This window comes from Zingiber officinale, chromosome 5B (genome assembly GCF_018446385.1).
Source record: "Zingiber officinale cultivar Zhangliang chromosome 5B, Zo_v1.1, whole genome shotgun sequence".
Classification (NCBI taxonomy): domain Eukaryota; kingdom Viridiplantae; phylum Streptophyta; class Magnoliopsida; order Zingiberales; family Zingiberaceae; genus Zingiber; species Zingiber officinale.
In genome coordinates, this window is record NC_055995.1 from 32,267,400 (window position 1) to 32,411,578 (window position 144,179).

The following is a 144,179-nucleotide window of genomic DNA, read 5'->3' on the forward strand; positions in this document are numbered from 1 at the left end:
GACGAGGTGTTGCGGAAGAGTACACTAGTGGACGAGAAGGGAGCGTGCAGTGTTTCCAAGGGACAAGAAGCTAGAGCGGAAGATTGCTCGAGGAGCAAAAGACGTAGCTAGCAAGAAGGTCGGCACGAGAGAGAGCCGACGGGCTTGGTGTGTTCGAGGGACGGAGAGCTGCGGAAGAGTACGCTGGTGGATGAGAATGAAGCATGCGGCGATTCCGAGGGACGAGAAGCCGGAGCGAAAGCTTGCTCGAGAAGGTCGGAAGTTGGGTTCGGGTGAGCTCTATTCTGGATAGCTGAAATCACCCAAGCAAGCGGAGCCAGAGCGGAAGACCCGGACCGAAGCAAGTGGAGCCAGAGCAGAAGGTCCGGACTAGAAAAAGTCAACATGGTTGACTTTCTTAGTCCAAGCGCTCAAAATGGAGTTTTATCTGGATCATGTTTGACCATGATCCATTGCGAAGGGGATAAAATTTTATCCCCTCCAAGCGCTTGGAACCCTTTCAAGCGCCTCGACCAAGGCTACAAATACAGCCTTGGTCCAAGAAGATAAATACAACAAGCATTTTGAGAAACAACGGTTGTACGCTTCCAGTTTTCCATTTAGTTTTCTATTTTTGTGCAATCATTGCTGTAAAGAGACTTCTCTGCCTGAAGGAGATATTAGTGCACTCTACTTCCTTGGATTAACAATCTCCCCAGTTATAACCAAGTAAAAACTTTTGTGCCTCTATCTTTTTGATTTCCTTATCATTTCTTATGCAAGTGTTCTTTAAGTAAGTTAATTGTCTAAGAAAAGTTATTCTTTTATTTTATTTGTGCAGGGGATATTCACCCCCACCCCCCCCCCACTAGCCGGCCACGAAGGATCCGAACAATTGGTATCAAAACCAGGACGCTTCAGGAGGACTAACTGTGAGATCTCAGAAAATTTAAATAATAGGGTTATTTGGGAAATAGCCTTATAAAATTTTTTCAGAATTTTAGAAATTTTCTGGAAATTTTTCGGAGCTCGTACGATGGGTTTTGAGGGGATCAATTACGGGTACAGATAAAACCTGTTTGGAATACCCGTTTAAGTGAGGAAAAGTTTTAATATAAATACTTTTCTTTTCTTATTTCTTTTCCCTAAACCTATCGCCGAACCCGAGCTTCTCTTCTTCCCCGTTCCCTTTCTGTGTTCTCTCCCTCTCTCGCGGATGAAGCAAATCCGATGGACTATCGGCGATTGTCGACCTCGACCCAGTGGAGCAGTCGCCGGACGAACTTCCGGCGATCGTCGATCTCGACCTAGGGGAGCAGTCGCCAGTACAGATCCGGACGTGGGTGATTTTCTCCAGCCCTAGGTGAGAGCATTGATCTTCTCTCGGCGTCGTCGGCGCATATCAGAGCTCGGAGCATAAGGGTTCCGATCCTCTCCTCCTCTGGTTTCCTTCAATCTACGATTTCTTTCTTCTCAGCCGAGTCTGCCGATCCTTTTCTTCCCCGATCGACGCCACTGGATCGACTCGGTGCCAACCCGATCGTCGGCGAGGGCTTCTACCGGAGGTTCGAGATAGGGGCTGGCTTCACCTGAGTCATATTCCTTGCATAACCGTGCCCTAGATCTCCTCTGTCAGCTCCGATCAGTCATCGCGAAGGCAGAGGTGTGCCCTTGCCGTAATCTTGAAGGTAAGGCATCACCGATTTTTATTGATCCGATTGATTCCAATCTTGATCACACCTTGATCCGAATGGTAGGGGAGAAGTCCAGCAGGGAGGTTGTGTGTCCTGGAGGTGATCGATAGGGATCTTGGACCTTATCTTCCTTGCTACTGATTGAGGTCACGATTGAGGTAGATTAGGTTGTTGTTTGGATTATGTGATCTCCATTTCTTGATCTCACTTTGAGCTGATCCGTGAGTTTGTTCTTGATCTGTTGGGCAGAGTCTAGGGTTGTAAATGATCAGTGACTCCATCATCCTGATCCAATCCAGTGAGGATTTGTGAAGGTGATCTTGGTTTCCAGCAACTTCATTGGTTTCGGCAGAACCTACAAACCAGCAACATCTCCTTCTGGCAGCAATATTACTTGGTGCTGTGGATCAACAGGACAGTAGCTGGGAATTGAGGTAAGGTGTAGGGTAATTGTTTCATGTGTTGATGAATTAGATTCATATATTGGATTAGGAATACATTGGATTAATCCATGATTAGTTGATACATGATGTGTAGATTTGAATTAGGGTTATGTTGATTTTGATTAGATTTAATTGCTTAGATTAAATTAATGGAATGATTAGGGTTAAGACAATTAACCCTAGTTAACTATTGGATTTAATCTAAGATTACATTTCTAATCTAAAAGGGGTAATTAGGGTTAGGGTAATTAACCCTAATTAACGGTTAGATTTAAATTAGGTAGGTTGAGATGATTTGATTAGGGTTTTGCCCTAATTTGTTATTAGGAATTTTATTTAGCTATTCTTTTGGATTTAGCTAAATAAAATATATATATATTGTTTGACACAGGACTCTGATTCGAGACAGGTGTCTCGACCTTGGATTGCTTGATCGTACCTTCTATTTGAGGCGGGTACCCTTTGACTTATCTTTTCGATATTGTCTTATGATATGTATAGTTTATATATGATTACTAGTGATTGGTAGATTATCACTTCCCCGGTTATAGTTTATTTGATATCTGTAGGCGGTTATTAGTGATTGGTAGTTTATCATTTCCCCTGGATGTAGTTTAGTTGATACCTGATACATACTTCTATTGATAACTGTTATACATTAGTCTGACATGCTTTTCTTTCTGGCTATGTTTATCTGTGTTCATAGAGATAGATGTTTTTATTGTGCTTCCCTCTATACTGGATTAGATGATAGATATGTTGGATATGTGATATTGGATTCATGCTGTTTATTATCCTTGATATATATGTGTTTATCTTTTTGGCACCTACACATATGGAGGAGGATATGTCCAGGTATGACATACTGTAGCCGCATGTACCATATTGCATGATTGCATGCTGGGCGATTGACGACTCCATTATTGTTGAGCTCGTCGGCCGTCTACATGAGGGCCTGCACACAACGTGTCTACTGCATGGGTAGTGGCACAACACTCAGGGTGTGTATGGCAGGTTGCTCGGTGGTGCACCGCCGGGGTACTCATGGGTAGCACGATACAGCGGGGTTGTAGCCGGGATCCCTCCGGGAGTTGAGAGCATTGCGCTCCCTCACTATGTTTGAGGTAGGAGGATAGGTGTACTCCGACAGATCCCGTCCACTCGGTCACTCTTCAGGGGTAGTGACGCAGAGTGCGCGGTGGTCACTGCCTTACCCACGCGGTCTCACCATTGTGTGTGAGATCGATCGGCGTCGGGGTGACCATGTCATATTGCATCATATGCACAGATTGCATTTATTGTGATTGTTGCATATTGGATGATGCACTTGGGTGATTGATATGATTGACATGCAGGATACATGCGTATTTGTTCGACTATCTTTATCTGTGTATGTCCACAGTCATTCGCCTAAGCCTCGCAGGTGAGTACAGTTTATTTCAGTTATGCATTTCTTATTATTCTTGCTGTAGATTGTATTACTCATTACAGTTTATTCAGCTATGCATACCTGTTATATTGTTAGGAGACTGTACTGTAGGTCCTATGGTTTAGGAGACTGTACCTTAGGATATTACTGGTAGTTATATGTTGTTGTACATATCTATTGGATTACCAGCTGAGTTCTTTGAACTCACCCCATTGTTACTATTTTTCAGGTTGAGGCCGTCAGGAGAGATTCCAGTCGCTAGCCCCTTGGTCGCGAGGATTTCTAGATATCGTTTTCTGTATTCGCTTTTATACGTATACTTGTGATGCGGGTTTGTATTGTGGACTTTATGACGCACATTGGGTTTACTACCTTTGTTTTCCGCTGTGAATATTTCATTACTTTGTGGATTTCGTTTCTTCGTTGTAGTGGAGTAGGATGTGTACGTATATCTTCGTTGATTTCTATATCATCTTTTCTTTATATAACTGCGTGGATTGTTCATATTATATCTGTGTAGAAATGTTGAATATAACTGCGTGGATTGTTTACTATTTGTGTGTATTGTTCCGGCCGAGTGTGGCCGAGGTATAGATATATGTATACTGAGATTTATATTGTCCGCCGTACAGGGGAGATGCTGTCGAAATTTCTTCGGACAGGGACTACCTTGGGCGTGACACTAACCGCCGACTAAAGCAATGAGATGGCCAGAGCTAACATCTACCCACCAACGTTCGAGGGGGAGTTTGTGTTTTGGAAGCGACGAATGGAGGTAATTCTTAAAATAGATTTTAATATTTTATTAATAATGAAATATGATTATGAAGCTCCAAAGAACACAAACGGAGAAGAAATTGAAAAACACCTCTGGACCAAAAAGCAGCGTGACCACTTTACGTCAAACGGTAGGGTTGAATATCATCTAATAAGCGTACTACCAGTGGAGGATCTTGACAGAATCAGCAACTACCAAAGTGTGAAATAACTTTGGGAAAAGTTCTTGAAACTCCACGAAGAACCAATCGAAGTCAAATCCAACTCCTTGATTGACACTGAGTCATCATCAGAAGAATCTGAGACCGAAGAAATTGCCGGGACAGCCTTTATAGCCGAATTCCTTCTTGAGGACACAGAAAACTCATCCCAGATGAGCATCAATGAAGGGGGAGAGTCTTCAGAGGAAAGTATCTCTACAGGGGGAGCATCAGAAGTCGACAAGGTAACTCAAGTACGGTCTCTACCTTCTGACCAAATGTTTAAACTTATAAAAATATTATCATTATAAATTGAAAATAAAAAATTATTAATAGAGAATACTGAGTTAAAAGGAACTCTAGCAACAGCTTGTCGATTAGAGGATTTAGACAAATTAAAAATATAAAATGAAATGTTAAAAGAACAAATACAAGTTTTAAAAGTTTCTACATGTTCATAATTCTCTGTTTTAAATTTTAGAAATTATAATAGACTAAATTAGAAATTTAAATTTCACAATGGGCAGATTAAAAATTGGTCAAGAAAGTAGGTACCTAAAAAATTTCTTGTTAATTCGGTAGGAGGAAATCTATTTAGGATTCCAAAATCATGCGTGTATTAAAAAAAAAATTTCAATTGATTTTTTTTCTTTTTTGTTTTAACTTGTGTTCAAAATAAATTGGATCCCAATTTTTTAGAAAGAAGAATTCAATATTTGTCTTAAGAAAAAATCTCAATCTTTTTTTAACATTTGAATCTTTAAATATTTAATTATTCTGCAAGAGTTATCCCTACTAACTTTTCTTCATCTAAGAAATTTTTTTATGAATTTTCTTTGAGTTATTTAAATACAAATATTCAAATATTAAGAATATTCAAAATTGTAAATTTTGAATATATAATGCTTAGTGGACTTACTGATAAAACAGTCAATTGCATTAAATATTTGTCAAAAAAAAATTCTATTAGATTTTTTTTGATAAATATAATTACTTTATATAATTTCTTTACATGTTTATCTAAATGCAATTTTTTATAAATCTTGAAAATATATTTTCTTCTGTCAAAATTCATGCTCTATTTTTTTTTTGAAAATATTTCAAGGTTTCCAAAATTATCTTAAGGCTTCCAATTTCATTTTTTTTAAAATTATTCACTTAGACTTGTATTTAAGATTCACAAAATTTTCTTTTAAAACTTTAAACTTTCTTACTTTTTCAAAGTTACCATAGATTTTTTTTGGTACCCCATTTTTATGTGATCAAAGGGGGAGAAGAGAAGATTAAGTCTAGAGGGAGGTAGCTTAATTAACTTTTTTAAATTTTTGCACTTTATTACAAAATTTATTACTTTTAATTTATGTAGGTTTACCCTAACTTAACTTGGGTTGCTCACATCAAAAAGGGAGAGATTGTTGGTACCCCAAGGTAGTTTTGATGTGATCAAATAACTTAAGTTAGGTCCTGTTGTGTTTAACCCTGTGTCTAAGTGTGCAGGAACTTAGGAACACAGGAAGTTGAGAAAAAGACGCAACTAGCAAGAAGGACGGCACAGGAGAGAGTCGACGGGCTCGATGCGTCTAAGGGACGAGGTGTTGCGGAAGAGTACACTGGCGAATGAGAAGGGAGCGTGTGGTGTTTCTGAGGGACGAGAAGTCAGAGCGAAAGATTGCTCGAGGAGTAAAAGACGCAGCTAGCGAGACGGACGGCACGGGAGAGAGCCAACAGGCTCGGTGTGTTTGAGAGATGAGGTGTTACGGAAGAGTACACCGGCGGACGAGAAGGGAGTGTGCGGTGTTTCCCAGGGACGAGAAGCCGGAGCGGAAGATTGCTCGAGGAGCAAAAGACGTAGCTAGCGAGAAGGTCGACACGGGAGAGAGTCAACGGGCTCGATGCATCCGAGGTACGAAGAGCTGTAGAATAGTATGCTAGCGGACGAGAAGGAAGCACGCGGCGATTCCAAGGGATGAAAAGCCAGAGCAGAAGCTTGCTCGAGAAGGCTGGAAGTTGGGTTCGGGTAAGCCCTATTCCGAATGGTCGAAATCACCCAAGCAAGCGAAGCCGGAGCGGAAGACCTAGACCGAAGCAAGCAGAGCCAGAGCGGAAGGCCCGGACTAGAAAAAGTCAACATGGTTGACTTTCTTGGTACGGGTGCTCGGAACGGAGTTTTATACGTATCGCATTTGACCATGATCCATTACGAAGGGGATAAAATTTTAGCCCCCTCCAAGTGCTTGGAACCTTTCCAGGCGCCCCGACCAAAGCTATAAATACAGCCTTGGGCCAAGAAGCTAAATACAACAAGCATTTTGAGAAACAACACTTGTACGCTTCCAATTTTCTATTTAGCTTTGTGTTTTTGTGCGATCATTCCTGTAAAGAAGCTTCTCCACCTTAAAAAGATATTAGTGCGCTCTACTTCCTTGGATTAATAACCTCCCCGGTTATAATCAAGTAAAAACTTCTGTGCCTCTATCTTTTTGATTTCCTTATCATTTCTTATGCAAGTGTTCTTTAATTAAGTTAGTTATCCAAGAAAAGTTGTTCTTTTGTTTTATTTGTGCAGGGGTTATTCACCCCCCCCCCCTCTAGCCAGCCGCCAAGGGTCCTAACACTCAATCCTTGCCTTCGAAGTCCATAAGGGCTTAACCTTTTCGAAGATATACCCAATGGGGTTGTTCTCAATCCTTACCCTTGGAGTCCCTAAGGACTTGACCTTTCTGAGGATGTATCTAGTGGAGTTGTTCCCAATCCTTACCTTGAAGTCCATGAAGACTTGACCTTTCCAAGGATGTACTTAGTGATGTGTGTAGAATATACATAATTTAAGCATCGTTTAACATATATCTTGTTGCATTTTATAAGCATGATTTACATTCACACACCCTATATGTGAGGTCATTACTTTTACTCTTTTAGTTCGTAGAAATGCTCTTTGCTTATTTTCATTGATAGGGCATATTTTTGCAACAAAAATAGAGCATAAAGCTCTTGGAACATGAAGTTGGAGAAAGAAGCACGCTTTGACCGTGTCTCATGACACGAGCATACTCCTACAGCCAAGAAAGACAAAGACTAGAGCAGAAAAGGCTCAACACAAGCTAATCATGCCTCATTATCGAGCCAAACACACAAATCATACATGAACAAAAAGGTCATCAAAAGACTTTTATGAGATTTTTTTATCCTTAATTTGAGCCTTTATGGGGAAGTGTAGTCAGGCTATGCTGGAGCGCCTCGTCAATTTGAGCCTTAATAAACTACGCCAACTGCCCCAGGGTAAAGGGCCTCTTGTGGTCTCCACTACTACAGGGGGAACAGATTGTCTCAATTCCTCAGATCCTTCCCTTCATGACTTGGTGACCGTCTTCCTAGTGCTCACCATCCTCATGCCTCAGTGCTCCCTTTCCCACATACGACACCAGAAATAATGAGGTCAAAATCTCCCCTCTTGATGCCCTGGACCTCCTCTTCTACCACAACACTTTAATAAGGGTTCACACTGGTAGAGCTTCCCAATTTCTGCAATCACGTCATTCTCCTGTGTACTCCTACCTATGGCTTTAAGTCCTTTCCTAATCTATAGCACTCTATTATCCCCATCTACGATCTGCTATGTGTCCAAGTTGTTGACCTAACCAACAAAGCTAACACTGGTGAGAGAGGGTCGGTGTGGCCAACTTTGCCCCACTAATGCTTTAGTCAGCCACATGCTGAAGAGAGCAGGTGTCTCTCTCGAGGAGAGGGATTAAGCTATAAAATAAGGGTCTTCGATGGGGAAGGGCCTCGATCAAGATTGTAGAAGAAAAGAGAAGAAAATCCTAAGAAAGTAGAAGCCTTGTTTTAGCTTTGGTTCCCCTTTATATAGGGATGATTTTTAGTTTTTTCTACACCTCCTTACCCCCTGTCACTTCATCTTTAGGAGGTATGGCCAGGGGCTCATTTCCTACGTTGGGCAGCTACACCTTCGTGTCAGAGGCATGCTCTAGCACACCCTACTCCCTACCTGCCATAGACAATCAAGGGTCAATCCCCAAGTGTAAAATGATGGCATGTTCCTTCAAGTGTGGAACACCTTATAATATGATAAATATCTTTCTTGTCGTTGGCCTCTAACTTAGTTGACCACCACAACGCCTATGAAAGTCAACGGGGAGGGGGAGACAACACAACAAAAATAAATGGACTACATGGGAGAAACCATCTCTACGAACCACTCGCGCGGCCAACCTAAAAAAGTCCCCTGATGGACTACTAGCGAGCAAGGCACTACTGGCTATAGTAAGAGAGGATAGTTGAAAGTGTTGATGTAGAGAGCACTAGACGATCGAACCTATATTTTGATAATCATAAAGGGGTTCAAATTTAAGCTATCTTGTTGTCTAATAAGTTGAACTAAGTGTGCAGGAATGTCCTAAGTAATCTTAGGCAAAGGAAAGTTCTAACTGCGGCTAGGTAGGTGGAAAGTCCTAATTGTAGTTAGCCAACGAAGTCCTGGTCCGGGGAATTGGACGAAGTCTTGGTGAGTTGAGGACTTTGGGTGAAATCCTAGAGTCAAAGACTCTAGGTAAAAATCCTGGAGCTCATGGACATTAGGCGGAAGTGTGGATGGATCATGGATCGGACGTTCATCATAAAGTCTTGAAGTCTCGGACACTGATCAAAAGTCCAAACGGTATGGAGGATCAATCTGGCAAACGATAATTTTCCCTGAGAGGAGTAGGTGAAGATGCGTTCCCTGAAGTGGGAACGGTAGGCGTCGGTCTGACCTAGAATTTCAACAAAACTCAAAGTCAGGACCGGATAGTCCAAAGACTGTCAAAAGTTAATTTTTATATATTGTTTGCCTATTGTTCTAACTTTGTTTTACAGGAAGGCTAACATTTTATAGGTTAGGATTTTACCTTGATCGATCAACCGAATGTTAGGATCAGTCGACCGAACCCCAGTGATCAGATTGGCTCACAGACAGCCTCAACCAAGGGACAAGTCGACCAGTTCGGTCGATCGAACGATGGATAAGTAGTGACTTGATTGGGCTGGGTTGATCAGACTAGATAAGCCGAGGATCATCGACAAATCAGCCGAATGAACAGCAACATCGGTCGACCGAACGAAGACTCATCCGAAGCAGCAGCATCTGGACAGAAAGCTAGGTTGATTCAGGCAGGATCAGTCAACCGATCGGATCGGTTGACTGATCAGTGTCAAGTCAAACACTAATCATGATATCAGTGGATCTGGATCACATCCAACTTGGCTATAAAAAGAACTAGCAGCTTCGAAACAATCATTCCAAGCATCTTTAGCTTTTGGACGTTGCTCTGATAACCTCTATGACGCCCAAACTCTGCTCCGACGATGGAAAGCATGACCATCCAAATACCTAGAAGTCGTCAAAATATTTTCAATTGTAGTACTTAAGTTATAAATCTCCTATACTCATATTTGTATTATTTCGGATTGATAGTGAATTACCCAAAGTAAACACACAACAAGTGTGGGCTTTGGAGTAGGATTCATCATAGACTCTGAACCAAGTAAAATTACTTGTGTTCCTATGTATTCTTTTTCTTTCTTTTACTTATTTTTCGTTGCATTCTATTCTGTGTTTTTTGAAATTTATGAAAAAGTCACAAGTGTTATTCACCCCCCTCCCCTCTAGACGTCTCGATCCTACAATTAGTATCAGAATAAGACCACTCTGAATTTGTGAAACCATCAATCGAGCAAGGGATTTCTTTTTGAAAGAAAAAATTATATATTATTTTTTATTAGAAATTATCCTTACGCCTTTCATTTTTTTTCTTCTAAATTTTTTTTATTGAAAAATTCTTATTTTTCGATTTTTATTTTTCACTATTAGTCAAAATTGATGAAATATCTCATTTGATAAAATTTGTCATAATATTTTTTTATTATATTATTTTTTAAAAAATTCATGCAATACCATTTAAGTAATTTCCTTGTCTCCCACACTATTAATCCAAGACTAATTCTTGGGACAAGTTTCTGCATTTTATTGTGTACAAGATTTACTTTTTAAAGTGGCCCACCAAGAAGGCTACAATACCGCTTGCCCGCCTATTTTCTCTAGCAAAGACTTCGGATACTGGAAAAGTCAAATGGAGTACCATCTCAAGACCTAAGTGGAAATATAGATCATAATTCAAACCGGATTCACACTTCCCACCGAAGACGGAGTACTCATCCCATGCGACAAGTGAGACCCGCAAACAAAGAGGAAGATCGAGGCGAATGCAAAAGCGGCATGTACCCTCCAATGCTGCCTAACCAAAGAAGAGTTGAACCGGGTTGGCTCCTTCAACAACACCAAGGAGTTATGCAAGAAATTGATCGAACTACAAGAGGGCGCTTCTGATGCAAAAGTAAGTAAAGGTGACTTAATATTAAATAAGTTATAAAACATTAAAATGCAAGAAGGTGAGTTGGCAAGCCAGTTACATGCATCAAAAATCTTTTGAACGGCCTCCACGTGATCAGACAAAAAGTGGAGAATTGTGATATCATTAGATACGCACTAAATGCTTTTCCGAGGAATACCTTGTGGGCATCGATGATAGATACTTACAAAGTATCCAAAGACCTTTCTTTAATTAGACCAGATGAGCTATTTTCAGAATTTGAATTGCACGAACAGACTAATGCACTTCTGGCCAAAAAAAGGTATTGCATTGGTTGCAGATACAAGTAAGACTAAGGAGTCTAGAAACAAGCACCGAATCGAACCTGAGTCCGAAGACGAATCGAACCTAGAAGATGACAATTAAATTACCACCAAGCTCGTGAAACTAATACAAAAACTGTACAAGAAGAAGAAGGGCTTCACCAAACAAGAGATCAAGAAGGTGGCTCAATCGAACACAAAGGCTAAGTCCGAAGTTACCTACTACAGCTGCAACAAGAAGGGACACTACAAGCTTGAATGTCCAAACTAGAAGCAAGGAAGAAGGAAGGCATTGAAGGCAACATGGTCTGAGTCATCGAAAGAGTCAGACGGAGAAGAACAAACTCAAGCAAGCTTCCTTACTCTACCCATACAAGTCCATGTTGTCGAGACTGAATCCAAGTCCTAGATAGAATCAGAAGCTGAGTCAAAGTGAAGTCACAGACCCGTATCTAGTTCAAAAGGTTCTAAATCCACTGTAAGTAATTATTTAATTTGATCTCATAATTTAATTTCTTACTTACTTATCAAGAAAATTAGCTAAGTCCAATCTCCGAGTCAAGACACTCCTAAAGGAGATTGAATCCCTTAAGGAGGAGACTAATCCAAGTCCTTTGACTGAGCCAGTTCAAAGTGAAAATTCAACACAAGTCCAACTACTCGAGGAAGAAAATTTCAATCTGAAAACTCTAGTCAAGGGACTTAAGGACATGTTGGAATGGTTCACCTTAGTTTCCAAAAACCTTGATCTGATTCTTGAAAAACAAAGGGTCGTATACAACTGAACCGGACTTGGGTACAAAGCTATACATCGATTCAAATCTTATTTGTCTTTAGTGAATCAATCAACTAAGAACCTAGCCCAAGCATGGGTCCCCAAGTCTAACTTGACTAATCAAGTTGGACTTGATCAATATTGGATCCCTAAAGATCAAATCCACTACCTTGATAGAATTTATCGAGACTATGATCTAGGGGAGCCAATAAAAAGACCACCTTTATTATTGATAAACCTGATTGATGTATGATTTACCACTTTCCTTATACATGCTTAGTTTAGGATAGATAAGGACTTAGGCTTGATCGACACTTATTCAGTTAGACCAAGGATTCTCAAAAAGAAAATTAAATATTTAGTTTCTTTAAAAGGTTTTGTCTAGAAGTGGTTGTTGTTGCAATATCCAAAAAAGCTTAGTGTCTCACCACAGCCTGGAAGCCAATTATTGAAATGAATATTTAATTAACTAACTGTTAAACCTTAGTCTAACTCATATGTAAATTAATCCTTAGATTTGAATCTAAATTAAAAATAAAACTAATCATCTCACAAAATAGATAAGGTTCCCTGATTTACAATCTAGAAAAAGAGTGAGATGGATTCAGGTTTAAAATTAGTTAATTCAAGCTTAAACCTAACTTAATCAATGAAAATATAATTCAAATTAATCAAACTAACCTAAACTTAATCAAACTTAACCAAACTTAAACCGAATCTTAATTATTTTTCAAATGACAAACTCTTAATAATTTTTAAATGTTTATTAACTTTGAAATCATAATTGATTTTTTTATTTTAATTTTTAAATCTTAATTATTTTTAAATATTAATTAACTTTCAAATCATAATTAATTTTTTAATTTTAATCTTAATTTTTTTTAAATCTTAATTAATTTTTAAATCAAAATTAATTTTTAAATTTTAAACTTCAAAATCTTAATCATTTTCAAATTTTAATTAATTTTCAAATCCTAATTTATTTTCAAATCTTTTCAAATCCTAATTAAAAGTTTTAAAATTTAAGATTTAATTATGCAAACTTAAAAATTTTTAAAATTCAAACATAAATATTTGTTTAAAATTCTAAATTAAATATTTATCTTAAATTTTAAATTTAAATATTTCTCAAAGGCAAAAATAATATTCTCAAACTTAAAATCAACTTAAAAATTAGTTTAACTTTATTTTACACAAACTCATAAGCTAATATATTTGATAACATAGAATGGGTGAGATGGAAAATAAAAAAATTAGATAATTACTTTCATTTTTTTCTTGCTTGGATTCTAGAGTCATAGTCATTAATCAAGGTATTAATTAAGACATTAATTAAATTATTTAAGCTCAATCTCCTACAAATTACTTAAACTTTTTAAGAAAGAAAAATAGGGAGTTGTTTTTTTTATTTTTAAAAATTAAGTTTTCTTTTGGCTTTATATTTTAAAGAATATTTATAAGTTAAACTCTTTCAAAATCAATTATTTCTTCAAAATTTTAAGAAAATTTCTTCTCAAAGCTAAGTATCTAGCTAAGGTTTTTTTTAAGAAAATTCATTTTAAAAACTAAGTATTTTTCAAAGAAATTCTTTTTAAAGCTAATTATTCAGCTAAATATTTTTCAAAGAAAGTCCTTTACAAAGCTAAGTATTTAGCTAAGTTTTTTTAAGAAATTTTTTTTTTAAAGCTAAGTATTTTAAGTATTTAGCTAAGTATTTAGTAAAGTATTTTTCAAAGAATTTTTTTTAAAGCTATGTATTTAACTAAGTATTTTTTAAAGAAATCATTTTTAAAAATAAGTATTTAGCTAAAATATTTTAAGCTAAAAATATTTTCTGAAAAGGTAAGTGCTACTTTCAAGGGAACTTAAATGAAAAAAGATTAAAAAGTTAACTTTTCAAATTTATATTTTTTTTTTTACATAGCTTTATTTTGAGAAAAAAATAATACTTAAGGGGAAGTGAGTAACATTTTATTTTATTTTGCCTTGAAAAATGTTACTTAAAAATTTACTTGTTATTTGTTCTTCATGCCTTACTACTTTGTATATTTTTTCTTAACTTTTGAATCAGGTTGTCATAATTAAAAAAAAAAAGATATTGTTGATATAGGGAGCACCAGACGATCGAACCTGTGTTTTGATAATGACAAAGGGGTTCAAATTAAGCTATCTTGTTGTTTAACAAGTTGAACTAAGAGTGCAGGAATGTCCTAAGCGATCTTAGGCAAAGGAAAGTCTTAACCACGGTTAGGAAGGTGGAAAGTCCTAGTTGCGGTTAGCTAATGAAGTCCTGGTCCGGGGAACTGGGCGAAGTCTTGGTGAGTCGAGGACTTTAGGTGAAATTCTAAGTCTGGACGAGTCGTAGATCGGATGTTCAATATGAAATCTTGAAGTCTCGGACGTTGAGCAAAAGTCTAGACGGTCTGAAGAACTAGTCAGGTAAAGGTAATTTCTCCTAAGAAAGTATGTGAGGACACGTTTCTCGAAGAGGAAATAGTAGGCGTCGGTCTGACCTAGAGTTTCAACAAAACTCAAAATCAGGACCGGATAGTCCGAAGACTGTCAAAAGTTAATTTTTATATATTGTTTACCTATTATTTTAACTCTGTTTTGTAGGAACACTAACATTTTACAAGTTAGGATTTTACCTTGATTGGTAGACCGAATGTTGGCATCAATTGATCGAACCCCAGTGATCAGATCGGCTCACAAGTAGCCTCGACCAAGGGATCGATTGACGAAACGTCAGATTCAGTCGACTGAACGGTGGATAAGCAGCAACTTGATCAAGTCGGGTTGATCGGACTAGATAAGCCGAGATCATCGACAGATCAGTCGACCGAACGGCGGGATCGGTCGACCGAATGAAGACTCATCCGAAGCAACAGCATCTGGACTGAAAGCTAGGCTGATTCAGATAAGATCAATTGACCGATCAGGGAGATTGGTCGACCGATCAGTGTCAAGTCAAACACTGATCCCGAGATCAGTGGATCTGGATCACGTCCAACTTGGCTATAAAAAGGGGTTCGACTAGCAGTTTCGAAACAATCATTCCAAGCATCTTTAGCTTCTGCACGCTGCTCCGATAACCTCTATGACACCCGAACTCTGCTCTGACGACGGAAAGCACAACCCTCCAGATCCCTAGAAGTCGTCAATATATTTTCAATTGTAGTACTTAAGTTATAAATCTACTATACTCATATTTGTACTATTCCAAATTGATATTAATTATCCAAAATGAACACTCAACGAATATGGACCTTGGAGTAGGAGTCGTCACAGATTCTGAACCAAATAAAATTACTTGGGTTCCTATGTAGTCTTTTTCTTTCTTTTACTTATTTTCTGCTACATTCTATTCTGTGTTTTTCGAAATTTGTGAAAAAATCATGAATTCTATTCACCCCCTCCCCCTTGACACGTCTCGATCACACAGAAAAGGGTGAAACCTAAGGGATATATTCCCATGAGGGGTGTTCTTGTTGGCTTGGGTGACGAGCGACGAACATTCCCTAACACGAATGTTCCCATATCGTCACACTACTTCGGGGATACTCCCAAGGGGGGCATTCCCGATCCTTACCTTCAGAGTCTATGAAGGCTTGATCTTTCTGATGATGTACACAACATGGTTGTTCCTAATCCTTGCCCTCGAAGTCCTTGAGAACTTGACTTTTTTAAGGATGTATCCAGTGGGATTGTTCCCAAGCCTTGCCTTTGGAGTTCATGAGGACTTGACCTTTCCTAAGAGGTACTCAATGGGATTTGTTCTCAATCCTACCTTTGAAATCCATGAGAACCTACCTTCCCGGGAATGTACCCAATAGATTATTCCCCATCCTTACCTTCGGGGTCCGTGATAACTTAACCTTTACAAGGATGTACCCAACAAAATTGTTCCCAATCCTTGCCTTTGAAGTCTATTAGGACCTGACCTTTCCAGGGATATACCTAATAAAATTGTTCTCAATCCATGCCTTTGAGGTCCATGAAGACTTAACCTTTTCAAAAATGTATCCAATGGTGTAGCACAGATAATGATCGCATGATAATATGTTTGAATTAGGTAGGGATCGATCTTCAAGGTGTCACTGACTATGGTAGACTCCACTGTCTTCCACCTATATACATATTTATCTCTTTTCATATCCGTGACACCAGTTTTGAAAGGGACACTGATATGATGATTTCACATTTTTTAGTGAACTTTGTTAAATTTGAATTTTATTTACCTGTTAACTCAGTTACTGATTGGATTAATGATACAGTTCAAAAGAAAATTTACTCAAAGTTGTCATGATACATAAGACTATACTAAAATGAAGTGCACGGAGAAAATAAATGACTAAAGGTATTGGTTCGGCAGAGAAATAAAATAGCACTGAAACTCATCTCCAAAGAACTTACTGGGTATCTTTGAACATGACATAATCTCAATGAATAATCCAAACCTTAATTAATCACCTTAAGTTTAACCAAAATGTCAAAAAAAAAAAAAGTGGGCATGAACACCCTAGTGGGGTGAAAAGATAATGTGCATAATATTAACCCCTTAAAGGAAAAAAGAAAAATGTATTCTTAGCATAAAAAAATCAACAAACAATTTTTCTCTTTAGTCATCTACTTTCTCAACGGTTAACATTGAACCCACCATATCAAACAAACTCAGTAAGATGATTAAAAAAAAAGGAAATTTATCCTCTTTTAAGTTATTATATGAACCTAGCAGATATCATGCGAGAACTAATGAACTCTTAAACAAATCCTACTCTTGATTGTAAAACTACAACATTCTTTGGATAAAAAAAAAAAAGAGGATTAACAAAATTTTTGACAATCCATTTCTACAGTAGATTCTACATCCAACTATCTTTTAACAATCCAATGCCCAGTGGCAATCAATTTTGCAGGCCTTCAGTCTTCATATCTAACTGGTTGCATGTAGAAAGCACCATACCTTTATACATCCTCAGAACAAAAAGGGTATCAAAAGATTCCAAGATTTCATAATTGTAATATTCACATAGCTTGGAACAGACCATTTTTCTTGAATATCAGAAATTCACATTCAAGGCAGGCCAATAGATCAAGTACACTTTCCTCCTTGGATCCTTTGAATTGTTTCACAATATCCTCTAATCCAACCTGCAGAAAATTTATGCTCCCATGACAGGACATGTTTCTTTACTCTTCAGACAACCAAACATGATAATTTTGAAATGGAAGAAAAATAGACCAACCTTGTCGTGCTCCATGATCCACTGCAGGACAGCAGTTTTTGTTGCCACTAAATCACTGCCAAAGTTTTCCCAGTTCTCACAAACTTTTTGCAACTTCTTTGGAGAGTAGTATTCTAGGTGAAGAGAGTCCTCAGCCCTGGATTGCTTTGTATTTGTTGTACTATGACATGGTGAGACAGGAGCAGAGGCCATTGCAGCGGCACTCATAGAACAATAAGGTTCTGCTCTATCTCTAATGGTGATTGCTAGGTTGATGTTTAATGATGATTCCATTTTCTTGTTAGGAACATCAGTTCTGGTGTCATAGCCTGACATTTCTTCCGCTGACAAGCCAAGCTCTTCCATTGTTAAAAAGGCTTTGATGTTATCATAGGTTACCTGCATGTTCAAATGGTTAAGCACAGACTTCTTAAGCAGAAACACAAAAAATACATGTTTGTTCTATTATTATTAGTTTTGTAATATCAAGCTTTCGCTGCAGACTAAATGTCTTAAACCATCTTTTAGATGCTAGACATGATTTGGAGGGCCTTTCATCATATTGCTTGTCACAGGCTGTGGTAGGTTAGAATTCTACTGGAATTGCTACTGTGGGTAGATCTAGACCTGCTGCAGGGAAGTAGGCTTTCTACAATGATGACAAAGTAGGATGAAACAGCACAGAACAGGTGTGCCTAGAACAGATGAGATGTGCCATAGAGGTGGATCAGGCTGAGAGGAACTCACCCTATGTTGTAGGAAATCAAAGAAAAGGGGAAGGGAAATGATCACTTGGAGGGAATAGTCCTTCAATACACAAAAGGTTCCTGATTCATATAGAATTAAATCATTAATTTATTACTTTTTCATTGCCAAAAGACTGCATATCTATTTATAGGCATCTAAAATGTGCCTTGTTAATAATTATAAAAACTATTTGAATAACTATCTCTTATTCAAAATAAAATAAAGTAATTTATTTATTCTAATTAAATGCTTATTCTAAAGATAATAAAAGTTAATAGTTATTGATTAAAGAAGTGATTTCAATAATTCTCTTTTTAGTAGTATCATTCCACCATCCTTCAAAAAGACCTTGTCCTCAAGGGTGATCTGTTTTTTTTCTTCTTTTTCTTTTTCTTTTAATAACTTGCATGAAATCTGCTCTTATTGTGGATCGACTGAGACATAAAGTTATGATCGACAAGTACACCTCTATGATTCTTCCTTTAAGTAGAAATGAGTTCTAATGTGTCACTCCAAGGAAATTACTATTGTTGCTTTGTTCTCTTGAATGATGAAAGTAGAAATTGTTGTAGATGAAAGAAGCTCACAAAGACTTTAATGCGGTGGCTTCAAATATAGGTATTGTGATGATCGTGACAGATAAATTCTTCTAATCATTATCAATGGTTTAGATCCTCATATGGATTGTCAATATCTTGTTCGTTTCTCTATTTTCCACTAGTATTTTTTCCCCCAATTCTACTTCAAACTTGTATTATAATGAATCATGTTAGACAATGGATTATTCTTAACTTAAGTATTTCTCCATTATTCTTCAAAGAGCTTTTAATGCAATCATGCAAAGAATAATGCAACTAGTACATCTTAATCTCCTTTTGGATGTTGGATGAAATCTTTAATAAAAGTGTTCAACAATTCTTGCTCTCACCAACCTCGAGTTTAGTTAAAAAGTTGAAGAAAGTGATTGTAGTAGTTTGAATTCCAGACAAATCCTTATTTGCATTCTCATAATCTCGAGGGATGAAATATATGAGAAGATCAACTACAAACTTCTCCCATGTTGCGGGTCCACAGCATGAATCAAATAATCGATACCATCATAATATCTTCCCATCTAGATGGAGAGAAGCTATCTCCAACTTCGAGTCATCTAGCGTGCCATGTACAAGAAAAGATCTTTTATCTTTTGAAACTCATTTAGTAGGATCTCTATTTCTCCAATATAAACATTTTTCTTATGTTTGATAAGATCTTTAATTTGTAGATATGTGAAATCTTGATGCTAGTAATTTTTCTTATGTTGGATATAATGGATATGTTTGTTATTTGAGATAAAAAGAATACATGCTCTTTTATTGAAAAATGAGGAATATTTATATACAAAATTAGGAATCTATCTTAAGAAAGAATCTATCTTAAAAAACTATAATCAAGTTAATTAATAGCTAGCTAATTGACAACTATATTAGCTAAAATATATAGCTAATACTCCCCCTCAAGTTGGAGCATAGATATTTATCATACCCAACTTGTTACAAAAATAATCAATCGGAACCTCATTTAAAGCTTTTATGAAGATGCCCCCTAGTTCTCCAATTTTCACATGTATATAGAAATCAAGTTTTGTTGAATTTTCTCACGAACAAAACAATAATCAATTTCAATGTGCTATGTTTACTTATGAAGCACAAGATTTGATGCAATATGAAGAGCAACTTGATTATCACATCACAGTTTTACTAGTATTGAAATTTTAAGTCCTACTTACGCCAAGAGTTGATATATCCACATTATCTCGCACATAAACTATGTCATACCCTATATTCTGACTCTAGATCATGATACAAAATTTTACTTCTTACTTTTTCATGAGATTAAATGTCCTCCAACAAAGATATAATAACCTGAAGTAGATCTTCTATCCATTTTAGAACCTACCCAATCTACATCTGAAAAACATTCAATAAAAGTGTGCCCATGATTTACATATACAATACCCCGTCTGGGTGCTCCTTTCAAGTAATACAAAATTTGCTCTAACGCTACCCAATGATGAACTATTGGAGATGACATAAACTGATTGGTAACACTAATTGAATATGCAATATCTGAACAAGTCACGATAAGATAAATAACTTCCCAATCATCCTTCGATGCCTCAAGATTATCAAATAGTTCCCTATCTCCTGCGAGGTGCATGTTCTGAGTCATTGGAGCACTACAAAACTTTGCCCCCAATTTTCATGTCTCAGTTAATAGGTAGAGGACATATTTTCTCTAAGATAAAAATATACCTTTTTCAAACACCTAAGAAATACTTTAGCACCCCCAAGTCCTTTATGTGAAACTGAGTATGAATGAAAGATTTAAGAGATGAGATTCCTATAGTATTACTTCCAGTGATAATAATATCATCCACATACATAATTAACAGAATAACACAGCTCCTAAATTCTTGTCGAACATAGAATGATCAGACTTTTCATCATACCAAATTTTTCAAACCAAGCACAAGGACTCTATTTCAAACCATACAAAGATTTTCAAAGACGACAAACTCGCTCTGACTCCTTGAGCAACAAAACCAAAAGGTTGCTGCATATACATCTCATCCTAAAGATCACCGTGAAGAAAAGCATTCTTGATATAAAATTGATGTAAAAGCCAATGATTAGTAGCGACCATTGAAATAAACAATCGAACAAATATCAATTTTGCAACAGGAGAAAAAATGTTAGAATAATGGATACCATAGGTCTGAGCATAACCCTTAGCGATAAGACGGACTTTCAATCTGGCAACTGACCCATCCAGATTGACTATGAATACTAATTTGCATCCTATAACCTGTTTCCCTGAAGGTAGATGACCAAGTCTCAAGTGTCATTGTCATCTAAAGCATTCATCTCCTCTATCATTGCTTCTTTCCCATCAAGATGAGATATGGCCTCACAGATAGTTTTAGGAATAGAGATCGAGTTAAGTGAAATAATAAAATAACAAGAGGAAGACAACAAGCTGTTATAAGAAACAAAAGAAATAGGATAAGTACACTGCCATTTACCTTTGCGTAACGTAATAGGAAGATCATCGCTCGGAACTAGATCTGATGACAAAGGAGTAAGTGCAGGACATAAATGAAAAGGTTGACGCCTGGAATAGGCTTGAATAATAGGAGGCTTGATATGAGCTGGTTTCGAGACGAGTACGGAGGATGTGATAGAATACACCAACAAATCATCATCCTCTCTTTAACGAATTAGAATAGGTGAGGACGGGAAATAAGGTATGTCTTCCGTGAAAATAACATCGATTGAGACAAGATATTTGTTAATACTGAGACAATAACACCTATAACCTTTCTGAAGACGAGAATAATCAAGAAAATACACTTCAAAGACTTAGAATCTAATTTAGTGACATGCGAACGAACATCCCGAACAAAACAAATGCTACCAAATATCCTAGGGTCAATAGGAAAAGGATTTTGTAAGGGATCTCACCGTGAAGAATAGAGGATGACATGCGATTAATGAGAAAACATACGGTGGAAAATGGATCAGCCAAAAAAAGTTTGTGAACATTCATTTGAAATAAAAAAGCTTGTGCAATTTCAAGAAGACATTTGTTTTTACATTCTGCCATACCATTTTGGGTGAAATATTAATAGGGCTGTAAACAAGCTGAGCCAAGTCGAAGTTTGGGGTTTGATAAGGTAACCGAGCTAAGTTGAACCGAGTTTAAAATGAACCAAACCTTTGAAATGATTGTTCAAGTTTGGCTTGGTTTATTTTTTATGAGCTTGAGCTTGTTTGAAGCTTGGCTTGAGCTTGGTTTATTTTGATGACATCGAGTTCTCAATTCAAGCTTGACTTAAGTTTGGTTCGAACGTGGTTCGTTTAGATGTTATCGAGCTCTCAATTCAAGCTTGTTTGATTGTTTAAAATTTTTACTTGTTTGATTAGTTATTGAACTTGATAAATCAAACGTATTTGTTTTATGAATGTAGAGGTCTTAAGACTCGCATCCTTTACCAATAATCTTCTTCGTCAAAAGATTCTAAAATAAACAATGATAAGGAAAAAAATTAGATGCAATAGTTAAGATTATGAGTTAGTTGCAAATTAAAGGATAAATTAGGTAAATGTTAGACGGAGAACAGAGGAAGCAAAGGGATTGTATTGATAGTGTCATATCTATGAACACAAGATAGACTCATTAGCTAAAATAACAGTAGAAGTGCTAACTTTGGACTAAAATTAGAAAAGAAACTAGAATTACTTGTTATATGATCCATGACACCATAATCAATGGCCCATTTGGAAGATGAGAAAATAAGACATGTGTTGTGTTTACCTGACTCAACAATAACAGTGACAGAGGAAAATGAAGACTTGAGTGATTCCAAATATTGTGAGAACTTGGCAAATTCATAAAAATTGATATATCAGAGGCATCATTAGTGAACGCAATATAAGCTAAGTGTTTTTGAAAATTTTTGTATCGGAGCTTTCTATACTCAAACTGTATGGCCTAGCTTACGACAATAATTGCACACAATACTACTAGAATTTGGCGTTCGAGTTTGAAAGTCCTATGAGCCACCTCCTTTGTTTCCACTATGACTAGTTGATCTTTCAGGCACATAATTAGTATTGCGACTTACCAAAGCACCACTAAGTAGAACAAGTGTAGTACTTTCTATATGGAGACATGACTAAAGACATCTTGTAAAAACAAGACACCTCAGAACTAAAGAGAGCTTATGACTTAGCACACTCAAAGTCAAGAGATAGGCCAGCGAGGAAGCTCATGATAGTCGTCTGCTCCGGTTGGCATTGTTTAATCTTCACATCAGGGCTAAAGGGCAGCAACATATTAAGCTCCTCATATGTCTTCTTGAACGCCATAAAATAATTGATCTCTTGTTTTTCCACACGGTAAAAGACTTGGCAAATCATAAAAATTTCAAATAATCTATTAGTTATTTAACAAATTCAATCAAACCAATTACCTTACTATCAATATAATTTCAAATCTAAAGGAACAAGCGAGCATCCTTTCTAAGTCATGTCTGCTTCGAATCATCTTTACGAGGATTATCAATCAAATGATCATCTTTATCAATACTCCATAGATAAAAACAAACAGTCTTACTCTAATTCAAATAGTTCGAATCATTTAGCTTATACTCCGTGATATTAGACATCACAGGCACCACATCTATCATAATAAAAGACTTATTCTCAGCCATAAGACTTTATTCCAAAGGAAGTCCCATAAGAGAAGATTTCGAAGGAAGAACAAGATGTTTATGGTCAGGGAGGCAACGATGGTGGCTGCTCCACACACAGAGAAACTGCATCTAGGGAGGGAAGTGACGACTGTTGCTCACTGGAGTCGTAGGCGAGGATGTTGTGATCTTGTCAAAGAGGTTGAGGTTGTGCACGCTGAAGACATTCTTCCCGAGGGGATGTTCGATGAGGTGGAAGGCAGACATTAGCGAGCACCTTGTGTAATAGCTCGGTGGAGCGCATTAAGTCGATGAAGTAGTTGTTGTGCCCAAAGGATATTCACATATCTCCACAATAGCATGATATTGTCCACTTTAGGCCTAGACTCTCATGGCTTTGCTCTTGGGCACTCCCCAAAAGGTCTCATGCCAATGGAAATATCATGCATCCTTTTAAACCCATGATCTTTCTCAAATCTTTTCAATGTGGGACTTAGATTGAACCCCAACAATCCTCCCCTCAAACGAAGGACCACCATTACTCTCATGGTCTGGCCCCCGTGAGCATTCAGTCACCCTGACCTGTTCTAGGCCTCCTTGCAAACAGCTGGATTCGATCAATCTTGACCTGCTTCAGGCCTATTCGCGAGTATCCGATCATCCTGACCTTCTTCGGGCCTCCAATCACCCTGACCTACTTGTCTCCCCGCAAGTATCCGATCACCCTGACCTGCTCCAAGCCTCCCCGCAAACATCTGGTCACTTTGACCTACTCCGAGTTCTCCGCGAACATCCAATCACCCTGACCTACTTCGATCCTCCTCGCGAGCATTCAGTCATCCTGACTTACTCCGGGTCTCCTCGCAAGCATCCGGTCACTCTGATCTACTTCGGGTCCACCCTCAACTTTGTTCAAGGGTCACCCCACATTGCATCGAGTCTGAACCATGGCTCTGATACCATTTGTTGTACAAAAGGATGTCCACATATCTCCACAATGGCATGATATTATCCACTTTGGATCTAGGCCCTCATGACTTTGCTCTAAGCTCTCCCCAAAAGGTCTCATGCCAATGGAGATATCCTATATCCTTTTTAAAATCATGATCTTTACCAAATCTTTTCAATATAGGACTTAGATTGAACCACAACAATCCTCCCCTTAAACAAAGGACCACAATTACTCTCATAGTCTGAGTCTCCCCACGAGCATCCAATCACCCTGCTCTGGTCCTCTCCGCGAGTATCCGTATCCGGTCACTCTTGACCTACTCCGGGCCTCTCTGCGAGCATCCAGTCACCTTGACCTACTCGCCTCCTCACAAGCATCCGATCACCCTGACCTACTCCGGGCCTACCCTCAACTTTGTTCAAGGTCATCCCACATTGCATCGGGTCTGGACCATAGCTCTGATACCATTTGTTGTGCCCAACGGATGTTCACATATATCCACACATGATATTGTCCACTTTGGGCCTAGGCCCTCATGGCTTTGCTTTGGCTCTCCCCAAAAAGGTCTCATGCCAATGGAGATATCATGCATCCTTTTAATCCCAAATCTTTCCAATGTGGGAGTTAGATTGAACCCCAACAACAGCCAACCAAGAAATTTGCGGATACGCCGAGGTCGCGATTGGCCTAAGGCGCCCAAAAGGTCGTCTGATTGGTGCACAGGCATCTGAAGAGAACATGAGGGGGTTTGCGGGATGTGTCGATGAACAAGGGAAGAAGGGGCAGCGGTGGCCAGCTTTGGCGCACATGGACAAGGTAAAACGAGACGATAGCAGTGCCAAGGATGGAACCCAAATTTCAAATCTCTAATGTTATGATACCATGTTATTTGACATAAAAAGAATGCATGCTCTTTATTGAAGAGTTAGGCATATTTATATACAAAACTAGGAATCTATCTTAAGAAAGAATCTATCTTAGAAACTATAATTCAGGTAATTGATAGCTAGTTAATTGACAAATATATTAGCTAATATATACAGATATATACAGCTAATAGTGTTATAAGATAATAATGATCGTTCCAGGGGTGGTAGTAGCGGTGGTGGTGGAGGGATTACAATGCAAGGATAACTGACAGTGGTGAAGAATCACTCATCAATACCAAGTTGATAAAAATTCACATCCTATCTCATAGGAAATCATAGAAAAGGGGAAAGGAATGATCACTTTGAGGTCAAGGAAATCATCCTCTAATAGCCAAACGGCTCTTAATTCATAAAGACTTAACACATTGATTTATTACTCTTCTTAGCCAAAAGGTTACATATTTATTTATAGACATCTAGAATATGCCTTGTCAATAATTCGAACGACTAATTCTATAACTATTTCTTATGCTAAATAAAATGAAAATTTTATTATTCAAATTAAATAACATTCTAAAAGGCAATCCGATGCACGAAAGTCACATGATAGTAACTTTACCATTGTATTAAGGCACCCCTTCAATTAAATAACATTCTAAAAAAACATATATAATATTATAGGTTGAAGGAATAATTTGAATAATTCTCCTTTGAGATTGTATCATAGGTATAAAGTGTGTGGCATGAGAGCTCACCATGATGCACAGTGCTGTTCAGAAAAAGTAAAAACTGCATGATGGTGTTAGAGAGGAGTAAGTTGATATCAAGAAAAATAAAATGTTTCAGTGAGCAAGATAAGGGTGGGCTGCCTTGGACTTTGAAAAGAGAAGGCATGGATGAAAGAAGATCACTGCCATCTCATTGAAATGGACAGCCTATCCCTTGAGGGAACATTCTTGAAATCTTAATCTAGAAGAGATGGCTATAATACCATGCTAAATGGGATGGGATTAAACTATATTGATTGTTATTGTAAGTAGGACTTAACATAAACTCTAAACCTCTAAACCTAAAATATTAATGTGAGACTAAATCCACTATGCAACACATAATAACTCTAATAACTATAAGAAACATCAAGAATATGTAAATTTTATATGTAAAGATTAAGTCCTCACACTTTCAGGTAGTTCCTCTTTGATGGGCTTTAACCTATCTCTGGCACCAATTTTTTTGATAGCACAGCGAATTTGAGAGACAATCTCAAGTGTTAGTCCTGTTTCCTTACAGAACCGAGGCCAATTAAGTTCACATCCACTCTTAGCCGCAACAAGGATATATGAAATAACTGTCGTCTGTTTTACAGGACCTGATTTCCTTGCCAATTCCTGAAAAATAATTAAGGATTATATTCCATTCATGGAGGAAAAACATCATTAAAATAGTAAGAATTGAAAATTTTACAGCAACTTCAGAAAATGACATTCCATTCTGCTGCCACATTTTCCATGCATCAGCTACGGCTGGAGTCAACTTTTTCTCCATATTTGTGTTGATCCTTTTGGCCATAGTGGCTTGAATTTGAGGAGTTCCTTCACAATGGGTTTGGAGGCCCAGTTCTTGTGACAACTTAATGATTTGACTAATAAACTCATCACCATACCTGGTTAGAAAATGCTAGATGGAAACTAGAATTAGATGTCCTAGAAGAAATGTATGCAAAAACGGAAAACATTCTTGATGCTTTAGGTATTAACTGGCATGCATGAATATAACTACTAACATCTTGAAGTTTTCATAATGTGCACATTTTGCTAAATTTAATTGAAAGGTCAAATCATTCTCAGGAGAATTAACTCGTCAATCTTCCTTTCAAAGACAACAGTCTAAGATTATTATAGTGACAATGGCTAACAAGCATCTCGCTGCAAGGGAAAAGTCACACCAATTGGCTTGTGAACTTGCCAGAAGAAGAATTCAATATCTTCTAAGCATATAGAATTATATATCTTTTACTCTGAAACTGAATGACAGAATGACGCCTCTGATTTGTACGTAGGATACCCAGCTAACATGGTATTGGCACAATCAGGCATCCACAACACAAGCAAATACAAGGTCTGCTAGTGAAGATATACTATGGTCAAAATGCTCCCAAGCCACATGAAACCAGCAGATTAGCATCACACTTCCAAAAACTTTTAACTTGTGCGGACGCTTATGTTGGAAACCCTAAGTATGCTAAAATTGAAAATAATGGAAGAAGACTTCTGATGTAAATCATGTGCCAAATTATTTCAGACGTGTTTGGTTTCATCCTTTTGTGGTCCAAATGTAAATCTTGTGTTGGAAAGAATCCTTTTGTAAATATAATACTTGTTAAACATACCACAAAAAACAACCAGAGATTTCACTATCAATTTATGAAAAAAAAAATTGATTTTTATTTCATTGGCATGTTGAGTTCATCCTTCAATGATCCAAATGCAATCTTGAGACTAAGAATCTTTTTATCCACGTGTACGCTTGTTAAATATGTCATAAGAAGCAACCATAGATTTTTTTTGGCGAGTAGGAACATCGTATAAATTGATGCATACAGGACAAGGTATGACTGAGTTTTGATTTTATTTCAGGGAATTAATTTATGAATGAGGATGTTTATTTTCTTCTTGAAAGCTATCATGAAATTCTAAAAAATGATACAATAACACAAAAATTCAGTCCTTGAGATATATTTCTCAGGGAGAAATAGTCAATCAACCTGGTTGACACCGTCAATGTTTGCCAACCTTGCTCTGGTTTGAGGCCTTAATTTTGTCAATCTTTTAATTGTCTCATCACCACATATAGCATACCTATTGTATAAGCAAGAGTTTGTGAAAAGTCCAATAACATCACATGTGAAATAGAGTTACAACAGAAGTCATCAACTAGTTAACTTACGGAGCAATTCCATCTCCTTTTGCAAGACTGAATCTGACATCTAAGAGCATGGAGAACAACTTTGCTTCAACCTGTTGAAATAAAAAATGGCTTGACTTGACATTAATGAGGTAACAAACCAGAACTTGATATTTACTGTACTATTGGAGTAAACAGGAAAGTGCGAAATCAACAATCCTACAGTTTTGAAATTGTGAATATATTATATATAATGTGCATTCTAATGCACTGGTATGCTGCCAAATAAAGAAGCTGCAAATGTTTTGAGTTCAAAGACGTCCAAGAGTGACTAAAATTTTCTTAGAGAGAATCATTATTGGCAATGCAGATTTAAATAGAATTCAAGAACATACAAGATGATGTATCTGATTCTAAATAAGAGTTAAAGCATGCTGTGATGACAAATATATCCCAGTCAATAGGCACCATGACACCAGCCAGGCCATATATCTGACAAATCCACTAATAATTTACTAATTTCTAAAAGAATAGATAGGTTCTAACTTTTTGCCTATATATAACCAAAGTAGAAATCTCATTTTGGAAGGAAAAAAGATTACCTCCAAGAACTCTTCACATGCTAAAATAGATGCATTTGGAAAGTCTCCCAACTTTTTTTGCTGAGATCCATGCTCTTCCTCATCAATCATCTCAGTTGTTAAGGGTAAAATTAGTGTTTGATCCACAGTATTCAATGAGAGGAATTGCAAACCAATAAGAGAAACACTGCAAATTATTTCCAATACAAACTTGCTGAATTGTTTTAAAACAAATTATCCTTCAGATTGTCAGTATCTTATAGTGAGGAAATAAAATAAAGTTGTGAAGTAGTAATCAAAATTTTACCTAATAGTTCTGTAAACATCAACAATATTCTCCTTGATAAAACCTGCCAATATCATTCAGGTCAAACTTAATGGCATTTCCTATAAATTAATGGTGTGACATAGTGAAGCATTATAGATTGATTCCTCTAATAAATAATAAGGAAACATATTAGAACTTAACATATACACCTAAAGACTGAAAGAAATAACTACAGAAATGTCAGAGAATGATCAACCCTAGGAACCTAAGAACTATACACGTTTCACTGTCCAAACAGACAAAGGGAAAAGAATGCGCAGTTTCTCAAAGCCCAGCTATATGAACTGGTTTATCGAATCAAGTCAAAATAAAACTACAATTACATATGATAACTAACTGATATCTCCAACATAATGTTCTCATAGTGGTCCAAATCATACATGTACTATTAGATTAGGGAAAATGAATATTGAACTGATTGTTGTATTGATGGGCACACTGATGCAAAAAAAAAAAAGGCAATGATTTCAATTTGGAATTTTTACTTTAAATTGTAATTTATTATTTTATTTTGACGTCAAGAAGCTGGTATCTTTTAATTTGATAGTAGTTTAATTGAATTATTGTCTTCCTAATATGTATTATTCCTTCTTAATTTAGTTAAGAGTTAAGTCTACAAAAAGTGGTGTTGTCTTTATGTATTGATCATCTTCAGTTAATAAAATTTCCCCTCATTGATCGTGTCAAATCTCTTGTTCTTTGTGTGAGATAGTTATTTTTGTTCTTTATTCATTTCGTTTGAATTTTTTGTGTGAGTTTTGGTTTGGTGCTGCATCAATTTTGTATCAGAGTTAAATTCCTTTTTGGTGTTCGATATTCCATCTTCCACAAAATCTTCATCTTTTGCACATCCAGTTATCCATCACCTTCTCTTCACCAACTACTCATCCACTGCTGGAATAGGTAAAATATTCCACCTATCTACCACCTCCACGCCTTTGCCTTAGACATCTTCACAGCCACCAAGTCCTCCATCACATCCACTCCCTGCAGAGCTTCTCACATCATTCAACCATAATCATGCAGATCTAAAATCACAAGACAAAGCTAGCATCCCATTCTTCTTGTTGCAAGTTGTTGCTTCCTTATGTTTGTGTCAATAAATTAGGCATGATTTGATTAGATTAAATATGTTATGGTTTTATTTGATTGAAATAAATTTGGGAAGGTAATTATTGGTAATTATTAGGATTAGAATATTTTCTTATTCTATTTCCTTATTTTAGAATATTACCTTGTAATCTTTCTTCTATTTAACTATGTATTGAGATCTAAATTACAATGAATAAGAAGTAGATTTTAGTCTTCCTCCTCCATTCTCTTTTGGTGCATTATTTACATGATATCAGAGCAAGTTCTCGGTCATAAAGAGCAAGTTCTCGGTCATAAATTTCAAAGCTGCTATGGTCGGCGCAAACTCAAAATTATTGGGTTCAACCACCGGCAACAGCGCACCATCCTTGGAAGGAGGAAACCGATCAAATTCAAATATCTCAGATTCCCACCAAATCACCATACATAGATTCAATGGAAAAAATTACCTTCAATGGGCTCAATCCGTGCGCTTGGTGATTGATGGTAAATGGAAACTCGAATATTTGAATGAAGAAATAAAGCCACCAACTTCGAGTGATCTGAGATACAAACAATGGCACTCGGAGAATTCTTTGGTGACAGCCTGGCTTATTAACTCGATGGATCCGATCATTGGCAAGCCTTTCATGTTCTTACCAATAGCTCGTGATGTATGGGAAGCGGTACATGAAACCTACTCTGATATAGAGAATCATTTTCAACTATTCGAATTAAATATTCAAATGTGGGGAATGCAACAAGAAACTGTGATGTTACTACCTATTACAATGAAATGATGACTGTATGGCAGGAACTAGATTTATTTGAAGAAGAGGAATGGGAAAACACCAATGACAGTATTCGATATAAAAAAAGGTAGAGAGAAGTAGAGTGTGTGTTTTTGGCAAGTTTAAATGAGCTTGATGAAGTTCGGGGATATATACTTGGCAGAAAACCTCCGCCTACCATTAGAGAAGTTTTCTCGGAGGTTCGTCGAGAGGAGGCTCGACATCAAGTGATGCTAAAAGGAATTAAAGAACCAAAGATAGTGGAGAGTGAGGGATCTGCCCTTGTCACTAAAGGGACTAATTTTGAAGGCGATAAGTCAAAACTCTGGTGTGAAAGGTGCCATAAGTCATGGCACACTATAGAGACATGCTAGAAAAGCCATGGCAAACCAATAAATTACAAAAGGAAGTCAGGCAGCAGCTTTAAAGCTACTAATGGAGGCGTTCGAGCCCTTCAAACAAATGGTATTGATTCTGGACAGCAATCATCAGCCTCTGAATCTCTTCATTTCACAAAGGATCAAATAGAGCACCTGTATAAAATGCTTCAATCTCACACTATTGGAAATTCTAACTCTTACTCTCTAGCTCAGGTATATTCCCTATAGCTTCTATTGCCAGCACAAACTCAAATAGTTCCTGAATATTAGATTCAGGTGTCGCCGACCATATGACGGGCATATCACAATTTTTCTCTTCATATACACCATGCACAAGGAATAAAAAGGTTAAAATTGTTGATGGATCCTTTGCTACTATCGCAGGGAAAGGAACTGTTGTTGTTTCTCCTTTCCTTGTCCTTAGAAATGTTTTGCATGTACCTCATTTATCATATAATTTGTTATCCGTCAGCAAACTTAACTTTGATCTTAACTACCGTGCTATTTTTTTTGTCCTCTCATTCTGAATTTCAGGATTTAGCCTTGGAGAAGATGATTGGCAATGCTAGACAAGACAATGGCCTCTACATCTTAAATTCTGGATTAACCTTAGTCAAACAAGACCTCAAGACCTATTTCAACTCGATTTATGCTTCTCATCAAGGTTTAAAATTTTGACTTGTGCAGAGATTTCGGTCCTGGACCGAAACGATACGATTTCGGTACCGTATCGTGCCGTACCGATATAGTTTCGGTATTTTTTAAATATAAAATATATTAATTAAAAACAAAAATATTTAACATAAATATTTAAAAAATAAACAAGATAAAAAATAATCTTTTAAAAAAGAAAGAGCTATGAAAATAAATAAATAAAAATTTTATTATAATTTTTAAATTAAAATAAATGAAATATAAAATTAATTAGATAATTTTATTAGGGTTTAATAAAGTCTCTTTAGATTATCTCCTCCATAACTAGGAGTTGATTAAAAAAATTAACCTAAGTTTAATTAAAAAAAATCTGAAATCCGGCACCACACGCGAGCCCGCACGAGTTCGGTGCTGTCGCAGGGTTGTGCGACCAGCCATGGCCACGGGAATTGCATGACTCTTTCGACGCGACCGCGTTGGTTGTGCGACCCCTCTGCAGTGACCGCAGGATTGCACGATGCCTCCACAGTCGCAGCGGAAGGGTTATGCGACCTCTCCGCTACTGTTGCAGGGTCGAGCGGCCCCTCTGCTATGACCACGGGGTCGCGCAACACGTCGCACCTGTCGTGGGTCTGGTGTCGGGGTCGTGCCGGTGCCGGTCGCCGAGCGAAACGAGACGTTTCAACCATTTCGACACAGCACTTTAAACCATGCTTCTCATGATAGTGAGATTATGTTATGGCATTATCATTTAGGGTGTCCAAACTTTCAAAATGTAAGACAATTGTTGCCTAAGTTATTTTTTAAATAAAAGTCCTTCATCGTTTAGATGTGAATCTTGTGAATTAGCTAAACATCATCGCTCGATGTTTCCATTACAACCATATAAAAAATGAGCACTATTTACTTTAATACATAGTGATGTTTGGGGTCCCTCTAGGATAGTAACATTGTCTGAAAAAATGGTGGTTTATCACATTTATAAATGATCATACTAGAATGACTTGGGTATTTCTTTTGAAAAATAAATCTGATGTTGGAAATGTGTTCATAAATTTTTATAATATGGTTTAAACACAATTTCAAACACAGATTAAAATTTTTCGTAGTTATAATAGGAAAGAATATTTCAATCAATTACTAGGGAATTTTTTTTCTGAGAAGGGAATTGTTCGTTAAAGTTCTTGTATTCACACTCAATAAAATGGAGTGGCTGAAAGAAAAAATAAACTTCTCCTCGAAGTTGCAAGGGCTATAAGTTTTCATACTAAAGTTCCAAAGTATATTTGGGGTGATGTGATTCTAACAGCTACTTATTTAACAAATAAATTACCAACAAGGATACTGAATTTTCAAACTTCGATAAAAACCTTTCAAATTGTTTCCCTAACTCTCGGCTCTTCACAGATATTTCCCTAAAAGTTTTTGGTAGCATTGTCTTCGTTCACAATCATGACGCAAGAAGTTCTAAACTTGATCCAAAATTTTATAAATGCATCTTTGTTGGGTACCCTACAAATCAAAGAGGATACAAATGTTTTGATGCAATTTCAAAAAAAAAAAAATTGGTACCCATGGATGTCACATTTTTTGAGGGGCAATCTTACAATGATTCTCATCTTCAAGGGGAGCATAACAGGGAAGATGAATGTTTAATGAGTCAAACTCAACCTGTTATTTCGAGGACGAACCTAAACCTATGCCATTTCAAAACAATGACATGACAGAAAAGAGTAACTTGTTTACAGAAGAGAAGGTCAGGCTGAAAAAAAAAGAAGAGATTGTCCATCTACAAAGCCAAGAATCTGATTAGAGGCAAAATCATGAGACTATCAATGATTACTCAAAGATCCCTAACAATAGAACCCAAGGTATGTCTGAGTTAAATTTCTCAAGTTGATCTTCTTATTGCCCTAAGGAAAGGAGTTCAGTCATGCACACAACACCCACTTTTGAATTTTGTATCTTACAAATATTTGTCTTCTTCCTATTGTGCTTTTGTTTCACAACTCAACAGTGTGAGTATTCCAAATAATATTCTCAGTCGGTTCCCTAGAATGATATAAGGCTCATTTGGTTGTTAAAGGCTTTACACAAACTTACGACGTAGACTATTCTGAAACACACTCTCCAATGGCTAAATTGAACACTGTTCAAGTCATATTATCAGTTGCTGCAACGGTGATTTAGAAGAAGAGGTCTACATGGAGGCACCCTCAGGATTTTTTGATCAGTTTGGGTCAAAAGTGTGTAAATTAAAAAAATCTCACTATGACTAAAGCAATCGCCCAGAGCATGGTTTGAAAGGTTGACAAAGTTTGTAAAACGTCAAGGCTACACCCAAGGACAATCTGATCATACTTAATTCACAAAGACATCTAAGAAAGATAAGATCTCTGTGTTGATCGTGTATGTCGATGACATAATTATGACTAGAGATGATATAGAAGAGATGAGCAGATTGAAAGCAAACCTAGCCAAGGAATTCGAGATTAAAGACTTGGGTTAGCTAAGGTACTTTCTTGGAATGGTGATAGCAAGATCAAGGAAAGGTATTATGGTGTCTCAGAGAAAAGGTATATTCTCGATCTGTTAAAGGAAATCGGGATCAGTGGGTGCATGATAGCAGATACTCCAATTGAAGTGAACGCAAAGCTAAGAGATAAAAAATAGCACTCTAGTAGACTCAATAAGATATCAAAGACTTGTTGGGAGACAATTTACCTGTCTCATATTGGCCCAAACATTACTTTCGCAGTGAGCATGATCAGTCAATTCATGCATTCTCCATACGAAGAACATCTAGATGCAGTGTACCGAATCCTAAGGTATTTAAAAGGAACACCTAGAAAGGGACTTTTCTTTAGAAAGGATGAGAAAAGAGACATTGAATTATATACAAATGCAGACTGGGCAAGTTCTGTTACTAATCGAAAGTCAACTTCAGGATACTGCACATTTGTGTGGGGGTAACGTGGTAACTTTGAGAAGTAAGAAGCAAAGTGTTGTAGCAAGAAGCAATGCAGAGACTGAGTTTAGAGTTATGGCTCAAGGAGCATGTGAGATTTTTTGGCTAAAGAGAGTTTTGGATGAACTAAAGAAACCAATAAACCTTCCTATGAAGCTATACTGTGATAACAAAGCAACAAACATTATTGTTCATAATCCAGTTCTGCATGATAGAACGAAATACATTGAAATTGATAAATGCTTTATAAAAGAGAAGCTGGTAGACGGAACAATTTGCACTCGATTTATTCCAACCACACTACAAGTTGTAGATGTTTTGACTAAGGGTCTTTCAAGACAACTCTTTGAAACACAAGTTAGTAAGTTGTGCATGATGAACATTTTTGCACCAACTTGAGGGGGAGTGTCAATAAATTAGGCATGATTTAATTAGATTAAATATGTTATGATTTTATTTGATTGAAATAAATTTAGGGAGGCAATTATTGGTAATTATTAGGATTAGAATATTTCCTTATTCTATTTCCTTATTTTAGAATATTAGCTTGTACTCTTTCTTCTATTTAACTATGTATTGAGATCTGAATTACAATGAATAAGAAGTACATTTTAGTCTTCCTCCTTCATTCTTTTTTGATGCATTATTTAAAATTTGTCTTCCTCATTTCCTATGTTGACATTACTGAACACCCTTCTCATTTTTCTATTGTTTTGTGACTACTTCCACCTAAAGGTTTCTTATGAAAATCCTCCCACAAACAATCGATATCGACATTTGAAGCAGCCAAATTTGCTTGTCAAACCATTGACCCAGAAGTTAGTCGCACACTTGCTCATGCGCACAAGCGAGCCTCTAGCATTGACTGTTATTCTCAACAAGAGGAGATCTCCTCCCACCCCTAGCATAAATCCCTCTATTGAAACAGTCCTAGACAAAGCCACTCAAGAAACCATATCTCATGCTTGACCACTTAGTCAACAACTCCTTTACTTGAGCCTACAAACAACATTACGACCCACTATTGTCACATCTCTACAACTCAATGCTAACCACTCCACCCCTGTTCCTTGTGCAACTTCGAGTCTTCACACAACATCATGCCCTCCCCCCCCCCACCCCCCCCCCCCCCCCCCAAAATGCCCCTCATCCCTACCACTCGTACTGCAGCCACCTTCGGTAAGCCAACATCGTCAATCCATGTTGTCATCCAAAACCATCTAACTACCACCATCTTACCTTGTCGTGTACCAATGCGAAACATCACATTGGATAATCTCCATTGTGATGTTCCATGCGTCGCCCAATTCTTCCATTATGCCCTTCATCTCAGCTCTAATCTAAAATTGCAGATTAAACCACCAAATCTACAAAATATCAATTTAGTCCTACACTTAAAAGAACGACACCTAAAGTTGAGGCCTAACCATTTAAAGAGATCTAATGCAATTTTAGATCTGGCCAAGTTTAAGTGCAAACAACAATTGCATGTTGATTTAGAATAAAATAGTTCTCATGTAAATTGGTCAAGATTCAATCATCATTGCATATTTACATTGAAAATACATATAATTACAGTGAAATTGTAATCTTTCTTTAAAAATTATTTTTGTTTATTTTGTTGATAAATTTAAATTATCTACATTTAATTAACTTCACATAAAAGTTAAATATATCATCATTCATAAAAAAAATTAAAATAAAAAAAATTTAGTTTCATATTCAGTTTATTCAGCATTCACATAAATATTTTTTTTAAAACATCAGCATTGGCATATTCCCTTGTATATTAATTTGTTGATTATTTATATGATTTTATGCATTGTGTTTATACTATCAAATTTCTTTCCTTTATAATCTTTAATTAATCACTAAAATGCTTAGATCAGCATAATGAGAAATAACTATAACTACTACTATATAAGCTCTAATATTTGAGAGATGTAGATTTTAAGAATGAGAGACACCAACCTCATTCACTATACTCGTACAAATGATGAATTTAGATTCATGGAAACTAAAATGAACCGTCCAAATAACTTTAATAAACATTAATCCTCGTACACATAAATAGCATCTAGGCTTGCTCACCATCACAGTATCTTGTTTGGAGAAATTTTCAACTATTTGTTTGAAATAAAGATCGATATGGGCCTAAGCATGACACTCTTGTTTGACATAAAGATCGAAATTTTAATGCACGATTGAACCTAAATAAATTTAAAAATTAGGATTTTTCATCAATGAACTTGTTGGAGTAGCTAGTGATAGCAAAGTAATGACAAACCATTATTACATGATAGCAGTAGATCCCATCACAAAATGGCACGAGACGAAACCAAAATTGATGAAAAGTAAATATATGCCATCATACTTCAAATATCAACCACATAAATAAAATTGGAAAATGGAAGCAATCATCCTTAAGTAAACCAAAAACATCCAAAGCTTTTGCTTCACTTACAATAAATAAACTTTTAATAAAAAAAAAGTTGAGTTTTAGACAATCTCCTAATAGCTACACCCTAGAAAAACCCTCTAATGGCACCTTAGTGACGAAACCTTAGGTCATGACACCCTTGATAAGCCCTTAGTGATCAAACCTTAGAAGAACCTATAGTTCTTAGTAAACCCCTTAAGAGAATAATTAGCAACAAACAGACCAAAACACAGGCTTACAGATTATAGCTCGTTCATGTTACCCAAGAAGCCAAAGAAGAAAATTAAGCAAAGCAAACATAATGAAATAGGAACACAAGACATTAATTTTAAAATTGGTAAATCAATTAACATGTTGCTATTGTCTTTTAATAGTTGTAAATTTAAGGATCATCAAACTACTAAGTTGTTTTTTGTTTATTTATATTCACCAAATTGAGAGCTCTATTATGCACATAAGAAAATACATACTAAAACTTAAAATGAAATTATAATAAGAAAAAATTATTAATATGTAACTAATGATGTGGTCAATCATGATCTTGCATTCATGATTCATATTGTCCATATCATCTACTTTAGAAACATTTATATCTAATCTCTTTACTGACTTTAAGGAAATTTAAATTGTTTTTATTTTGTCAAATTATTTAAGCATGGGTTCAATTTTAACCTTGACAATATACTAATTTGTTAAGAGAAATTTGAATCTTTTCATGTACATTGATTTTGTCACAAGTTGTGCTTATATGGATTCATCCTCACTATTACCCCTTTCGTGCTACATGACTTGCAGTGCAAGTGTGAACATCACCCTCGTCCTATGATAAATTGAGATATTTTCTTATTTATTAGAAGAATTACCAAAAGAGAAGGAAATGAAGTCAAGAACAAAGTGCATCAATTTCTTACACAGTCAAAAAGCATCCAAATCAAAATAGTTAGCAAGAACCATTGTGCAAAATCTATAAAGCAATTATTCCCTACCTTTGAATACGACCCAAGTATGTCAGATTCTCCAATGATCAAGCACCTACTGCAGATACGGAATCTTCTACTATTGGTTGTCGGCTCCCTAGAGGTTGATGGACAACCTAGCAGAGTCGTTTGCTCAAAATGGCGGGGTGGCTTAGGCATATGACTTTTTTAGACAACCTAGTCCTAAAAAGACATGGATCCGAACAGTGTGGAAGGCCTACTTACAGCCGAGTCATGTAGTCACACTTTGGTACAGAGGCATCTTCCCACAAGAGACAAGATTACATAGAGGATCAACGATTTATTTTTCTATAGACAGGTACCGAAGTCGCAGGAGTATCTATTCTTCGAGTGCCCCTTATTATGGAGTTATTGAAGAGAATTCGGGATTGGTTACACATGCAGCAGGAGATGTCTACCTACAGGAGGACATTGAGAATCTTCGGGAGATATTATCGTGGGAGTCGAATGTTGACAAAGGCCCAACAGCTTGCCTTGTCCTCTTTGGTCCACTATGTGTGGAGAGCAAGAAATAGTATTTTCTTTTATGAGGTAGATTTTTAGAAGTGTGAAAATTTATATATTTCGGTCTTAAGAGTGTACTCTAATCTAACACTATCAATCATGAACCACAACTAAAGCCCGCTTATTGTACGCTTTGTCGGCAGTATATATAAAACTTTACTTATCCAAAAAAAAGAATACGACCCAAGAAAAGAAAAGATGATGACAAATTGTCTTGAGTTGAATTCTTCTCAATGGAGAACAATTCAAACAAGGAAAATACATTGATCTGAATTTCATGTTTTGATTTTGAATTGTAATTAAATTTAATAATTGTTAGTAGTTTAATGGGATCATTGTCTTTCCAATTAATGGAACTTCTTTCCTAGTTTGAATAGGGTTGAGTCTATAAAAGTACAATCATCTTTATGAATTAATCAAGTTAATAAAATTTTACCTTATCAATTTTTTATATGAGATCTCTTATTCCATGTATGAGAAAGATAGTTATCCTCATATTTTTATTAATTTCTTCTGAATTTTTTATGTGAGTTTCGGCTCAATTTGGTATTTTATCATACCTCTTACATGATATATAGGACAGATAACAACACTCAAATATCAATTTGCAATTAAACACAATACTAAAAACACTATTAACTTTATAATTTATGATACCTCTACCACCTCATGCTCAAACATAGATACTATCTCCGTTCACCTAATTATATAAACTAGAAAGTTCTTACAAATAAAAGCCATAAACTAAACATGGTCATTAAAATGGAAACATAAGCCAAATTTTAGAATACATGGAAGGGCATGTAGGCAAAAAAAAAAAATCACCTTCAATCAGTACACCAATAAGGAGAGATGATAAAAAGAGAAAAGATGATGTGAGACTAGGAGATAAATCTATTGACTGAGCTTCTTCTTGCAATGGCACATGTGGTAGCACATGATGAACAAATGGAAGGGGCAAAAGAAAACACTTGACAAGGTATTGGGATGAAGCTGGAACCAGAGGAAGAGATAAAGTTCTAAGCGGCAAATATTTCAAGAGGGTTTCTCCTTAAAGTGGTGCACAGAGCAGTAAGCAATTGATTGAAGACAGTAGCAGTAAGCATAGAAAGAAAGATGAGGACTTTGCAAATAGTAGGAAAACGAAGAAACATAGACATAAGAAACAAAAGGGAGAAGAAGAAAGGAACTTAGTGGTAAAATATAGAAGTAGATATAGAAGAAGCAGAAGGAATGGATGAATCCCCCTCTCCCAAGATGCTATGTTTTTTTGCTCTAAAGCAGAGCAAGAGAGAAAACCTTGGAGGGAGGAGAGAAGTGTATCAAAATTTGACTCACTGCAAAATTCAGTTAAGAGATATGCACAAGAGACCCTCACTGGAGAACAAAGAAGGCAATGTGTGGATCCAGAAGTTATTTTGGTAGGGAGTTAAGATTGTTGTATGATAAGTAAATAACCTCCACAATTTACAAATGTCAAACAAATAAGAAACAATTACGTGGAGAGCCAAAGTACTATATTTAAAAGAAAATTTGGAACACAAATTCTAATACCATGGGTCATAAGTTGAGCAGCAAGAGCCTTCCACCAAGTTGATGAATAATCTTTCCCAAGCCCATGAAAGGGAAGCTTGTCAAAATTGTTTTCAACTATTTTCTTACTCTGGAAATGATAATGTAAAGAAAGTAAGATTATACATAAAAATGTTTTTCTTTGTAACAATTCAAAGACAAGTATAAAGAGATTATGCATAGAGGAACACAAAATCAAAAAATATGATGCATTGACAAATCCTTGATTATATTCTCATATAGTAAACAAGCGCACATGGTTAGAATTAAAGTGAAACATCAATTTATGATGACCTCATAGAAGTGGCATGCCAAAATTTTCTCTCCACAATAGACCGAGTATGTCATGAATCTTTAGGTGAGATATGATTAGTTGTACAAAGTCCAAATTTGAGGAATTTAAATTAAATTCTTCAGTTAAAAGAGCATATGAAGTTTATCATTTATACAAGTTATAATCAACCAGTTAGGGAACTAATTTGTTGAGCAATGGACAGCACACTTGGACTCTTCGTCATCCCTTCTATACCTATGTTAGAGCCTACACTTAGACCACCTACACTCAGACTAGCCACTTGACATTTGTAGTGATCGGGTGCACAATGTCTTAGAAATATCTATGCCAGGCACTTGGATCCACATTTGTACAGGATGCTTATTCCCGACTATTGACAGCAAAGACAAATAGACTAGATATCTTCATTTTCAATTGGCATGGTTGATCTATTTATGCAAAATCCAACAATTCTATTGAGAAGCTATGTCAATAACTTTAATATCTCAAAGGAATCTCCAAGTCAATGTGAAACTATGTCCATAAATGAAATGGACATCTTGGCAACCAAACCAGGATAAGGGTAGAAAATAGAGATTGAAATCAAGATATTCCCTTGGATATCATATATTCATGGGTTGCTTCTCCACTTCAAAGGACCTAAAGAGAAAGTGTGATTATTGAATCCATTATAAAATTGCTTGCCATGCTTGGAGTATTTGTTGGTTCAAGAGTTTCAATGATAATTCTAATTCAAGGGGATAAACACCTTCTTAAAATCTACCTATGCAATCACATACCCTCTTCCTACCTTTCAAAATTTTGAAGAAAGGTATTTTCTAGTTTTTCATAAACTATTCATGAGCTTTGTTCATGAACATTAATGTGTTGAAGTCACTAATGTTGAAGTCACTAATGTTCAAGCATGTTATATATAAATATATATATAGATATAGATATATTATCTCAAATGAATATAAACTGAGTGAGTATCAGCCTTGTTCACAAACAATTTATTCATTTTGGTACTTGCTTAGAAAGTCTATAAGTGAAGATACAAAGGATAGAGCAAGCAAAGTCAATTAAAGCCTACAAGACAAACCATAGCCAAGTGTATATCACTCTCTTATGATAAGAATTATATAATGCATAAAGTATCTGCATTGCCTCTTCTTGACATTGGAGAGGTGGAAAGGGTGGGCACGCAGTGGCACACTATCTACAACACCTCTAATATAAAAGGAGTAAGCTTACTGATCTTATCATTGATTGGCAGTGTGACTACAACAAGTTTAATATTTGTTGAGGACTTAGATGTCATATTGTAATAATGCAAGGAAGTAACTATAAAATGAAATAAGATAGCATATGCACGTAGGTAGATGAGTAAATCAACCCTAATAATTTCTCATGATATTAAAGTCCAAGTATCATCATCTCCATCATGTTGACTAAGCATGATCTTCGTCGTCATTGATCTATCATGCTGCCTCTAGACACAAATCGAGAACAAAGCGGACATGTTATTGTATCGATGTGACTCCACACTCAACATTTCCTCGTCTGGCATCTTCTTCTTGTTATCACATTGTGTCCTCACCTATAGATCCCCAAACACATACTCTACGCTGAGGAGATCTGCTAACTCACATAACACATTCTCTTTTGAGTCACAAATCACCACACTCGGTTCCAAAGATTCACACTATTTGTTCCTATTGCCAAACTTGTGCCACTTAATCCCCTACTGTCATTGCATCCTTACTGGAAGTTGCTTCATTCAAAGTGAGCTTCTCCTCGGCCCCTATGAGCTTTATCCATTTACTGGCCAATTTTTCTTTGGATATGGATTTGCTAGTTGTCCCTACAATATCTTCTTCAACTCCTAAAATTTGTGGAAACAGAGTCTCTTCCTCAAGCTTCTCTTTCAAAAACATCCTAAGATGTGGAACTAGCTCTCCCCTAAGTCTGAGAGACTGCAAGTATCATCTAAAATCTGGTTCGTAGGTCAACTTTGACTAGAACACTTAACAAAGACTTAAGATTTCTAAGTCAAATAAAGCTGTTAGAGAAGATTGATGTCCAATTGCTTGCCCTTCTTTGACAAGCAATCAGCTCTACTCTGGTGAGCATCTTTAATGATTTTTTTTCTCATGCTACGATGTTTTTTCTCATGCTATGATTTTTTTCTCTCATGCTGCGAGATTGTAGATTAGCGATCTTTCTCATGCTTCTGAGATGATTGGACTTCCAACTTCATAATTCAACACAAAGCTGACCACACATATTGGTTGCTCTTAGATCTTTGCTACTAACTTCAAAAATCTACACAAGGACACTTCAGATGCTCAAGTTATGCAAAATCATACTGATGAGATACCAATAATTATATTCCTCATGAAAACTCAAACTCTTAAAACACTTTCATTCCTTGTTCAATGCCTACAAAAGGATGTCACGAGTCTCTATGTAATATTTAAAATGCCCCTGATTATAGAAATTATTATGCAACTAATTGATTTATGTAGCAGTTCTATTTTAAATTGAGGAAGAATCAGTTCAATTGAATCCTTTTGTCATTGCTTTTGAGGCTTACAATTTCCGTTTAAGTTAGTTTTCTTTTGACTCAAGACTGGGTTAATTTGGAACTAGTTTGGTTGAGATACAACTATACCAAAAACAAATCATATTCTGTTTCAATTCAGTCTAGTTTTGATCTTTTCAAAAAGAGCTTTAGGGACATAATTGAAGTTTAGCACTGCCCCCCCCCCCCCCCCCAACCTGATGGTCAGTGAAAGTAAAAGTGAATGTGAGAGGACTGTTCAGATCTTGGAGGATCTCGAGCAGAGTTTGGAGCAGATGCAAAGATCACTTGTACTTAATGGAGTTTGCCTATAAAAACGACTTATATTCATCTATTATTCAGATGGCACCTTCTGAAGTATAATATAGAGAGCTTGCAGATCCTAGTACTTTGGGATGTGGTCGGTGACGGCAACCAGTACAGAAAGAAGGAAAATTGGTATGTGTTTGGGCAAACGTTGTTGATGGTTCAAAGAGACAACAAAAGGTTTGCGGTAGTAGGCATCGGAGCTAGAGTTTGTGGAGGATAATCATGTGTTCCTTCATATTTTCTTTTCTAATGGTGTGAAGTGGTTTGGACTCAAGGGTAAATTGGCTCCTGTAGTTTTTAGAGGATGTTGGCTCAGCGAACTATTGACTCATATTGCCTCCTTCGGTTAACGTGCATGATGTATTTCATCTATCGAAGATCCAAAGTATGTGCCATGTCCAAAGCATGTTTGAAGAGTTTGTACTGGGGAAATTGGCTCCTGTAGTTTTTAGAGGATGTTGGCTCAGCAAACTATTGACTCATATTGCCTCCTTCGGTTGACGTGCATGATGTATTTCATCTATTGATGCTCCAAAGTATATGCCATGTCCAAAGCATGTTTGAAGAGTTTGCCAGTACGATTTCAGTTTGATGTCTCTTATATTGAGCAGCCTATACATACTTTGAATGGAAAGAGCACCAACTCCAAAAAACAAGACAATGAAATTAGTAAAAGTCATGTGGTAACATCATTCGGATTTTGAAGCCACTTAGGAGTAAAATATGTGAGATTTATGTCCTGTCCTCATCTATTTGTTGCAAGTGATTAAATTTGGAAAGCAAATTTTCAATGAATATACTTGAAATTTTTTTCAAATTTAAATACTTGTGATTTGTTTGTGAAATAGTTGGACACTATAAATAGTAAGAATTAACTCTGCAATTTATAGAAGCTTTTGGTGAATTTTAGTTTGTGTTAATAAATTTCATGTAGTTTAGAATTGATTTATTGGGGGATGTGTTACAGATAAAAATGGGTCAAATTTAGCCTTGATCTAGTTTATTTCAAAGTCAAATGGAGAGGTCGGGTTGCAAGCTTATGAGTGAGATTTTTTCCACTTAAGTTATTCTTATAATTGGACAAGAAGAGATTGAACGCCTCTATTTTCTTTGTTGTGGATAGAAAGAGAAATCAAAAGTACATCTCATACTGGGCCAACCCCTACCTTCCTCTTCTCTAGGATTTGCTATTCCATCCCAAGCCATCCCTTCCCTGCATCAAACTCCTCTCCTTTTCCGGCAAATGGCGGCATCGCTTCAAATGGAAGGATTTGGGGAAGCTTAGAGTAGTGACATTTCCCTTGATCTTGGGCAATAAATACAAGGGTCAATAGGACAATCGGATGTATCCAGGGAAGAAAATTGGCAAAATTCAAAAGGGTGCCCCAAATTATACAAATCATCAAAAAGGCACCCCTTTTAAAAATAAATAAATAAATCAAAAGAACACCCCATTAGATGTTTTATCTCCAAAACACCCTATTGATAGTTGCTACAATGTATGGCAGCTATTCGGTAGTTACTACAACGTGTAGCTATTGTTATAGACGAGCAAAGCCGAGCTGTTTGATAAGGTAACCGAGCCAAACCTAAAATGAACCAAGTCGTTGAAATGATTGTTCAAACTTAGCTTGGTTTTTTTTTTATCAGCTTGAGCTTGGTTCAAGTTTGACCTAAGCGTAGTTCGTTTAGATGTTATCGAGATCTCAATTCAAGTTTGTTTGATTATTTGAAACTTTTATATTTTAAGCTTATTTGGTTTGTTATCGAGTTTAATAATACAAATCTATTTGTTCATTTTGAAAGTTTTTTTGTTTATTTATTATGTTAATAAGAGTTTCATTGATGAACATGTTCACGAACGTTGTTCATGAATCACGACGAACGTTATTCACGAACATTGTTCACGAACTTTAACGAGCCAAACACACATGTGCTCAAGCTTGTTCGTTTAGTTTAATGAGTTATTCAAGTTTGTTCATTTAATTGATCTTATGTATATTGAACAAACATAAAAAAAACTCTTACCAAGCCGAACATCAAGTTTGTTCATGAGCGTTTGCTTCATTTACAACCCTACGTGTAGCAACCTGCTCGGTAGTTGCAACAACGTTGTTCCTTATTTCTAGAGTTATTGTAGTAGCTATAACTAGCTGCTACAATATGTAAAAGTTACTTTATAACTGCTACAACTTGTAAAAGATACTAAGTAACTAGTTAAAATTATTTTCATTAATTTAAAGTGATTTTGATGAAGCTTAAATAATTTTGACCAAGTTGGTTTCGAATATTTTAATATAATAGTATTCAAAGTTTAAAAATAGAGTTAAAGATTTTAAAATTTAGGATTTAGGCATAACATGTAGAAGCTACACGATAGCTAGTATAACGTGAAAAATAAACTATTAAAGTGTTCAAAATTTAGAATTTAGAATTTAAAATTTAAAATTCAAGATTTTAAAATTTAGCCACAGTGTAGAAGCTACTTGGTAGCTGTTACAACGTGAAAAATTAACTATTTCACTAAAACCTTGAACCCTACATCATAAACTCTAAATACTATTATATAAAAATACTCTTTATCAACTTAGCCAAAATTATTTAAACTTCATTAAAATTATTTTAAATTGATTAAAATCACTTGAAAATTGTGGTAGCAACTATTAGATAGTTGCTACAACGTGTAGAAGTCGCTAAGTAGCTTCTACAACACTACAATAATATTAAATAAGTGTTACACGTTGTAGCAACTACCCAATAGCTTCTACACATTATAGTTACTAGTCGTAGCTGCTACAATAGCACGGAAATGGATTCTCGAGATAAAATATCTAGTAGAGAACCCTTTTGATGATTTGCTTAATTTGGGTGCCCTTTTATTGTTTACCTAAGAAAAATTGCTTCCTATCATGCAGAAGCAACAATTTCAATGGATTGTGGCGTGGTCAATGGGACATTATTCCCAATAATGGTCAAAAGAAAGGTGATAGCATAGCGTATATTAAAACAATTAAGAATATATATAAAATATAATGACAAAAGTGAAGACTTCAGGCAAATTAAATGAAATATTTCTTATTAAGATAGGATTACATAAGAATCAACTCTAAATTCTTATCTTTTCACACTAATTATGAATAAATTTATTGGACGAATCCAAGGCATGTTACCATGGTACATACTGTTTGCAAATGACATTGTTTTAAGCAATGAGATAAATGTTAAATTAGAATTTGGCAAAAAATACTAGAAGCAAAAAGTTTTAAGTTTAGTAAAGTAAAGACAAAATATTTAAAATTTAAATTTAATAGTAATAGACATAACAAATCAATTGTTAAGATAGAAGACGACAACTTACAGCTTTAAGTATCTAAGATCATTTTTGTAAAAGGATAGAGGATTAATATAAATGTTTCACATAATATAGAAACAGAATGATTGAAATGGAGGAAGGCGGTAGGTGTTCTTTGTTATTGTAAAGTACCTCTATAACTTAAAAGAAAGTTTTACAAAACGACAATTAGATTGCTATTTTAATGAAGCTAAATGTTAAGCTATGAATCGAGCATATGAGAAAAAGAAAATAATAATAGAGATAGGGATGTTAACATAAATGTGTAGATATGTAAAAATGAACAGATAAGAAATGAGAGCAATAAAGAAAAAGTTGAGATTACTCCTATCGAGTAAAAATTATGAGAGTTTATGTTTAAAATGGTATAAATATATACCTAGGCGACCAATAAATATTTCAATTAGGCGTTGTAAAACCATGATAAATACACATTAATCGAGGAAAAGGGAGATCAAATAAGACTTAGCAACAATAAAAAAGAATAAAATTATTTAAATATAGGTAACAATATAATAGGAGATCAAACCAAATGGCAAGGGAGGATCTATATAGTTGACCCCACTTAGTAGGTTAAAGTCTTGTTGTTGGCATTCTCTAAGATTTGTTTTTATGTAACAAGCTAAGCATGATAGATACTTATGCTCCAACTCAAAGGGAGTGTTGGAAAAATATGTTTTTTCCATGTTGCCAAGTCTCGAAACTATTTCCACATTCCCTAATTAGTTTAAAGTTTTTTAAAGTTGTTTAGTCATATATTTATCTAGTATTTAGGCAAGATGGTTATTTTGATGTTGATAAATAAGTTGTATTCTCATAGAATATACAATCAAGTTTCTTTCTCTCGTATCTATGGTCTACCAAAAATTTTTTGAACAATCACCCCTACAAAATTGCCTAAGCCACATAGTTGCATCTCAAGAGGAAGAAGTTTAAGTGTCAGCAACTTCACTTAAAGGTGGGTGTACTCTTGTTGATTCCAAAAAAAATTTGTGTGGCCTAACTAAAATCTATACAATTTTTTCTCAAGTTGTCCTTAAAAAAAGAATAAAAAGTAGGTATTTACTAGCTATAAGGACAAAATGGTGAAAGATCAAGGTTCCTTCCAATGAATGGTCCATAAGCTCTTACCAGTGTTCGAAATTGCGCCCTAGGCGGCCGCCTAGGCACTGTGCGGCAGGATGCCGCGCCGAAAACTAGCGAGGCGGAAGCCCTAGGCGGTTTTTGTTTCCGTTCATTTTTGTTTCATCGCCCGTTTTTTGTTTCTCAAATCTGCGTCGCGACAACACCCGATGCATCGCAGGTGTCAGACGCTGCCGGAAGCTTCGCCGGACGCGTCCGGCGAAGTCCGGCGTTGCTTCGAGCAACGCCGGTAGAGTTGCGATGCTTCTGGCTGTGCCAAAAGCTTTCCGCGCGACGCTACCGGTGCCGCTAGAAGCATCGCCGGACGCCTCAGACTCGTCCGGCGAAGCTTCCGGCAGCGCCGGAGCCCTCCCGCGAGCCGCCTATGGCGTCCGCACCGTCGCGCGAGTCGCGAGACTCGCGACGTAGACACGTTTTTAGCGTTTTTTTTTTCTTTTAAATTTTTTAGATTTAATAAATTAAAACAATTCCTAACTCCTAACAGGGATAATTTTAATAATAGGGTTGAGTTCATAAAACCTAATAAAATTAAAATCCCAATTAAATATATTTAAAATTTATCTTTTTTATAATAAATATTATTAATTTATATAAAACAAATTTAAATATATAAAATTATATATAAAATTCTAATAACCATTATTAATTTATATAATCATATTTAAATATATAAATAATATATTTAATTTTTTTAAATAAATAATATTAAATATTAATTTATATATTAACAGATTTAAAAAATTATAATAAATATTATCATTTATCACTTTATCAGATTTAAAAATATAAAAATATTTAAAATTAAAAAACATATAATACATATTAATAAATTAATAAATCATATTTAATTATTTATAAATTATAAATTTTATATATTATAAATTTATATTAATCGGATTTATACATATTAAAATTTTTAATAAGTATTATTAATTTATATAAATCATATTTATAAATTTTATATATTATAAATGTATATTAATCGGATTTATAAATATTAATTATTAAAATTATATTAAACTTTTAAAAATTCTAATAACTATTATTAATTTATATAAATCAGTTTTAAAAATATGAAAATTAAATTAAAATTTTAAAAATTCTAATAAATATTATTAATTTATATATAAGTATATAACAGATTTAATAATATAAAAAATATATTTAAAATTAAATTTATTTAAACAAATATCTAATAAATTTTATTAATTAGATTAAGATATATAAAAAAATATTCTCAGACTTGTTAATGACTTAATGTTATATTTCATATTTTCATTATTTTGTATTGTATATTTGTATGGTATAATTAAATTTTATTATCATATTATGTCTTGTTATATATAATTTTTTTTTCCTTCAGATTATCTGTTATCAATGGCCAGCAATCCATCTTCGACAACATCTGTCACTCAATCCGAATCTGGGAGTTCTTCTGGCGTTTGGATATCCCTGATTATTGGGAGCATACGGCAAGTAGAGGTCGATGAATACCGGATAAGCGCCCAGGAATGGATCTAGAAGCGACCAAATGAAGAGCAAATGGTCCGGGATGGGGTTTATAGGAAGGGAAGAAGAAGAATAAAAATTAATGGAAGCGAGATGGAAGTCCCAGATAAAGAGAGCTCCAGGGCCGTGGGGCAGACGGAGAATCCCTCGATAGATGACCCCAGAAAATGCAGGCTCCATGGAAGTAAAGTGCTTAGCCAAAAAATATAAATGAGGCTCTTTTCAAAGAGAGAACTCAACAAGTTCAACAATATGTTGGGAGATGGGTTTATGAAAATGGAATCTCATTCAATGCTGTCGATAATGATAGCTTCAAGCAACTAATGGAGGCGGTGGGTCGATTTGGATCAGGATTCAAGCCTCCAACTCAATATCAACTTAGGAGCCACTATTGAAAGGCGATGTTGAAAGAACAAAACAATTGCTGAAGAAACATGAAGAAGAATGGGCAAAGAATGGATGCTCGAATGCATGGAGTGATAGAAAAAGAAACAGCATCTTAAATTTGTGTGTTAATTGCAAGGAGGGTACTACATTTTAGAGTCTAAGGAGTCGAGGAGGCACATATCTGAACTTATTTTTGAGTATGTTGACAAGTGTGTTGAGCAAGTAGGAGCTCAGAATATTGTTCAGATTGTAAACTGCAGCTAAATTGATGAGAGAAAAACGACCGGGATCTTTTGGAGTTCATGTGCAACTCACACTATTAATCTCATGCTTGAAAGTATTGGCAAACTTCCACGATATAAAAGGTGATTGAGCAATCCAAGGCTTTTACCATTTTCATCTACGCCACCATCGACTTTATCATCATGAGAAGTTTCACGAAGAAAGAGAGAGCCAGGCCAGAGTTACCTTCAGATCAAATTTTCTCACATCGTAAAGTTTGATTAAAAAACTAGTTTAAGGGTCGTTCCAGTGATATGGGAGAAATGTAAATGGTCAAAACAAACAAAGGAAAATTGGCTACTCTACGAGTGATTGAGTTTTGGAATGGTGTGACACTGTTTGAAAATATTTGCCCTTTGGTAAGAGTTCTTCGATTGGTAGATGGAGATAGAAATTCATCAATGGGTTTTATACGGGAGCTTCTTGAGCTAAAGAAGATATCAAGGTGGCTCAATAACGTGGAATCAAATTATCACCTATCATAGTCATTATTAAGTCAAAATGAAGGATAGACTTGATCATCATCGATACCAACCATTTTGTTGAATCATTATTTTTACTACAAAGATAGTCTATTGCTTTTTATGAGGAGGTCATGATGGGGATTTTTGAATCGCATGGAAACTTTGTCACTTGAGTTAGATCTACAAGATACAATTATTAACAAGGAATTTCCAAAATATAAATATAAGAAAAACATTGACAGAAAAGCATGTGAAAAAAATGATAATACATTTGATCCATGTGCATGGAGTACATACGCTGCTCATACCTAACTTGCTAAGGGTGGCATTGAGGATACTTTCATTAACTACAAGTTCATCTGGGTGTGAAAGAAATTGGAGTACATTTGAAGGAGAAAGTTTTAAACTTTCAACCTACTCTTTAATTAAATTAGTTATAATTCTTAACGTCTATACTCTATATTCATGTACTAACTATAGTATTTACTTTTTCTGTTTTTTTTTAGATTCACACAAAGAAAAGAAATAGGTTGGATGCCAACAGGTTGAACAATCTAGTATTTGTCCAATTTAATGCTAGATTGTTGAACAAACAAAAAAGAGGAAAAGAAAGAAATGTTGATGTCCTTCTTGCAAAAGATGCTACGCACTAAGTTGATTGGATGGTGGGAAGATGATGAAGTTGAACTAGGTTCAGGCTCACTGCGAAATTGATCGATAAATGGCCGGAGCGATGAAAATCTACAACCCCAAGAAACTCTAGAGTGAGAAAATTTGTAAGATGATTTTGAATCCAAGAAGAAGACGAGGATCACAATAATGATATTGAGTTCATGTCCAGATGAAGAACGAGTTATTGAAAATTATGGAAGAAGAAGGTATAAATATGAGTCTAAGATATTATTAGTGTAATTTGAACTCATTTTGTTAAGATATGATTTATGTTTTTAACAATTATATTTTGCTAGTGGTTACTAGTTACATCGAATGTATCTTGAATTGAACTATTGTTACTATTTTCCAATGTTCTACTGTTTACTATATGATTATGATAACTTACTGCATGTTCTATTGTTTAACTGTTTCTTTTACTCATATTTACTGAGCCTAGTATATTTCCTTTGCACAAAACTATTAGTTTTCTTTTATAGTTTTTCATTTTTTGGTATTGGAAAGTATGTATTTATTTCAGCATACATAGTTAGATCTTCATTGCTATGAAATTGTTTAAGACAACATTTAGAGTTGCATATGACATTGTCCACAGTCCACATGAAACAAGGGATACCGAGGAATCCGCCTAGCGGCGCCTAGTCCCCGCCTAGGCGGCCTAGGCGCTAGGCGCTGGTCTGCCGCCCGACTAGCGCCTAGCGAATTTTAGAACCTTGGCTCTTACATTCATTCAATTAACCTTATATTGTTTTACCTTCTTAAAGTTCTTATTGATAATTAATTTCTACATGTCATTGTAAAATAAGACGTGTAGTACTAATTATACCTAAAGCATTAATAAATTAACAAAAGTAATCAAGTGAACAATTAATTAACATTCAGAGATAATTATAAAAAATGTGTTAACAAATTCATCTGAACAAATCAGAATTAATTACTTCCTCCATGTTTTGGGGGATGATTGTACTCTTAATATGAACATTTATATTTAATTAAATGGAATATTGAAGAGCTAAAGTGTAGTTGAAGAGCTAAAGCATTATGATTAAAAAATATATAAATGGCTTGCTTGATGGGTATTAATATTTAGTTACACCTACTAGTGCTTTGATAATAAATGGTATATGCTTATTTTGCCACGCTTAGAACTCTGTCCCCATGCTCAACAAATAAAGTCAATTCAATGGAGCCTTTGGCCCATTTATTTCCTTATTCTATTTTGGACTCTATCCTCGCACTTAGCAAGTAAGCACGTTATGTTTTTGCCCATGTATTCCATTATTCTATTTGAACTCCATCTCATCATCTTTTACTATGAAGACAAGGCCCAATGGGTGTCTACTCTGCTAGATACCAACAATTTATCACCTTCTACATACAAGGCATACTAGAGAAACTATCCAAAATTAAATAATATGTCTACAATCACCACCAAAAACCTTGTATGAAAACTATGGTACAATATCGAAATGTAACTCATCAGTAGACTTCTCCCTACTTATGCAGCTCAGATAAGGTGAGTCTGTCACGATCTCCCAACCTGGTCTAACAAGGAGAGGGAGTAATAGCCTAAATAGAGAACCTTGATAAGGCACAGCTCTTAGCAAGCTTCTAAAATGCAGGAGATAGAAAAGAACTGAAATACACATGAAGTAGAAAATATGATTGTTCATAGGTATAAAATGTCTTAAATGAATTATGTATTCTACACGACTAAACATCTTTTAGTGGAATTGATTGAGTTTTTTTGTAAGAACTTAATTGTTAATCGTGCTAAGCAGACAACAATTCCAGGATAGTTGAGCAATCAGAAAGCTCCTCCTCACCTTGAAGTCAAATTCCAACATGTGGTAAAATTGTACCGTCAGTTGCATGGGAAGTCAACCACCGAGGCACGTTCAGGTTGTTAAGCATATGGCGGCTTACAATTATTATCATTTATAATACTAAAATGCTTTTGGGGAGTAACGCTGAATAATATATAATAAATACTGCAAATATTTACCCGAGATCCTCGAAGAATATCAACATGCATGTTGATACCCCATCGACCACCACAAGATCTTATGGAAGACAACAACAAGAAGCTTTCTCTTGACAAGTTTCTTTCTTTTTTGGTTTTCGTACAATTATCACAGTTTCCTGCAACACAAAAGAAATAATAATGTTTTTATCATATCCCATGAAAATATCCTCCTAAACAAATGAATGGGAAGCAAGCATAAATCAATAAGACCCTTTAATTCACGGAACCAAACATTAACAATCATATAATCATGCCTTCTATCTAGTATGCCAAGAGTGGAAAATACAGTTGATATAACTCAAAACGAAGACTTTTCATCTGATGAAAAAGTTAATAAGACCATACCGCAGTCATCTGTATTCTCTTCTCCAAAATACTGCAACAAATACTTCCTGCGGCAAGTAGCCAACAAGCAATATTTTTCTGCTGCTACTAGAGACATTTTAATTGCATTTCTTCTTTCCTGATTTGTCTAAAGCAAATTCTTGGGTGAGGACATCATACAAGTTGCAGAATACATGGTAAGCATTGATTAGCCTAAAACAAATAAACGATATTTCTATTCTAAAAATTGCAGTTTAAATGTCCAATTTATAAACGGATTACACATACAGCTTTGTAGAAATCACTTCTCGAGTAGTATAACAAGCAGACTGAGGCCAGGCCATCTCTACCGCATCTTCCACTTTCTTGATAGTATGATTCCAAATTCTTAGGGCATCCATAATGAATCACACACCTAATATTAGGTTTGTCAATACCCATGCCAAAAGCAACAGTAGCAACCATTACTTGAACCTCATCTCTGATGAATGATCTGCAAGTTAGCTGTCATCAGAATTTTCATTCCTGAGAATAAAATTTAGTAAAGTAAAACAATGGTTTCCATATAACACAGCCTGAAGCCAGAAGCCCTGCAATTCTAGCTGCATTTTCCTTTTCTTTAAAAATTTTGAGGATACACAACATCTGTCACTTGAATTGTCAGATTTCATGAACAAACCAAGCATTATAAGTTTTTGGAAAAGAACCTATGGGACATCTCCCGGTCATTACTTCCCATTTGACCGTGATAGATACAAGCCTTGATTCCAGAATTCTGCAATGCTTTGTAAACCTGGAAAATAGTGAAACTATTAAAATATGGCCATCCAGCAATGAAAGATAAGTTAAAAAGTATTAGAAAATGTTAAATTATGTGTCATCAATTAAAGGCTTGAACCTAAGAAGTGAATCTAGCATATCTTCCAAATGAACCAAGAGTAGCTTTTGCAATTACAAAGCTCATTGAAGATTATTGAAATGTTTCAATAAGACATATTTAAAAACTATATCAAAAACACCAGTTACAGAAAAATATGATAATGAGAAAAAGTTGAGAAAGGAAAATTAAACCTTCTGAGAATTCAATTGGATAGACCACAAAATTGAATAGCCTTTTGGCATAAGAACAAACATCAATAACAACGAGAGGCTAGGATATAAGGTACAACCACATGGCAAATCCTGCAAACTGCCTAATGGGCAGAGGAAAACAATAAAAAAAAGTTCAGGATATCTGATTTGCATGAAATACAGTTAAGACTTTCGGTCACATCATCCAAAAATACAATGATATGAGGCCACAAGAATATATTAAGGCGAATAGTCAATCTAATGTACTGATCCATACAGTTACAAAACCTATGATATACAACGTACCATAAGTTTATAGCAGTCAAGGTACACAGGCCATACAATATTCTCATATCTGGATTTTATTAAGGCAATGTTAATACGGGATACAGTGGTACTATACCAGCACTAGGTATAATCTAAAACTAACTACTGTGACTGATTTTGTAAAATACCGTAACAAAATAATAATAGTATAATAAAGTTTAATAGACGAATAACCGTAATGAAATTTTTAAAAAATTTTAGAAATTTTTAAAAAAATTTTGAGAATTGTTCGGAGCTCATATGGCGTATCTTGAGGGGATGAATTTATAGGTTTGGGAAAAGCCTGTTTGGAATATCCAAAAATGGGAGTTGATTGAGGAATAAACTTAGGTTTTGATTTGCCTAAACCTAAGTTCATATTATAAATACCTAATCTCTTCCGTTCCTTTTCTTTTCCTCCTCACCGCCGACCCTCCTCCCTCTCCCTCTTGCGTCGACTCTTTCTCTTCTTCCGATTCTTTCCTCTTCTTTGCGCCGACTCCTCCCTTAAGCCATCTTCGCCGACTTCACTGCCCTCCTCTCCTCATCTCCACCGCAATCCTATTTCCCCCGATTCACTGTCGTCGACGCATTCCTCCCCTTTCCTCCTCGCGCCACCGCCGGCCAAGTTTCTTCTTTCCTTTCTTTGAGTCGCCCTCTCTACACGGGACAACCTTCGACCAAGGGTAGAGAGTCGTGCCCTAGCTTTGATCCGCCACCGCCGCTGCGAGGGCTGCGCCGACCATCGCTGGAGTGACCGAGGTTTCCATCTCCTCTCCCGATTGTCGTGAGCCACAGTGCCGAGCCACTCCTCGCAACAGGTATGAGTCGACGATCCTCCTCTTATCTTCGAATCCCTGGTGTCGACCCTTTCCCTTGCGGATCTAGGTAGAGCATCGGCCGCAGCCACTCGAGGAGTTTTTCCTGCAGATTGTCACTCGACCTACCTCTAGATGACTGTCGTCAGTCCACTTCGAGCCGGTGACCCTCAGGTATGAGCAGGGACACGCTGTGGTGCCCTAGGTCTACCGCCCACAACCTTCCTTCATCCCTTTCACCGGTGACAACCAGAATCTCCTCACCGTGTGCCATTATTCTTTTCCCATGTACCAGATCTTTGCTCTGTACTGACCTGAGGTGTTTTAGGTTAGAGGACAGCAACACCAATTTGCTTCGGCCACTATTTTTCCGACAGCCATCTCCTCAGACAGTGAATCAACAATGGAGGGAAATGGAATTGGGTAAGTTTTAGTATTGATTCTTGATGGTTATTTGGTAGTTGATCGATGGATTAGATTAGTGGAGTTAATCAATAGTTAGGGTTAATGATCATATCGATTAGGGTTTTCCCTAACTAGTTTGAGGGATTTTATTTAGCTATTTAATTCATAAGAACTTAGCTAAATAAAATACTTTGATGCAGGACTCTGTTGAGAAGACATCACGACGTGAGATCTATCTGATATGATCTTCGTTTTGAAGCAAGTACATTTGACTTATCTCTTTTGATATTGTTATTCTGATATGCATAATAAGTTATAGCTAGTAGTAATGGTTATGTTTATATCTGCCTTGGTATGTCACTGCTTGATATCTGTAATATGTCCATATTGTTATCTGTTATGCATTTATGCTCATGCCTCTTGATTCTTGCCATGTGTACTTATATTCATAGAAGTAGTGACATACAATGTATTACCGAGTACAGGTCTAGCTACTAGATATACTTGGCATGTGTACCTAGATTTATTACCTGGCATGTATATCTAGATTTATTACTTGGCATGTGTACCTAAATTTATTACCTGACATGTGTACTTAGATTTATGATACCTAGATCATTATTATAGACTCGATTTTTCTTTTGGTACATATTATATGGAGGCTGATATTTTCAAGAGTTACATGTTTTAATGTCATGCATCATTTTGCATGATTGCATGCTAAGCGATTGTCGGCTCCTTTATAGTTGAGCACATCGACAGTTACATGATCTGCACACACAACCACTCATGGGTTAGTGGTACATCAGGCTGGTGTGTGCAGTTTGCTCTATCAGGGCTCCATTGGTCCGCTCATGGGTAGTAGTGACGTAGCATGGTAGCGGGCAGGGATCTCTCCTCTTGACTATGACATAGGGAGATGAGAGCTTCGGCTCCCCCATTTAGTTGGAGTAAGAGGATAGGTGTACTCCAACAGCATCATGTCCACTCGGTCACTCAGGAATAGTGATGGCAGAGTGCACAGTTGTCATAGTCCTACCCACTCGATCTCACCATCGCGTGTGAGGTGGCTGACTGACGTCAGGGGTGACCATGTCATTTGCATCATATGCATGGATTGCATTTATTGCTTGTGATTGTTGCATTTTGAATGCTGCATTTTGATGATTGCATATGATTGACATGAATACAGGAGACAATATATATTTAGTCTGACGACCCCTTATGTTCGGATAGGAGGTCTTAGTAAGTACAGTCTCTTCAGTTGTTCAGTTTTGCATTACCTGTTATTGTTCAAGAGACTGTACTGCATGATTATTACTGATAGTTATATCTTACTATGCATGTCTGATCGATACCCACTGAGTTCTTAAACTCACTCCGTTGATTTATTTCTATTTCAGTTGAAACCGTCAAGAGATTCCAGTTGCTAGTCCCCACTCTGTGTCGAGATGGTTTTCTGTTTTCATCTGGGTACTTTTCGGATTTGTATGAATTTCCATCGGTTTTCATGTTTCGGAATTCTGAAGTATGCTTTGACGAGGTCATATTTTGGGACTTGCCGGCATCTCTAGACGGCAAAATAGGTAAAATGATTAAGTTTTATAATTTTGATATTTGCTAAATATCATGTTGACTCGGTCAGTAGAGTATCGATTTACTTGTATTAGTTCGGTCAATAGAAAACCGATTTATTTTGTTGGTTCAGTCAATAGATGACTGATTTACTCTTTTTGTTTCGGTTAGTAGAGAACTGATTTATCTTTGTTGGTTTGGACAGTAGAGGACTGATTCATTTTGTTGGTTTAGTTAGTGGAGGACTGATTTACTCTTATTAGTTCGGTCAGTAGAGGACTAACTTACTCTATTTCATGGAGATTCTGATCTTCGAGTTATTTGTATTTGGTTAGATAACCTGAAAGATACATTAGAGTACATGACTTGTACAGACGTAGAATGGATTGAATTAGTCGTATACCATTATTGGCTTGACTAGTCTGTAGAGGATCGATGTATCCTATTCCATGGGGACTTTGACCATGAACTGTATGTACCTGGTAGGATAACCTAGAAGGTGCATTTGGATAGATGACCCCCACTGATGTGGAAAAGTGTAGAACTAGCTACTTAATACTTACGAGATACAACTGTTATATAGGCGTATGAATTGATGAGTACATTCAGATATATGACTTGTACTGGTGTGGAAAAGACGATGTTAACTGCGTATCCTTTAAATGACCAGACACCACGCGAAGGAAAAATGCAGAAGACAACTTATGGGAGCAGAGCATCTCTTGTTGATGAATCTGAGGTGCTCTAGAGAGATAGTATTTCTCTACCTCCTTCTGTATAGCTTGTTAAAAGTTCTTGAACTGGAAAAGGAGGAATCGTGGTATAATAGTTTATAAGGCGATGGTTAACCAACTTGCCTAATGTTGTTCCATGGGAGATCCTGACTCATGGATCGATCGGATATGGATAGATATCCTCGATGGTACATATGGATATATAACTCGTAATGATGCAGAGAATATGGTGTTAGTTGAATAACACCTATTAAATCCGACCGTTAATGAGGGGAAATTTCAAATGCTGATCTTCGAGGAGCAAAACAATGATCGACAGTTATGTCGGTTAGCTATTTGTTGATAGTACTTCTCTACCCTTGTGTGTATTGCTTGTCACTAGAGGTTACTGAACCTCAGGTGGAACAATCGTAGTATGAAGTGTTGCAAGATAATGATTAGTTGACTCAACTATCATTGTCTCCATAAATAGCTCAAGACCTTGACCACATGATCATTTACTAAAGGTCTTGAAATCTATATCTCATATCAGAGTGTTCGACATTTGTCGAGGGACATTTACGGACATGATTATGAGAGTTGTGGAGATACCCTCTTGATGGGTAGACTCTCTTAAGAGGTTGAGTGACCTGTTGGACTTTGGATTGATATTCCTTTACTGTGGATATTTGAGTACCTAAGAGGATGAGATTTGACATACTCTTTGGATATTTTTGGTTATGATTAGTAGAGTTTTTATACTCATATCTTATGGATTGACCATATCTCTACCATTTGGAGAATTGTAGATTATCAATCAGGAAGTCAAGAGATATCCCTTGAACTTCAGTAGTCATACATCATAGGTAGGACAAGAATAATAAAGATGGTCGGCGATCGTTGAGGGATTTTACCGTAGAAACTATAAGAATTGTAGAGAAGGTCCAGATAGAGGGTGAATACATGGTGAGCCCAAAACCAAATTCTCATACACAACAATCTAAATTGTTAGTAGAATGTGAGCATGCTCATGAGTGGAATTAACGTGTCAATTATGTATATACAACATGAATAATAAATGAGGAGAAGATGCCTGACATTTATATTTCAGAATTGCACCAAATCAGATCTGCCGATCTTTACATCTGAGGCACTACTTTATTATTAAGAACTTCATATGTATTTGTCAGCTCACATTTCGTCGATCTACTTGTGAAATCTAATATTCTCCTAGGATTTGGATTAGATTATAATCGTCTTAAATCATTGATATACTGTATCTCAGCGGATCACGAACAGACTGATAAGGGTTTGACATGCAATCACTGAACACTTTACCAAGTCGAATAAGCATTTAGGTTAGACTTTGTGGGATTTTTTTGGGACACATTCAGAGACATCTCATATCACAAAAATAGCATACCAAATGGGAGTAACTGAAAGTCCCACAGGAACGCCCTCAACTGGGGTCGATACGGAACTCAGAGATCTCCATTTCATGCCTGACTGACTGCCCAGGCGGTACAGACCATCACACGTTACAGACCCCAGAGCCGCAGCAGACGGCCACGGCCTCATCTAGTGACTGATCAGACTCTGCTAACTGACGCCTCTGGCTGTGGTCTGGGTCATTGACACAAGACTTCAAGTTCCCAGCCCGTCACCAAGACACTGAGAAGAACCACATCCGAGTCAACACACATCTCTCAGATTTTATTCAGCATCTGACGTAACACCAGACCACCAACTATGTTATCCTGAGTCTCAAATATCTTTTCACCCAGAAGGAACCTCCCAAGGAGACGGACGGAGTTTCAAGGATTATGACCATTAGCTACCCTGGAAGCACGGATCGCCACATTAGCACCGAATCCAGAGGGACTTTACGAAATTTAGCTCTTTGTGACTATCTGTGGTTTCTCCGGCTGGTCCCTCGAGGAGGCGCATGAGCAAGGTATCCTCATACCATGGTCACAATCATCGATCAAGACGAGGATCCGAGGCTCAGCCGCTCAACGCATCATACCATCGCACCGGAGTATAGCTTCCACCTATTGAGTTCACCCGAGACGATATGGTATCTATTTCCGAGGTAAATTATGCATACCCCGCCCACTCTGCATGGAGGAGTTACTGTGAGGCTAATCGCCTCCCGATTTGCTATCCACCAAGGCGAACCCGATGTACGAGATTCAAGCAATCCTATCGTGAACGTGAAGAAAGACATCGCTGAGTTAGCTAGATGTCTAGTCCGCAGAGGACGAGCACCAAGGACGGATACTTGATTAAAGATTCCTATTTGGAGTGAAACGGGAACACATCACATGGATTTTGCGGTGGGATTACCTAAGATATGACGAGGTCACGACGCCGATTTGATAATTATCGATCGATTAACCAAATCACACGATTTATAGCGATTCGAAGACCGATTCTCCGGATCGATCGGTAGTCGTATTGTCGAGATCATGATTGCATGTTCCTTCGAGCATTATATCGATAGATAACCACGGTCACGTCCGATTCTAACAGAGTCTGCAGCAGTTTGGCGACACATACTTTCAAGACAACATTTCATCCGTGGTGAATGCAGGCGGGATCATCCATATTGTGAGGACTTGCTAGGGTCTAAGGTTAGGATGGATTTGGGAGGACCACCTACCATTAGCTGGAGTTCTCTTTACAACAACACAATTCGTATCTATTCGCATCGTTTGAGCCAGTTGTATGGGCTTGGCTGGACACCCACCTCCGGGAGGAGGTTGGAGACCCACCAGTAGAGATCTCAAGCAGAGGGAGGCATGATCCGCACTATTGAGGACGTCCGAGAGGCGCAGGACCGCCAAGAGTTATGTTGATCGTAGACGAGACCCCGGAGTTCTCTACCGAGACCATGATTTCTAAGAGTCTCACCCACAAAAGGAGTGAAGAGATTTGGCCCCGAGGTAAGCTAGCTCCACAATACATCGAGTCTATCTTGGAGAGGGTCGGAGCGGTAGCCACCGCCTGCGCTACCACCGCCTCTCGCAGGCATTCACGATATATTTCATGTGTCCAAGAGATACGATCCCACCTAGCACAAGTTCACAAATATATCGCCTCATTCACCGCTACCTACGAGGAGGTTGCGGACGGATTGACGGACCAGAGAGCGTCGGTGCGAACAAGACGATCCGCTAGTTAAAGTCGGATGGCAATATCATTCTGACGAGGAGGCTACCTAGGAGCTCGAGGATACGATCCGAGCTCGATACCCCCATCTTTTTAATTGAGGTATGTGGGTTAGATTTCTGTTCAGCATTTATACTGTTTACCTATTGCTAGTACTTGCTGATGGTAAATAAAGTAAATTTGGGGACCAAATTTTTATTAATGGGGGAGAATGTAAAATACCGTAATAAAATAATAATAATATAATAAAGTTTAATAGACGAATAACCATAATAGAATTTTTAGAAATTTTTAAGAATTTGCTAAGAATTTTTCGAATCTCGTATGACGTATCTTGAGGGGATGAATTTATTGGTTTGAGACAAGCCTATTTGGAATACCCAAAAAAGGGAATTGATTGAGGAACAAACTTAGGTTTAGATTTTCCTAAACCTAAGTTCATATTATAAATACCTAATCTCTTCCGTTTCTTTTCTTTTCCTCCTCACCGCCGACCCTCATCCCTCTCCCTCTCGCGTCGACTCTTTCTCTTCTTCCGATTCTTCCCTCTTCTTTGCGCCGACTCCTCCCTTAAGCCATCTTCGCCGACTTCACTGCCCTCCTCTCCTCATCTCCACTGCAATCCTATTTCCCTCGATTCACTGTCACCGGCATATTCCTCCCCTTTCCTCCTCGCGCCACCACCGGCCAAGCTTCTTCTTTCCTTTCTCTGAGTCACCCTCTCTACACAGGACAACCTTCAACCAAGGGTAGAGAGTCGTGCCCTAGCTTTGATCCACCGCCGCTGCTGCGAGGGTTGCGCCGACCATTGTTGGAGTGACCGAGGTTTCCATCTCCTCTCCCGATTATCGTGAGCCACAGTGCCGAGCCACTCCTCGCAACAGGTATGAGTCGACGATCCTCCTCTTATCTTCGAATCCCTGGTGTCGACCCTTTCCCTTGCGGATCTAGGTAGACCATCGACCACACTCGACCTACCTCTAGATGACTGTCGTCAGTCCACTTCGAGCCGGTGACCCTCAGGTATGAGCAAGGACACGCTGTGGTGCCCTAGGTCTACCGCCCACAACCTTCCTTCATCCCTTTCACTAGTGACAACCGGAATCTCCTCACCGTGTGCCATTATTCTTTTCCCATGTGCAAGATCTTTGCTCTGTACAGACCTGAGGTGTTTTAGGCTGGAGGGCCGCAACATCAGTTTGCTTCGGCCACTATTTTTCCGACAGCCATCTCCTCAGACAGTGAATCAACAATGGAGGGAAATGGAATTGGGTAAGTTTTAGTGTTGATTCTTGATGGTTATTTGGTAGTTGATCGATGGATTAGATTAGTGGGGTTAATCAATAGTTAGGGTTAATTTTCATATCGATTAAGATTTTCCCTAACTAATTTGGGGGATTTTATTTAGTTATTTAATTCATAAGAACTTAGCTAAATAAAATACTTTGATGCATGACTCTGTTGAGACGACATCACGACGTAGGATCTATCTGATACGATCTTCGTTTTGAAGTGGGTGCCTTTGACTTATCTCTTTTGCTATTGTCATTCTAATATGCGTAATAGGCTATAGTTAGTAGTAATGGTTATGTTTATATCTGCCTTGTATATCACTACTTGATATCTGTAGTATATCCATATTGTTATATGTTATGCATTTATGCTCATGCCTCTTGATTCTTGCCATGTGTACTTATGTTCATAGAAGTAGTGACATACAATGCATTACTGGGTACAGGTCTAGCTACTAGATGTACTTGGCATGTGTACCTAGATTTATTACCCGGCACGTATATCTAGATTTATTACTTGGCATGTGTACCTAGATTTATTACCTGGCATGTGTATCTAGATTTATGATACCTAGATCATTATTATGGACTCGATATTTCTTTTGGTACATATTATATGCAGGCTGATATTTTCAGGAGTTACATGTTTTAGTGTCATGCACCATTTTGCTTGATTACATGCTGAGCGATTATCGGCTCCTTTATAGTTGAGCACATCGCCAGTTACATGGTCTGCACACACAATCACTCATGGGTTAGTGGTACATCAAGTAGGTGTATAGAGTTTGCTCTGTTAAGGCTCCGCTGGTCCGCTCATGGGTAGTGGTGACGTAGCGTGGTAGCGGGCAGAGATCCCTCTTGACTATGACACAGGGAGATGAGAGCTTCGGCTCCCCCATTTAGTTGGGGTAGGAGGATAAGTGTACTCCGACAACATCATGTCCACTCGGTCACTCAGGAATAGTGATGGCAGAGTGCACAATCGTCATAGCCCTACCCACTCGACCTCACCATCCGTGTGAGGTGGTTGACTGACGTCAGGGGTGACCATGTCATTTGCATCATATGCATGGATTGCATTTAGGCTACATTTGGTTTGATGTAATGTAATCTTGCTGGTAATGTAATCAAATTTGTAATGTAATGTAACGTAATCTTGATTACATTACTACGTTTGCTAATGTAATGTATGTAATCTTTGATTACAAAGGTGATTACATTCTTTTGTTTGGTGTCCATTATATTTTATAAGAAATGTAATTCGTATTATTATAAAATGACAAAAATATCCTACGACGTCTATCGACGGCCATCGCACCTCTGCCGGAGCTTGCGGCAACCAGCCGCCGCCGCGCGTTGGCCTCCTCCGCCGTCTGCCGCCATCGGCAAGTGTCGGCAACCGACAACGACGACCACGGTCGCCGCCGCCCGCCGCCGCCTACCGTCGCCGGCCGCCGCCGCCCGCCGTCGCCGCCCGGCGGCGACCTGCGGTGGCCAGCAACAACGGCCAATGGCGTTCGGCGACGGCGGTGGGCGCTGACAATCGACGACAGTGGGCGACGGCCACGGTGGACTAGGGGTATATTCAACATTTAAATTTTGATTAAACGGTGACCTCGTAATGTAATCGAATTACATATTATTGCTTTGTAATCCATATTACAAAACTTCACTATCTTTTGTAATCCAGATTACATTACATTACAAGTTTAAAATTAAACCGAACAAAATAATCCGCCTTGTAATGTAATCATGATTACATTACAAGACAGATTACACCCTACCAAACGTAGCCTTATTGCTTATGATTACTGCATTTTGGATGCTGCATTTTGGTGATTGCATATGATTGACATGCATACAGGAGACATTATGTATTTGGTCAGACGACCCTGCACCTGTTAGTATAGTTCACACCCTTATGTTCGGATAGGAGATCCTAGTGAGTACAGTCTCTTCTGTTGTTCAGTTTTACATTATCTGTTATTGTTCAGGAGACTGTACTGCATGATTATTACTAATAGTTATATCTTACTATGCATGTATGATCGATACCCGCTGAGTTCTTGAACTCACTCCGTTTATTTATTCCTATTTCAGGTTGAAGTCGTCAGGAGGTTCCAGTTGCTAGTCCCCACTCCGTGTCGAGATGGTTTTCTATTTTCGGACTTTGGTTGCTTGTTATGTGATCTACAGACTTGTGATGTTTGTCTCTTGCACTCGTGGATCTTATATCGAGATTTTGGTATGCTGCCCATGTTTTTCACTGCGATGATTTTTCATTGTGAGTTGTGTTTTCCTCACTGTAGTGGAGTAGGTTATATATATATATATATATAACTGCGTAGAATGTTTATTTAAATTAGTGCTTATGTTCCGGCCGTGTTAGCCGAGCATTGAGAGGTCCTGAGGGTTGTGTATTTATGGATTCAGATTGTCACTGGTACAAGGGAGATGCTGTCAGATTTTTCTCTAGCAGAGACTCCTCTAGGGTGTGACAGATTTATTATTCATTTTAGCCATATTTTTATTATTTTATTATCAGGAATCAGTATGACAGGTATTAATTTGATGGATCCTTAAGACACATCATACCAAAATTTTAAACAATGGAGAAATCCCATCAATGTGATATTTCAAAAAAAGTAGAAAAAAATGAAAAATCATACGGGGCAACCCGGTGCACGAAGCTCCCACCATGCGGGGTCCCGGGGAAGGATTCATTGTACATAATGTTACCCTGTTTTTTACAAGAGACTGTTTTCATAAAAAAAAAAAAATGGTTGCTTTAAAATGTGGAACTAACATGCCGATTCTGAAAAATATATGCACTTCGAACTTGTGCTAATTTCATATAATGAAATGTCTTTTTGACCCACAATGTCATGAACCATGTCCGTACACATGAAATACAAGAAAATTCATGGATTGGAAGCATTCACATAAGTTGCAATTTAGCTTCTCATAAGCAAACAGAATTTCTATGTAACTGAGCAATCAGAATGTCCATGCATGGATGGACTTTGGACTGCCACAGAACCAAGTTTGTTGACTCAAGGAAAAAAAGAAAAGGACAAGAGAGCAAATAGAAGCAGCCTGAGCAGGTCCAATGGTCCAATTTCTAGTCATTTAAGCATTGGTGTAGCATCATACCCACCATTATTAATTTATTATGAATATGGAAAATAATCTCAATGCTGAGAAGAGTAATGATACAGAAAAACATGGCATGCTGTGTCATCTCACATTTAAAAAAAAAAATCCTTCCTATGTAGACAGTTCAGTCAGCAAATGCAAGCGAGCATAAGAAATCAACTTGTATAATATATCATTTGTAGGAAGCATCAGCTAGAATTATACTTATATAAACCAACTTATGGATTTCAGTAAAAAATAACTTAATGAATCTCCCATCTCTGCTATATTAGCTAGTTAGTAAATAATTAGTATAATGGCATTCTTAGGATGAACAATTACAAGATTGATATACACTTAAGTCCAAAAAAACAATATTTAAAAAATAACCATTTATTGAATCATTTTATTGTAGGCAAGCATGGACAAAAGGGTAGAGGAAAGAGACCTGTTCAGTATCATTGATTGTCATGCAGTATATGATAGTTGATCCAGTATTAACAATGTATTTGGAGACCTCTTGAACAAGCTCATCGAAGAACAGAGACTTCGTAATTGATCTAACTCCATAAAAGAGGTTTTCCCGATTCAATGATCCGACGGCAATGAATGGATCAGTCATCTTCAAGGAGTAGATAATGTCATTGCGAACCCTACAAAAAGTATTAGCAAGCCATGTAACAGAATACATGAAGAACGAGAAATGATAGACACCAAGTAATGAGAAGAACAGTAGAAATGAACACTCAGCTATACAACTATGTTGGTAGCAAAGAACTTAGAACTGCACCTTCATACAGATAGTCCTAGGCCTGGATAAGATTTATCTCACTACCTATTTATGTACTCTATAACCCTAAAAAATGACAATATACTAATAGATTTCAGAGAATTACAGATATACAAGAGCACAAATAGTATTGGAAATTAATATACAACAGACTAAATTGATAGCCCTTGTTCCTTCTTATAGAATTTATCACTTCAAGTTTTAACAAGTTTTCAATCATTCCACCAAACAATGTCCATGGACTATATAATGTTATTGAATCACTTCATTACAATGATTAAAAATAACAACCATTAGGTTGATTACACACACTAGAATTGATGTTCCACCATAAAAGTTCAGTATTGGAAAAAGGATACAAGACAGGAAATGTATCTATAGGATCATCATGCTTACTTTCCAGTAGCTGTTGCAGTTAAAGCCACAAAAGGAACATCAGATAGAACACCACGTAGTACATTTAACTGCTTGTACTCCTTCCTGCGAGGTGTATAACCATGGACTTACATGAAAAAGTGTTTACTTCTATAATCCAAAAGACAAAAAAAACACAAATTCCTCAAGATCCAAAGAAACCACAAGACGTTTATACCAAAAGACTAATAACCAATCTCAAAGGAAATATACACATTAGCATTCGAACAAAAGATCCATATGTGCCAAGACTTGGCATACTTTTTTTTTATATTTTATTTTTGTAATCCACATATCCATCTCTTACAATTCGACTAATCCGAGAGGTGACTGGCACCACGAAAGTTTTCCACTCGCCGCTAGGATAAATCGGGAAGCAGATGAGCACTTAGCATATTTAAAAAAAATGATGAGCCAAGTAACACCAAACCTAGGCGACTAGCCCGGCCCCGCGGAAATTTCCCACCAGCTATCAGGTAAATCGAAAAGCGCTCACGGCGGACGGCCAGAAGTCCAACATCTCGTGGTTATGCACCTCATTTGGAGGAAAAATTCCTACAAATGCACCGTAGCTGGAATCGAACCATGAGTGCTGGGGTGACAATTTGGTGCCCTTCCGCTACACCGTAGCCCCAAGGGCTGAGCACTTCGCATACTTAGAAGCATACCAAGATGGTTAATATTAAAATAATTAATAGTTTAATATATTAAACTTGATCTTTGTAATTCATATACATTTATAACTTATAGCAATATAACTTATAGTTAATGTTGGTATGAATAAATATTAATTAAACTTATAAATATCAAAATAACTTATAATTTATATTAATAAAGCATAAATATTAACGATACATATTAATTAGCTCTGATACTAATTATAAGTGTAAATCACTATACGTTAATATCTACTGTTAATATTAAGAATAAGTATATATTGATATTAACTATAAAGTTCTAACTCATGAGTTTCCCCCTAATCCCTTTGTTGCTATTATGCCACTATGCAGTTTCATACCAAGCAAGGCAAAACCTGCATGCACAAAAGTTTCCATTGCCCCAATAGCTGTCTCGATATCACCCTTAACCCTCTCTCGGAAGCAGTCCCCCTCCCTTGAAATGGTCAATCTGTCTTAATTGGTACCCTTTAAAAAATTTTCTGTTTCAACCTGTACAGACCAATATATATGAACAATAGTTGTCCTACTAATATTTCATGGCCAACCATATCAATTTCCATAAGCTAAAGGTACAAGATACAATGGTTGTGTTGACAAAAAAGTTAGGATATTTTATAGCCTTGAAATAAACACTAGATTCTTATACCAATAAGTAATTTCATTAGCAAAAAACATGATTTTAAATATAGCACAAATCATAGTTTACATCAAGTTCTGCAACAGACAGATAAGGAAACAAAATATAGGCTCTAATACCACTATTTGAGCAGATCCATTGGCAAGCTGAAAGAAAAGATTAGCTAGAAAACATGAAAGATTGTTTATTTGTCTAATAACACATGACAGGCAAAGTCTGTATATGATATACTGTGAGACAGTCATATCTTACCATGAACCTTATCATGCAAGTAGCAAAGAAAAACTTTTTTTAAAATGTAACTTTTCCAAATCATATCTTTTCTCCAATGAAAGGCAAAATAGATAAGGATTGTTTTTTCTTTTGGATGATATGTAGATTGTAGACCTATCGTCAGGCATTCTTGGGGTCAGCCTCTATTAAACAACAAACAACTATTACCCAATCATCACCACCTGTCAAATGGCAGACAATCACTAGTATTCTTTATGTCTGAAATTTTTTTTTCAAGATGTCTTTCGTTTGCGTATAACTTTCACTAATATGAATTGCTTCAACAGTAACTATCTTTAATAATTTTGTTAAAGTTTCCTTCTCCTTTAACCAATGTATTTCCCATAAAGATAGGGCTGCATCAAATATTATCTTTAAGTCCCTATTTTTTTTTTTTTTCCATGCGCCTATGGCCTTGTGTACCTGCATGAACCTCCCTCCATATCCGTGGGGCTGGCACTAGGGGGGCCGCTAAGGTAGCGAATCTACCTTTTTTTTTAAATCCCTATCTTTTTACACTAATCATGAATGAACTCACTAGACACCTCCAAGATACAATATCATAGTGCATGTTGTTTGCATATGATATTATTTTCATAGATAAGACACATGCAGTAAATGCTAAACTCGAATCTTGACGAGAAACACTAGGTTTTTGACTTAGTAAAGTAAAGACAAAATATATGAAATTTACGTTTCGCAATATTAAACATAATCAGACATCTGACGAGTTGTCTATAACCGAAAGTTTTAAGTATTCATGATCATTTTTGCAAAAGAATAGAGGGATTGAGAGATATATCTTACATAGAATACAAGTAAAATGGTTAAAATGGAAGAGAACGTTAGGTGTTCTTTGTGATCTTAAAGTACCTCTAAACTTTAAAAAAAAGTTTTACAAAATGACAGATAAACTCGTTATAGTATTTGGAGCTGAATGTTGAGTTATGACTCGAGCAAATGAAAGATGAAAGTTGCAGAGATAAGCATGTTAAGGTGGATGTGCAGACAAACAAGGATGGACAGAATAAAAATAAAAATATTAGATAGAAAATCGGATTGCACCTATTGAGGAATAAGACACATTTAAGATAGTATAGGTATGTACTTAAATAACCAATAAATGTTCAATAAGGCAACGTGAAACTATGATAAATGTGCACATCAAACGAGGAAGACTAAAACTGACTTGATTAGCATCAATAAAATAAGAAGATTTATTTAAATATAAATAATAACATAGTAGGGGATAGAGCACAATAGCGTAAAAGAATCCAAATAACTTACCTCACCTAGTGAGATAAGGCTTGGTTGTTGTTGTATGTTTCCTATATGAGTCTTTATGAGCCCTTTATGTTTCCTATATGTAAATATGTATGTTGCTTCAATGTTGGGACATAGAATAGAAATAGTCTTTAAGAATTCTCTTATTCTAGATTCATACTCCACAATCTTTCCAACACTCAATCTCTCTTCTTGTACTTTAGCTATCTAGTTTGATTAGATTTTGATTGCCTGTTAAGTAATTGTTCAAGAACGAGAGGAGGAACAAATTGATTGTGTTTTATTGAAGAATGCCTTTGATATTTTTTGTAGAGATTGGGTGATATGAAATGTTATGAAAATGACTTTGAAGCAGTTCTACTCAAAGGAGATATTTTTTGTAGAGATTGGGTGATATGAAATGTTATGAAAATGACTTTGAAGCAGTTCTACTCAAAGATACTGCAGCCAATTATTCAAGGAAAACTTCAAACAGAATTTGAGAATATTCATGCCCAGATTACAGGTTAAAGGTATTCCCTTCCTAAGTTACTGGAGTAAAATCAATTATCTTAAATTCACCACTTATCTTACTTTTGTTAGGTTATACAGCTAGATGCACTATAATCTACTAATCAACTATGCAAATCCTTTTTGGTCCAGCAAAATAGGAAAAAAGACAAGTTATGATGTCAACTTGTGAACAACCAATCAAGCAAAAACTATCATAGCTGTCACGAGGATTTCAACAAGTACATTGGCCGCTTGAAGAAAGAACAACTTGTGATGCCCAGTTCCAACCAAAAAACATATAAATTATCAACACTTTATTGAAAACCTGGGGACTGATCAAATATCACTAATAATCAGGATAGATGTAAAGGGAAATCAAGGGAACAGTCTAATTATAAATTTGGCTCCTCCGCACATGATGCATGAGATGGCGCTCATGTGATCATAGTAGTAATCAGGTTAAAACGAAATAATAAAATAACTTCAGATGTTCACATTAGGTTGATGCATTCTGAGCCTGCAAGGTCCTACTGTTCCTACACATAAAGATATATATTCATTTAATGTAAACTCTGTTAAAAATGTAAAATTTATTACAATCTAAAATGTGTAATGAAATCGAGTTCCAAATATATAACTTGGTACTTGAAAGTTGAAAGTCTAATTTACTAAGAGAAAGTATTACTTGTCCCTTAAAGATATAAAGGAGATAAATCAATCAGTCATCAGCTTCATTCTTGCACATTTAGGTACAAACACGAATTCTAAGTTTATCCATATGTTAAAATAAAGCAAAAATTGTATAATCAGGAAAACAAAGTGGAAACTAATAACTATAAAATTCCAAAATTCAGAATCAAGAACATGGAAATGGATTATGGAGAGACATCACCAACATTAACTTGCAGAAGTTTGATAAGCCATAATTACTTATAAATGCTTATTAGTATAAGTTAGAAGTAGTTGAGATGACATAGAATCAATTAGAAAGAACCTGAAATCATGACCCCACTCTGATATGCAATGTGCCTCATCAACAGCCAGTAAACAAATTCCAACTTTCAGCAACCTTGACCAGAAACTGCAAAGAAATTCAAAACACTAAGATATACATTAACCTAGTAATTATTTAAATCTCCAGATACGGGAAAAGGGCAGCCCGGTGCATGAAGCTCCCGCTATGCGAGGTCCCGGGGAAGGATCCATTGTACGCAGTCTTACCTGCTTTTTGCAAGAAGTTGTTTCCAGGATTCGAACTCGTGACCTTTTGGTCACAAAGCAACAACTTTACCGTTGCGCCAAGGCTCCTCTTCAAATAAATAGATGGTAAATAATTAAAAATGATCCTCCATTTTCTTCTCTTAATCCATAAAAAGGATTTAAGCTATTTACCAAGGGCTTAACCTTTTAGGACAGCTGGATGCCCAATCATATATCACATTATCAGTGTAAAGTTTTATTATTGGGAACCAGAAATGGCTTGTTAGTTGTCCTGTGTTTTCTCTTTGTGTCTGGTATAATCACTCATCATTAATCTTTTTTAGTAGATCTTGTACTTGGATTAAAATACCAATTTAAAATCCATTTCAATTGGCTGTCAAGATGGTTCTGTACAGAAGATTTTTGTTGTCACACAGGATAGATCAGCATGGGTCAATTGTGCTGAGCTACTACAGTGATGAAGAGGCTGAGGAGGTGCAAGAATAAGAGAAGGCAAGTTGATGATGTTGCTGCCTAACCTAGGAAGCAGAAACAGAAGAGTTGTGTGTACATTTTGTGGTAGCTGTTGCAACCAGTAAATTAGGGTTTAGCCAGTTTTACCCCAAGTTGTTCACCAGCTGCCACTAGGAAAACATGCAAAACCTTCCCCAAGCTATCCCACCAAGATTGGATTCGCATAGTTGTCAGTGACATGATATGTGGGCTCATATCAATTTGTATCTATAGAATGAATGATACAAATTAGACTACTTGAACTTTCTTATTCATTTTAGAGAAAATGTAAGGCCAATGGCCTGCCAACCAATACAAGAAATAAGAGACAGGAACATACATGAGACAAGGGCGGGTGAGAGAAGCAGTTAGATATGTAACTGACAGGACCATAATGCAATGACAGGGACCTATTTGCAAATAACATATGTTACAAGGGTTAGATTGTAATGTTACAATCATGAATTTTATATGCATATTGACACAGATAGAACTCTATCCTTTCCTATCTATATGGTGTTAAAGCATGACTCAAACTTAACAGGCAACTAGTTCACATCATCCCCCACATCATGTCAGAAGGCTCTCCTTCCTTGCCATCCTCACAAGCTCAAGGAACCTAGATAACATGGTTGTCAAAATCCATTTAGCAAACATTTGCATCATATCAATAGGATTGAATGAATCACAATCGGCAAGAAAAATTAAAAATGAGAAAGATATTAATAAACCAGTTTTGTATATCAAACTATGTTTAAAATGTTGAAGTGTATCAAAGTCTCAGTTTATGACATATGGTTTAGGTATCGTATGGTATAAGGGTGTCAATTCGAGTGGATTGGATAGGGTCGAGTTCGGGTCGAAAAAAAAAATGTTAAACCCAACCCGAACTCGTCCCGAATCCGAATTCAACCTGAAACTCTTAAACCCAAACCTGAACCCGACCAACCTAACCCGAATAATCCAAAAATCCGATTCAAAACGACCATTTTTTTAGTTATTTCCCAAAAATTCTTCACTTTTATCTCAATAATCCATAATTATCATACTAACATTGATACATAAAACAATCTTAATTTTCAAAATAAAATTCACTTTAACCAAAAAAAGCCACTAAATCCTAAATTCGGCTCAACCCGGGTCAACCCGAATCCGACCTGAACCCAACCCAAAAATTTTCAACCAAAAACCCTCCAACCCGAACCCGACCCAAACCTTATTTTTTTTCAGGTCGACTCTGGTTAGGTCGTCAGGTCGGGTTCATTTTTGACACCTCTATGGTGCCAATATGATTTCGATACTTTTTTTACATAAAATATATTAATAAAAAATATTATTATATTATTTGATTACTATAAATGCTTATTATTCTGTTAATTAATATTTTAAAAATTAGAATTAGTTTAAAATATTTTAGGATTAATTAAAGTTTAGATATAATAATTAGGATTAAGTATGTTTAAATTAAATTGAATTTAATTTATTTTAATCAATTTAAAATTTTTTATGTATTTATGTAGGGAAAAATTAAGAAAAAAAATAAAAAGAAATTTTTAAGTGTGTTTAAATATGAGGAAAGAGAAAGAATTAAAAGGGGATAGAATTAACTATTAAAAAAATCAAAAAAAAAAAAAACTCAGTGTTATCTCGAGCACAACCACATGCAACAAGTCTCTTAGGCGGCAATGGGTCTCACGCACAGGGCTTGCGCAAGGCCTCCTTACGGTCATAGGCCGGTAGCCTTTTCCTAGCCTAGAGGCTCGTGCATAGCCTCCTCGCAACCAAGGGACCTCGTGCGGTTGCAAGGTCTTGCATGAGGCCAAGGGGGTGTTATGTTGTGTGGGTCATAGGCGAAACAATATATTCCTCCAATACCACCTAGTACGGCAAGAGATTTTAAACCACGCAATAGATGTTCAGAACTCTTAAAAAAAAGAATGTCTATTATATGTTATTCCATATCCAACTATTAGTAATGCAATATGCAAAAATTAATATATTTACTAATAAAATGTTAATGAATAATCCATATAGATTATAACCAATATTAGGATCATATCCTCCGTGTGTGTGTATATATATAACTTAATAACATTGAATTGTCTATTTATTTTTCAATAAGTGTGATGTTTAATATTAAATTAATTAGGTCTCTAACTGCATTTGAATTGGAGTTTAGTTGAAGGAAAATTTTAAGATTATTGTTAATTGAAAAAAATTATGGTGTTCTCTCTAGAGCTAAAGAAATCTCGCTCGATCAATGGAAAGGTTAGATTAGTGGTCTTTGATCTCGTCTTGATCTCATAGTAAATCCTAAAATTGCAAGGCAAAGCAATTTAAGAGAGCGACAAAGAATCTTTATCCTTCCTATGCAAGCTCTCTGAGAAGAAAGTTTGGGATAAAGAGGATAATAGATTAGTCCAATTTTTTAAAGTTATCTTAGTTTTATAAATTTTTAAGTTAGTTTTTATCCATTTTCACTTGCAATAAGAGAATGGATTCTAACAATTTTCTAATGTAATCGAACTAATTTCAAACTAACATCTTTGAATCTTTATAAACTTCTCAATTTTCAATCTTTGTGAAATGTTGAAATCTTATAGTTATTGTTGACATTGACCCAAGCATTTTCTTTGTTTTTAATATCAAGTTAATAACCATTCAATACCCTACTTCCACACTTCTATACATCTATTAGAATATCATCGATCCAATTATCGATCCAATAACCATTTAACACCCTACTTCCACGCATGTTCTACTACTTAATTTAAATTCACCGATAAAAATTTAAATTTTTGTACTCTAACTTGTTTAAATTTCCTAAGGCTTCAATAAAATGTTAATGAAAATATTTCTTTTATAGCTTTTTTATTTTCTCATCCTTTACTAGTACCCTATTGAATTCATTTTTAATGCATTTTATTTCAGTAATATCCCTTGTTTTCATATATCTCTCTTTAGCTATTATATAGATGTCTCTTTCCCCTTGTTTTGCAATATATGGTTGATACAAGCACTTGAAAGCTTCATTCTTGACTTCACTCAATGTTTTCTTGGCTATTATGTTCTTTTTAAATTTCCTTCATTCTTACAAATGTAGGGTAACTTATAAGTTGTCTATTTTCCATCACTTTTACTTATATTTTTTTATTACACCACCAAGATTCTTTATTTAATGGTGCCCCTACTATTGATCATGGAGTACGCTCTTAACCATCGTTTTCAAATTTAATATCATTTTATCTCATGTCGTATTCAAATTATAGAATTCAAACTTCTGGTAGGACAAGCTTTAAATGAGATGCAAAACAAAAAAATAAATGGACCAAATGATATTTCAATAGAGGTATGGAAGTACATAGGGCAACAAGGATGGAATAACTTACAAAGTATTATGCATGATATTGAAAACGACAAAAAAATGTATGATGAGTGGAGGGTAAATACAATAGTTTCTTTATATAAGAACAAAAGAGGTGTGTAAAATTATGCAAACTACAGAGGAATTAAACTAATAATTCATACCCATTGTCATCGAAAGATAATGGGTCATACTGTAAGAAGGCCCTTACGATTGTTATCTAGTCGACCTTCACAGTAGAAAGTGATTCTAAGATCAAGGGTCGATCTACTTGCGCCTCTAGTTCAACTTGCATCATCGTGTCTTCCTCGGTCTAAGTAGTAATGGTGCTAGCCATCTTTACTAGCTTATCCGTCTTCTAGTTTTCCTCATGGGGATCTACTTAAGGATAATTTCACTAAACTCCCCTCTTTCGTAGACCTTCTTATATTTATTTAAGTCAATCACTTCTTATCTTGTATGAGTCATTCATCTGACGTGCCAATAGATGGGAGTCAAATTACATGACTACCTGAGCAACTACAGCATTCTTAGTTGTCTAGAGCATAGTGAGGAATATCTCGTACTTGGTCTTGTTGATGGAGGACTTTAAAGCTGAATTAGACTGCCAATTTTAGAAAGACGCTTATACCGCTCTATTTTTCTGTGGAAAACTCATCTACGAATATTCTCCATGGCGCATAATCTTCTTGTAGAAGACTCATCTACGAATATTCTCCATGCCGCATAATCTTCCTGTAGAAGACCTATCTACGAATATTCTCCACGACTCTTCTTAGTCTGAAGTTCGAGGAAGAAGTTGGACAACACTTGGGCTTTAACACTGAATGTCATACTTACAGAGCTCAATCATCTATTTGATTAATCTTAACATTTCCAAATAAGTAAGTACGCGTCCCATAGCACTGTTAGCCATGACCACGAGCAAGTGCCACAAGAAATAAAGGTGCAATCATCAGTGGTGAGGATTAATGGCATAGTCAATTTTTCTAATGTGGTGTATTGTTGTTCGACTCCCTTGAGGAGATGACTGACGAAATATACTTGTTTTTGCACTAGACCCTCTTGACGAAGGAGGGTCAAGCTAATTGTCTCTTCCATTAAGGATGGCAATCGATAGGATTTCATATCCTCCGTCCCCATAACTATTTATTTTATTCATCCTTATCTCATCCCTATCTTCATCCATATTGGGTATTTAACTTTCATCCTCTTCCTCATACCGTCAGAGGATCAGATATTCATATCCTACCCAAATATCCTATTACCACCTACAATGTTAGATTTTGTTTCGGATTTGAGAAAAAAAAAATCTTATTTTAATATATAAATAAATAAATATATAAGTATATTATAATTTAATCGGATATTCGAATCGAATATGGGTAGAATTCTACCAAACTCACCTTCATACCCAAATCCAAAACTCTTCATACCCTATTACCCGATTATTTAATTAGGTCAAAAAAAAAAATCCCTCCATACCCTCCTCCATTCAGGTCGGGTATTGGATCCTCCACCGGGTTCGAAAAAAATTATCATCCCTACCTTCCATAGTTGAGAGATATATACCCACAACTTTTCTCCTAGAGTAGGCTTCTCCTAGGGTAAGCTAAGATAAGATAGGCATAATGAATAAGTACCTTTTAAGGTCGTTAAAAGCCCACTCGCACCATTCATCCCACTTGAATTTAGTTGCTTTCCTTTGGATTTTGACGGAAGGAACCTAAATGAACCTTGATAGAACAGTGATCCGGCTAGCTAACCAACTAGCTTTTGTACCTCCTTCATGTTCCACGAAAATTACATATGCTAAAGGACTTATACTTTCTCTAGATTGGAGTGCCCTGTAAGCCGCTTTATAGATTCTTGTAAATAAACATCTTTTATTTTAATATAATTCAATTCAGTATAGCATTTACTTTATTTTTATACCCATGCTAGATATATAGATAAAATCCTTGAATATACTATAATGAGATGTGGTACATATGATAACCATCATGAAATACATCAACATTTATTGGATATTCTAAACATATTCTTAGTCTATTGGGCTACCTAATAAACAAGGATAAAAGGTCGATCGAGTTAGAGACATCTGTGATGTAATGTACCATGTTTCATTGATAAGAACATAGAGATGTTCAAACATACAGACGAATGCTTATACGATGAGTTCATCGAACAACTCACACATGGACTTTCCAAGTGGTTGTCATTTATCGAGTGGATAAGTATATAGTTGTGATTGTACAGTAATAGTCCTTATAATCCGAGACAACACTGAGACTCTATATGTTGGGTCTGCACTTTAACGCATTTGTTGCGCAAAGAGAGGGCAACACCTCTCAACCTCTAAAATACGGAAGAAGAGGAAGAAAGAAAAGAGATCACGCAGAGCAACAATACAAAAAGGCACAAAAGGAGAGCAAACACGAGAAAAGAGAAGAATAAGAGAAAGAAGAAGAGTTACCGTGGTCCGACGACATGCCTACTCCACAAAAACGGTCAAAGCTTTATTAGAATTCTCTCTAGGAGAATCATATTACATTATTCTTGTGATTGTTGTTGTACAATAGGTTTACAATGATCCCTATAAATAATGCATAAACCCCAGACCTAATAAAATCATAACAAAATTTTGTTATGAAAAATCGCAACAGAATTCTGTTATGAAAAAGCGTAATAAAATTCTGTTATATAAAATTGTAACAGAATTTTATTACGAAAAATCTTAACAGATTTTTCTTCCACAACATCTATCGCATTGACCTCATCCAAATATGAGTCACCCATCAACAATCTCCACTTTGGTGAATATTCATCCCTTCGAAGAATACGAGTATCTGAATAAAACTCCACCTGGATCTTTGGGTCTGGGCTTCATTCCTCTAGCATTTAGAGATATGGATTAAGTTCAAGTAATGCTTGAACTTCTCTGTGGTCACTGGCTTTATCAGCATATCTGCAACATTGTCTGTAATGTGAACCTTCTCAAGTTGAATTTCTCCGGAAACAATCAACTCTCTGATCTTGTGAAACTTCACATCAATGTGCTTGGTTCTCGCATGATACACTTGATTTTTCGCCAAATAAATAACACTCTAATTATCGCATAATAATTCGACTCTACCTCGCTGAACACCAATTCTCTGACCAACTCTGTAAATCATAAAGCTTCCTTTGCTGCTTCAGCTGCCGTCATGTACTCGGACTCCGTAGTAGACAATGCAACAATAGATTGTATCATAGATTTCTAACAAATAAATCCTTCTACTACAGTGAACACATATCCTGTAATAAACCTCATGTTATCTAAATCTCCTGCATAGTCTGTATTTACATACCCAGCAACTAAAGGATCTTCCAGTTGTCTACCGAACATGATGTCATAATCAGTTGTATTTTTCAAGTATCTGAAAATCCATTTCACTGCATCCCAATGTGGTTGCATAAGGAACCTTTGACATCTCTTGGATCTCGTTATCCGTCTTTGGACACTGTGTACTATAAAGTGATGCTCGGGGTCGACTTTACATTCTGCGTGTTGAACCTATCCAGCACCTTCTCCACATAGCTACGTTGAGACAACCATAATCTCCATGCAGCTCTATCCCTGTGAATCTCCATCCCAAGAATCTTCTTGGCCTCTTCCAAATCTTTCATATCAAATTTTGCTCAATAGCCTCTTGAATTTATCAACCTCTTTCATCTTCTTTGCAACAATGCGCATGTCATCTAAGAAAACCAATGATTCATCTTGAGGCTCTTCGCATATACAACAGTCATACTCACATCTCCTATATCCGTTTTGAATCATGATAAATCAAAACATTTGTACCATTGCCTAGGAGATTGTTTTAATCCATAGAGCGATTTCTTCAACTTACAAACCAACCGCTCTTGTCCGGGCTGACTAAATCCCTCGGGTTGTGACATAAAAATCTACTCCTCCAAATTTCCATGAAGAAATGTCGTCTTCACATCCATTTGCTCAAGTTGCAAATCGTGATGTTAAAGTCAACACCACTCTAATTGACGTATGTCTTACTACCGGAGAGAAAATTTCTTCATAATCAATTCCCTTTCTCTGTGAATACCTCTTTGCTACCAACCGAGCTTTGAACTTCACTTCTTCTCCAACGACTTCATCTCCTTTGCCATAGTACTCGTCCACCTGTCCTTCTCGAAGCTATGTATCGCCTCCGAAAAGATGTAGGATCTCCACTACTAGTGATGAGTGCATAAGATACCAAGTCTTCGAATCCGTATCTAGTGGGTGGTTTTACGACTCATCTCGTTCTACCACTAGCTATAGTGTGATGCTCTGTGTGCTCTGAGCTAGAATCGTCAGAATTATGAGTCTCTAGCTCCACCTGCACAATATCTTTCTCCATGTTGCTCTGTGGTGTTTCCTTTCCTTTTTCCTGAGTACGTTGTAACATAGTTTTCTCGTCAAACACCACATCTATGTTGATCACCACCTTGTTTACCTTAGAATTTGTTTGCCTTAGGATCCCAAAGCTTGAAGTCTTTAACTCCTTTTTGATACTCCAAAAAAATGCACTGCTTTGACTTCGTACCTAGCTTTGATCTTTCCTCACTAGATATGTGCATATAGGCTGGACATCCAAAAACTCGAAGATGAGAGTAATCTACTTGATTACCTGTCTATACTTTCTCTGATACTTTGCCTTCTGGTGCTGCCCTTGGTGATCTATTAATAAGATAACATGTCATGTTAACCGCTTTCGCTCAGAAATTCTTTGCAAGCCCTACATTCAGTATGAGACATCTTGTCTTCTTAATGATTGTCTTGTTCAACCTTTCTGCCACCCCGTTCTACTGAGGTGTCCTGCGAACCGAGAAATGCCTCATTATCTCATGCTGCTCACAAAATTCCTGAAACTTTAAATCTATGTACTCAGTCCCATTTTCTGGCCTAAGAAATTTGATCTTCCTTCCAGTCTGGTCCTCTACTTTAATTTTCCACAATTTAAACTTTGCAAAAGTTTTCGACTTGTGGCGCATAAAGTATACCCAGACCTTTTATGAGAAATATCAGTAAAACTCACAAAATACAAGTGCCCTCCACGTGATGCTACACTGGCTGGTCCCAAAGATCCGTATGTACGTAGTCCAGAATCCCCTCCGTCTTGTTTGCTGCCGTCTTGAATTGCACTTTACTCTATTTTCTAATAACAAAGAATTTGCATAATTCAAGCTTGCACGTCTAGACACCCTTCAACAAATCTCTCTTGTGAAGTTCTAACATCCCACATTCACTCATATGCCCTAATCGCATATGTCACAAGACAGTACTGTCTGATTTAGACTCCACTGAGACGGCTCCACCTATAATTGTAGTCTTTATCAACTTGTAGATGTTTCCTGCTACCTTTTGTCCTTTCATTACCGTCATAGCTCCCTTGCTGACTTTCATCACGTAATTACAATCAATACCATCTAGTGTGTCTAGTGAGATCAAGTTCTTCCTTAGCTCTGGTATATATCTGACATCACATAAAATTCTGATCACACCATCAAACATCTTGATTCTGACGTTCCCTATGTTGATAACTTTGCATGATGTATCGTTTCCCATCAATACTAAACCAGAATCCACTGCCATATAGGTGTCGAACCAATCCTTTTTGGAGTCATGTGATATGAACATGCAGAGTCTAAAATCTATGCATCCGTCAATTGCTCCAAACTTGACATTATATAGCATATCTCTATCACCGCTCTCTGAATTTTCTTCTTCAACATGTTTGCAAACTATGTCGAACTACCTTTGTTCTCTGCAACATATTTCTTTATCTCTGGACAATCTCTCTTGATATGACCTTTGTCTCCATACTTGTGGCACGTGATCACCTTCTTCCTTCTCGACTTAGAACGAGCCTTACTGTACCTAATCCATGTCGAGATTTGCTCCTACCACGCTCTTGGTTGCTATTTACCACAAGTCTTTCTCCCTGAGAAACTTCATCGCTTGTTTTCTTCCTTTGGTGAAAACCTAGCAACACACCTATGATCTCCTCCAATTTGAGAGTTTCCTTACCCCACATCAAAGTAGTAACCAAATTCTCATACGTAGGAAATAAGGTAGAGAATTCAACAACATCAACGCCTTGTCTTCGTCTTCGATCTTCGCATCAACCCGCTTCATATCACTTACAATCTGGTTGAATACGTTGATGTGCTAGCTCAGATCGGTTCCTTTTGTCATCTTCAGCCCGAATAATTTCTGTTTAAGATACACCCGTAAGACAAAGTCTGATTGTTGCTACTGCCTTCACCTGAAGTTCTTCCCAATCTGATCTCTCTATGCTTTCCGATTTCGTCAAACTTCGGAGAAGTCGTCCCCGACATGTTGAAGAAATCCGTCAGAAAACATGTAGCTGTGATACCAATTGTTGCGCAAAGAGAGGGCAACACCTCTCAACCTCTAAAACATGGAAGAAGAGGAAGAGAGAAAAGAGATCACGCGGAGCAACAAGACAAAAATGCACAAAAGAAGAGCAAACAAAAGAAAGGAGAAGAAGAGAAATAAGAAGAGTTAACGTGGTTTGGCAACGTGCCTACTCCAAAAAACAGCCGAAGTTTTATTAAAATTCTCTCTACACAAGAGAATTATATTAAATAATTCTTGTGATTGTTGTTGTACAATAAGTTTACAATAATCCCTATAAATAATACATAAACCTCAACCTAGTAAAATCATAACAAAATTTTGCTATGAAAAATCGTAGTAGAATTCTGTTATGAAAAACCGTAATAAAATTTTGTTATATAAAATCGTAATAGAATTTTATTATGAAAAATCTTAACGAATTTTCTTCCATAACATCTATCGCATTGACCTCATCCAAATATGAGTCACCCGTCAACAACATTTATCGACTCCATTAGAGTCATCAGGTGGTGAGATTAGGTGTAATAACGAAATATATAAAAGTCAGTACATTGTAGTCGGAGAATCACCGCACACCTATGAGTATGGATATCCTATGTAATGTATTGTTCTATAGTGTATGAAATCTCTAATCAGAACCGTAAGATATGCTTTAGGAAAGGAGTTTCCTAGTTACACATGCGATGTTACTATAAGATACATCACATGATTATCGAATCAATATACAATCCTCGATGTACCAATGGTTATAGATACAACCGGAATATATAAGATGAAGAGAACATTAACCATAATCGACCGATTGTTGCAAGCATTAGTGGTATCTAGGGAGTCATGGGACAATACTCCTAAACGTTCTTACCATGATTCGTTGGATATTAATCAAAATTATTTCTAACGACCTATAATAAGCTGATTATAGGATAGGGTTATTAAGGGTATGCCCAAATAAAGGATGAGCATCGTCCTGAATCACAAAGAATTGTGAACCCACGACTAGCTATATCCCTGAACCATTGAGGGGCACACATGTATTGGTTTCTCTATTTCCCGTTGAGAAACTCAAATTCAAGTAGTTGAATTTGGCGAATAAAGTTTAATGTGATCAAATAGTGAATTGACAACTAAAGTTTGATATGATTAAATGTTATTAATAATATAATTATGATGGACTCACATTATTGGGTTTTAGAAAAGTTTAAATATCCAATAGACCAAGATGGAAGAAAAAAAATGGCTAGATTCAATGTATCAAGAGAAGAGAAAGAAAAATTGTTTTTCCTTTTCCACCTCATCCACCACTAACTCTTGTTCAAGACAAACAAACAAGAGCTTTTTCGTTAAATCCAAAATAGTTGGAGCCATCCCTAAACAAAGGTTATTTGGAAGGTATATTTTCGCTTATGTTTTGATTCATTTATATATTTATGCATGTATTGATAGTTTTATTTAGATCATGCTTAAATGATCTAGTATGTTTAACTTAGATAGTTTTGTACGTCTAAATAAAATGATTCAATTAATATTAGATGAATCATTCAGGTGATAGTTTATCTTTATTATACTTCAAGGATTTTACTTGAATGGTTAGATTGTAATGCATACTTAAATTAAAGATTATGCTCAGATTTATTTTTGAAAAATCCATATAAACACTCATTTGATTTAATTGTTAAATCATCAAATAAATTTTAAACTTCTGCTGCGGGTGTAAAAACACGATACTCGAATTTTCAAATTCGACGCCAACAGGCTCAGGCCAACTTCATCAAAATGTCATCCATGTATACCTCAACGTTCCTCCCTATCTGCATATTAAAGACTTTATATGTCTCTCTTGTATTCTTGAGCCCGAAGGTCATGACAATAACAGAAGGTTCCTTATGAGATAATGAAACTAACATTCAACTAGTTTAACGGAGCCAAGGACATCTGGTGATATCCTTGATATACATCCGGAATATAAATTAGCTCATGACCCACTATTAAATCCACTAACTAGTTAATCCTCAAAAGTAAATAGCAATCTTTGCGAAGGCTTTATTAAGCTCTCAAAAATCCATGCAGACTTGTGATTTCCCTACTGACATAGGTACTAAGACCACTTTAGCTAATCAAGTTGAGAAGCCAGGTCGAGAACTATACCTCATGAATATGACCAACCTCCAACAATTTGCTTATCTCCGCCTTAATCATCTTATTTGTTTCAGGGCCAAAGTGTTGCGTCTTTTGCTTAACTGATCGTCCAACGACACATTAATGCGATGCTTCATAACCTAGGGATATCCCTCTTAGCCTTGTAGTCGACCAAGCAAATGCATCCTTGTCTTGGGCAAGACGTTAAATTAGTCTTTGCTTCAAGTGAGGTAGAAGGTAAAGCGCAACTCAGGTGACCATTTCGAGGTACCCTAGCACCACTTCGCACTGATTCGTGTTCTTCCTTTGCGAGATAATGGGGGTGTATCCTACAAGAAATGCACCTCGAAGCCCCTTCTCTTACTTGGACACCCCACATGGCCAGCGAGTCAAACTCACTTCGAGTTGGTCTGGACCATTTCCATATAAAAAAAAATGATTAACCAGGCTGGGAAATGATTAATCAAGCTGAGTAACGTCAAACCTGGGGTGACTGGTCCAGCCCCACGGAAGTTTCCCAAAAAACTGATAATCCCAGTTAGCCTCATTGACTATCTCTGAGGTGACCGGCCCGGTCATCACGGAAGTTTCCATATAGCACTTACGTGAGGTGGTCCACTTTCTATCTGACAGGGAATTTAACTTTCTGATGATATAGTGAAGCTACCACCTTAAATGTAGTCTTATGAGTCATCCCAGGATAGCATTATATGTCGGCGAAGCTTCCACAATAGTGAAGATTATCACCCGGGTCCACTACAATGGCTCCACCCCATGGAAAGAGGTACGCCAAAACCTTGTCTTGCGAAACCAAGCAACGACGTGGATACAGCCTCAACTCGAAGGTCTCCTTGAAAAGTATCTTGAATCGATAAATATTCAGGCAACATTGTAGTTAGCAATGGTAGCCCGGATGACTAGGGGCATCATTATATGGTGTTTATAGTTCCCCTACTTAGAGGTTATCTTGTCGAGTCCACCTTGGAGATTCCCGATCTTTGGATTGTACGATCTTTCACATTTTTTTGGAGGCTCGCCTATCACATTTGGCTCAACATGCCGAACTGTTAGCGATCACGACATCTTGCTTAAGGGGTTTCTTCGATTGTCAAGAAGGGTCGGATTTGAAGATGGCTATATACAACTCGTTCAATCTCTTCTCCTAACCGATGGTAATGGGTGGTAGGCCTATTGTCCTGATAGAAAGTGCAGAAGAACTTGGAAAAAGAATTATGTGGTCTCCGACTATACCTCTTTGGTCGTTGCCATGTTTTGCTCCAATATTTAAATAGCTTCTTCTTTGGACACTGTTAAGGGGGGCATAGCTAGCAATTCCTCTAAGGGCCTCCTCCTAAGCTGTGGCACAAGAGGGGATCTTCCTTTTTGCCCAATCAAGAGGAGTGAACATCTTCTATTCACTGCTTTTAGCTTTTTGAGCCTCTTCTACATGGATGTATTTTTTCGTTCGACTTAGGAGGATCTCATAATCGGTTGGGGGTTTTTTCACCAAGGATCGCCAAGGTTGTCGAGGTGAAGCACTAGATATACTCTCTTCTCAAGGTCTCTTGTTTTACAGCTTCAAGTTGAATAGGTTGAGAGGCATCTTGTGATATCGCTTGCAACTAGCGAAGTGACATAAAAGGCAAGATTGAAGTCCTCGAAGGAATGAATTACCCTGGCTTCAATCGATTAAACAACAATTGTATCAGTCCGATAGGGTGATTAGGAAAACATAACATTTCGCCCATCTCAGTATTCGTGTAAGAAAGCAGCATTTTCAAAGGGGCACAAGTGATCCTCCAAATTCAAGGAATCATTATATTCTCCTATCCGCAATGGATGAAAATTACCTAGCAATTCCTCGACTAAGATATCCACGAAAAGGGGTATCTCGCCATGTTCCTATCTTCTTTCTCACCTTGAAGAGGCATAAGACGTCCTCCTTAAAGTATGACAGGTGCCTATGGTCGTTGTCTCCCTAGATTGCTCCTCCTAATGAATAGGTTCCTAATCTTAACCACTTCTTGAAGAAAAACTCATATGGCATGCCGATGGAGAACCTCTTCTACCATAGTTAGAGACTAGTTGACTCAAACGCTCCACTATCAATGGCGAGATTGATGACTCTAGGGAGGCTAAAGGATCTCTCCCCTGATGAAGATTTTTTTGGCTTTCTTAGTTCTCGTGTGTGTCTTCTATCTCAACGTCTCCGCTCAATTTCCCATAGGCAGCACCAAAATGGTGCAGCACAAATATGTCGCCTTACCTAACATCGAGGACAAAGCTTCTACTTACAAGCAATCTACACTTACAAGTTAGGGAGATGACTCAGTTTAGTTGATCGAGGTTGTCCCATCCTCTTCGGCAAGTGACTCGAACTCTCATGGTAGACCCTAACTTCTCGGCCAATATCTCCCCGTCTATGTTAGCCAAGGACACATGTAACCTAGGAGCACTACAAGGAGAAAGTTAGAAAGGGATTGTAGATGACCACAGCTAAACTCCTCAATGCTCAAGTGAGTTCTCACTCTATGAAAATTATAGAAGCACAAGAGATTAGAGCAACAAGTATACCTCTCATTCACTCCAGCTCGTCCTTAAAAACTTAGGAGGATGGGGGTGGGGCTCCTTAGTACATGGCCCATAACCCCCACCTTTTCAAGCGAGGGTTTCCCCAATACTTTTTCATACTTTCTTAATGTCGACTTTACTGAGCACCATTACCTTGCACCAATTATCTGAAGAACGTGTTGATATTGTGTGCACGAATGTGGAGTTATCTAGGTTGATCTTTCCTTCCCACCAAGCTTAACCTACGCCTTAGCAAACCTATTGAACAAGGGCTGCAATAGGCCTTCTAAGGTTGGTAACACCTGAGATCCTTTAAGAGTTGTCTTCACGAGATGGGCTTTCCACCATCCCTTCTACACTTGTGCAACGAGCCAATCAAGGCTTCCTGCCTAAGTTGAATAAAGAGAGCGGCCCACCAAGGAAGGCGAGCCACGTGGCCCCTAGTCACCTCACCGCTATAAGTGAGTAATCTATAAGTCAAATTGAGGTTAAACAAAAGGCTAAATTGGTCATGTTTTTCAAAGTCACTAGTGTTACCCAAAGTTAACTAAATTTAATCTATTTATACTTTTAATTTGACCAAATTTCAATAAATTTTATTAATTTCCTAATGTAATTTAATAATCTCTAGCTAATTTCATTAAACATTTTCTGGCGTTCTCCTCGATCTTTATGAGATGTCAATTTCTGAAAAAAGAAAACTTGAGTATTTAGAGTTGAGAAACTTATGTATCTTAGAAGGGGCTACTTAGGAAATAAATTCTAATTTCTTCCCTAATTAATCTAATGACTATCCGTGACCTTTTGTAGGGCAGCCTATGAAAAGGTTATGTTGGAACTTGTCAAGTAACAACATTGAGATACAAATCCAAAGAAACTACTTATGAAATTGCGCACAAAAACTAGATGATAATTTATCATCACAATAATTCCTATGCTCTCTTTCTACTTCCATATACATTAAAACTAGATTAGCTTGAATTGTTAAGAGAACAAACACATGTATGGTTCCTAAAATCCAGTTGTTACTTGTCATCAACAGAAGTATGAGAAACTTAATAAAGAACTTGAGGTTATATCTTTGTTAAGGTCCAGCACTAGCTATAATCTGTTCATGGATGATTCTGTGAATACCACTTAGAGCATTCATGCCATAACAGTGAAATGAGCAATCATATTTTGACAGTACATGATAACTTTGTAGAACTTCACCTTGAAGGAAGCCCGCAAGCCTTTTCTGGAGTCATGTACAAAACATCATAGTTACCACTTTCAGCATGAGACTGCACTGATTTATTAGTTTGAGTACTTCCAAGATATTCACCTTTGATTCCTCGTTGCTTTAAACTCATGACCTATTCCATTTAATGGTTTATCAAGACCAATATGCATAAACATTGCACTTTCATGCTATTTGAAAGTGGCTTCATACTAGCAAGTGAAGCATGAAAACAACAAATAGCCACATGCCTGATCTTGCATCAAGGATAAGAGAGGGCTTATCACAATAGCAGTCTTTCTTGTTACTAGTGGAGGGATTTGGTAACTGTGAAATTAAATAATCAAACACCTATTAATAATAAACTGAATTGCATTATTTGCATGGTTCTTTAGCAACATTTGTATGAAAGAGGAAATTATAAGAAAACTTCTCAGCATCGTTGTGACTGGAACACAATTAGAAACAATCAAGATGAAGTGAAATATGATCACATAGAATAGCATGACTAAACACCAAGCATTTTGTATTGAGGTGATAGCGGTGGTTAGGGCCCTTTTTCTTTTGAATGGATCAACTTATAGTATTTTCCAAGCTTTTCAACTTTAAAATCGCATTCAAGATATTGTATTAAGTCAGATTTAAAATCTCGAGCAGCATTAGGGGTTTCAGTCTACAATTTTAGTAACTTATCATGCTATGTTGATATGCTTTCAGTGCTTGCAGTGGGAATTCCATAGTGACAAATCAATAAACATATCCTCCACAAGCACATGAAACATTTAAATTGCCGTGCAAACATAACAGACTTCTGAGATACCATAAAGACTTCCCACTTCCTGTAGTCATGACCACCAAGCAATCTCTTCCATCTAAGATTTTCTCTACAATCTCCTTCTGGTGAGACCGAAACTGAGCGTAGCCAAAGTGCTCCTGCGTTAAATAATCACAGATAAATCAATCGAGAGGCAAAACAAAGGGATAACTGGATCAGGTCACTTCTCTCGAGAAAGCAAAACATCAGGGGAAAACAACCAAACGGGGCATCTAAAGGAGCGATCGGAAGCAATAAGGAGTTAGGGTTTCAAAGCATTTCTTCATGCCACTGCGAGAGGCGAAACGATAAGGTTCCGGTTGCTCGCCTTGAGAACTTGCTCCATCTCGAAGACGCTGTCAGTAGAAGGCGAGGAGCAGCAGTCGATGGCCTGGTAACTGAGGAGGTAAAGCGGGATCGTCGTGCTAGGGAGAAGCGCGAGCACGGATCGGGCTTCCCGCCAACTTTTCTCCAGCAAAAATCGGCCAAAGCCAATATCATTTTAACATTTGCCTGTTTGTTTACATGATATAAAGAAAAATATTCAGCATTTTACTAAAAAAATACATCTACATTTCGGAATACTCAAAAGGATGTATCCTAATTTTCAGTTTATCAAAGAGGCAAGATGTATCTTATATTTTAATTTATCAAAGAGGTGAGAATTTACTTTCGTGGGTTTTCAAAAATACTCCTATTTCAAGGTTTTTCAAATAATTTACCTATTTAATTTTTCAAACCGATCCATCTAAAAATAATCGTTTCGTCATATAAAAACAATTTATTAATCATTAAAATAAATTAAAAAATACTCATAAATACTTATTTAAAAAACTAATATTTTTAAATGTATTATACCACTATAGAAAAATCTCTATAATATATTGTATTAGAATCTTAGAATTATTTAGTGGTTAAACAATTGCTCAATCAATTAATAAATATTAAGTACTTTTATAAAATTGATGGAGGTACATGCACTAGTATGAATTATTAATGCATTATTTATTTATCTGTATCTAATGGTGTCAAAGATATTAGACCGGGATGAATGTTATCAATTTTTTATTCCAATTTATATATCTATGATAATGAAATGAGGGGAACAAAATGTATATCGTACGAGAAGAAAAACACATGCAGCGAAATAAAAAAACATGCATGCTAATAATGCATGAGAAAGAAAAATGCATTAAATATTAACAGCATGTAAAAACACGCTGTTAATAATATATTTTTAAAAATAAATTTTTAAATGTGAAAAATCGTGATATTAAAAAATATATTTTTATCCGGACCGCTTCCAAAATTTTCTTACCTGCTGCATCGACTTTGTTAAAAAGACTTTTTCATTATATTTATAAATTAATAAATAATTTTTTACCCCAAACTTTTCCTTCCCAGCAGCATCGCCTCCTTTCCTTTTGCAGCAGCACGGTTTCATCCTCTCCGCAGGAAGCAAGGAGCTCAAACGTAACCCTAAATCTCTTGTTTCTGGTTAAAAAAAGATTATGCAGCAAGCGCTGCCTCTCGAGAGGTGACCGTCGAGGCAACGAGCGGCCACTTTGTGAACCGCGCAAGGCAGCTGTTGCATCACCAGGCAACGAGCAGCTTCTTCGAGTGCAGCCGCAAGCTAGGCGGTAGGTTCGCGAGCAACCGGTTCACGAACAGCGACACGCGAGGCCACCGCTGCCTTGCTAAGTGACGAATGGCCGCTTCATGTGAGGCCGCACTCGAGGGGTCACTCCCTCGCCAAACAGCTGATTCACTAAAGGCCGCACGCGAGGAGGCAGCTGCATCGCCAAGCAACGAGCGGCCACTTCGCGTGCAGCCACTATGTCACAAGAAATTACACTTATACGAGGAAATATGAAGGTGGTGGACAATGTGTGGCATCTGAAGTTCCTGAAAGGAGGAATTCAGAAAAGCCACAGTCAATGTGGAGAAACAAGAATCTCAATGCAAAAAAATTCTGAACTCCCTGAAGCTATGAAAAAAAAATGAGGACAAATGTCTTTCATGGGGTAGGTTACAATGATTAATGTGGTATATCTTTCGGAATAATATATGATATGGATATATTTTGAGGACCCTAGTAGAATTAAAGAGAAAGGGGAGGGTATTATGGTAAAAGTATTGCTTAGGGCTTTTTAGAAGAGAAGGCACTATTTACAGTAGAGGGAGGCAGCGCTTTGGTCTGCCGCCACCTAGGAGAGGAGGTCACCTTCGCTGTGACGCCGACCACCTCCAAGGTCGACCATCTCCGATGTCGACGGCCGCCTGCTTCCTTCTCAACACCAACGACTTTGGACTTGTGCTATTAGCGTTGCTTCTCCCTCTCGGCGTTGCACCTCGTTGCCGCCTCCTCTCCACACGCACTGCCTCCAGTCGATGTTAGCAGTCGCCTCCTTCCCCTTCTCTCTCTCTACGCGCCGCAGTCTTGCTCGTCGGCAACCACTCAGCACCGCAGCCACGCTCGTCAACACCTCTTTCGACTCCTCACGCCACTGCAGCCACACAAACCCACACAAGAACGCCGCCACATGTTTTCTCCTCTCTCTCTCCCGCGACTCGGCTGTAGCCAGTGGGGGCTCGCCGTCTCCCTCGATGCTCGCCAAACGCTTCACCGTGGCCTTCCCACATGCGCGCAACCGCTTCTACTACAGGACAGACAACCGCTTCTACTACCAGACAGACCTTCAGATGCCAAACGACACTGCCGCCTCCCCCCTCTGTGCGCTGGCAATTCACACTCCGATTTCTGAGTTCATTGGCAAGCCGACGGCCTCCCTTCAGCGATTACCGCCTGCTACTCTCGATCGGTTCTAGCGTCAAGGGCATTGTTGTCGTATTCCATAGCCCTTGCGTTCACGCCACATGTCCGTAATCCACGTGTTGACGGTCCCCGCGCGCGACTCCATCCCTGTTCTAGCTTTGGATCATGGTTGTGGGCTAGCCTATGCGCTGTTGTTATTATCCAGCTCCGTATCGTTATTATATCCCGACTTAGGTGTCGTTGTCATATCCTAGTCTGTGTGCCAATATCATATCCCCGCCTACGTGTCGATGCACATCCTGACTTACGTGTCGCTGTTAGGTCTCGGCTTGCGTGTCGTCTTCCAGCCGAATCCAGGTCATCCTCGACTAGGTGACATCAGATCCAGCTCAAAGTCATTTTCTCTTCCAGGTCTCGACAACTCGAGTAGCGTCCCGACTAGCTCATCGCCACCCAAGGGCGCCCCCTGGGCCATGGTACGTTCTCCATTCATATTCTATACGTATTTCATTATTATATGTCTTAGTCTATTACTTATATACTCGTTGGATCTGCCTCGAACATCAAGGTACCAGAGACCGGGGCAACCCAGTCGTTGGTTGTAAGTAGCGTTGACTAGAGAACTTCTGACGACTTGGTTAACATAGAAGTCATCTTAGCATACCCCCCCTCCGGGACATCGCGATTCGGTCAACATTCCATTCACCTCACTCGGCGGTCCGTCTGACTCGGATTTCGAACAGGATCAATTTGGCACCGTATGTGGGAATCTTCTCCACATGTTCTAGAATGTGAAGATGGGTGACGTCGAGAGGTTCTCTGCCATTGGCACAGTCCCGAAGGATCCTGACGAACATATTATCTTCTCCACTCGCTCCACGGGTATTCAGGAGTTGAGGGATTGAGTTTGAGCTTCAACTGATCGATAGATTAGTTTTTCTATTATATTTTTTCCCCGGCTCATTTTTTCCCCGACTTCACGAGTATTCGGGAGTTAAGGGATAGAGACAGATCCTTAGTTGATTGGCACGGCTCCTCGATCAGGTACGTTACGGGGGCTCTGCTCCCTTTTTACGGTTATTGTATCTGCTATAGCTCCTTGATAAGAGAGTAAAATCCTAGTTCTTTGATCAAAGACTAGGGCCTTAAATCTTTGGTCGGACATTAGGGGCACAGCTCCCCGATCATACATTAGGGGCACAGCTCACCGATCAGACAGACACAGCTTCTCGATCAGTGACTCACAGTACATCTTCCCGATCAGGATCTAAGGGTATCACTCTTTAATTACAGGCTAAGAGTTTTACTCTCCGATCAGGGACTAGGGGCTCAACTCCCCGATCAGGTGTACTATAGGCTCTGGACCCTCCACACATGGGACTCTGCCCCCATTACTACTATATACTTTGCACTCTCCACCTATGGGATTTTGCATCCTCTGACGTCTACAGGCTATGCACCCCCCACCCACCACGACCCTCTTCTTCCTTTTATTGCTACAGGCTCTGCTCCCTTATATTGCCAATCCCTTTGACGATTAGGACTCAGATTATTATCTTCTCCCCTCGCTGTACGGGTATTTAGGAGTCAAGGGATTGACTTGGAGCTTCTGCTAGCTAACAGGTATGATAAAGCCTCTACCCTCTCATATTAATGCAGTCTCCGCTTCTATGAACTTCACGGCTTATCCTCTCCCGTTCAGGGTCGAGCTATCACCACTGGTCTTGGACCAAAGTATTGCCACTAGTCTCGGATCGAAATATCGCCAACGACCTCCCGGTCGACTCCGAGATTCTCGCCCAGTGCGAGTTATAAGCGAGTAGGCACTCACTGCTCTCGTATCTCAATCATCACTTTGTCCCGTATTCGATGCCCGATTGATACCCGTTTTCCTTTTTTCTTGGCATTCGCATAACCGCATGATCGCTTTTCTCCCGTTCGCGCTTGATCCATAGGCTCTGCTCTTGGTCGCTTTCAATCTCTCGGGATCTGTGCCCGACTCAGCTCACAGAGCCTCTGCTCTTATTCGTGCTTGATCCATGGGCTCTGCTCCCCTTCTCATTTGGTCTCGTAGGCTCCGTGTCTATCCAGCACACAGGCTTCATGCCCACTCGGCATTCTTTCGGTCACCTGGTCGGCCTTCTCTTAGTCGACTGATCAGTATCGCCTGGTCGTCCGCTCGGCCACTCATTTGTGTCACTTGACATTCTTACAGCCACCCACTCAGCATTCCCCCAATTGCTCTGTCAGCATTTTCACGGTCGCGCGCTCAGATCCTCCCACCCGATCGACATTGTCTCTATTTCCGGGTCGGCACTCTTTCGATCGCTAGCTCGACATTCGCCCTATCGCCAGCTCAGCATTCACTCAATCGCTTGCTTGGCATCTGCTCGCATTGTTGTTCATCGCTCAGTCAACATTTGTCATACTTTTCGCTCGACTCACTGGTTTCACGCTCACTCGGCTCATGACTTTCTATCCCGTGCGCCTTTGATTTCACAAGCTACACTCCTACTCAGTTTTCGGGTTCCATTCAAGCTCGGCTCATGGGTTACGTTTGCTCCTGTTTATTTTTTATTTCATGAACTATGCTCTCGCTCGATTTTTGGGTTCCACGCCTGCTCGACATCGTGCGACATTCTCTCGATTGCCTAGTCTACATCAGGTTAGTCATTTGCTCTGCATCTTGTTTGGATTCGCTTGGTTGCTCGCTGGCCACTCGCTCAGCATTTTCTCTATTACCCTGTCGACACTTTTCAGTCGCCTGGTTGCATTTTACGGTCACTCAGTTGACACTTTTCGGTCGACCAATCGCGGTTTACTGTCACTCGGCTGTGCGCTCGGCACCGCTCTCTCAACATCTCTCTACCTGATCAGTGTTCTCCTGATTTTTTGGTTGACATTTTCTCGGTCACGTGCTAGGCTTCGTTCACCCGTCCTTATTCCACTTGATCGGCATTGTCTTTGTTACCTGGTCGGCATTTTCTCAATCGTGCGCTCGACTTCTCTCACCCGTCCTTTTTTCACCTGATCAGTATATATCTCTATTACCCGGTCGGCACTCCTTTGGTCGCTCGCTCGATATCTTTGTAGCCACTCTATCAATATCTCCCTGCCATTCACTTTGTTCCATTCGGCCTATCGCTCAACATTTTTCTCAGTTGCTCGCCTAGCTTTTGCTCAACAACACTTGGTCATTCATTTTGTCCCATTTGGTAGCCCACCCGACATCGATCCAATTTTTGGCTCAATGTCACTCGACTGTTTGCTCAGTATCGACCGATTGTCTGCTCGCTATTATCTTTTGTCAGTCGCTCAGTATTATTTTTGTCACTTGTTTGGCATCGACACAACTATTCGTTTGACGTTATACGATCGACTTAGCGATCTGACTCCACATTCAGGGGTGATTTTACTTTATGTTGGGCTTGGTCTAGTCAATCGGACTTGCGCCTTCTTCGACTAGACTTAAAGGAAAGACTTATGATACGGATATATCTTGAGGAATCTAGTGGAATTAATGAGAAAGGGGAAGACATTTTGTTAAAAGCACTGTTTAGGGCTTTTTAAAAGAGAGGGCACTATTCACAGCAGAGGGGAGGTGGCGCTTTGGTCCACCACCACCAAGGAGAGGAGGTCACCTTCACTGTGACACTGACCACCTCCAAGGTCGGCCATTTCCGATGTCGGTGCCCGACTGCTTCCTTCTCGACACCAATGACTTTGGATTTGCGCTGTCAGCGTCGCTTCTCCCTCTCAGCGTTGCACCTCGCTACCACCTCCTCTCCACACGCGCTGCCTCCAGCCGCCGTCGACGTTAGCAGCCGCCTCCTTCCCCTTCTCCCTCTCTATGCGCCACAGTCTTGCTCGCCAACAACCACCCGGCATAGCAGCCATGCCCGCAAATGCCTCCTTTGGCTCCTCACGCCACCATTGCCGCATAAACCCACGCGAGAACGTCGCCACATGTTTTCCCCTCTCTCTCTCCAGCGACTCAGCTGCAGCTAGTGGGGGCTCGCCGTCTCCCTCAATGCACGCCAAACGCTTTGTCGTGGCCTTCCCACACGCGTGCAGCCTCTTCTTCTACCGGACAGGCTACCACTTCTACTACTAGACAGACCTTTGGATGTCGAATGACGCCGCCGCCTCCCCCCTCTATGCGTTGGCAATGCACACTCCGATTTCTGAGTTCATTCACAAGCTGATAACCGCTCTTCAGCGGGTACCGCCTACTACTCTCGACTTGTTCTAGCGTCAAGGGCATTGCTATCGCATTCCACAACCCTCACCTTCATGCCACATGCCGATAATCCACGTGTCGGCGGTCCTCACGCCGACTCCGTCCTTGTTCTAGCTTTATATTATGGTTGTGGGCTAGCCTGCGTGCTGTTGTTACTATCCGGCTCTGTATCGTTATTATATCCCGACCTACGTACCGTTGTCATATCCCGGCCTACGTGCTGACATCATATCTTGGCTTGCGTGCCGATGTCACATCCCGACTTATGTGTCGCTGTTAGGTCCCGGCCTGCGTGTCATCTTCCAGCCGAATCTAAGTCGTGCTCGACTAGGCACCGTCAAATCTAGCTCTTCATCCTGCTAAGAGTCATCTGTTCTTTTGGGTCACCACAACACGAGCAGCGTCCCGACCAGCTCACCGATCCACCCGAAGGCGCCCCCTTGGGCCAGGGTACATTCTCCATTCATATTCTATACGCATTTCATTATTATACATCTTAGTCTGTTACTTATATACTCGTTGGATCTGCCTCAAGCATCAAGGTACCAGAGACCGGGGCAACCCGGTCGCTGGCTACAGGTAGCGTTAACCAGAGGACTTCTAACAACTTGGTCAACATATAAGTCATCTCAACATACCCCCCCTCTGGAACATTACAATTTGGTCAACATTCCATCCACTCACCCGGTGGTCCGTCTTACTCAAATTCTGGACAGGATCAATATACTTATGATTATGGTCAACTCAATTGAATAATTATTCTACAAGATCTATTTTCTTTACCAATCTCTTCAAACATCCTCTAAGCATTGCATTATAAAGCATGAAAAATAAAAACGAAATCTATAAATCATAAATAATTATAGTGAGTTCGTTGAACTAATTCTTTATATTAAATTTCGTTGATCTGTTACTTGTCATTGGAAAGATGATTATAAATTGAAAGATTTTTTATTGTTCCATGAACTAAATCCTTCTCATGCTTTGGATGTTTTTCTTCTCCACAGGACACAATCTCGACAGAATTTCAACAACACTTTCACTTAGTCTCTCTGATCTCCTCGTACATAATGCAACCTCCCCTCTTTCTAGCAACCCTTTCTCACTTGGACGCACACGCTTATATAGGCGCTCGTGTAGTTGCTAAAACTTCTACACAAAGTGCAGAAGCGCGAGGTAACCACAACCACATCTACACAACATATAGATGTGGGTGCTATTGCTAATATCTCCCATTCATCTAAGTGATGTTATAAAGAAAAAATAACCATAAAGACCAGATAGTCACACAGACTAATAGAACATACAATTTATAATTAGGAAAAATGGTTTGTTCGACAGCAAACATACTGAGTTATCAATGCTAAGAAAATTGTTGCACTTTACATAATTACTCTCTGAGCAATTGATGCTAAGAAAGTTATTATATTTTACTTAATCGCTCTCATAATGGCACACAACCGCTCTCCAAAAGACATCAGTGTCTTGCTATTTATCCAGATTAAATTATTTATATTAATATGAACATCTCTAATCTCTCATAATGACTATTACGTCAAGAGCATGTTTCATGTCTCCAATTAATACAATTATTCATAATCATATTTTAAATACTTAACAAAAAATGTAATTAGTCGACTAGTGAATAAATGTCAAAGATGTAAATATATTTTAATCAACCTTTTTAGCTAGAATCTATTTATTCTAATCGATTATTTTTCTAGTTATACCTTATAGACCAAATCATCCATAGCCAATAGAATACATATTAAAATAGCAATCACTGATTAGAACTTCAAGTACACAACTAAATAGTCACTCAAGGCGAATATTGAGATTAACTTACAATATCAAGGGCTTATATAGTAAAGAAGTAAAGATTCATTCTTCTACTACTCTTATTGTCACAATGACACATGTGGTATGAATCAGATGCTACGATGCTACTCTCTTTACTAAAAAGAATACATGTTTTTCTCAAATTAACATCATACAGATTTTGATCTAGATATTCTCAATGTCTAATTCTGAATTCAACTCATAAATTCAAATTAGGTCTCTTACAGGTTCAGTAAATGGTGGATGCATTAACTCCAATCATTTTCAATTAACAAATAATCTCATCTTGATATAATAATCAAGGTGACCCCAACTTATAGGTATGTCTTTATTCACAGCTATATAAGTTGTTTCATAAGTAATGATCTTATCTCTATTTATACTTAACAAATAAATATTATTATTCATATGAGTGAATCAATCTTAATCTGGCAACATACTCACCAAGTCTTTATCCAAAATGTAACAACAACATATATACTAAATAGAAGATGGCATTTTATATCTCTAATTGTCTTTATAATGTGTTACATTTTACGAAGTCATAAAGACTTCACATATCCTTGAAATGATTTTTTAGTCAATGGCTTAGTAAAAGGATTTACAAGTATAGCACGTCTTGGGATATACTAAAAAATTATCTTTTTCTTATCAACAATATCTCTTTCAAAATTGTATTTAATTTCTCTATTATTATCTTTGTTGTAATATTTACGATCCTTAGAAAAAGTTATTGCAACTTGATTTTTATAATATGTTGTAACAGGACTCCCATTGTCTTCAGTAATCTTCAAATGCTTCAGGAACCTTCTTAATCAGACAGCTTCTTGCATAGTCATTGCACAGGCTATATACTTAACTTTCATTATCGACAGTGCTACACAAGCATGTTTGTTGTGGTCCATGAAATGGCGCTACCAATTTAGTAAGAAGGTATAGTTATATGTAGATTTTCTATCATCAAGATCTTCGCCCAATTTACATACATGTATCCCTTTGGGCTCATATTTGATCCTTATAAATATAGACAATAATCTATTGTCCCTTTGAGATATATTAATATCTCTTTACCATTTTTTAGTATCTTGATCCTGGGTTTGACTGAAAATGACTAACTAAATCAACAACATAGCTAATATTAGGACGAATACATAATATAGTGTACATCAAACTACCAAGGGCACTAGCATATGATTTTTTCTTCATTTTTACTATTTCTTCAGGAGTTTTGGGATACATACTTTTGCTCAAAATAGTATCTCTTTCTATATGTGTTTTGTTCAATATTTCAATCTGACATATTGAAGTGTTATAACATCTTAGTGATATAAGCCTCTTGAGACAAACCAAATGTCTTTTGATCGATCTCTAATAATCTTTACTCGTAAGATATGCTCAACTTCTCTCATATCTATTATGTCAAATTGTGATGAAAGTCATGATTTAACTTCTATCATAAACTTAATGTCATTTCCAACTATTAGTATATCATCAACATATAATGATAAGATGACAAACTTTTCTTTCTCCTTTATTAGGTAAACACAATGATTCTCAATATTATTTTAAAATCATAAGATAGAATGACTTCATTAAATTTTATGTTTCATTGTCTTGATGTTTACTTTAATTCATATATAAATTTTTTAAGTCTATATACTTTCTTCTCTTAGCTTTTAGTAATGTAACCTTCTAACTGTGTCATATAGATTCCCTCATCAATATTACTAATAAGGAAAGTCATTTTTACATCCATCTGATTTAATTCCATGGCAAAATGTGTTATTGTAGCTAGGATGACATGTATTGACACAAACTCTATAACAGGAAAAAATGTCTCTTCAAAATCAATACTCAATATTTAGGTATATTCTTTTTCAACTAGACGAGCTTTATATCAATTAATCGACCATCTACTTTCCTCTTAATTTTGAGAATCCAATTATTTTCAATAGCTCTTTGGACTGGAGGAAGATTGACTAAATTTCAAATTTGATTCTTTCTCATAGACTTCATTTTCTCATCTATTGCAACTTTTTATTTCTCTCTAACTGAGCATTTCAATGCTTCCTCAATCATTTAAGGTTCCTTATCGTCAACTGAGAAAAACATTAATGTCTCATTCTCAATATCAAACATTCTCCGAAGAATTATCTTATGACTACTTCTTCATAGGTCAAACTATTGAGAAATCATCTTATTAATTGATAAATCACTCCCACTAGGTTGACTAAATTCAGACATCTCTTATGATATTTCTTCCATTGATAAAGAAACATTATCCTTCTCCTTTATTGTAAATAGATAAATTATCTTATCAACTTCACTTCCTGTTGGGAACTCAGTTTCAAGAAAAGTAGCATCTCTCGACTCTATTTTGGAGATAGCTGTATCTTTTTACTGTTATGTTTCTGCAAGAGCACGGATATGTCGTTAGTAATAAAAGATATCGAACCACAAGGACTGGTTATTAGCACTAGCGATCGTTCACGTAGAATTAGCTAAACTATCAATTATTGAAAATTTACTATCTAGAAAGAAAGAAGAAACTTAGAAGAAGGAAAAGAGAACTAGAGTAATTTTGAATATATTGGTTTAAGGAATATTCTAAGAGTTCGATTTCATTATGGTGTTTACTAATGTATCATGTTCTATCAATTTCCTACCTTCACTTGTAAGAAGTTAGATTTATTATTCTTAAGTATTTAATAGAGATGATTCCTATGAAATCCGGAAATCGTTAACCCTTGTCATTAGGGCACCTCGGTCATAGATCATAGGAATATATAACCAGTAAATAACAGTAAAGATAAAGAATTAGGTGTGGTTTCCTATTTTCTTATTGAGAAATTGCTTCTCCATTCAAGTAAATGTCGTAAAGGTCTGTAAACGGGTTACCCCTGTCACTAGGGCCCCTCAGATATACGATCTAAGACACTTCTTCTACGAGATCAGCAATTTCTACACAAACATTCAATCTAACATAGCAAAACATCTCATTCACATTAGAACGAATAGATACAAAGCAAGTTAGTATCATGTAGATAGATAAAAGGCGTAACCATAGGTTTTTACTGTTAGCTAGAGCCCTAGAGCCAATCATTTGATGATTGTATTTTGGACTTGTTGTATCATATTCTATATATAAATAAAGGCATTTGGTTTTTGGTTATTATACTTACTTGTATTGGTGCCAAATAAACTAAGTATAATAACGTCCTTGAGTAGACGGTTCTCACCTATATCAATCGGTTAGTTGAACCGATAGTGAGATGATATAGGGAACACTACTCTAAATCATTCCTAGTCGAGTATTAACATTCAGGGACAATGTTAATGCAATAAGACTAGCATGTAGGTCAACTCGATGACTTGATCTCACAAGTCATGGATATGGAGATATCAAGTTGACACATGGGTATGCATTGGAGAATGTATACTGAATGACCCGCCATGAGAAAGTATCATGGATCGTTATATGAGTGTCATATACTTTCTCATGTGACTATTAGTATGACTATTGGTCCATAGACCTGAAGTCACCATGGTTCCCTACATAAGGAGTTATGTACTTTGGTTTCGTCAAACGTCACCCGTAACTGGGTGGACTATAAAGGCGATTACTGGGTATATAACGAATTATGCAGAGGGATGTGAGTGATGTAGATGGGATATATCTCTCCCATATGACGGGAGCGACATCGGTATTCTTGATAGAGTTAGACCACGAAGTGCATGGCCATGCCCAAATGAGTCAACATGAGATGTTGAGCTCATTTGATCGAGTTAGTCTACTTGGAATTCAAGATTTAGATTGATTAGAGGATGACACGGTCTATGCCTCACATTGATCAATCTAGATGTCTAGGATAGAAGGACAATGTCACATATTGTGAGGAGTCATAATTAGTAGTCACAAGGTGATGTTGGATCTCAACATTCTTGTAACTTGGGTAGCAATGATGTATTGCTAGATGCCGCTCATTGCTTATGTTTCTAAAGGAGTTTAGAAACATTGCCAACATTACAAGAACCTATTGGGTCACACACAAAGAACAAGTGGATGGAGATTGGGTTCATATGATGAACCAATTGGATTAGGTTCATATGATGCACCAAAGATTGGATTCAAATTAGACTTATTGAGTTAGACTCAATTAGATTTGTTGAATGAGTCTAATTTAAATTTGATTCATTCAGTCAATTTATATTAATGAATTGAGATTTATTAAATTCAAATTGACTTGAATCAAAGGTTGAATTTAACTCAACAAGGAAGATAATTGGTCAATTTTGACTTGACTAAATGGAAGTTGAAACATCAAGTTTGACTTGATGTATTGCCACATCATGAAGGTTGACTCATCCTACATGGCATGACTAACCTTGCCACATCATTTCCACCTCATAATGGTGTGCCACCTCATGGAGGTTACACATCTTATACCACTTAATGTGGTCGGCCACATTAAATGAGGAGGTTACAAGGTGTGGCCGGCCACACTAATGTAGTGTGGAGGTTTTGGTTGTGTGTATTGATGTGTGCATTCATTCTATCATCTTCTTCCTTGGTCTTTCTTCCTCCTTGCTGCTGTTGCCGTGAGTTCTAAGCAAGGGTGAAGGTGAGTGAGTTGAGTTCCAAGTGAATAAGGTGGAGTGAAGGTCACAAAGAAGGGTACCTAGAGGAGTATGTGAGATTCCTTTTTACTTTCTCTCCTTTCTCCCTTTTAAATCCTACCCGAGAGCCCTAGAAAGTGCTAGCACACTTGGGGTGCTCTCTTCTCCATCCTTGAGTGTTAGAGAACACATCTTGTTCGTGTGGATATCACTAGAGAGTTGTCTACGTTAACAACATCGAGATCTGGCGTACCTTGGACTTGCGGGATCGCGAAGGGCGCGCTTCAAAGGTATAAAATCTTTTTATGTAGATCTAGGAGTAGATCTAAGTTGTAAACTCATACTCATAAATTTTTGTTCTATACTCTTCGCACGAGATCCAGTGGCATGGGTGATTTGGGGTTTTCGCGAAGCGAAAACGCGATTTTCGCGGCCCGAAAAACCTAACAGTGGTATCAGAGCCACGTGCGAAGCGAGTACGAGTTTAGATTCATATTTTTATGAAAAATATAGATCTGTAAACTTTCTGTAAATTCATGTTTTTATAGTTTTAATGGGTATTTTTCTCGTAGAAGCGAAGCACAAGTGTTTAGACACTTGTAGGCTTAGACTACCGAGAAGAATTTTCCGAAACGGTAATGTTTCGCCCCAAAAATTTTTGGGACAGTGGGCTTAGGCGCTGTTAGATCACAAAGGAACCCTCGCGATGGTTAGATCGCGGGTAGGGGCGCTGCCCCTGGCCCCGCAAGGGGATTCGTTCCGCGATTGCGCCCGAAAACGCTAAACGGGACCGCCGGGAAAAATTTACTCATAAAATTGTAAAAATTATGAAAATTACAGAAAATTATGAAAAATATATAATTTAGAATTATATATTAATTTTGTGATAGTCATGGCCCAAATGACCCAAATTGGATTTGGAAATGTGTTGTAATTCATAATACGGCCTGCGTGCCGTTATGTGATGTGCGTGCTGTATTTATTTTATTTTCACGACCTGTGCGTCGTGCCTTTCTCTTATATTCTGGTTGTAAATTAGATTTAGACTCGAATGTAACTCGAGTTTCAAAATATAATGTAAATTTTGAAGCGGTGGAAGATCCACACGAGACGGAGTTACGAGGAGGGCGCGAGCAACACAAGGTGGTCAAAGGAAGAAGCTTGAGAAGCTGTTGACCTTAGGTTGACCATCCGATCTTCTCATTGGCTTGAGAAGATCGTAGTAGGGCCATGACATAATCACAAAATAATTAATTAATTGCTTATATGTATGTGATGCATGTTTAATTAAGTAGTTAATTAGTGCCTAGCGATTAGATTAGATCTAAATCGTGCACATGATGCACCCCACGATTAGATTAGATCTAAATCAAGTATTTGATACGCATCATCGTTTAGATTAGATCTAAATCGCGTCAACTTGTAATGCCTACCATGTCGTGATACCTACCACTACCTCGATCGCATGTTGTTGTTGAATCTGCCAAAGTAGAGCAACACATACTATCTTGGTAGGGTACGGAGGGATAATTTTGGTCTCGCCTATCAACGTATGGGTGAGTACAACTCAATTAGATTGAGTAACTAGTTAACTCAATTGGATCGAGTTTAACTATAGGCATTATCCAATGGTTGGTAGATAGGTCAAAATCACGTTTATATTAACTCTTGGGCGTATTAGCCAAAGCTAACTCAAGTTTTAATATAAATGCGGATTTTGATCCTATAAACAAGAGTTGCATAGAGATGTAATTGGTAATCGTTACCTACCAATCATACTAAGTCTTGGGTGTATTAGCCAAAGCTAACTTAAGGGTTAGTATGATGTGAATCTTGTCCCACATGAATTATAGAATTCAGTGGGAGTATCATTTAGTTAAAGACCTAATTAAATGATTAAGAATATGATATTTATTTCTGCATTTATTTCTGTTGTAGAATTGTCATGACGTCGAACACGAACATCTTCTCTCTGCGTTCTGTCCTTAAGAAGGACAAGCTCAACGAAGCAAATTTCCTGGACTGGTACAGGAATCTGAGAATAGTTTTCACTCAGAAACGTAAACTGTACGTTTTGGAGCAGCCCATTCCGGAGGCTCCTCCTCCACTGCCACGCGAGCAGGCCGTGGTGCTTACAAGAAGCATCAAGATGACGCATTAGATGTGTCCTGTCTTATGCTCGTGACCATGAACTCTGAGCTTCAGAAGCAACATGAGTTGATGGGAGCTTACGATCTGGTTGAACATCTTTGTCACCTATATCAAGGACAAGCAAGGAACTGGAAGAGGAACTCCAAAGAATACCTGGAAGATCTTAAGAAGAAGAGAAATAAGATTTCTACTTCAGGTATACATGTTATAGAAGTCAACCTTCTTCATTGTGGGTATTAGATACCGGATGTGCTTCGCACATTTGTACTAATGTACAAGCGCTGAGGAATAGCAGGGCATTGACGAAGGGTGAGATAGACCTACGAGTAGGCAATGGAGCATGGGTTGTTGTTATTGCTATAGGAACTTACCATCTATCTCTTCCCTCTGGGCTTGTACTAGAATTAGATGATTGTTGTTATGTGTCTGCCTTGACTAAGAACATAATTTCAGTTTCTTGTTTGGACAAGAAAGGATTTTCGTTTATAATAAAGAACAAATGTTGTTCCGTCTATTTAAACGATATGTTCTATTGTAGTGCACCTCTGATAAACGGACTTTATGTTCTAGATCTTGAGAGTCCTATCTGTTGGTGCAATTTCCAATAGGTCAAGGTTGACCTAGTTGACCAAGAGTAAACCTTGGTCATGGTTTTGATGTTTGACAATACAGAAAGACATGTAGATATGGACAATGCAGGTGTAGTTGTCCATGCGGAGAGATACTGATCAGGGTCTGATCAGGTTGAATGAAGAAGAGTCAAGTAGGTCAAGGTTGACCAGATACTTGACTGGGAAGTCCTGGTGAGTGAAGCCAGGCAGTTGGAAAGTCCTGGTAAGTGAAGCCGGACAGATTGGAAATCCTGGTGAGTGAAGCCAGGTGAAAACCCTAGTGAGTGAAGCTAGGTGAAAGTCCTGGTGCGTGAAGCCGGGCAAGGGAAAATCCAGATGGATCAAGGGTGATCGGATATCTGGTGTTGAGAAGGTCAAGTAGGTCAAGGGAGTGACCGGATACTTGACACGAAGAGAAAAGTCCAAGTGGGTCAAAGGGATTGACCGGACACTTGGTGGGGAGTCTTAGCAGGTCAAGGGAGTGACCAGATGCTAAGCATGAGATATCAATAGGTCAAGGTTGACCGGATATTGGTTTGGAAGACTTGGAACTTGGTTTGGGCAAAAACCAAGCTCTGGATCGTCGATGGATCGATCCGATCTGTTGGTATCCGATCGGTGCGTGACCGATCGATAACGATCGATGGCTTCTCGAGGTTCTTGATCGGTGCGGGCACCGATCGAAAGCAACGAAGCAAAGAGAAAGGAGGATCGGTCCGTGGACCGATCCATGCACCCTCGATCGGTCCACGGACCAATCAGGAGACGATCGGAGAGTTGGGCAACTCTCGGTGAAGCTGATCTGATCGGTCCAGGCTTAGCTTGATCGGTCCCCATGACCGATCGAGAGGCTCTGGATCGATCGGTGGAGCGATCATCAGTGTTCTAGCCGTTGTGACACAACGGCTAGTCTCCTTGTCTTCTTCGCGGGTTATAAAAGGAGATCGAGCCTCTACTTCTTCTTCTTCTTCTTCTTGCTCTTCTTCCTACTGAGCTGCTGCTGTGCTCTTGAGCTTTGTTGAGTTCCGAAGCTTCGTGTGAGCTTCTTCGACTGGGTTCTTGCTGTTGTAGGCGTCTCGTGAAGTTGCTGCTTCAACCAGTCGACGAGAAGGCAAGCGTGTTTGTTTTACATTCATATTGTCTTGTGCTTCTTTGTATTTTGTGTACTTCTATCTTGCTGTTGCAAGAGTTATTGTGGCGAGGTTTCTCCACCCACAAGGAGTATATATTAGCCGGTTCTCCGGGGACTCATCCACCGATGGATTGATAGGCTTCGTCCACCTTACGGACACGCCGAGGAGTAGGAGTTTCATCTCCGAACCTCGTTACATCGACGCGTATTGAGGTTTGATTTCTTGTCTTCATTTCTTGTTTTTATTTCCGCTGCGCTAACCCTAGTTTGTAGAAAGAAACGCGAAGATTTGGGGTCGGCTATTCACACCCCCCCTCTCTAGCCGCGATCATCGATCCTAACACTATCTATAACATAAATACCAAGAGGTTCAAGTCAAATGACATGAACCAAACCTACCTCTGGCACTGTCGCTTAGGTCATATAAATGACAAGCGCTTATCCTAGCTCCATAAGGATGGTTTGCTGGACTCATTTGATTTAGAATCATATGAGATATGCGAGTCATGCCTACGAGGCAAGATGACCAAGACTCCCTTTAGTGGGCACAGCGAAAGAGCGACTGATTTGTTAGGACTTATACATAGTGATGTATGTGGCCCTTTCAATGTCGCTGCTAGAGGCGGTTATAGGTACTTCATCACGTTTACTGATGGCTTCAGTAGATATGGTTATGTGTACTTGATGACACATAAGTCAGAATCCTTTGAAAAGTTCAAAGAATTCAAGAATGAAGTACAGAACCAGCTTGGCAAGAGTATTAAGATACTTCAATCAGATCGAGGTGGAGAATACCTTAGCCATGAGTTCCGTGACTATCTAGCTGAGTGTGAGATTCTATCCCAACTCACTCCTCCTGGAACACCACAGTGGAATGGTGTATCCGAAAGGAGGAATCGTACCCTATTAGATATGGTACGATTTATGATGAGTCACACAGATCTTCCGACATTCCTTTGGGGCTATGCTCTAGATACGGCAGCTTTTATACTCAACCGAGTTCCATTCAAGGCCGTGATAAAGACACCATATAGGATATGGACTGGAAGAGATGCCCAGGTGTCTTTCATGAGGATTTGGGGTTGTGAGACTTACGTTAGACGTCAAGTCTCAGACAAGTTAGGACCAAAATCTGACAAGTGCTATTTTATTGGATATCCCAAGGAAACTAAGGGATATTACTTTTACATTCCCAGTCAGCACAAGGTAGTTGTGGCAAAGACTGGGGTCTTTCTAGAAAGGGACTTTGTTTCTAGAAAGACTAGTGGGAACACGTTCGATCTTGAAGAAGTTCAAGATGCGAATAATAGCACTGATGCCTCGATGGAAATTGAACTGGAACCACAAAGTGTTGTGGATGATGTTCCACAAGGAGTTGAGGAACAACAACCAGTTCAAGTAGACCTACCTCTTCGCAGGTCTGATAGGGTACGTCGTCAGCCTGAGAGATACTCATTTCTCTTGTCTGACCATGATGACGTTATGCTCATAGAGGATGAGCCTACCACCTATCAAAAAGCTGTGATGAGACCAGATTCCGAGAAATGACAAGAGGCCATGAGATCCGAAATGGAATCCATGTACACCAACCAAGTATGGACTTTGGTTGATCCACCTGAAGGGGTAAAACCCATTGGGTGTAAGTGGGTCTTTAAGAGAAAGACTGACATGGATGGACTTATCTATAAGGGTCGCTTGGTAGCTAAAGGTTTCAAGCAGATTCATGGTATTGACTATGATGAAACCTTTTCTCCAGTAGCGATATTTAAGTCCATTCGGATCATGCTTGCTAATGCATCCTACCATGACTATGAGATATGACAGATGGATGTCAAAACTGCGTTTTTGAATGGAAACCTGCTCAAGGATGTGTACATGATACAACCTGAGGGTTTTGTAGATCCACAGCATACTAGTAGAGTATGCAAGTTGCATAGGTCCATTTATGGACTAAAGCAAGCTTCTCGGAGCTGGAATCTTCGATTCGATGATGCAATCATACAGTTTGGTTTCATCAAGAACGAAGATGAGCCTTGTGTCTACAAGAAGGTTGTAGGGGACATAATTGTCTTCCTCATATTGTATGTGGATGACATACTACTCATTGGGAAGGACATCCCTTTACTTCTGTCTGTCAAGACCTGGCTAGGGAGTTGCTTCTCAATGAAGGACTTAGGTGAGGCATCCCGCATTCTAGGGATACAGATCTATAAAGATAGATCTAAGAGATTGCTTGGCCTAAGTCAGAGTACATACATTGACAAGGTACTCCTTCGGTTTGCCATGCAGAACTCCAAGAAGGGATTTCTGCCGATGTCACATGGCGTGAGTCTTCAAGACTCAAGGTCCCTCTTCTAGAGGAGAGAGACCGCATGGATCAGATCCCTTATGCCTCAACCATAGGATCGATCATGTACGCCATGCTATGTACTCGACCGATGTCTCGTATGCTTTGAGCATGACGAGCAGATACCGTCAGATCCGTGAAAGTCAATGGATAGCGGTCAAGAATATTCTTAAGTACTTAAGAAGGACTAAAGAATATTTTTGATATATGGAGGCAATGATGAGCTAGGCGTAAAGGGTTACAGTGATGCTAGCTTCCAGACGATCGGGATGACTATAGATCGCAATCGGGGTTCGTGTTTTGCATTAATGGTGGTCGTGAGTTGGAAGAGTTCAGTAGGATCGATAGTGGTTCTACAAGAGTATATTCGCATCGAGGCAGAAAGGAGGCGCTTTGATCCGCAAGTTCATCATCGAACTTGGGGTGGTTCTAGCATTGCTTGACCCATTGAGCTCTATTGTGACAACAATGGAGCTATAGCACAGGCGAAGGAACCGCTCACACCAGTGGACCAAACACATACTACTGGCTTCCATCTCATTCGAGAGATCATCGAGAGAGGAGATGTGAAGATTTGCAGAGTACCTACAGAGACTAACATCGCAGATCCCTTGACCAAGGCTTTGGCACAGAGGAAGCATGATGGTCACACTAGGTCATTGGGGCTTAGAGCCTACACTGATTGACACTAGTGCTAGTGGGAGATTGTTAGCTAGAGCCCTAGAGCCAATCATTTGATGATTGTATTTTGGACTTGTTGTATCATATTCTATATATAAATAAAGGCATTTGGTTTTTGGTTATTATACTTACTTGTATTGGTGCCAAATAAACTAAGTATAATAACGTCCTTGAGTAGACGGTTCTCACCTATATCAATCGGTTAGTTGAACCGATAGTGAGATGATATAGGGAACACTACTCTAAATCATTCCTAGTCGAGTATTAACATTCAGGGACAATGTTAATGCAATAAGACTAGCATGTAGGACAACTCGATGACTTGATCTCACAAGTCATGGATATGAAGATATCAAGTTGACACATGGGTATGCATTGGAGAATGTATACTGAATGACCCGCCATGAGAAAGTATCATGGATCGTTATATGAGTGTCATATACTTTCTCATGTGACTATTAGTATGACTATTGGTCCATAGACCTGAAGTCACCATGGTTCCCTACATAAGGAGTTATGTACTTTGGTTTCGTCAAACGTCACCCGTAACTGGGTGGACTATAAAGGCGATTACTGGGTATATAACGAATTATGCAGAGGGATGTGAGTGATGTAGATGGGATATATCCCTCCCATATGACGGGAGCGACATCGGTATTCTTGATAGAGTTAGACCACGAAGTGCATGGCCATACCCAAATGAGTCAACATGAGATGTTGAGCTCATTTGATCGATTTAGTCTACTTGGAATTCAAGATTTAGATTGATTAGAGGATGACACGGTCTATGCCTCACATTGATCAATCTAGATGTCTAGGATAGAAGGACAATGTCACATATTGTGAGGAGTCATAATTAGTAGTCACAAGGTGATGTTGGATCTCAACATTCTTGTAACTTGGGTAGCAATGATGTATTGCTAGATGCCGCTCATTGCTTATGTTTCTAAAGGAGTTTAGAAACATTGCCAACTTTACAAGAACCTATTGGGTCACACACAAAGAACAAGTGGATGGAGATTGGGTTCATATGATGAACCAATTGGATTAGGTTCATATGATGCACCAAAGATTGGATTCAAATTAGACTTATTGAGTTAGACTCAATTAGATTTGTTGAATGAGTCTAATTTAAATTTGATTCATTCAGTCAATTTATATTAATGAATTGAGATTTATTAAATTCAAATTGACTTGAATCAAAGGTTGAATTTAACTCAACAAGGAAGATAATTGGTCAATTTTGACTTGACTAAATGGAAGTTGAAACATCAAGTTTGACTTGATGTATTGCCACATCATGAAGGTTGACTCATCCTACATGGCATGACTAACCTTGTCACATCATTTCCACCTCATAATGGTGTGCCACCTCATGGAGGTTACACATCTTATACCACTTAATGTGGCCGGCCACATTAAATGAGGAGGTTACAAGGTGTGGCCGGCCACACTAATGTAGTGTGGAGGTTTTGGTTTTGTGTATTGATGTGTGCATTCATTCTATCATCTTCTTCCTTGGTCTTTCTTCCTCCTTGCTGTTGTTGCCGTGAGTTCTAAGCAAGGGTGAAGGTGAGTGAGTTGAGTTCCAAGTGAATAAGGTGGAGTGAAGGTCACAAAGGAGGGTACCTAGAGGAGTATGTGAGATTCCTTTTTTACTTTCTCTCCTTCACTACAACAAATATAGCTTTTCACGGCTCAGCATCAACGACACACATTTAAAGCACGCCGCCAATGTTAGTATTTACGGTGCGCTCATCGATGTGTGCTGTTAATATTATAACAACTTATACAAATAACGACATGCAAAAAATGCATGCCGTAAATAGTTATTTCAACAGCAAACTATATGTATGCTGTTATAATTAAATATTTACGCTGTACATTGCACGTTGTTAATAGTGTTACAATAAATTTTTTAATTTATAATAAAATGTAATATTTACAGCGCTCAAATCACGTTGTTATTCATTAAAGATTACAAATATATTAATATAACAAACCGCCAAATCCCTAAAATCCCCAAATCTCTCGCGCCATCCTCTTAGCGCCGATTCTTTTTCTCTTCGTGCACGCCTTTTTTCTCCCCTTCAGCAGCGAAGATTTCTCGTGCTTGTTCTCTCCTTCAGCAGCAACAGGTTTCTGCTGCTCTTGTTCTCTCCTTCGGCGGCAACAAATTTCTTGCGCTCATCTTTGTTCTCCCCTCCAGCAGTGACAGATTTCTCGCGCTCTTGTTCTCTCCTTCAGCGACAACAGATTTCTTGCTATTCTCTCCAGCGACGGTAGATTTCTCTACATCTAAAGCATTCTTTGTTCTTATTTTCCTTTTTCTAGCAAGGAGATTTCTGTCATGGTTTCAGATTTATACTGCGCTTCTCATCTCATGTAAACCCCCTGTTTCAGAATTCTTTCATTCTTATTTTCCTTCTAGGGTTTCTTGAAAGAATAACACTCCATAGCTGGAGACCCTATGAAGCCTCAATATTTTTGAACTCTATAGAAAATATGAACGTTTTTATAAGCTTCAAAGAAAACAAGTCATTTAGGGATTTCCAGATATGGATACTTCACAGAAAGAGGCTGATGAGCCATAAGAGGGAGTTAGAGAAGAAACATTAGCCTTGGAGTCCATTTGTTTGCCATTCAATTTTAATTTCCCTTACTAGGCATGTAACTACTGGTTTGAATTGGTCCGATTTTCATTAATGCAGAACTGGTCCAATCCAGATTTTTACCAGATTAGACTAGTTCCATTTTAACCGGCTAGTTACAAAAACAATGCCAATTCATAACAATGCAAGTTAGATTTACTCAATATGTGTTTAGGCTATACAAACTCATTGCTTCATCCCAATCTTGGCTTAAGATTTGTGGTTCATGAATTTATTCAAGTATAGATTTGCATGCTGCTTGATACTCATCTTTGCTACATTTCTCATATATTTAGATAAGGCAATTTTATGGTAGACATTGTGGCACGTGAAGCTCACTCTCATAGGACTTCTAAACTTTTTAATGCTCATAATGTTACTAAGCAGACTTAAGCTCATGCTTTTTTTTTTTCATATTTTGTTTTTTGCTACTTTGTAACTTTGAAAATGTAACTACTGTTTTAATTCATTTTAGCTTTTACTTGATTTGATTCTAAAAGATGTAATCAAATTTTTTATTCATACACATTCTTTATTCATCCAATATCTTGTTTCAACTCTATTGTGCTCGGTGGTGTTAATTCTCTTGGATTTGTCTATTAATTACTTTAGATTCTAAAAGGTTTATTATTCATACAATGATCATGTTGTTAATTCTCTTGGATTTGTCTATTAACCAGACAACGATTATGTTGTTAATTCTCTTGGATTTGATTCTAAAAGGTCTATTATTCATACAAATTTGTCTATTGTGCTCGGTGGTGATCATTTTTAGATTTTAAATATTTGTATAGTTATTGTTTTGAGATTGATTTCAAACATCCATATGTTATTTTTTCAATGTTCATGAAAAATAGGTGTTATGTTATCTTTTTTATGTATTCATAAACATAATTAAGATATTGGATGTGAATTTATACTTTGATTTACAACCTTTGGAAGTTGAACACAATTGGTTGATTTAGTATAAAATTTATTTACTAGGTTGCTGATACTTTTATTTATGTTTTTGAGTTGAGTAATATATGTAAGTTGATAATACTCAGATATAATTTTTTTGTTCTATTGTATATCATTTTTTTATAAGTCTATCTTTTTCTAAAATTTGATGGATTAAATATTATAACACTAAAATTATTTATAAAAATAGGATAATTTCCTTTTATTTATTTTTTTCAGATTATTTTTGATCCTGTCCGAATGCTGAATCAACGGACGCTGGGCACGTGGCGCTCTCCGGGTCGATGACGTAGATCTCCGACTGGTCACACGAACCTCCGGCGGACCTACACAGAAGTCGGGCCGGGAAGGGGTTCTCGGCGACGACCCTCCGACGCTCAAGTCAGGTAAGCGAGTAGTGAAGAAGTGGCTTCAAAAATTATAGAACGCGTACCTCCGGCGAAGTATAAGGCTCCTTATATAGAGCGGTGAAAGAGCTCACACACACTTACCGAGGCAAACACGTGTCCCTAGCCCATACCTCGGTATGTGTTTGTCAGAAAGCTTACCTGACACCATACTGCTACAGTCCAGGCACGTCTTCGATGGGACAGTAGAACACCTCGTCGCCAGGCTTGGAGTATGGCCTAGTCATAGGACTTGACAGCTGTCATAAGATGTTCCTTGTCCTTCTCTCCCTACCCCATGCCAGGGCGTCCGTCCGGCCGGCTGGGGAGATCTTCGGTAAGGTGTTCACATCACGTCCGGCCGGCTGGGGAGATCTTCTCTCCCTACCCCATGCCAGGGCACTCACATCACGTCCGGCCTGCCGTCTGCATCGGTATGCTGGGGAGATCTTCGGTAAGGTGTTATGTAGGGACTGCTAGCAGTATGTTACCTTATGTCTTCGGCCGAGCATGACTTCCGCTCGGCCCTTCGTTACTATTCAATCGAGCGCCGGAACCCCGACCCCTGTCAGGGCGCCTTTTGCTATCGGCTATTCATCGGTCGGCCGGCCGGGATGTCGGCCCATCCTTCTCCGGTCAACCACCTGGCCCTTTGACTTCCACGTGGCGTTGACCCCTCAAAATGAGAGTCTCCTGCCCTAACCGCCGGATCAATTTTATTAGTATCAAGGACCATTTTTTACAAAATGGATAAGGAATGGATCCATCTTCCTTCAAGGCTTGTACCCGAGTATGAAGAAGGGGTTCAAAAATTTCTTACACAAGCTAGGAACTATGCCAAAACACGTGAAGTAATCTTATGTCCTTGCAAACATTGCAAAAATAAGAAGTATATGAAATTTGACCAAGTGTACAATCACTTAATTATTAACGGATTCAATCCTTCTTACACAATTTGGGTCTTCCATGGTGAAACTTATACTCCAAATTTTCAAGGTCAAAGTAGTTCAAGAGGAGTTCAGGAAGAGGAGGATGAAACTAGAGAGGCATATAACTTATATAAAGATGCCTTTGCCTCTGATGAAAGCGTTGACCACACTATGTCTGAGGCAAGAGATTATGAATTTGCTGATTTATTAGTAGATGCAGAAACTCCTCTCTTCCCTAGTTGTACAACTTACACGAAGTTGTCAGCAATCGTTACATTATACAATTTCAAGTCTACAAATGGTCACACTGACAATAGTTTCAATGAGCTCCTTAAGATCTTAGGTGACATGCTTCCATAAAAAAACACACTTCCAAAGGATGTTTACTCAATGAGAAAGTTGTTAAAACCATTTGATTTAGGATATGAGAAGATTCATGCATGCCCAAATGACTGTTGTCTATTTAGAAAGGAGCTTAAAGATTTGGACTCATGTCCAAAGTGTGGTTCTTCAAGATGGAAGGTAGACAAAGTCACCACCAAAGTTTGTAAAGGAGTTCCTGAAAAGGTGCTACGGTATTTTCCTGTGATACCAAGATTGAAAAGGATGTTTAAATCAGAACAAAAGGCTGAAGACTTGATTTGGCATTCCAACCATAAAAGTCATGATTATATGATGCGTCATCCAGTTGATTCAATAGCTTGGGATACGATAAATCATAAGTGGCCAGCTTTTGCATCAGATCCTAGAAATCTCCGGCTTGGTCTTGCAACAGATGGATTCAACCCTTTTGGTGATCTTAGTTCTAGATATAGTTGTTGGCCAATTATTTTAGTAAATTACAACCTTCCTCCGTTGATGTGCATGGCGAAGGAAAATCTTATGTTGACATTATTGATTCCAGGCCCGAAGCAACCAGGAAATGATATAGATGTATACTTGGAACCCCTAGTGGAGGATTTGAAGGAGTTATGGGACATTGGCGTGGAGACGTATGATGCATTTAGCAAGTCAGTGTTCAATATGAAAGCTATTTTGATGTGGACAATCAATGATTTTCCAGCTTATGGAAACTTAGCTGGATGTGCCACAAAAGGGAAATTTGTTTGCCCAATATGTGGTGAAGGCATATCTTCTATGTGGCTTAAGTATAGTAGAAAGTTTGCATATTTAGGGCATAAGAGATTTCTTGCTCCTAATCATCCATTCCGTCAGAAGAAGAAGTGGTTTGATGGGAATAAAGAGACAAAAGGAAAACCTAGGCCTCTGAATGGATTAGAAATTCTTAATGTATTGAAAGACATTGAAAATGACTGGGGTAAAAAAAAATGGGTAAAGATATCAATAATATAAAGAAAAAGAGGAAGGAGCGTGATGGTTCAAAAAAAGTTCAAAAACCAGTTCAAATGTGGAAGAAGAAGTCAATATTTTTCAATTTTCCATACTGGAGTGTAAGTTATTTTGCACTCTATTAATTGTATTTTATAAATTTTTTATATTTTATGCACAATTTATTTTGAATCTTGAACTAATATATGAAATGTGTTGATGGTTAAACTTGTAGGGGCTCCTGCTACGTCATAACTTAGATGTTATGCATGTTGAAAAGAATGTTTACGAGAATATCATAGGTACAATGTTAAACTTAAAGAAAAAAAATCAAAAGATGGTGTTAACGCTCGCAAAGATTTGAGGCACTTAAATATTAGAAAAGAATTACATCCTCAAGAAAAAGGAGAAAACATGTATCACTTGCCGACTGCACCTTACACATTGTCTAAAAAAGAAATGGACGTATTTTGTTCTAGGTTGAAGAAAATAAAGTTACCTGATGGTTATAGCTCAAATATTGGTAACTGTGTTTCTTTAGAAGAACGAAAGCTTATTGGGTTGAAATCTCATGATTGTCATGTTCTTATGCAACAATTGCTTTCAGTAGCATTGAGAAGTCTTTTACCAAAAGGTCCACGTAATGCTATATTTTTGCTTTGTGCATTTTACAATGAGTTATGTCAAAGAGTGTTAGATAGGAACCGTCTAGAACAACTCGAAGAGAATATTGCTGAAACTTTATGCATGTTGGAGAGGTACTTTCCACCAGCTTTCTTTACCATCTCTGTTCATTTGACAATTCATTTAGCAAGAGAGGCTCGCCTATGTGGGCCAGTTCAATTCCGCTAGATGTATCCATTTGAAAGGTAATAAATAATAATTTATCTTTTTACTACTTTAATATCATACAACAACTTAGATTTTTCTATCAACATTTATTTCATGTGATTTTTAATTATTTAGATTTATGAAAATGCTTAAAGGCTATGTGAAGAACCGAGCAAGGCCAGAGGGTTGCATAGCTGAGTGTTACCTTGCAGAAGAACGAATGCGATTTTGTAGTGCTTATATAAAAAAAGCTGCTTGTATTGGTCTCCGATCTAATCGGAATGACGATTTGGAAAATGGAGTAGTGGAAGGTCGCCCCATTTCTCAAGGAAAAGAAATTATTTTAGAAGAACATTTGTTACAAGCAGCACATCGATATGTGTTGTTCAATACTGCAGAAATTGATCCTTACATACAGTGAGTATTAAATTGCAACCCTAATATTCTTGGTGTATTGCATGATTCATATATTTTAACAATCACTTTTCAATGATTTTAAATAGGATGCACATTGAGGAGCTTAAACAAACATATCATTGTTTCTCAAGTAATGAAACACTGTTACAAAAACGACATATGGAAACATTTGCTCAATGGTTATCAAAACATGTTCTTGATAACTCTTCAGATCGGATTCAATGGCTAGCACATGGTCCAAGAAAGCATGTTATATCATATACAGGTTATATTATAAATGGACATCGGTTCCACACAATTGATGTTGGAAGGTCGACACAAGATAGTGGTGTTTCAGTTGAAGCTGATACTATTTGGCAATCTAGTTCTACTGATTCACATACAGTAGGAAGACAATCGTACTATGGGGTTATACGAGATATTGTGTTACTAGACTATTATTTTTTCAAAGTACCTGTTTTTAGGTGTGATTGGGCTAATCCTGGAACTGGTATCAAAATGGATGATGGTTTTACACTTGTCAACTTACACCAAGGACTAAGGACTTTTGAAAATGATCCTTTCATTTTAGCATCACAAGCAAAGCAAGTTTTCTATTCTAGGGAAAATGATGAATCAAATTGGTATGTGTTGCTAAAAGCGCCACCTCGAGGTATTCATAACATGGATTTGCTTGAAGAGGATGCATATACATCATCAAAACCTCTTGATGTGTCTAGACTTGAGATTAACATTACTGAGAAAGAACCATATTCCAGAAATGAGTGTGAGGGAATTGATGTTATTGATATCCCATGACTGAACTTTTCAGATGTAGATTTATAGTTATTTATTTCAACAAATAAATGTTCTTTTCAAACTCCACTTCTCTTTATTTACTTTTGCAATATATTTTTGTTCTAGTTTACAAGATTTCAGTGGTGCATCATGTCATATTACATATTTTATCAGGTCATTATTTAGCATTCAAATGATGGAAAAAATGGGCAAAAAACGCAGTAGAGAATCTATAGTTGAAGTTCAGGTGATATATTGTAATCCTTTTTTAATTATTGGTTTATTTTAATAAGTACACTTATGCATTTCAACATCTCTTTATGCTATTTTGTAGGAAAAAATTGTTAATCAACTATCGAGAATGGACTCTAACACTGCCTTTGATTCTTCACAACCTTTGCATGGTAAAGAGTCAGTTGATGATAGTAAAATTGATGGGAAAAAGGGATGAGGTCCATCAAAGTTGATGTTGGTTAGTGGCCAACAAAATCCCAAAGTGCTAGAGCGTAATGAGTTCGGACAACCAATTGGAGATAATTCGGTGAAGTATGCATCTTTTCTTGGTTGTATGGTAAAAGAATTTGTTCCATATACATTGGATGGATGGAATGACGTAGATGAAGATTTGAAAAGTAAAATGTGGAGTTGTCTTCAGGTAATGTCATCTATCACTGAATTATTATTTTCTAATTCTATAACAAAATTTAGTCATATATTCATGCTTTATATTTTACAGCTACATTTTAATGTTGAGGAGTGGGAAAAGAAAACAATCTTTCAAAAGTTAGGTAAGTTGTGGCGTGATAGAAAGTCCAGGGTGCAGATACTTATACGAGAAGTTAATACTGGCCAAGCAGCTTCACGAGATCTTAGCCTTTTGAAGCCCGAATTTATATACCAAAATCAGTGGGACATTTTTGTAAAGAAGACACTGTCACTTTCCTTTCAAGTAAGTATTAATTCACTGTTGTGGACCAAAATCAGTAAGTAGTATCATATGCTCACTCACTTTAATCATTTGTAGTAATTTTGGTTAACTATATATTCTAACCTCTCTTCCATTTGTAGTAATTCCGTTACGAATTTGATTTTGTCCATCTTTAGCACCAGATTAGATATTGGTAGTCTGATATTATTTGGCAATCGGTATTAGCTTTAGTATCAACTTTAGTGTGGCAGTCTAATCTGGTATTAGCAATCAGCTTTAGTAATATCTGATTGCCACAGTAGTATGTGTTTGCAATCTAATCTGGTAAAGATATTGGTAGTCTTTAGTAATTCCATTAGTGTGACAATCTAATCTGGTGCCATCTTTAGTGCACGGTGCATATACTGCAAGCATGGTTTATTTCAAGCAATTTGCCTCACTTATACTGCAAGCATGGTTTATTTCAAGCATGGTGTATATATTGGAAGGTTGTAGTCTTCCAATATTAGACCAACTTTCAAATCTTATTCGTCTGTCCGGATGTATTAGCAAATAAACTTGAACAATATAAAACTACAATACTGCAGCAAGCTTACAGCCTAAGAAGATTTGCCTCACTTGTAGCTGCTCAAGCTTTTCTTGCCTTGGTGGTAGCCAGCTGGGCCTCAGGCTGCAGCAGAAAACTGCACGCTTTTTTTTTGGCTTGGTGGTAGCCAGCTGGGCCTCAGTTTTCTGCAAGTTTTTTTTTTCTTGTAAAATAGCGTGCAGCAAAATTGAAGAGTGAAATGAAGATAGAGATTTGTCAAGAATTAACAAACAGAATGCTAGAATTTTTTCTTAGATTTTTGAATATCTTAGAATCTGTATCCTTACTATGAATTTTTTCTTAGATTGTTACTGCTCATGGTTGTATTTTTCCTTGTTGATTATCTTTTAATTCTCAGGAGAAGAGCGCCAAATTTAGAGAAATGAGGGTAAAACAAGACCATAATCATACAATGAGCCGAAGAGGTTATGCCCGTTTAGCCAACATGATGGTAAATATTATTATTTATACAACTTTATGGATAGTTTGTTTTAAAGTTTTCTTATTTAAGCAATGATACATCTTTTAAATTTCTTTTCTAATGATTTTTTTATATATTCTATATGTTCCATACTTAAGGAAAAAAAAAGTCCTGCAGATACACCAATTACAAGATCAAAAGTTTGGATTGAGGCTCACAAGAAAAAAAATGGGCAACCTAGTAGTGAAGCTGTTGGAGAGAAAATGGTAATAAAACTATCTTTTTGAATTTTGTAAAACGTTAGAAAAATTTGTTATTTACTAAAAAATTATTTGTTTGTTCTATTTGATAGAGAAAAATAGAAGAATGCCCACCTGAATCTTTAAATACAACTAGCATTGCCGATGACGCAATTAGCATTGTATTTGGCAAGGAAGCTCGAGGTAGAGTGCGTGGGTTGGGCTTTGGAATTACACCATCAAAAATTGGAGCTTGCATTCAACAAAATGAAACTATTAAGCAACTTCAAAGTATGATGAATAACTTTCAACAAGAAATACAAGAAATGAGGTCCATGTTTCTCCAAAGTATGAGGCAACAAAATGATGAAGAACAGGTTAGTAAATTAACCATCATTAGATAAAATAAGTTATGTATAGTTAAATTATTGGATTTAATTACATGATGACATTACTTGACATAATTTGTGTGTCAAATTAGGTTGCTAGTGGTGGCATTAGTAGCGGTATTGAGAATGATATTGATATCAATGGTGCAAAACAATTTCAGGTAATTATATTCAAATTGTATGCCTTATAAACCAAAAGTTCATTGTTTAAGCATCATGTCATATTAATAATTTTATATTGTTTAACTATATGCAGGCAAAGCTGAAGAATGTGAATAGTGAAGTTGTCCATGATAATCATAAATGTAAGTTACTTCATTGGTGTGGTGAGGGAGTTGTTGCAGAAGGTCGAGTTGCATCCACAGATCCAAAAGCAAAAGTGCATCACATTCCTCTTGGAGGATCTTGTTGGAAGGTTTGGGTTGATAAAGTTCTGGTGGAGAAGGTAGACTTGATACGACCAAATGATGAAATGTTTTATCTCGACGATACACTAGGAAGCACAGTAGCATGGCTGTCTAAACTTGTAGTTTTGTGTGAGTGAGATAAATTCTACTTATTTGAAAGTCATACATTTTTGTTGGATCCAAATCATGTTACTAAGTGAACTCTTGCTATGTTATGTTAAGTGTGGTGCATTTTATGTTTCTGCAAGTTGTGTTTGTTTCTGCATTTTGTGTGTCGACATTTTATGTTTTTTGCACATTATGTTTCTGTGTTTTGTGTGTATTATTGCATGTTGTTGATAACTCTAACGGCAGCATGCATTGCATGCCGTGAATACTATCTATTGCGGCGTGCATTGCATGTCGTTGATAATCCTAACAATAGCTTGCAATGCATGCCGTGAATACTTCAATTGTAAATTGATAACACTAATGACAGCATGAATTGCACGCCGTGAATAATTGAATTGTAGCGTTTATTGCACGCCATTTACTACCCTAACAACAGCATGCATTGTCCGCCGCGAATTCTTCAATTGCAGCGTTTATTGTATACCATTGATGGCACTAACAACAGCATGCATTGCACGCCGTGATTACGTCAATTGCAGCGTTTATTGCACGCCGTGGATATCTTTGGACTTTCAATAGCTTATCATTGTACAGGACGCAATGCACGCCGTGGATAGCATATTTGCGCGCCGTAAAAAGCTATATTTGTTGTAGTGCTTTCTCCCTTTTAAATCCTACCCGAGAGCCCTAGAAAGTGCTAGCACACTTGGGGTGCTCTCTTCTCCATCCTTGAGTGTTAGAGAACACATCTTGTTCGTGTGGATATCACTAGAGAGTTGTCTACGTTGACAACTTCGAGATCCGGCGTACCTTGGACTTGCGGGATCGCGAAGGGCGCGCTTCAAAGGTATAAAATCTTTTTATGTAGATCTAGGAGTAGATCTAAGTTGTAAACTCGTACTCGTAAATTTTTGTTCTATACTCTTCGCACGAGATCCAGTGGCATGGGTGATTCGGGGTTTCCGCGACGCGAAAACGCGATTTTCGCGGTCCGAAAAACCCAACATTTACATCATAACACAACCACAACTACTTCCTTATCTTAGAACAATGAATCTACTCTATGGAGGAAAGAAAAGAATCTAAACGCATCGAGAAATAAAGTGATCAAAATCCAACGAAGAGAAAGAGAGAGAAGAAGGCTTATCCAATGACGTCGAGTAATCCTTGGGTCCAATACTTCACTTCCGGAGTTAATGGAATGATGGAATTTGTCTCGTATTGTCGAACAACAGTCGAGGAAGGCGTGGAATGGTACCAGGATCATTCTCTCAAGGCCGGCGACTTCCTCCCTTCCAAAAAAGGTTTAAAGCCCTTTTATAGGCTAGGGCATAGGCTTGGCAGGGCTCGTGCCACGGCCGTGTGAGATTCACATGGCCAGCGTTGCCTTGGCTTCGGGTCAAGTGACACGGTTGTGTGAGATCCATACGACCATGTTCTTCTTCGGCTCTAGATGTATTGCATGGTCGTGTGTTGCTCCTCCTCTAGATTGGCCACACAGCCATGTAGGATCACACGGTCGGTGCCAATATCTTTTGCTTGCTCTCCGATTTATCGACGATCACCTTTTTTACTCCAAAAGTGATTCTTGTCAACATAAATACACACAAAGAGCAGATCTCTGACATATAAGAAGAATTATACTATAATTATGATAAGAAGTGTAAGAATGCATAAATCAACCATGAATAAAGTACGTGATTGTGTGTCAAAACATGCATAAAAGAATATAAGATCGACGCACATTAGTTACTCATTAATGAAAATATAACCCTTAAAAATATCAGAATACCTTATAAAGATATACTTCTTGTCCATTGGTCCTTTTTTTTTATATGTGTGTCTTATCATGAACATAAGTAGCTGACTTCCAAGATCTCGGATTACTCAAATCTAATTTACTGTCTATTTAGCATTCATATGAAGTAGAAGGAACATATTTAGAAGACACTCAGTTAAGTATATAAGTTGCTTTTAATAATGCATCTCCTCAATAGGAAATTGACAAATTAGCTTGAGCCATCATAGACCTAACCATATCTAGAAGAGTTTAATTTCTTCTTTCAGCAACCTCATTTTACTGTGGGATTCCAGGAATAGTTAGCTATTTAATAATCCCTTTCTCATTACATATTATCTTGAACTGATCAAACAAATATTCAGTTCAACGGTCATTACGTAAGGTTTTAACCTTACATTCCAATTAATTCTCAACTTTGTTCAAATAATGATTGAAGTAATCTAATATTTCAGATTTATGAGAAATCAAATATATATGACCAAAACGTGTGAAGTCATCAATAAATGTAATAAAAAAGGAACTTTCACGTCTAGCCTTCACATTTATCGTACCACAAATATTCAAATAAATTAATTACAATTAGAGTCGTCAATTTGGGTTGGGTCCGTCGGATTGACCCATCCCGCCAAATAATTTAAATGGGTTGGATTGAAATTTTATCAACCCAAGCCCGCGGCCGACCGACCCGCCTAGGCCTGCGACCCGCGCAGGTCGACCCATAATGGGCTTGGGTTGGCCTGCGGGTTGAGAAACACATGTAAGTGAAGTTTTATGTCAATTTATTATCTTTCTTTGTTATAATTTTGAAATAAAAATAATATTTTTCATCTAACAAAATTACTCATTTATGTCCATTTATATTTAAAATACATGTTTATAGATACATTTGATTGATGAAACCTTTCTAAAGTAAAACTTTGAAGATATGAAATATTTTTTTAATTTTTTAAAAAATGTTGATGGGCCCGCGGGTTGGCCCGCTAAACTCCCAACCCGCCTTGGATTGGGTTGTGTTGGAAATTTCCCAACCCGCCAAGTTGACGGGTTGACCTGCCCTGCCCCGCCAAATGACTGACCCGCACGGGTCGACCCGCCCCGCCACGGGTTAGCTCGTCTGACAGCTCTTTTACAATGGTGATTCAACTCTAATAACCTTACCAAATTATCTCCTAGTTATTTTTTAGTAAGACAATGCTCACATATAGACAAGTTATCTTAACATGAGTATCTACTAGGCCTTTTTAGCTAATCTATTCATTCATTCTTATCCAATATGTAATAGTCTAGCATGTTAAACTTCATCATTAATATCAACATTATTATTAAGAGCAATGTTTGAAAAATAACCATTAATTTCATAATTAATATTTGATTTTACATTAAGAAACATGAAATCATTCGTTACATAACCACACCTAATTAACACAAAGTTAATTCAAAGTTTCATACATTGGCTGAAAAAGTTTATACAATAACCCAAATCAAGAAAACTAGTAATGGAAACCAGATTCCATTGAATCTCAGGAACATAAAAGACATCATGTAGAAATAAAATACGTCCACCATGTAGGTTAAGTTTGCAAGTGTTAACTTCTTTGACTTCAACATGAATCCACCTTTTTTGACTTAGTATATTCCCGAATAAAATGACTCTTCTTGTCACAGTTAAAGCAAGTCAGCTTACTTTTAGGTTTCTTTCTATTCTTCTTTCCCATGTACTTTTTCGTATTTGGGCGCAATCTGGCAACATCAACACTAGCTTCTTTTCCTTTTCCATTTCCTTTTTTGAATCATCTTTTCTTATTCTTAGATCCAAATACTCTAACAGAACTTTCAGCTACAAAAACTTATTCAAAAATCCTTGCAGATTCACGAGAAGGGAACATATTGTGTAAGACATTAGCAAAATTCTTAATTCTTTGACTATGTATAAGATTTGGTTTCATCATTTCCCAAAAATCAGGAAGTGAACAGATTACTACTTGATCCTGTTGTTCATTAGTCAACTCATAACCAGTAGTCTTTAACTCTTGAATTATATTTATCATTTTCCTCAAACGTTAGGTTATGGATACATTCGGATGTTTTTTTACAACTATCAAACTTAATCGTCAGCTGACAAAACTTGTTCGAACTAACTTGTAGTATCTGAAAATTCAATGGTTTAATTAAAGGGATTCACTTAATTTAATTAAGAATTTATTTAATTAAGTTAGTCTACGATTAGAGAATTTAGATTAATCAAATAATAAGATATAAATATATGAAATTTTTATATAGATTATTAATCTAAAAGATAATTGACATATTATAATATATAATATATAATATAGATTATATAAATATATATAGATTTAATCTCTATAAATAATATATTATATATAACATAAAGTAAATATGATCAATATAATATAACATATAGATAATTATAACATTATAATATAGGAATTATATATATATATATATATATATATATATATATATATATAATTTTTATAAAAATTGAAAGGGGATTTTTTAGAAGCCGGTCTTAAGAAGTTCCATCCTCCTCATCATTCTTCATCGGTCCTAAAGCTCCACGGGAAGGCAAAGAAGTGAGAAATTGAAGACATGTTCTCCAACTTTGACTAATGTTCTGGATAGCTCTATAATTTAGTGTAGTTCTGGATTCTACCAGGCTTAGTTTAATCCCAATTTAGAATCGTATATATTAATGTTATCCTACAAGTTTCGATTGTTATAAGAGGTGGATTCGAGACCTTTGTTCGATTCATACACCTTGTTTAATTTTTGTTTTTTTCGAGGACCATCATTTTAGAGGACTCGATCTTTGTGCGCTCAAATTTAATGGTAAGATTGGCAAGTTGCGGATATCGAAGAGCGAGGTTTAAATCGGTTTCTTTTTTTACCATACATGCATCATAATTCAATTATGATATTAAAGAGTGAGGTTTAAATCGTTTTTTTGCCATGCATGCAAACGTAATTTAATTATAACTTGTTAAGTGTAACTTATAGGTTCCAGTTTTTTTATGCCAACATCTATAGCTTAAATGTAGTTTTCTTTTTATTATTATGTCTATGGGAAAACATCTTAGGGGTGTTTGATTGATGGATTTAGAATGAGAGAATGGAATGATAATAAAAGATAGTATTTGAATTATGGATTTAGGAATGATATTTTGGGAATAATTACTAGATTTATGGGAATCAATCAAATCCATATAATTTGATGGGTTTCATTTCCATTCCTATTTCCATTCCATCTTACTATCAAACTCATACATATAGTCATTCCCATCATTTAACCTTATCACTGTTATCTTCCTGGGGTTAGCCACATGAACGTTGCACTATACTGGTTTCATACTTTTAATTATTCTTTTTTTAGAAGGTAGAAGATCATTTTGGGTCGAATCGGATTATAAACTTGTGAGTTCCAGATTTATTTTTTTGAGTTTAATTTAATCACTGTTTATGACTGGCTTATTCATCATGATAACCCTACAATGACTACATGTTCTTTTATGCATTGATCCTTTGGAGTTGGAGAATTTTACATGCTCAATTTTAGTATAAAGATTCTAAGGTACAGATTTTTTGAGGAAGTTTATTCACTGCTTTTAGAAGTCATTTATCATGATGCTACTTTACAAATTATTTCATGTCCTTCTTACATCATATTTATTTTAGTCCCTTAAATTTGTGCATGCTTAGATACCTTAGATGAGTCTTGGATTTCATAGGTTCCTATGATCTTATGTTTATGTAGAGGATGATTCCATGGTAGCTCCTAGGACTTGAAATTTCAATGCGCTTACTCTTGCTTTATATCATAATAGTTCAGTAGACTATATGTATGCTATGAATTTGCATGCTTACGTTAAGATTTACGATTATGTCCATATTTAAGTAGTGATGAAGTTTATGTTAAGTGCATGATTAAGCTGACGTCCATGTGTATGTAATGATCATAGTTTAGTGTGACCGGTGTCCTTAACCTGGGAGCTCACCAATTTTATATGGTTGAACGTGACCGGTGTCCTTAGCCCAGGAGCTCACCAAATCTACGTGATCGAGTGTGACTGGTGTCCTTAGCCCAGGAGCTCGCCAGTTTTATGTGGTCGAGTGTGACTGGTGTTCTTATCTCAGGAGTTCGCCAATTTTACGTGGTTGAGTGTGACCGGTGTCCTTAGCCCAGGAGCTCGTCAATTGTACGTGGTCGAGTGTGACCAGTGTCCTTAGCCTGAGAGCTCATCAAATCTACGTGGTCGAGTGTGACCGGTATCCTTAGCCCGGAAGCTCACTAAAATTCTATGTGGCTGAGTGTGATCACCCTTATCCATGAAGCTCACCAAACTATGTAGTTGAGTGTAACCAGTGACCTTAGCCCAAGAGCTCACTAACCCTATGTGATTATGCTAATTCTCATGCTTAAGTTTATATTCATCCATAGTATATATGTTTATGCCATATATGTATGCTTATGTCTATATTTATATACATGCTCATGATTATGTCTATTTCATGTTTAGTTATTTATATGCTTATGCTTAAGTTTCTGTTCATCTATAATATATACATTTATGCCATGTAAGTATGTTTATGCCTATGTTTATATACATGCTCATGATTATATCTATTACATGCTTAGTTATTTACATGTTTATGTGTATGAGTATGTATGTATGCCTATGTCAATGCCTGTGCACATGCCCATAATATATCAGTAAGTTGTTACGCACCACAAGTTTATGGTTACGTCGTCAGTAATAAAAGAATATCGAATCCACATGGACTGATTATAATCACTAAAGATGTCTCAAAAACAAATTAGCTAAACAAACGATTGAAAGGTCATACAACTAAAGATTAGAAGTAAAGGTTTAATACAAAAACTCAGTTTTGTAAAGGTTCTAGGAGTTTTGGTTTTATTGTGATACTCATCAATGTAATACAATCTACCAATTCTTGTCCTCAATTGTAATGTATTTACAAGAAGTTACCGGTTATTTCCTGCAGAAAACACCGATCAAGGACTAACATCTAAACCTTAAGCCATCAAAGAGTTATGATCCCTATGAAATCCATTATCGGGGCATCCCTATCACGACGCCCCTCGGTCATACGACATAGAAACACATCACTAATCAATTCACATTAAGATATAGAATTCAGCATATCAATCCATCCTGCTTCTTTGTAGGTTCTTGCTTCACCCCTCAAGGTGATCCCCTAAATATCCGTTAGCGGGGCAACCCTGTCACGACACCCATAGTCATACAATTTAGAGAATTCCTCAACAAGATTCCACAAGAAATACAAACCAATCAAGAATGGTAATTAGGCACAAAACACAACAATCCACACAAGATTGATTGATACAAAACATAATAACATCCTTGAATCAAGAAAATGGCAAATCCTTGAATCTTACATCAATTTACATCACAATTACTCCCTTCATCCTAGAACAGAGAAATCTACTCCATAGAGTACAAGAAAAGAACCGAAGACGAAAAGATCCTAATCATTCCGATCCAAATCAAGATGATAGAATAGGAACGCTTATCTCAATACGACGAGTGATCTTCGGAACCAATCCAATGCTCCCAAAGTCGAATCTTGGACGAAAAACACCTCTCAAATGATAGGAACCGCGCCCAAGAATTGATCTCCCAAAAGGGAGAGCCTCCCCCTTTTAAAGAGGAAGAAGCCCTATATATAGAAGAGGGTATTTGGACACCACACGGCCCAGGGCACGACAGTGTGAATCTCACACGACCTTGCTAGTCCCCTTCTCGGCTATGGTCACACGGTCATGCCAAGCTTCATCCCTGGCTAGCATGCACGGTGATAACCATAATTTTACCACACTATTTTCATTCATACATTCATAGTTTGATGTAGTTTTCATAGATGAAACTCATATTTACATCACATTTTTATACATTATATCGATTTTGGACTTAATTACAAATTATTGTATTACGACTTTATTTTATGCTAATATTTTATTATTATTTTGTAAGCATCAAAGGTTCTTGGACTGGGATGATTTGAACCAAATTTGTGCTTGGATCGGAGTTTTAACGAGACGATCAAGCTCCAAAATAATAGTAGTCGTTCATTCAATATTGGAGCAGATCTATGCCATTCATTGAAGATCCGGTCCATCCAACCTAATAAGGAGTAGATCTGGACCATAGATGAAGATCAGTATCTTTGGATCAGATTTTAGGCGATCTTCTACTGTTGATTGAGCTCCGAGCATTCTCAGCCATTGGATCAGATTGGGAGAGGTTTAAATCGTGTGAGAAGCTACCGTGCTTCCCTAGGCTTGGGCGTTCGCGACATCGCACTGTTTCTTCATCTTCTTCGCAGCAACGACCGAAGCTCCCATTCTCCATTCCAGATCTGTGAGCTAGATTTATTCATCGTCAGCGATCACTGAGTTTCTGGCATCGATCGTCCGAGGTCAGAGAGTGGCAGAGGGTGTTCCCCAGTCCACGAGCTTGAGATCTCTGATTCCCATTCCACGATCCAGATAGAGGGCGTTCCCCAAGATCTGCGATTTCTGTTTGCCACCGAAGCCAGAGAGGTGTTCCTAGAAGCTTCAAATTTCATTCCATCTTCATTTCATCTGCCGCACTTGAGTGGATCTGATCAATCGATTAAGTGACACAAATTCCAGAACTCGGCATCAGATCTTCGTGCGATAGAAGTGTCAGCTGATTGAGAGCTCGAGAGGCGTTCCCAGAAGCTGTGATCGTAGGCTTGCACTAGCTGGAGTGCTTGATTCTTCGCCAGTGATTGCTTGATGGTTGTTCCCTGATTCAGCTCCGTTTCACAGCAGAGAGGAGAGGTTTCGATCTGGATTATGGTTGTGGAATGCTTTAGGTTTTTGTTTTCTTTATTTTTGTCTTAGAATTGTTCTTGAACTTGCTTAGATCTGAAGATATGATAGATAGATTGCTCTCTATTCTTTGTTTTGCATTTCTCATTTTAGTTCTTGTTTGAGTTTTGCTTTTCTCTGCAATTCTATTTCTGAAATTCTACTTGCTACTCTGATCTTGATGAACTTCTGTAATCCGAATTTTGTTTAGCTTCTTAATTCTTGCAATATGATTTTGGTTTGAATTTTTATATTATTAGTTGCATTTAATCCATGCCCATATCAAAATCACTTGATCTCAACATTTGACCTTTGTACTATGATTGAATTTAATTGTGGAAAACTTAACTTGATGTTTTGATTGTTTCCCTCTATTCAATATTATTTTGATTGAGCTCTTGAGTTTCATGTTTACTGTGATTGTGGATTGAAAAAATAATAATTGATCTATTTAATTCAATGAGACATTAGAATCCGAGCTTAGTTGATTTTAGTTTAATGAGAAGGAAATGGATCATGTTTAGAAGTGAGTGAACTTTCTTAGATCTTATTCTTTGATCTTATTGATGTAAAAATTTGATTTGAATCAATTCTAGAATTAACACATATTAATTAGTTATCCTTGGAAAAATATGACTTGGGACTCCTTACTACACGTATTATCTTTAGTTACAATGAGTTTCAATCTTAATTAATTTGATATGTCACGTGACATGAGAAAAAGGCTTACACTTTGGCGCCGTTGTCGGGGACACAACTAGTAGTGTGTGTTTATTTTAGATTGAGCTTTGATCGGTTTATTTTGTTAGTATCTTGATTGATTTGATTGCTATTCTTTTTGTATTTTCATGTTGGCTTATTTTTGAATTGTTAAGTGCTTTTATTGTTCATACATTCATTGTGTTTGAAACTTTATGTTCTTGAATCTTCTAATTTTGATTGTTAGTGTTGTAGTGTAAGAACAGGAGATTTCTTTAGCATGGATCCATATTTTCAGAATTTTAGACGTGAAATGGAGAGTCAGTACTTTCAGCCAGAGTACCAAATTTACCCAACAATGGAACAACAAAATAGGTATGAGTCATTTTCAAATGCTTATAATGCTGATTGGGTGGATAATTCATGTTTTAGGTATGAAAGTGCACAAGGACAATTTATTGAGTCATATCCATCCTATCAGAATTCATATGAGTTTTAAGAGGTTTTAACATCTTTTATGCCACATCCTTATCAACAGAATGATCTTCAAATTGAAGAGTCAACATGGAGAGTCAAGGAGATTATGCAACAAATGAGAGAGCATCAAGAGCAACAATTCTCAAGGATACAGAATCAGTTAGATCAAATTGCATCATCCATCAACCAGTTGCAAACACAAAGCGCCAGTGAAGAGATGGATTGTGGAGATCTTGTCAGGCCTAACACTGCATCTACTACTTCACTAGATTCTTTAAGTACTTTTTATTGTTGTGATGATGTAGTTGAACATTCTTTTGATTCTACTGATATTGTTGCTGTAGATGTTGGAAATGATGCAGGTATTGATGTTAAAGATGATTTAAGTGTAGGGGAATGTTTACTGGAAGCATTACCTCAAGGATCACCAAGAATAGGAGATGTAAGTGTAGGACCTTGTGCTATGGAGCCAAGTACCCAAGAATCACTACATGAAGTTGAACATTCACCAGAACTAGAATCTGAGCTATTGCTTGATGAAAAAGAGGTAACAAACACCACTCTAGGTACCTTTCAACATGACAAGGTGAGAATTTTTTGTGATTTTTCAAAAAATTTAATTGAGGTACCAATTGTTGACTTTATTATTAGATGTGATTCATTTCTTGAAATATTTTCTACCCACACTAACATTCTCCTATTTTTTTTTATCCTACATGCATGTGGGAGGTGTTTTCTTTGATTGATGTTGTAGGAGAACATAAGCTTCCAGAGTGGATGCTTGAACTGAATCGCCTCAGACCTCCGGAAAGAATTTTGAAAAGAAAAATGATGAATAAAAAGGATTTGATTGGAACCATGAGAACTCCACTTTTGGCGTGGATACTACTTCTAAATCTTCTTCAACCGTCTGGAATTAAGGGGAGTTTGTTCCTTGCTTTTATTTCTTACTTTATGTATTTCTTTAGTTTCATACTTTACGATTACATTTTACTTTCATACTTTGCATTTTGTTAGTATACATAGCATGTCTTTTTGAATAAAAGTATCCATGAGAATTTTCTAGTAATATTTTTAAGATGGTAAAATTTTCTTAAATTTGACCATCAATTTTAGGTCATTTGACATGATTGGATGCTATACTTACATGATATTGGTTAGTTTGGCGGTGGATTTAAATTTGATTAATTGAGTTTGATTGCATGAAAATTACCTAAAGAGGACCACCTTAAGCCTAAACTCTATTTTCTCTTTGTGTGGCATACACTCATAGCAATTGAAACTCTAGAACTTGCTTTACTTCTTTTCAAAGTCATAATAGCATACGTATGCATGGAAATGATGGATAGTTTTTATTCTTGTTCCCTCATAATTTCTAATTCTTCCCACAATTTTCTTAAACATCTTCCTCTAGTATTTTAACCTTTGATTACCTTTGCTAGCTCTATTTCATTGAGGGTTTTGGTTGACTATTTTGATGAGTTAGATTGTTCGATGATGGATAAAGGCTTAAGTGTGGGGGAAGTGTATTCCGTTGCAATCTTGAGGGCTGAATTTAGGGGTTTGAATTGAATGGAAGTTAAGTGATGGTGGTTGTATTTCAGAAACAGGCTGTGAGCAGTCCTTTGACAAGACATTAGAATTTCTGAGATATTAAATGAATGACAACATTTGATAGTTACAATTCCAATTGATCAGGATGATGTATTAACTGGACAGTGCAGAGTGCAGAAGTATAGAAATGAAGAGCTTAGTATCAATGTTGTGCCGGAAATTAGAAGTAACCTTAGAAGCTCAAATGAAGTTTTATATGATGCAATAACAAATTGCATTTCCACCTTTCTATAACTCCTATGAATCATTAGAATAGGTAGTGACTTATCATGAATGCTGAAAACTGTACCTATTTTTGTGTACAACAGAATGAGGATAGATCTGCAGAAATAAGTTCAATTAGGAACAATCTGGCTATTCAGTAATGGAAAGCTTAAGAAATTACAGAATTAGGAAGAGAAACAATTTCAGAGTGTAGAAGCAGTGACATATCAAACTTATAGTATACAAATTCAGATTCCAAATGTTAGAAAGATGTAGCAGTGTGTGAAGTGCTGTACTTATAGAAATGCAGAACTACATGGGGAATTGATGGGTCACAAATTTGAGGAAGGATAGAACAACGCTGAGAAGCTTTGCTCTTAAAAGGGTCAACAGAAAAAAAAAATCTGAAATCACTCAGATTGCAGTGAGCAGAATTCAGTTTAGTGAAGCTTAAGGGTTGTATCGACTGAGCATTGTTAATCTAAAATTCAGTGAAGAACCATTTAAGAATGCAGTGGTGTTATAAACAGATGTGTACATGTATATTACATTGTCTGAAATGCTGAGAGGAACAAGAATTTAGGAAATTGAAGAGTGTTGAAGTGAATATGGAATTGCAGAAATTTTGGTTACATTTTAGAGTCTGTGAAGTAATTTGTTGTTTCACAGCTAAAAGTTGAGGAAGCTGTGCTTATTGTAAGCTGCAATTATAAATCATTGAAGAACACCAATGAAGAAGTTTGGATTCAAAAGAAAATCAGTAACAACCTGTGATGTAGAAGTTACAGAAATTGAAGGTTTGTAAAATTTGGAGCTTGTAATTGATTTACAGAAATCAGGAATGAATTGGAAATCAATGGGGAAGCTAATAAAGATTCATGAGCTAATGAATTGGGAGAACATTGAGTTAAAAGGCTGAAATGTTGAAAATCAAAGCTGAGTTACTTTGGAGAGTTTGATTTGTTAGAGCTGAAACTAATTGAGTTCAAGCTTGAAGTGATCAAATGATAACTGAAACAATCTTTAGGGGTAGAATGTTGGAGCTTGATCAAATTCAGTTGAACATTTGAACCATTTGAAGTTGAAAAGGTGGTGTAGAGTTTTTTAAAATTTTGTGTATCATGTTGGTATCAAAACCTATAGTAGACCTTCAAAATAGTTATGAATTCAATTGAAACTTTGTTAATTTCAGTAACAAATTGTGTTTATTATATTTCTATGTATTCTATAAACTGCATGGACAGATTTATTAAATCAGTTGCTGGAATTCTGGAGCAAGAGCAACAGAACAGTGAGACAAAGCCTGCAGAAATTTTGCTGTTAGAAGGAATTTCAGAAATTCTTATTACAAGGATTGATGGAAACAATATCATGTGGTTCCATGAAACTCATTTCTACATGACTAAAAGCCTGCAAAATCACTTGAGGAAACGAAAAAAAAAGTTTTGATATTAGATTGACAAAATTAATACTGAAATTGGAAATGTTTTCTGATTCAGTTCAAGGAATTTCATGCTGTTACTACTTTGAACTTTGGGTTATGATAGAATTCGGATATGAAAGCTTAACAGCTTCTTTCAAGTTGAACTCTTTATTCCTTGTCTGAAATAACCATGAATTTCAATTACTGAAACTTAAATCTGCAAAGTTCTAAATTGAAATGTAGAGAGATGAATTTCTGAAACTTATTCTGTGAAGTTTTGACACATTAGTGCAAGAGTGCTGAATTAAGTTTCTATTTCTACACAATTCCAGCTGTGAAACCCTGATACTGGAATTTTTAGTTGCAGATTACAGAACCAGAATTTATTTACTAAAATAGCAGTACATCATGAATTCAAATAAAACAATTACAATTGTAGAAATATTAGAAGTTTTTGCTATTTTCAGAATTTGATACAGGGATTTGATTGCTGAATTTGGTCAGTTGGTTCAAGAACTAAGTGATGAAATTGGCCTCCTCTGTAAATTGAATAGTAAGAAGAAACAGAAATAAAGAAAAGAGAAGGAGAAAAGAACTTGTAGAATTAAAGAAGAAAAAAGAACAAGAATGCTTAAAGTGTGTTAAGAATTGGAAAGCATGATGTTCTTTATTGTCCGAGATGGCCAAATTTTAAGTGTGGGGAAGGGAATTCTTCTCCATAAGATGATTTAAGATTGTTTTAGCTTTCAAGTGATGGAATTAAAGTGGAAAAATAGTGAAGAAAAAAAAGTGGCAAAATTAAAAGAGTATCAAGAGTGAAGATAGAGTATCAAGATTTTTGGATAGCCATCAAATTGAAGGAGAGATTAGCTTGATATTTGGAATTGGTAATAACAAATGGTATTCATCTCTTTTCACATTAAAATGGTCAACTCATCAAGTATATTCCTCCAATACTCTCATCTTCTCATTTTCTTCATTGAATTCTTTTCTTTTGCCTATTTCATCCACTTAAATTGTTCTTCTTGCTTCCATTTCAATTCTTGATGATAAAATCCTTTTGATTCATGTATGCTATGTTTTATAGTGGTGGAGAATTAGAAAATAAGCAAGCTTATGGTAGTGAAATGTTGCGAGTGACATTGAGTGAGCTCCACTTATATGCATGTTTGATGTGTGAGAGATAGAATAGGTGAATACCTAGTGAGATTGCAACTTGCTTAAATTTTCAATTGGATTGAAACTACCATATCTATTGATTATTGTTTGTATTGTATTCATGATTATTAGTGGTCTTGTAGATGATCTTAGTTAATTACCTTTTACCATCTTCTAGGTATTGCTAGGGAATTTGTGCGGAGATAATTTTTGGTTTTCTTTACTTTCACGGGACGTTTAAGAGTAAGTGTGGGGGATTTAATAACCATGATTTTACCATACTATTTTCATTCATACATTCATGGTTTGATGTAGTTTTCATAGATGGAACCCATATTTACATCACATTTTTATGCATTATATCGATTTTGGACTTAATTATAAATTATTATATTACGACTTTATTTTATGCTAATATTTGATTGTTATTTTGTAAGCATCAAAGGTTCTTAGACTGGGATGAATTTGAACAAAATTTGTGCTTGGATCGGAGTTTTAACGAGACGATCAGGCTCCAAAATAATAGTAGTCATTCATTTAAGATTGGAGCAGATCTATGCCATTCATTGAAGATCCGGTCCATCCAACCTAATAAGGAGTAGATCTGGACCATAGATGAAGATCAATATCTTTGGATCAGATTTTGGGCGATCTTCTACCGTTGATTGAGCTCCGAGCATTCTCAGCCATTGGATCAGATTGGGAGAGGTTTAAATCGTGTGAGAAGCTACAGTGCTTCCCTAGGCTTGGGCGTTCGCGACATCGCACTGTTTCTTCATCTTCTTCGCAGCAACGACCGAAGCTCCCATTCTCCATTCTAGATCTGTGAGCTAGATTTCTTCATCGTCGGCGATCATTGAGTTTCCGGCGTCGATCGTCCGAGGTCAGAGAGTGGCAGAGGGTGTTCCCTAGTCCACGAGCTCGAGATATCTGATTCCCATTCCGCGATCCAGATAGAGGGCGTTCCCCAAGATCTGCGATTTCTGTTTGCCACCAAAGCCAGAGAGGCGTTCCTAGAAGCTTCGAATTTCATTACATCTTCATTTCATCTGCTGCACTTGAGTGGATCTGATCAATCGATCAAGTGACGTAAATTCCAGAACTCGGCATCAGATCTTCGTGCGATGGAAGTGTCAGCTGATCGGGAGCTTGAGAGGCGTTCCCAGAAGCTGTGACCGTAGGCTTGCACTAGCTGGAGTGCATGATTCTTCGCCAGTGATTGCTTGATGGCCGTTCCCTGATTCAGCTCTGTTTCATAGCAGAGAGGAGAGGTTTCGATCCGGATTAGGGTTGTGGAATGCTTTAGGTTTTTGTTTTCTTTATTTTTGTCTTAGAATTGTTCTTGAACTTGCTCATATATGAAGATCTGATAGATAGATTGCTCTCTATTCTTTGTTTTACATTTCTCATTTCAGTTCTTGTTTGAGTTTTTCTTTTCTCTGTAATTCTATTTCTGAAATTCTACTTGCTAATCTGATCTTGATGAACTTCTGTAATTCGAAGTTTGTTCAGCTTCTTAATTCTTGCAATCTGATTTTGGTTTGAATTTTTATATTCTTAGTTGCATTTAATCCATGCCCATATCAAAATCACTTGATCTCAACATTTGACCTTTGTGCTGTGATTGAATTTAATTGTGGAAAACTTAACTTGATGTTTTGATTGTTTCCCTCTGTTCAATATTATTTTGATTGAGCTCTTGAGTTTCATGTTTATTGTGATTGTGGATTGAAAAGATAATAATTGATCTGTTTAATTCAATGAGATATTAGAATCCGAGCTTAGTTGATTTTAGTTTGATGAGAAGGAAATGGATCATGTTTAGAAGGGAGTGAACTTTCTTAGATCTTATTCTTTGATCTTGTTGATGTAAAAATTCGATTTGAATCAATTCTAGACTTAACACACATTAATTAGTTATCCTTGGAAAAATACGACTTGAGACTACTTACTACATGTATTATCTTTAGTTACAATGAGTTTCAATCTTAATTAATTTGATGTGCCACGTGACATGAGAAAAAGGCTTACACCACACGGCCGTGTAGATCCACACGGCCTGGCCAACCTTTGTCTCTAGAAGTGTCACACGACCGTGTGGCACACACAACCATGCCATTATTTGTCTCTGGAAAGGCTACACGGCCGCATAACTATACACGACCGCGTTTTGACTGGCTTCAAAAGTGACACGATCGTATGGCTCTCACACGGCCATGTCCTTCTCCTTTGCTACTGAGGCTACACGACCCTCTTACTCTCACACGACCAAGGTCACTCCCCTTTGTCTGGTCGTGTGGCAGTCACACCTAGTGTCATCTTTCCTTCGTCTAGTTATAGAATCAACCATGAACATTAATTCTTCTCCAAATTCGACTCCTTAACACAGAAAATGCACAAGAGCAGATCTTCGAACAAAGAAAAGTATTTATACCAAAAGTGAAGTAAGGAGCATGAAAGTGCATAGTTAAAGTATGTATAAAATATAAAATGTGCGTCAAAACATGCTAAACAAGTGTATAAAATCTACGCACATCACACCCCAGACTTAAACTTTTGCTTGTTCTAAAGCAAAATGCCGCAATCAAGATTCATGTACTCAATAATGCATCATAATCCTTAATGCACTTTCCTGACTCTATCTACAAGTTTCAATGATGAGCATGATCATAGAAATAACCCAAGTATGGCTTAAGCATAAGTCTCTAGTGCATAGTACAAAAAGGCAACTCAAACCCTTCAAGTTTCAATCTTTGTCCTAGTCAAGTTGTCATCCAATTGAGTTCCTAATATTTCCGGTGATAGGCACTTACCTGCCACACACTTGGTTCATATTTCTCAATCAACCCAAGGTCTCAAAGTCGTGCTCGATATCAAGAGAACCATAGCAGTCATTTCCCCAATAACCTAACTCGGTCTCAAAGGGGTGACTTGTTAGTTTCCACTCACGACAACTATTTTTTTATATCCCTTTTTCAACACTTTTTTTTTCACTTTTTCATTCACTTTTTTTTCAAACACTTTTTTTTTCATTCATTAGGTGATTGCATCGTGTAACACTTAAACACATATGTGTTGGAACTCCAAGGTTATTTTGGTGTGATCAACAAGTTAAGTTAGGTCCTGTCGGTTTTTAACCTTGTGTCTAAGTGTGCAGGAGCTTAGGAGTACAGGTAGTCGAGCGGAAGACGCAGCTAGCGAGAAAGACGGTACGTGATGTGTCCGAGGGATGAGCAGCTGCGGAAGAGTAAACCGACGGACGAGAAGGAAGCGTGCGGTGGTTCCGAGGGACGAGAAGCCGGAGTGGAAGACTACTCGGGGAGAAAGAGACGCAGCTAGTGAGAAGGTCGACACGGGGTTCGACCGAGGGACGAAGACTACGGATGAGTATGCTGGCGGACGAGAAGGAAGCACGCGATGATTCTGAGGGACGAGAAGCCGGAGCGGAAGGCTGCTCGAGAAGACTGGAAGTTGGGTTCGGGTGAGCCCTATTCCGGATGGCCAAGATTACCCAAGTGAGCGGAAGACTCGGACTTAGGTGAATGGAGCTGGAGTAGAAGATCCCGGCTGAAAAAGTCAACGAGGTTGACTTTCCCACTCGGGGGGCTCGGAATTGTCCGGGGCGCTCGAAACAGTTCGAGGCGCCCAGATCGAAAATATTTCCAAATCTCGGTCAAACCGAGATTTGTGCATTGGAGATAAAATTTTATCCCCCCCAAGGCATCTGGAGCACTTCGGGACGCCCCGACTAAGGCTATAAATACAGCCTTGGTCCAGAAGCTTTTCATAAATTCCAAGCAATTCATTTCCAACACTTGTACGCCTAATTTCTAGATTAGCTTCTTTGTTTTTGCGCTTCACTGCTGTAAGAGGCTTCTCCGCCTAAAGGAGTATTTGGTGCTACACTTTCCTTGAATTAACAACCTCCCCCATTGTAACCAAGTAAATCTCTGTGTGCCTTTTCTTTTCTTTTAGTTTATTATCTTTTATCATTTATGCAAGTGTTATTCTATTGAAAAGTCGAGAAGGGTTTCTTTTATTTTTTTTAGGCTATTCAACCCCCCTTCTAGCCGGCCGCCAACGGTCCAACAAGTGGTATCAGAGCTAGGACATCTCAGAAGGACTAACCGCCGACTGAAGCAATAAGATGGCCGGAGCTAACATCTGCCCACCAACTTTCGAGGGGGAGTTCACATTTTAGAAGCGACGAATACAGGTATTTTTTAAAACAGATTTTGATTTAATGTTAATAATGAAATATGGTTATGAAGCACCGAAGAATACAAACAGAGAAGAAATAAAAAAATGCCTCTGGACCAAAAAGCAACATGATGATTTTACATCAAATGGTAAGGCTGAATTTCACCTTTTAAGCGTGCTACCGGTTGAAGATCTCGACAAAATCGGCGACTATCAGAATGCAAAAGAACTTTGGGAAAAGTTCTTAAAGCTCCATGAAGAACCAAAAGAAGCCACATCCAACTCTTCAATGGACACCCAGTCATCGTCGGAAGAATCTGAAACCGAGGAAATCGCCGGAATAGCCTTCATAGCCGAGTACCTACCAGAAGATGAAGTAAGCTCATCCTCAATGAACATCGAGAGCATCGATGAAGGGGGAGAGTCTTCGGAAGAAAGCAGCTCAACAGGGGGAGCATTAGCAGGCGACAAGGTAAGTCAGGTACGCTCTTTACCACCTGACCAAATGTTCAAATTTGTAAAATTTAACTCACATGCTAGAGAAAGAAAATAAAGAATTGAAATTAATTATAGATAAATCTTGTCTGTTAGAAGATTTAAAAAAATTAGAATTAGAAAATAAAAATTGAAATTATAAAATAATAATATGAAAGTACAAGTAGATAATTTGAAAAACCGTGCATGCTCATCTAATTTTAGAAATTTTAATAATTTAAATTGGTATTTTAGATATCACAAGGGACAAATTAAAAATATTTCAAAGAAATACATCTCTAAGAAATTTCTAGTTAATCCTGTTGGCTGGAATCTATATTGGGTTCCTAAGTCTTGCTTAATCTAAATATTAATTGGATTTAGCATTTTCAGCGAGAAAATTTAATAGTGAATTTCTTTATGAGACATTGTCTAAGGAAGTGGTTGTTACTCCAATAACCAAGAATGCCTATGCCTCGCTACGACCTGGAAGCCAGAATATTGAAATAAAATGTTTAATTAACTTTCTGATACAACATTAAGGTTGAAATTTAATAATGCTTTAAAAAGTCTTTTAAACATTTTTTTAAAAAAAAATTCAAAAATATTTTTTACTTAGAATTTTTTTTTGTGAAAAACTAAATTTGCCTAAGTTAAAAGCTCTTCTGAAATTAGAAATTTCTGTTTAAATTTTTACTTAGAAAAATTTTCAAAAAATATTTTTACAAAATTTCCTAAGTCAGAATTTTTTTTTGAAAATTCTCTTACTTAAAGCTTTACTTAAAAAATTTTCTTACTTAGAGTTTTTACTTAGAAAATTTTCTAACTTAAAGTTTCACTTAGAAAATTTTTTTAACTTAGAACATTTTTTTTCGCTGAAAATTATTACAAAATTTTTCAAAGTTTTAAATTTTTTACCCTTAGATTTTTCTTGGAACCCCATTTTTTATGTGATCAAAGGGGCAAAAGGAAAAGTATAAGTCTAGGGGGAGGTAGACCAAAATTAATTCTTTTTCTATCTTTTTGCACTTAATTGCAAAATTAGTTAGTTTATCTTTATGTCTTTTTACCCTAGCTTAACTTGGGCTACTCACATCAAAAAGGGGGTGATTGTTGGAACCCCAAGGTTATTTTGGTGTGATCAACAAGTTAAGTTAGGTCATGTCAGTTTTTAACCTTGTGTCTAAGTGTGCAGAAGCTTAGGAGCATAGGTAGTCGAGCGGAAGATGCAGCTAGCGAGAAGGATGGCACGCGATGCGTCTGAGGGACGAGCAGCTGCGGAAGAGTACACCGACAGACTAGAAGGAAGCGTGTGGTGGTTTCGAGGGACGAGAAGCCGGAGCGGAAGATTGCTCGAGGAGCAAGAGACGCAGCTAGCGAGAAGGTCGGCACGGGGTGCAACCGAGGGACGAAGACTGCGAATGAGTACGCTTGCGGACAAGAAGGAAGCACGCGACGATTCTGAGGGCCGAGAAGCTGGAGTGGAAGACTGCTCGAGAAGACCGGAAGTTGGGTTCGGGTGACTCCTATTCCGGATGGCCAAGATCACCCAAGCGAACGGAAGACTCAGACTGAGGCGAATGGAGCCGGAGTAGAAGACCCGGCCTGAAAAAATCAACGAGGTTGACTTTCCCACACGAGGCGCCCGGAACTGTCCGGGGCGCCCGAACCGAAAATATATCCAGATCTCGATCAAATCGAGATCTGTGCATTGGGGATAAAATTTTATCCCCCCAGGGCACCCGGAGCACTTCGAGGCGTCCCGACCAAGGCTATAAATACAACCTTGGTCCAGAAGCTTTTCATCAATTCCAAACAATTCATTTCCAACACTTGTACACCTAATTTCTAGATTAGCTTCTTTGTTTTTGCGCTTCACTGCTGTAAGAGGCTTTCTCCGCCTGAAGGAGTATTTGGTGCTACACTTTCCTTGGATTAACAACCTCCTCGGTTGTAACCAAGTAAATCTCTGTGTGCCTCTTCTTTTCTTTTAGTTTATTGTCTTTTATCATTTATGCAAGTGTTATTCTGTTGAAAAGTCGAAAAGGGTTTCTTTTATTTTTTAGGCTATTCAACCTCCCTTCTAGTCAGCCGCCAACGGTCCAATAATATGTTCATAGGCACATAAGTTGGGATATTTTGATTTTTCCAAATGAACTTACAAGATTTGAGCCTCATCCAGTAACCAAAATGAAGTTTGAGAAATCACCATGGAAACTAAGTACTAAACAAATAGGATGAATCATGACTATTTCAATGATATCAACTATTCAAGTTCAAGTAAAGTGAAGTGAAGGTAATATCCTTAAGGTTAAGCCAAAACTCAAACTTATTTCCATATGATACTTAGCTCACATCATGCTACTCAAGATAGAGAAAAGAGGTACACTAAACATACTAGCATCATTTACAATATCATGAATCAAGATAAAGAACGCGCTAACAATTTTGCTTTTGGCCAAGTAAGCATAAAAGTGAGGATTGATGTTTCTTCAATAGGGATGCCACAAAGCTTTTCAAAAGACAGTCAAATGACTATAAAAAACAATCCAAACAAAGCAAAACAAATGCAAAACTAAAAATTGAAAGTGCAGAAAACTAAAAAAAAATGCAAAAATTTTCAGGTTACAAACCTCCCCCTGGCTTAAACTTTTCATCGTCCCGATGAAATCAATATGGTGATAGAGGTGGATGAGGGAAAGGAGGTCTACGTGGACATCCAATAGGAAAGCTAGGAAAACTCGGAGTCTCACTCAAGATCCTATGATACTCATAGAGGGCCTACTTGTTGACTAGTAATACTTATGGCCTGCATAAATTCTCTCATTCTAGCTTGATCAATATCATAGTCCTGAACAAATTCAGCCACTTAACATTGAAAATTCCTTATGAACTAAAAATGATTCTATACTTCTCTAAACTGGTCATCTGATAAAGAAAAGTGACCCTCCAACATTGCTTGTTGGGCATCTTGCTTCTCATGAAGCGAGTCTAGAGATATATAAAAATCAGAAAAATCAAATCTGGAATTACCCGTACCATAGGTAAAAGAGTGCCTAGCAGGTTCTGGATGTTCGGAAGATTGCGAATGTCCAAATGTTGAGGGCTCAAGGTGGGGCTCCATGTCTCCGAATATGGAAGGAACATTCCCAGGATCTCTATCAGTGATTACCCAATTAGCAGGGTTGCAGATAGAGGTGCGCTCGGGATAAGGAAGAGGTAATGGAAAACCATTCTTCTTAGGAAAAGAAAAACCATTCTCATCCCGACAAATCATTTTCATCGTAAGACATGCATCAATATCAATCATGTCATTGCCATGAATGACCTCCAACCTATCTAGATCAAGATTCAAACTTATAGCTATTTGAGTAATCAAACCACCAAAAACAATCAATCCCGAGGATGTCTTTCCGACTCTCACCAAGGTTGGCAAAAAATGGAAACCGAAATCAAAGTCAACCTTATGTAACATAGCCCACAAAGCATAAAGTTCTACTTTATTTATAACTCCATCACTTTCGCCTCTGCCGAAAATAGTTTTACTCATAACACGATGTAAATATCTAAAAAATGGGATTTTGCATATGAGAAGCTTTAGCTCTAGAGGGCTCATAGGGTTGATCTAATCCAGTAACTAAATTCCAAAAATGATTCCAATTAAATCTCGAGTCTAACCTGTGAGATTTACCGGTAGACAATCCAAAACAATTATTGAAATCACAAAATGTCCATTGAAACTCTTGATTCATTAGTCTAAAAGTAATCTTGCCAACAAAATCATCTTCACTAGCAAAGTGAACATCTAGTGAACTAAAAAATTCCAATATAATTCGAGGATATGTAGGTAGATGTGTGTATATGATATCGTTCCAATCAAGAGACTCAATCATCCAATTTATATCATCCCTAATTTCTAACATGTTTAAAATAGTTGGGTCCATATAATGTGTACACACAATATTTCTATTGGCAAGAATTTCAAATCTAGACTTATGATCTTCATTTCTAAAAATAATATTGAATTCATTGTCGTTACCTTCGTCGCGTGCAATCCTCTTTCCTTTGCCCTTTGTAGGTTTCTTTCCCTTTTCCTTTGTTGGTTCCTTTCCTCCGCTTGGCCCGCCGCTCCCTTTGCGAAGTTTTTTTTTCAAAATATTGGACATTTTGTCAAGCTTAAGTGGGGAAGGGTGTTGTTTTGTTGGGGAAGTAAGTGTTGGTTACTACTCGGAATACCGTTTTAGTTCCCCTGTATAAAAATTTGTACAAGCATAGAAATTAACCTAGCTACTCATGTGCTCTACTGAAGTTAAACTTGGATTGCAAACGATGCTTAACATTATTAATCTAAGTTGCTCTTTATAAGTTAAACTTGAATTGGGAACGAAACTTAATATTCTTACTTCAAGTTTAACCGATGTAATCTTCCTAAGTTAAACCATATTACAGAAGTTATCAAATATCTATTTCAAAGATCAGCTCCTAAGTCAAATATGGCGAGACACTAGACCTTCTTGGGTATGAGATCATCCACCATTGTCTTGACAAAGATTTTCAAAGAAATCGGATATTTAACTTCTTACAGTAAACTAGGTTTAACTACAGAGACCTCAATAGAAGCACAATATCGAACATGTAATCGAAAAATGATAAC

General features: G+C 37.3%; 1 protein-coding gene and 1 pseudogene across 1 annotated transcript; one reads left to right on the plus strand and one right to left on the minus strand.

Annotated features, from left to right (window-relative positions):
* Positions 1-16,738: 16,738 nt before the first annotated feature.
* Positions 16,739-90,799, minus strand: LOC121984330 (annotated as a pseudogene).
* Positions 90,800-114,535: 23,736 nt separating this feature from the next.
* On the plus strand, positions 114,536-117,520 carry LOC121986592. The gene is made up of 4 exons (XM_042540551.1): positions 114,536-115,463; positions 116,016-116,232; positions 116,441-116,722; positions 116,809-117,520. Exons 1-4 carry the CDS (start codon positions 114,536-114,538, stop codon positions 117,518-117,520), a joined length of 2,139 nt encoding a protein of 712 aa, XP_042396485.1.
* The last annotated feature ends 26,659 nt before the right edge of the window (positions 117,521-144,179 follow it).

Excerpts from the sequence above, each read along its gene's own strand:
- LOC121986592 (XM_042540551.1), top strand. The coding sequence starts at position 114,536 with ATGAGAAAGTTGTTAAAACCATTTGATTTAGGATATGAGAAGATTCAT. Across the intron at positions 116,233-116,440 it reads ACTTTATGCATGTTGGAGAG|ATTTATGAAAATGCTTAAAG; the intron begins GTACTTTCCACC and ends TTAATTATTTAG. Across the intron at positions 116,723-116,808 it reads GAAATTGATCCTTACATACA|GATGCACATTGAGGAGCTTA; the intron begins GTGAGTATTAAA and ends GATTTTAAATAG.